The 144,179-nt window shown below is 41.5% G+C and overlaps 1 protein-coding gene across 4 annotated transcripts; it reads left to right on the forward strand.

The window, feature by feature from the left end:
• Nucleotides 1–37,905: 37,905 nt before the first annotated feature.
• VPS26C (VPS26 endosomal protein sorting factor C) lies at nt 37,906–109,830 on the forward strand. Of its 4 annotated transcripts, none has more exons than XM_037831596.1 (8): nt 37,906–38,037; nt 78,794–78,937; nt 80,136–80,285; nt 93,134–93,214; nt 97,196–97,270; nt 103,911–104,042; nt 104,368–104,520; nt 107,804–109,830. In XM_037831596.1, the coding sequence occupies exons 1-8, from the start codon at nt 37,981–37,983 to the stop codon at nt 107,867–107,869; spliced, it is 858 nt and encodes a 285-aa protein (XP_037687524.1). In that variant the 5' UTR covers nt 37,906–37,980; the 3' UTR covers nt 107,870–109,830. The 4 variants fall into 4 exon arrangements, with proteins under 4 accessions (XP_037687524.1, XP_037687522.1, XP_037687526.1 ...); XM_037831594.1 differs by having other exon boundaries at nt 37,907–38,037; nt 103,911–104,061; XM_037831598.1 differs by having other exon boundaries at nt 37,907–38,037; nt 103,977–104,061.
• The last annotated feature ends 34,349 nt before the right edge of the window (nt 109,831–144,179 follow it).

Genomic DNA, 144,179 nt, shown 5'->3' on the forward strand with positions numbered 1-144,179 from the left:
ATCGGCTGCTCTATATTCCTGGAGGCCGGTATCCTTCAAACTGTCAGCATAAGAATCACTTCAGGTACTTGTTGAAGATTCAGACTCTGCCCTTGGATTGCAGAGATTCTGATTCCTCAGGCTTAGGGCATGGCTGGGAATCTGTGCCTTTCACCGGCCAGGTGATTTCATGCACACCGAAGCTTGAGGAACACTGGCTGTGGACAGAAATGCCGGTCTCACCCCAGAATGTTCTCTTCATTCTTTTGCCTTTGCACAAGATGAGTTTTCCTGATACATTTTCCTCACATTTCTGTGGCAATAGAGATGTGTGCAGCCAACATACCACTGAGGTCAGTGGAGGCATTTATGTCTACACCCTGAATACCTTCCCTCCTGCCTGGAGCTGCTCCAAACAGCTGCCTGGTTCTAGAAAAATCTCACAAAGTTCTCTTGGGCTCATACCCCCACCCCCAAGTTAGGGAAGTGGTTTGTTAGTTTCCTTCAATGTAATGTACTAATAATCTTGGACCCCATATTGGTACTACTATGAGTTGACTAATATCTTGAACACATAATTATGTTTAGAAATTCTAAGTACTAATTTTTGAAACTTCATACCTGTGATACAACAGCTTTGCTATAACAGTGTCCAGATTTGCATCTCAACAGTGCCTGTGCTCACAGGAGAGTTTCCCACATTTGGGAAGTTCAATGACTACCAAAAACATTGCAGATGAGGCCTCCCATTTGTGCAATGCCATTTCAGGCTTGTCCTGAAAGAATCATTTCTTTTAATTTATTTTAAAAAAGCTTTATTGAATTATAACTTATATACCTTAAACTTCACCCATTGTAATGATACAGTTCGATGTGTTTTAGTAAATTTATTACCACAAACCCTGGCCACCATCCTGTCTGAGAACACTTCCACCTGCCCAAAAAGTTCCCTTTGCCCATTTGCTGTCATTCCCTGCTACCACCCACAACCTAAGGCAAACTCTGATCTGCCTTCTGTCTCTTTAGTTTTGCCTTTTCTAGAAATTTCATATTAATGGAACCATATGATATGCAGTCTTTCAGGCCTGAGTTTTGTTTTGTTTTTTTTTTTTTTTGCATTTTTTAAATCATTTTATTGAGATATATTCACATACCATGCAGTCATACAAAACAAAGCATACATTCAATTGTTCACAGTACCATTACATAGTTGTGCATTCATCACCAAATTCAATCCCTGACGCCTTCATTACCACACACATAAAAATAACAAGAATAATAATTAAAGTGAAAAAGAGCAATTAAAGTAAAAAAGAACACTGGGTGCCTTTGTTTGTTTGTTTCCTTCCCCTATTTTTCTACTCATCCATCCATAAACTAGACAAAGGGGAGTGTGGTCCTTATGGCTTTCCCAATCCCATTGTCACCCCTCATAAGCTACATTTTTTTTTCACTTTTTTATTTTTATTTTTATTTTTTTTAGTTTTTTTTTAATCATCATTTTATTGAGATATATTCACATACCACGCAGTCATACAAAACAAATTGTACTTTCGATTGTTTACAGTACCATTACATAGTTGTACATTCATCACCTAAATCAATCCCTGACACCTTCATTAGCAAACACACAAAAATAACAAGAATAATAATTAGAGTGAAAAAGAGCAATTGAAGTAAAAAAGAACACTGGGTACCTTTATCTGTTTGTTTCCTTCCCCTACTTTTCTACACCTCCATCCATAAACTAGACAAAGTGGAGTTTGGTCCTTATGGCTTTCCCAATCCCCTTGTCACCCCTCATAAGCTACATTTTTATACAACTGTCTTCGAGATTCATGGGTTCTGGGTTGTAGTTTGATAGTTTCAGGTATCCACCACCAGCTACCCCAATTCTTTAGAACCTAAAAAGGGTTGTCTAAAGTGTGCGTAAGAGTGCCCACCAGAGTGATCTCTCGGCTCGTTTAGGAATCTCTCTGCCACTGAAGCTTATTTCATTTCCTTTCACATCCCCCTTTTGGTCAAGAAGATGTTCTCCGTCCCACGATGCCGGGTCTACATTCCTCCCCGGGAGTCATATTCCACGTTGCCAGGGAGATTCACTCCCCTGGGTGTCTGATCCCACGTAGGGGGGAGGGCAGTGATTTCACCTTTCAAGTTGGCTTAGCCAGAGAGAGAGGGCCACATCTGAGCAACAAAGAGGCATTCAGGAGGAGACTATTACAGGCCTGAGTTTTTAACATAATGTTTTTGAAGTTTACCCATGCTGCTGTCTAGATCAGTAGTTCATTCCTTTTCATTGCTGAGAAGTATTCCGTCGTGTGAATCCTTTTTAATTTCTTGATTTGCTTTGCCAACTAACATGTGGTTGGAGCTTTTCTATGATTAGAAACTCCAACCCTGAACAAGTTCTTGCTGTTTCTATGATATTAGTCGGGAGGAAATGTGCACATCAGTTTGATTATGCAGGCTGGCAGAGAAGATGAGAGAGTAGTTTTCCTAATGTAACTCTTTGGTTCAAACACTCAGCTCGTGATTTTAGATTCCAATTAATGATACCTCTTTTCCCATGAAAATGCATTGCATATCTTTTTTTAATGCAATTTTGTTGAGATATAATCACATAATATACAATCATTCAAACTGTACAAGCTGCATATCTTTTTAAAAGATATAATTGATTATGCAGTATTTTTTATGAAACATGCTAGTGTCATTTATAAGGTAACAATTATAACATGCCTATGAACTTTTTCAGAATTTTATATGTATTTTGCCACAAGAAGATCAATGTAAAACTAAGAGACCTATTCCAAATATAACAGTCAGTGGCATGCATGCTTTACAGTCCCCTTCCTTATTGGATTCAGAGTACTGGGCTGCAGCTCCTAAAGCTGATGAAACTTGATATTCTGTGAATGCACTCCATGTATCTATTTTAGAGGGAATATTCTCTAGTTCAAATATCTTTGTGAGTATATTGCTTCGGGAATACTTTCTCGGCATCCGAAGCATTCTCCAGACACTTTCCAACATAGCCAGCATTCCAGGGTATTTGCAGAAGAGCTCCGGCAACTTTCACCACGATCCATTTCTGTCTGCACAGCTGACAGGGTAGGCTGCCCAAAAAGGCAAGAGTATCTAGCAGTTTGGAGAATTTAGTTCAGTGGATCCATGAGTTCTTTATTTTTAACATATGATCATATAAAGTCTCTGATACCATAGGAAGTCAGACATATGTTTACTAAATGCTTTTTTTGGAAAGGGGACAATGTCTGGGCATAAAACAATGATTTGTATGCTTCATTCATTACAAAAAATATTTCAGCCCCAATTATGTGCTAGGTATTTGTATTGGAGATACAAAGTTGAATAAACCCATAACTCTCATCTTCAAGTAATTTACAGCCTAGAAGAGGAGAGAGAACTTGGGTGGAATTCCTAAGGTGATTTTTTTGCTGCTGCTGAACTTTGGAAACCTGAATGTTCTTTACCTGTTAGGTCTGTTTGGTTTGACACAAAATGCTTTCTGCCTTATTCTGGAGATGGATACATTTTTCTTCTTTGGAATATAAGTTTGTTTCCTGTTAGAAGAGAGACAGTTAGCTAGAGACAATTGTTTTCCAAGGGGGCACCTAGAGCACTGGTGTGGCTGATAGAAAACTCTTTTATCTTAATCTTGATGCATGAAAATTGTGGAATCATCACGGAGAGGACTTGGCTTGTTCAGAAGACGCCCTGACCAGGGAGCCAGCACAACCTGGGTGCTGTCTTGCTTGGCTGCCGATTGGCAGGGGGTGCTTTAGCAACTCCTTTGACTTCACTGGGCCTCGCCTATTTCATCTGACAAAGGGGGACACCTGCATCCGTAAGTTCCTAGGTTCTTTCAGCTCTAAAGTTCCATGCCTTTAACTATATATATATGTGTGTGTGTATAGTTTTATTTTATATACAAAGAGTTAGCATTATTTCTTTAGTTGGGTAGATGTCTTGGACAATCTAACGCCACTTAATCCAACTCAATGGAGCCTCTATCCTTTGGGTACTGAAGGTAGAGGTGGAGGCATATATTGAAACCATGTTTCCAGATCAGACTGTGTCAGTTTGAGCAGATGCATCAAAAGTGGGAATCCTGGCTGAATTCCAGGATGGCTCCAGTAAAGCTCTGGTGACCCGTCTTGCTTTCAGGCTTGTGAGGCAAAACGAAAAAAAGAAAAAAAGCACTTGAAAAATCCTGTGGGATCACAATAGAAACCTGACAGGTAAACCAAGGATGATGAAGGCTTTACCAAAACATGTTTTCTGTTTGTTTTTTTTTTTAAATGCTTATTTTGTGTTATATATATATAACATTTCCCATTTTAACAACTTTCAAGTGTACAATTCAGTGGTACTAATTACATTCACAATGTTGTGCGAACATCACCACCATCAATTACCGAAACTTTTTCATCATCCTATACAGAAACTCTGTACCCATTAAGCAAAAACTCCCATCCCGCCCACCTCCCACTACCGCCTCTCCCAACCTCTAATCTACTTTCTGTCTCTTATCAATTTTTATATTCTAGTATTTCATATCAGTGAGATCATATACTATTTGTCCTTTTGTGTCTGGCTCATTTTGCTCAACATGATGTCTTCAAGGCTCACCCGCTGACCACGTCCATCCATGTTGTGGCAGACACCACGGCATCTTCTCCATGGAGGACCCAAATTCCTGGCAAGAATCACTACTAGGTAACCCTCCTAAGGCTTTATGACTTTCCATTCTTTAGATGTTATGTATCTTTTCTTCCCTTGTGTTTGTATTGGTGAAAAGTAGGAAACAAGTCATTGATTCATATTGAATTTTTAAACGTAGGTAAGGCTTTGTGTCATAATGAGAAAATTAGCTTTCATACTTCTTCAATTTGCATATGTATAAATGTATATCTCTTTCTGGCAAGAAAACAGAAAAATCAAGTCATTAAGGTAGACAAATTAGGAGTAGACCTTTTGGGTTCTGATGTCATTTCTTCCACCCTCTTCCCACCTCCAATTCCAGACTGTTAAACCACAAAGATGGTGACAGGCATCAAACATTGTCAATATCTTTCATGAAGGAAGGATAAAATCTTTGTTATTATAATGTACAAAATAGTATTTGTCCATTCTTTATGTTTTTTTGTTGTTGTTGTTGAATTTTATTTTGAAATAAATTCAAACTTACAGTAACAGTTGCAAAAACAATACAAACCCCATACACAGAACTCCAGCATACCCCAACCCCCCTCCACTGATACCCCAGATCCACCAACTTTAACATCCTGTCACTCTACCATTTCTTTCTTTCCCTCCCTCCCTCCCTCCCTCCCTGTCATCCATCATCTATTGCTCTGTCTTCTGAACATATGAGAGCTGGCTGTACACATCCTTGAACAATATAGTTCATATATACATTTCCCATGAACAAGAACTTTCATTTATGCAATCATGCTAAGCATAGCCAAGAGGTTCAAGAAATTCAACATTGATACAAAGCTTACATTCTATATTTCATTTTTTTTCTTATGTCCCAACTGTGTCCCTTTGAGCCTCCTCTCCATCCTCAGATCCCATCCAGGATCATCCTTGGCATTTAATTGTCATTATCTATTTAGACTTTTTTTTTTTTCAATTGTGGAAACATATATACAGCATAAATCTTCCCCTTCCAACCCCTCCCAAGCATTCCATTAGTGGAATTAATCACATTCACATTGTTGCAATGCCATCACCTTCCCACCATCCATTACTAGAAATTTCCCCTCACCCCAAACAGAAACCCTACGTTAATTTCTTATTAACTCCCCAATGCCCTTTCCCCCACTTCTCGTAACCCATACTCTTACTTTTCATCTCTGTGATCATATTCTCTGATACTTTCCTTGTCTTTACCATGGGGCTTAAATTTAACATCTTAAATCTATAACAGTCTTGTTTTCTTTGATACCAACTTAACTTCAATAGGACACATAAACTATGTTACCATACTCCTCCATTCCTCCACCATTATGTAGATCTTGTCAAAAATTACATATTTTATATTGAGTCCAAAACTACTGATTTTTCATTACACTTTATGTTTTTTAAATCCTGTAGGAAGTAAATAGTGGAGTTACAAATAAAAAATACAGTAGTGTTGGTATTTATATTTACCAGTGATCTTTACTGGAAATCCTTATTTCTTTGTGCGGTTTCAGTCAGTTGTTTAGTGTCCCTTCCTTTCAGCCTACATAATTCCCTTTAGCATTTCTTATAGGACTGATCTACTGGTGATGACGTCCCTCAGCTTTTGATTATCTGGGGATGTTTTCATCTCCCCCTCATTTTTAACTTCCAGGTGTTTGTGAATTTTCTAAGTCTCTGATGGTTATTGACTTCTGTTTGTATTCCATTGTGGTCAGAGAATGTGCTTTGAATAAATTCAAATTTTTTAAATTTATTGAGGCTTGTTTTATGTCCCAGCATATGGTCTATTCTGGAGAAAGTTCTGTGATCACTAGAGAAGAATGTGTATCCTGGTGATTTGGGATGTAATGTTCTATATATGTCTGTTAAATTTCTCTGTATCTCTCTCTCCTTTCTTTGTTTCTCTGTCGCTAGGGCTTCCTTTAGTATCTGAAGTAGGGCAGGTCTTTTATTAGCAAAATCTCTCAACATTTGTTTGTCTGTGAAAAATTTATGCTCTCCCTCAAATTTGAAGGAGAGTTTTGCTGGATAAAGTATTCTTGGTTGGAAATTTTTCTCACTCAGAATTTTAAATATGTCATGCCACTGCCCTCTTGCTTCCATGGTGGCCACTGAGTAGTCACTACCTAGTCTTATGTTGTTTCCTTTATATGTGATGAATTGCTTTTATCTTGCTGCTTTCAGAACTTGTTCCTTCTCTTCAGTATTTGACAGTCTGATCAGAATATGTCTTGGAGTGTGTTTATTTGGATTTATTATATTTGGAGTTCACTGAGCATTTATGCTTTGTGTATTTACATTGTGTAGAAGGTTTGGGAAGTTTTCCCCAACAATTTGTTTGAATACTCTTTCTAGACCTTTACCCTTCTCTTCCCCTTCTGGGACACCAATGAGTCTTAAATTTGGACGTTTCATTTTATCTATCGTATCCCTGAGATCCATTTTGATTTTTCCGAAGTTTTTCTCCATTCTTTCTTTTGTTCTTTCATTTTCCATTCTGTGTTTGTTGAGGTTGCTGAGTCATTGTTCAGCTTCCTCTAGTCTTGTACTATGAGTATCCAGACTCTTTTTAATTTGATCAACAGTTTCTTTTATTTCCAAAAGATCATCTATTTTTTAATTTACTCTTGCAGTTTCTTCTTTATGCGCTTCTAGGGTCTTCTTCATGTCCTTTATATCCTGTGCCATGCTGTTCTTCATGTCCTTTATATCCTGTGCCATGCTTTTGTTGTTTGTCTTTAGTTCTTTGATTAATTGCTCCAAGTACTGTGTCTCCTCTGATCTTTTGATTTGGGTGTTTGGGTTTGGGTTATCCATATCATCTGGTTTTATCATATGCTTTAAGATTTTCTGTTGTTTTTGGCCTCCTGGCATTTGCTTTACTTGATAGGGTTCTTTTAGGATATGAAAGTTTATTGAAACACCAGTCTCTAATTTGTCAGATCTACAGCTTGGTGGCATAGACTTTCTCTAACTAACCAGCAGGTGGCATCCGTGAGTCACCTATTCCCCTAAAGTCAGTTCTCCCTAACTTTGTCTTTGTGGTGTGTGGGGGTCTGATTCTTGTGGGGTTCAATTGGTGCACCAAGTTTGGGTGTGTTGTTGGTGCTGTCTGCCCTGAATGTGGGGCGTGTGTCTGAGTGGTTAGGGAGGCAGGGCAGCTTTGATAATCAAACCTCCCGAGTGTTCCTGGAAATTTAAGGCTGTTCCAAGAGTCTAAACCTTCAGTTCGGTCTCGCCACAGATTGTCTCTGCCATTGACCCACAAGTCCTTGGTATGGGCGTATAGTCCCTGGGATTTCCGAATGGGTCCCTCTTCCAAGCCATGCCCTCCTAGGGCCTCTGCTGAGGGATGGCTGTGCTATGTCACAAGTGCACGCCGACCCTCAAGGGAAGTTCTGGGCTGCCAGCCTGCTGCAAGGATGGCTGAATGGGGCAGGTTAATTTCCCCCTTTTCGCACAGCTCTGCCTTCCCAGCTCCAGGACAATTAGCTGTGGGTGCACTAAAGGCTATTGTCTATGCCCACTATTGTGGCATGTGCTTGTGTTGCTGGAAACACTTCCTGTCGCACTGGGTCCCTTGGTGCATCTCTGGGCTGTGGTGACTGTGCTGGGCAGGAGCGTTCCCAGCCAGCCAGGAAGATAGCTACAAGGGGCATGGTTTTTTTCCCCTTTTGGCTAACCTCTATCTTCCTCGCTCTGAGACAATTAGCAGTGGGTGTACAAAAGGCTATCTTCCACGCCAGATATTGAGGCGTTCACCCAGCCTGTTCCTGCTGCGCTTCACTGTGTGGTTCTTGCTGCCGTATCTGCATCCGCTTTTGGGTTTCTTTAAAAAAGAACTAGACCGCCTCCAAACACCAACCCACAGTTTCCCCACAATGCAGCACAGCCGCCGGATATCCAGCAGGCTCACTCACTCGTTTCTGAACGCAGACTCCCAGTTTCACCAAGTGCACGGTCCCTGTGGATTTAGGAGACCTTGTCCAGCTGGTGCATCACTGGAACTGATGTTCTGGGTCACTTTCTGGCTTTCATCTAGTATTTTTCACGGAGGTGTTTTTTTGTCCTGTCTCACCTAGCCACCATCTTAGGTTCTCCTTCTCTTTATGTTTTAATGATTAATTTCCTAGAGGTATTTGGAAAAACTGCAATAAGATCTTTATGGAGAACTAAGGATGACAAAGCATAAAAAACATAAAAACAAAGGGCACAGATGCAGAGGTTCTCTTCTTTTCCATGCAGATGACGCAAACAAGCACATGCAGGGAACCACTGGTACCTTTTGATAAGTGTAGATAAAATTCAAATACCAGTTCTTAGAAAGGTCTATAAATCTTCATTCTGATTAAACAAATGCCTGTTCTTCAATTTTTAAAATATGCAGCCAGAAAATTGACCTAGAAGTTTAGGTAAAAAGTTGATAATGTTTACATGTAAAGTTCAGTAAAGTCTACCGTCAGTTAGCCGGGGGAAGTGTGATGGTTATTTAATCAGAAAACAGATTCTTCCTGTCCTCATGCCTGAGCTTTAAGTGGAAAATGGAATTCTTGGATGTGATAAAGGGCTTGGGAATCCAGGACAGTATCCTAGAGAGGCGATAGTAACCACAGAGCGGCAACGACCAGGAGGGAACCAAGAGCATGAGGGAGAGGTGGATTAAAGATGCGGAGGTAGTGAACTATGTGCAGAGAGTTTGGCAATCTGGATGTCAACAATATAAATGTAAGTTTCAAATAAATGTTGAAATTAAGTCCGGCTGCAAATAACCAAAAAGCCCAAGTACCTGTGGCTTTAAAATGATGTGTTTTCTCTACACAGCCTAGTGCTGGTAGAGGGGTCCTCAATCATTAGGAACCCAGGCTCCTTCTACCCTGTTGCTCCATCAAACTCAACATGAAGCTTCACCTTTTGGGCCAGAAGTCTTCTTAAGTCTCATCTAGGCAGCAAGAAGACAGAAGGGGAGGGAAACAAGTCCCTTCATTTAAGGAAACTTCCCCAATGTGGTAAATAAAATGTCCATTTATATCCCATTGGCCAGACTCTAGTCATATGGTCACAACTAGATGTATGGAGTATTGGGAAGTATAGTCTTGATTCTGGGGTGCTATATGTTCAGTTTAAAAACATGGGGTTCTGTAATGGTAGAATACATCCCAACCATTTCCTTATAACACTGGAGTAAATGGACAAGGTTGCTTGTAGCCAGAGACTCATGCTGCTCCAGGGCTTATCTGGCTGCCCTGAAAATTAGGGTCTCAATATCTGAATTGTATTAGTTAGGGTTCTCTAGAGAAACAGAATCAATGAGAGATATCTATGAATATAAGATTTATAAAAGTGTCTCACGCAACTGTGGGTATGCACGAGTCCAAATTCCGTAGGGCAGTCAGCAAACCGGCAACTCCAATGAAGATGTTCAATGAACTCCTCAGGAAATGAACTGGCAACTTCCACAAACTCCTCAGGAACCACTTTGCTGGTCAGCAGAAGAAGAAGTGAAGATCCTCTATCTGTCTCACTTAAAAGTCTTCAACTGATTGGACTGAATCCAGCTAACTGCATTCTCTCATTGTGGAAGACATGCCCTTCGTTGGCGCCATCAGTCACACCTGCAGCCGATTGATGATTTAACAAACCAGCCTGCTGGTTTATTAACCAGCCACAGACGTCCTCACAGCAACGGTTAGGCCAGTGCTTGCTTGACCAAGACAGCTGAGTACCATCACCTGGCCAAGTTGACACATGAACCTAACCATCACATGAATATTCTCGTAAGGTCTTTGGGACATAACAACATGCTGCTGTCAAAGATAATCCGCTAGAGAAGAAGAGGAACAAACTGCCACAGCTTGTTCAGTTGGCCACCCAAATATCTACACACCCCTTCTCCCCACACATAGCAAATATTCATACCTTTTCCAAGGGTGACAACCTCAACGTGCCATCAGACACTTCCACCAGCTCCAAGTCCAGCATCTTGGGTGGTGTGCAAAGCTGTCCAGAGGTACAACCTACGAAGTTTGCTCTAACACAAGTGATACACAGTGGCGCAGTAAGATAAGGAGAGTTACAATCACAACTCCCTTTTGGAAAAGGGAGATGTCGGGAAACATCCAGCAATCCTTGCCCCAAAGCAATGATCAACTCCTATGGGATCAGGAATGGCAAGGACTTCCTTTCCTGGCAGTGAAACAAATTCCTCAGTTAGCCCATCCAAGTAAGTTCCGTGCTGGGACAAAGTCTCTTGCCCATTATCCTCCTGGCTCTGCCTTCTAGGAGGATCTTCCTTAACCTCATCTTCCAAAGCCACATCAGAAGTGAGCATTAGAGGGTATGTCCTTCTCAGGTGCTGAGCAGCTTTAGGGTCCTGGGAGTTTTTTCAGGAATTGTTTCCTCACTCAGCGTTTGCAGGCCGGTTTGCGGTTTCCTTAACAGTGTAATTAACACCCTCACAAACTTTATAGGATTCTGATATGTTTGTTTCTACTCTGTTCCATTTTAGGCTTGCCAGATCTGGCAAATACAGAATGCCCAGTTAAATTTGAAATTCAGATCAAACAACGAATTTTTTTTTAGTATAAGTATGTCCGAAATGTTTTTATACTAAAAAAGTATTCATTGTTGATCTGAAATTCAAATTTAACTGAGTACTGTATTTTATCTGGCAATCCTCTTCCATTTGCAAGAAACTAGAGCTCTTGCCTAGACATAGTTTTTAAGCCTGAAGACTGATCTTTTAGTTACTGGTCTCTATGCTCCTTTCATTCTCTGCCTACTCAATGATGGGCTTGGTTGAGAAGATAACATCCTCGAGCTGATGTTTGCCACTGGACTGACTCCCATTGTCTGGTAGAGAATTTATAATCACAAAACTTTGGGGCTTGGTAAAACCTTCTTCTTAAGCTGCTTTTTCAGAGCCACCACTTGTAATTGCTTGGGGTACGGAAGCAGTTGGGTTTTTCAATGGGCAAGTCCCCAAAATACCAGTTTAGCAGTCCAGTTAGTTTGTAGACTGCAGACAGAGAGGCTCTCTTGGCAGAGTAGTCTTCGCAGTTCTGTTTGCAGACCAGATTGGCTGATTTTCCCCGAGTTCTCCTTTCTCTTGGACTTTGCTGGAAATAGCAGGGAGCTGCTGAACATAACCCAAATTCGAAATTTTTCCAACTACTTTTTCCTAGTGCTCAGCTTTGGTCAGCAGGTAGTACACCTTCTGAAGTAATACTGGGAACACGCCACCACATATTTCATTGCCATGAGATAATGGGCATTAGTTTTCCTGCCTGCAGCATCTGAGTGTTTGCTGTCCAGTTGCTAAGTCAATGTGACAACATAGGTTTTGTCATTTACATTTCCCACTTCCAGATAATGAATGCTGTGCTGGTTAGGATCGGGTTCAGCTGCAAGTGCCAGACACTGCAAAGTAGGAGTGACTTGAGCAAGTGTATTAGTTTCCTGTGGCTGCTGTAATAAATTACCTTAAACCTAAGTGACTTAAAGTGACACAAATTTATCTTCTTATAGTTACGGAGGTCAGAAGCCTGAAATGAGTCTTATGGGACTAAAATCCAGGTCTCAGCAGGGCGAATTCCTTCCGGACGCTCCAGGGGAGAATCTGCTTTCTTGCCTTTTCTAGCTTCTGGAAACCAGCTGCATATCTTGACTGGTGGCCCCTTCCTCCATTTTCAAGATACATCGCATCAACCTCTGCTTTTGTTGTCACATCTCCTTTCTCTGTCTCCGACATTCCTGCCCCCCTCTTACAAGGACCCTTGAAATGACATTGGGCCCTCATGGATAATCCAGGAGAACCTCCCCATCTCAAGATCCTTAACTTAAGCACATCTGCAAAGTCCCTTTTGCCATGTAAGGTAAAATAGTCACAGTCTCCAGAGATCAGGACGTGGACATCTGGGTGGAGGGGGGGGGGGCATTATTCTTCCCGTCAAGCCACGTAGAAGTTGATTTCTCTATCAAATAAATGTAGATGGTCAGGGCCAGTCTGGAGAGTCCACGATCATGAAGAGCTCAGGTTCCTTCTATTTCCTTCCTCTACTCTCTTCAGCAAGTAGCCTCCAGCTCATGGTCCATGAGAACTGCCCAAACTCCAGCCAACACATCCAAATTCCAAGCCTCAGGGAGCAGGAAGGGTGTAAGAAAGGCATGCACACTCCCTTCAAAGATACTTCCCAGGAGTTGCACACAGGGCTGCCGTTAACACCCCTTTGGCCAGCACATGGCCCTGCTCGACTGCAAGGGTGGCTGAGAAATGTAGGATGTATTCTGGGTAGCCACGTGCCCAGTAAAAAAATGGGAATTTCTTCTACTACAGAGGAAGGGAAAAACATAAATTGAGGGACATTTAGCCATCCCTGCAGAGATTCTGACCCAAATCCCTAAAATTATATGTATGCTTTAGTTGGAGAGTGAATTTACTTCACATGCAAGAGTTACCTAACTGCTACTAGTCTTGTGCAGATCTCTGAAATAATGCAACAAGCATCCTTTATATAGCACCCAAACCAATGTTGTTTCCTTAAAGAAAAGAAAAGAAAGAAAAAAACATAGTCATTCACATACATACCCTCCAGAGAAGAAGAGTGTGAAACAGAAGCTTGATGGTTCCAGAAGTAAACGAGGGGTTTTTCCTCTGGAAGTCCAGATTGTACATCTACTGAGTGATCTACTGATTATCAGTGAATCTTTAATTTGTGCTTTTCCTAGATGGGGGCTGGTTGGTGGAGGAGATGCATCTCCTCCCAGGTTCCCCCATAGCTCACTGACCATAGAGGACTGAACTACCATCCCAAGGAGAAATTTGGGGGTAAGAGGAAAACCTTTGGAGGATGACAGCATCCACCCAAGGTGGTTCAGCTAGAGAGACAGTTTTAATTAATAAGTGAAGAAATCAAAGCCAAGAAGCAGGCAAATATCCTTCAGCAAAATAAGAGCACGTTGTGCTAAAAAGAGGAATAGCCATTCCTCATGTGGAAAGACCAGGTGGTCTGTAAATCTCTTGGTTGTGAGGTCCAGGTACGATAAAGTAATTCAGGAGAGACTTGAGCTTGGCCATTGTTGGAATTAAAGCATATCCCCAATTCCCCACCCTGCTCCAAAGGCTCCCACACCCAACTTTGGAAGCAGCAGAGGACTGGCTGGAGGGGTTTCTATCAGGCGGAAGGAGAGACACCCAAAAAGATGTCAACCCACTCCAGTACAGGTGTCAGCGTCGCCAGCAGAAGTACCAGGCACACAACTCTGGATGGAACAACATTTACTTCCATAGAGAAGAGACCCCGGAGATCCAGCTTCACTAGTGGGCATCAGCTCCCCATGGTCATCTCAACCTGACGAGGGAGATGTCCTACGGGCAGCACCCCCCTCGTGTGTGTGTGACATAGTGGGGAGCCCTAGTGGAGGAACCCCCACTACCTCTCTGCCGGGGACAGATACACCACTGGGTGGGAGCGGGATGCCATAAAACTTGCCCTTCAGAATCAGACCGTCTCCAGGGAATATTTACACCTGCTTGGAACAACTGGGAAAGGAATGTGCCAGGAGTCTCCTTATCTACCAGGGGATTGGGTTTTATCTCGCCAGGCCCACCCATCTGGTCCTGAGCACGGAATGTATTTGTGGATCCCAGGGAAAGGTGGCAGGCCATGCCAGGACTGTCCCCCCGCCCACCCCACCTGACGTGGGACCGGGGCTGGGACTCTGCTTACAACTGGGAGGGGAGGAGTGTCTTGTGGGAAAGGCGGGCAGCAGGAGATCCCCATTCTTCCCTCCAGGACACTTACAGCCTCACAATAACTCTTCTCACTCTACTGGAAATGATCTCTCTTCTCTGCTAGACTGTAAGCTACACGATGGGATGACCACTTGCGTTTTTGTTCCCCGGTAGATTTTAGCACAATATCTAGTCAACATCCAATAAACAGATGGGGACGACTGACCAAATGAATAAGTAACGAATGAGTCATGTTTACTTTTCCCTGGAAATTGTATAATAAGCACCTTTATTACATTTCTACCCCCAACATTTTATAATAAAAACTTTAAAACATGCAGAGAAATTGAAAGACAGTACAGTGAAACAGACACATACCTACCATCCAGATTCTAGACTTAACGGTTTGCTTTATTTGCTTTTTCACAGACCTATCCATCCACCCATCCATCTTATCTGATTATGGGTTTTGAGTCACAAGTGCCATCCTTATGCCTGGCAAATATGCCTGTTTGGTTTGTGGGTATCCTCAAGCCCACAGACTAGGGAAATCCTTAAAAATAACACCCTTGACCCTTTTGGGCTAATGCTACGATCATATGTAATTGTAACTTCAAAACTAGAATTTTAAAGTGGAGCTATGTAGAGTTATGTAATATTTCCTTTATTCCAGAGTCTTACCCAGTTTCAGTGTGTCTGTGTGTGTGCGCGCGCGTGTGTGTGTGTGTGTGTGTGTGTGTGTATAACCAGAGACCACGGGATAAAACATCTGACCCTCAGCTTACGATTAACGAAAAGCTCCTTAGAAGTAGAGAATCAACTGATGGGATCACATAATGGACCTGAAACCAAGGACGCGTCGTCTGGGGGACGATCCCCTGGGTGGCAGCACCCTGGTCCCCTCGATCAGGGTCAGACAGGGTGGGCCTGGGTGGATCTGGAAGTGGCACTTCCCCACTGGGGTAGCAGCTGATACCCCCTGCCACAGGGCCCCGCCTGGAACTCCAGAAAAACCCAGCCGTCTCCGGAGGGAAACAGGAGCGCAGCTAACGGGCAGTTGGGAGCGATCAAAGAGATTTGGTGCAGCCAACAGGGAGCCAGCTCCGGCGGCCCGGGAGCTGGTGGAGACGGGAGCCGGGCTGTCCGCACCCCGCGAGGGGCAGCGCCGCGCACCCCGAGCCGCAGCCGGGACCCCGCCGCCGTCACGTGTCAGGCGCGCGCAGCCCCGCCCCCCGGCGCCCCCGCCCCCCGGCGCGCGCTTAGTCGCGCGGGAGCAAAGGCGGGAAATCGAGTGATCTCAGTGATTTCCCACCTGTGAAGTTTTGAAAAAGCTTGGCCTACTTTTCAGAGTCAAGATCTTTACCCCAGGACACATATTTTTTTTAACTTGATTTTTGTTAATTTAGGCTAGATTTTATTATAAACACTTTTTTTTTTTTAGTGGATTTACATTTTACAGTTTTGAATAACCCCGGGACGCAAACTCTCAGGGCATGTTGATGCACCGGCGATAAGCTTCTAGGAAGTTTACGGTGGGCACCTGGCAGTGCCTCGGTGGCAAATGATACCCCCCATCGTGGCACGTGAATGAGAAAGCAAGCGCTGAAACCAGGAAAGGGCTGAGTGGGGACAAATGCGGGAAGGCTGTGGAGCTGAAATCAATGCAACAGATACAATACATGGTTTTAACAAGTCTGACTCTCCTTGTTGACACTTAAATACTGAAACTGCTTATGATGCAGTATTCATAGATTTGACTATTTGAGGCATATTTTAAATATCTCCTTTGTAAATAGTAAGGGTTTTCTATAAGGAAGAATATCCAGAAACTGGCATACTAATTTTGCATGCAACTTAAAACAACTCCACCCTGCACTTCAGTTAGGAAAGCCAATACCTTTGTGTTTTATTAAAGATCATTTAAATTGGTTTCTGGCTCTCCCAGTTGAAAGAATCTTGTCTCTGTCTTTATCAATTCCTTTTTACTCTTTTAAAATGTAACGGTAAATATATTTTTATATTTAATAGTAACTATTTCTAGCTGAAAGGTAAATATGTTGGAAATGATGCATATATATATAAGAAAAGCAAAAAGAAGAGTGAAGCATGCCCGTGGTCCTATGACCACAATACAGATGCTGTCAATACTTCCATGGCACTTATTTTTCTTCTAGGCTTTTTGTGCCTTTTTCTGTTATGCTTAGAAAATTTATTGTTTCCGTTTACTAAAGCTGCTGGAATGCAGTATACCAGAAATGGGTTGGCTTTTTCAATGGGGATTTATTAGGTTACAAATTTACAATTTAAGTCCATGAAAATGTCCAAATTAAGGCATCAAGAGGAAGATACCTTCTCTGAGGAAAGGCTGCTGACATCCGGGGCTCCTCTGTCACATGGGAAGTCACGTAGTGACGTCTGCTGGTCCCTCTCTCCTGGGCCCTGGTTTCAAAAATGGCTTTCTCTAAATGTCTCTGGGTGTTTCTTTCTCAGCTTCACTGAGTTCTCTGAGTTTCATGTCTTTTATCTTCCAATAGAGGACTGCAGCAAGGGGATTAAGACCCACCTTGAATGGGGAGGGTCACATCACCATGGAAACAACCTAATCAAAGGGTCCCACCCACAGCAGGTCGGCCCCCACAGGGATGGATTAAACGAACATGGCCTTCCGTGGGGTATGTAATGACTCCAAACCAGCACATTTATGTTGAATGTTTTTTGTTTGTTTTGTTTACCTGTTTTTCACACATGTAGTCATATTATAGAGATGATTCTGTATTCTTTTTAACTTTCATTTTAACATAATAATTTTCTATATTAGAATATGGTCTTTTTTTTTTTAATCATCATTTTATTGAGATATATTCACATACCACTCAGTCATACAAAACAAATTGTACTTTCGATTGTTTACAGTACCATTACATAGTTGTACATTCATCACCTAAATCAATCCCTGACACCTTCATTAGCACACACACAAAAATAACAAGAATAATAATTAGAGTGAAAAAGAGCAATTGAAGTAAAAAAGAACACTGGGTACCTTTGTCTGTTTGTTTCCTTCCCCTACTTTTCTACACATCCATCCATAAACTAGACAAAGTGGTGTTTGGTCCTTATGGCATTCCCAATCCCATTGTCACCCCTCATAAGCTACATTTTTATACAACTGTCTTCGAGATTCATGGGTTCTGGGTTGTAGTTTAATAGTTTCAGGTATCCACCACCAGCTACCCCAATTCTTTAGAACCTAAAAAAGGTTGTCTAAAGTGTGCGTAAGAGTGCCCACCAGAGTGATCTCTCGGCTCGTTTTGGAATCTCTCTGCCACTGAAGCTTATTTCATTTCCTTTCACATCCCCCTTTTGGTCAAGAAGATGTTCTCCATCCCACGATGCCGGGTCTACATTCCTCTCCGGGAGTCATATTCCACGTTGCCAGGGAGATTCACTCCCCTGGGTGTCTGGTCCCACGTAGGGGGGAGGGCAGTGATTTCACCTTTCAAGTTGGCTTAGCCAGAGAGAGAGGGCCACATCTGAGCAACAAAGAGGCATTCAGGAGGAGACTCTTAGGCACAAATATAGGGAGGCCTAGCCTCTCCTTTGCAGCAACCGTCTTCCCAAGGGTAAAACTTATGGTAGAGGGCTCAACCCATCAAACCACCAGTCCCCTATGTCTGTGGTCATGTTAGCAACCATGGAGGTGGGGTAGGCGAATACCCCTGCATTCTCCACAGGCTCCTCAAGGGGGCACTACATCTTTTTTTTTTTCCTTGTTTGTCTTTTTTCTTTTTAATTTTTTTTAACTTTCCCTTCTTTTTTAAATCAACTGTATGAAAAAAAAAGTTAAAAAGAAAACAAACATACAATAAAAGAACATTTCAAAGAGACCATAACAAGGGAGTAAGAAAAAGACAACTAACCTAAGATAACTGCTTAACTTCCAACATGTTCCTACTTTACCCCAAGAAAGTTACATAATATAGCAACATTTCAGTGAACTTGTTCCTACTACATCCATCAGAAATTAACAGACCATAGTCATTTCTGGGCATCCCCAGAACGTTAAATAGCTTATCTGTTCTTCTTGGATTATTGTTCCCCCTTCCTTAATTGCTCTCTACTGCTAGTTCCCCTACATTCTACATTATAAACCATTTGTTTTACATTTTTCAAAGTTCACATTAGTGGTAGCATATAATATTTCTCTTTTTGTGCCTGGCTTATTTCGCTCAGCATTATGTCTTCAAGGTTCATCCATGTTGTCATATGTTTCACCAGATCGTTCCTTCTTACTGCCGCGTAGTATTCCATCGTGTGTATATACCACATTTTATTTATCCACTCATCTGTTGAAGGACATTTGGGTTGTTTCCATCTCTTGGCAATTGTGAATAATGCTGCTATGAACATTGGCGTGCAGATATCTGTTCGTGTCACTGCTTTCCGATCTTCCGGGTATATACCGAGAAGTGCAATCGCTGGATCGAATGGTAGCTCTATATCTAGTTTTCTAAGGAACTGCCAGACTGACTTCCAGAGTGGCTGAACCATTATACAGTCCCACCAACAATGAATAAGAGTTCCAATTTCTCCACATCCCCTCCAGCATTTGTAGTTTCCTGTTTGTTTAATGGCAGCCATTCTAACCGGTGTTAGATGGTATCTCATTGTGGTCTTAATTTGCATCTCTCTAATAGCTAGTGAAGCTGAACATTTTTTCATGTGTTTCTTGGCCATTTGTATTTCCTCTTCAGAGAACTGTCTTTTCATATCTTTTGCCCATTTTATAATTGGGCTGTCTGTACTATTGTCATTGAGTTGTAGGATTTCTTTGTATATGCAAGATATCAGTCTTTTGTCAGATACATGGTTTCCAAAAATTTTTTCCCATTGAGTTGGCTGCCTCTTTACCTTTTTGAGAAATTCCTTTGAGGTGCAGAAACTTCTAAGCTTGAGGAGTTCCCATTTATCTATTTTCTCTTTTGTTGCTTGTGCTTTGGGTGTAAAGTCTAGGAAGTGGCCTCCTAATACAAGGTCTTGAAGATGTTTTCCTACATTATCTTCTAGGAGTTTTATGGTACTTTCTTTTATATTGAGATCTTTGGTCCATTTTGAGTTAATTTTTGTGTAGGGGGTGAGGTAGGGGTCCTCTTTCATTCTTTTGGATATGGATATCCAACTCTCCCAGCCCCATTTGTTGAAAAGACCATTATGGCTCAGTTCAGTGACTTTGGGGGCCTTATCAAAGATCAGTCGGCCATAGATCTGAGGGTCTATCTCCGAATTCTCAGTTCGATTCCATTGATCTATATGTCTATCTTTGTGCCAGTACCATGCTGTCTTGGCAACTGTGGCTTTATAATAAGCTTCAAAGTCAGGGAGTGTAAGTCCTCCCACTTCGTTTTTCTTTTTTAGAGTGTCTTTAGCAATTCGAGGCATCTTCCCTTTCCAAATAAATTTGGTTGCTAGCTTTTCCAAGTCTGCAAAGTAGGTTGTTGGAATTTTGATTGGGATTGCATTGAATCTGTAGATGAGTTGGGTAGAATTGACATCTTAATGACATTTAGCCTTCCTATCCATGAACATGGAATATTTTTCCATCTTTTAAGGTCCCCTTCTATTTCTTTTAGTAGAGTTATGTAGTTTTCTTTGTATAGGTCTTTTACATCTTTGGTTAAGTTTATTCCTAGGTACTTGATTTTTTTAGTTGCTATTGAAAATGGTACCTTTTCCTTGAGTGTCTCTTCAGTTTATTCATTTCTAGCATATAGAAACATTACTGACTTATGTGCATTAATCTTGTATCCCGCTACTTTGCTAAATTTGTTTATTAGCTCTAGTAGGTGTATCGTTGATTTCTCAGGGTTTTCTAGATATAAGATCATATCATCTGCAAACAATGACAGTTTTACTTCTTCTTTTCCAATTTGGATGCCTTTTATTTCTTTGTCTTGCCGGATTGCCCTGGCTAGCACTTCCAGCACAATGTTGAATAACAGTGGTGACAGCGGGCATCCTTGTCTTGTTCCTGATCTTAGAAGGAAGGCTTTCAGTCCCTCACCATTGAGTACTATGCTGGCTGTGGGTTTTTCATATATGCTCTTTATCATGTTGAGGAAGTTTCCTTCAATTCCTACCTTTTGAAGTGTTTTTATCAAAAAGGGATGTTGGATTTTGTCAAATGCTTTTTCAGCATCTATTGAGATGATCAATTGATTTTTCCCTTTCGAGTTTTTAATGTGTTGTAATACATTGATTGTTTTTCTTATGTTGAACCATCCTTGCATGCCTGGAATGAACCCCACTTGGTCATGGTGTATGATTTTTTTAATGTGTCTTTGGATTCGATTTGCAAGTATTTTGTTGAGGATTTTTGCATCTATATTCATTAGGGAGATTGGCCGGTAGTTTTCCTTTTTTGTAGCATCTTTGCCTGGTTTTGGTATTAGATTGATGTTAGCTTCATAAAATGAGTTAGGTATTGTTCCATTTTTTTCAATGTTTTGAAAGAGTTTGAGTAAAATTGGTGTCAGTTCTTTCTGGAAAGTTTGGTAGAATTCCCCTGTGAAGCCATCTGGCCCTGGGCATTTATTTGTGGGAAGATTTTTGATGACTGATTGGATCTCTGTGCTTGTGATGGGTTGGTTGAGGTCTTCTATTTCTTCTCTGGTCAGTCTACGTTGTTCATATGTTTCCAGGAAATTGTCCATTTCTTCTACATTATCCAGTTTGTTGCCATACAGTTGTTCATAATATCCTCTTACAATTTTTTTTAATTTCTTCAGGATCTGCAGTTATGTCACCTTTTTCATTCATTATTTTGTTTATATGGGTCTTCTCTCTTTTTGATTTTGTCAGTCTAGCTAGGGGCTTGTCAATCTTGTTGATCTTCTCAAAGAACCAACTTTTGGTGATATTTATCCTCTCTATTGTTTTTTGTTCTCTATGTCATTTATTTCTGCTTTAATCCTTGTTATTTCTTTTCTTCTACTTGGTTTAGGATTGGTTTGCTGTTCATTTTCTAGCTTCTTCAGTTGATCCATTAGTTCTTTGATTTTGGCTCTTTCTTCCTTTTTAATATATGCGTTTAGTGCTATAAATTTCCCCCTTAGCACTGCTTTTGCTGCATCCCATAGGTTTTGGTATGTTGTGTTCTCATTTTCATTCGTCTCTATATATTTAGCAATTTCTCTTGCTATTTCTTCTTTAACCCTCTGATTGTTTAGGAGTGTGTTGTTTAACCTCCAGGTATTTGTGAATTTTCTAAGTCTCTGATGGTTATTGACTTCTAATTGTATTCCATTGTGGTCAGAGAATGTGCTTTGAATAATTTCAATCTTTTTAAATTTATTGAGGCTTGTTTTATGTCCCAGCATATGATCTATTCTGGAGAAAGTTCCGTGAGCACTAGAAAAGTATGTGTATCCTGGTGATTTGGGATGTAATGTCCTGTAGATGTCTGTTAAATCTAATTCATTTATCAGATTGTTTAGGTTTTCAATTTCCTTATTGGTCTTCTGTCTGGTTGATCTATCTATAGGAGAGAGTGATGTGTTGAAGTCTCCCACAATTATTGTGGAAACATCAATTGCTTCCTTTAGTTTTGCCAGTGTTTGTCTCATGTATTTTGTGGCACCTTGATTGGGTGCATAGACATTTACGATTGTTATTTCTTCTTGCCAAATTGCCCCTTTTATTAGTATGTAGTGGCCTTCTTTGTCTCTCAAAACATCCCTGCATTTGAAGTCTATTTTATCTGAGATTAATATTGCTACACCTGCTTTCTTTTGGCTGTAGCTTGCATGAAATATTTTTTTCCATCCTTTCACTTTCAGTTTCTTTGTGTCCCTGTGTCTAAGATGAGTCTCTTGTATGCAACATATTGATGGTTCATTTTTTTTGATCCATTCTGCGAATCTATATCTTTTAATTGGGGAGTTTAATCCATTTACATTCAACGTTAAAACCGTGAAGGCATTTCTTGAATCGGCCATCTTATCCTTTGGTTTATGTTTGCCATATTTTTCCCTCTATTAATATCCTTTATTGTACCCATACCGAATCTCTTTAGTACTGAACCTTTCTCCAAGTCTCTCTGTCCTGTCTTTGTTTCTCTGTCTGTAGGGCTCCCTTTAGTATCTCCAGTAGGGCAGGTCTCTTGTTAGCAAATTCTCTCAGCATTTGTTTGTCTGTGAAAAATTTAAGCTCTCCCTCAAATTTGAAGGAGAGCTTTGCTGGATAAAGTATTCTTGGCTGGAAATTCCTCTCACTCAGAATTTTAAATATATCGTGCCACTGCCTTCTTGCCTCCGTGGTGGCTGCTGAGTAGTCACTACTTAGTCTTATGCTGTTTCCTTTGTATGTGGTGAATTGCTTTTCTCTTGCTGCTTTCAGAACTTGCTCCTTCTCTTCTATGTTTGACAGTGTGATCAGTATATGTCTCAGAGTGGGTTTTTTTGGATTTATTCTATTTGGAGTTCGCTGAGCATTTATGATTTGTGTATTTATGTTGTTTAGAAGATTTGGGAAGTTTTCCCCAACAATTTCTTTGAATACTCTTCCTAGACCTTTACCCTTTTCTTCCCCTTCTGGGACACCAATGAGTCTTATATTCGGACGTTTCATATTATCTATCATATCCCTGAGGTCCATTTCGATTTTTTCAATTTTTTTCCCCATTCTTTCTTTTATGCTTTCATTTTCCATTCTGTCATCTTCCAGGTCACTGATTCGTTGTTCAACTTCCTCTAGTCTTGTACTATGAGTGTCCAGAATCTTTTTAATTTGGTCAACAGTTTCTTTAATTTCCATAAGATCATCCATTTTTTTATTTAGTCTTGCAATGTCTTCTTTATGCTCTTCTAGGGTCTTCTTGATTTCCTTCATATCCCGTACTATGGTCTCATTGTTCATCTTTAGTTCTTTGAGTAGCTGCTCTAGATGCTGTGTCTCTTCTGGTCTTTTGATTTGGGTGCTTGGGCTTGGGTTATCCATATCGTCTGGTTTTTTCATATGCTTTATAATTTTCTGTTGTTTTTGGCCTCGTGGCATTTGCTGAACTTGATAGGGTTCTTTTAGGGTTTGTAGACCTATTGAAGTCCTTATCTCTAATTTATCAGATCTACAGCTTCGTGGAGTACACTTTCTCTAACTAACCAGCAGGTGGCGTCCACGAGCCACCTGTTCTCCACAAGCCAGTTCTCCCCTGCTTAGCCTTTTTGGTGAGTGGGGGAGTGAGTCTTGTGGGGCCCAATTGGTATACCAAGCTTGCGTGTGTAGTTGGTGTTGCCTGCCCTGTATGTGGGGCGTGTTTCTGGGCAGTCGGGGAGGGGGGGTGGCCCTAACAATCAAATCTCCCTGATGATCCTAGAGTTTTAAAGCTGCTGCAATAGTCTAGTCCTTCAGTTCAGTCCTGCCACAGTTTGTCTCTGCCACTGACCCACAAGTCTTTGGTATTGGTGTATGGCTCCTGAGACTTGCAAGTGGGCCCCTCTTCCAGGCCGTGCACCCCGGGTCCTCTGTTGAGGGATGACTGTGCTATGTCACAGGTGAGTGCCGTCCCCCCAGGGCAGTTCTGGGCTGCTGGGCTGTGTAGAGAGGCTCCCAGTCTGCTCAAATGATGGCTGAATGGGGCTTTGTTAATTCACACTGCTCCACCTTCCCAGCTCTGGGACATTCAGCTGAGGTTGCAGGGAAGGCTAATGTCCACGCCCAGTTTTGTGGTGTGTGCCTGTTATTTGAAGCACTTCCGTCACACTGGGTTTTCTGGGGCAGCTCTGGGCTATGGGGCTGGCGATGGGCAGGAGTGTTTCCTGTCCACCAGGATGGTGGCTGTGAGCGGACACCCCCCTTTTCTTGGGAAGTTGTGTTGTTTAGTGAATTTTCTCAGCCACTGGATTATTGCGTTTTGTCTCAGAGCTCTCCTAGTTCTGCTCTTGACTTGACCTGCCCAAATAGCAATTCTTTGAAGCTTTCTGTATTGGGCTTCTTAGAGTAATTGTTTTAGAAAAAGAAAAAAGGATTTAAAAAAACAAAAAAACAAAAAACAAAAAACAAAAACGGCCCTCCTCAGAGATCTAATGGGTTATTGAAATGCTAATAGACAAAGCAACCAGGGCCATTAAGGAAAGGTCCACAGGACAGAGAGATCAGCTTTTCTTTGGGATTTGCATATGCGCCTCAAGGCCTGAGCTCCGCCCTTCCCCTTTCTGTGTTCACCAGAACTCCAAAAATCCTCTGCTTTTATTTTGGAGTTTTTCGTGTTGTTTTTTTTCTATGCCTGTCTCCTCTCTGCTGGGCTGGCTGCTCTCAGAGTCTCTGGTGTCTGGTCTCAGTCTATCTATGGTTGGAGTTTGAATCAGTAGAATGAGTTTCCGATAAGAGCAGCCACTGCAGTTCTCCCTTCTCCTTCCCGGAGCTGACAGCCCCTCCTCCCCCGGGACTGAGCCTGGCAGGGAGGGGCGCGGGTCCCCTGGCCGCAAAAACTTACAGATTTCGCTGATCTCAGCAGTTCCACGTTTTCATGAGTGTTGTATGAAGTATGCCCAAAGACAGATTGCTCTGTGGTGTCCAGTCCACGCAGTTCCTGGCTTTTTACCTACTTTCCTGGAGGAGTAACTAAAACTTACAGCTCACCAGTCTGCCATCTTGCCCCGCCTCAGAATATGGTCTTCATAACTATGTTATTTGGCTTTTTAAGCCAACTTGTAGAGTATAATTTACATAAAATAAAACACACCCAGTTTATATATACAGTTTGATGTGCTTTAACAAACGTTTACACTTAACTGCCACCTCAATCAAGCTATAGAATTCTCCCCTCACCCCACAGAGTCCCCTCCTGACCCTTTGCAGTCAGTCCTCCTCCCACTCCTCTGGCACTCACCAACCCCTTTTATGTCACCATTGCTTGGTTTTACATACCCAGAACTTAATATGCATGGGATATTAAGTATGTACTCTTTTACGTCTAGTTTCTTTTGCTCAGCATAATGTTTTTGAGATTCATTCGTGTTCTTGTGTGTAGTAGCAGCTTGTTCCTTTTTATTGATGAATAGTTTTCCATTGGGTGGATATATAACAATTTATTTATCCTTTTGTCAGTTGATGAACATTTAGTTTGTTTCCAGTTTTTGCCTGCTGTGACAAATATTTTTGTGTGGACAGATATTTTCATTTTCTTTGGTAAATACCTAGGAGTGAAGTCGCTGAGCTGTATGGTAAGTGTATATTTAACTATAGAAGAAACTGCCTAAACAGACAAGTGGATGAACAAAATGTGGTATATATATACAATGGAATACTATGCAGCAGTAAGAAGCAACAAGGTCCTGAAACATATGCCAACATGGATGAACCTTGACAATATAATTCTGAGTGAAAAAAGTTAGACACAACAGGAGAAATATTGTTTGTTACCACTTCTATGAACTATATGAACAATGTAAAATCAATGTCTTATAATGTAAGAATATTGGGGACCTAGTGATGGACAGTAGCTAGTGAGGAGGAATGATAGCCTAATATGTTCAGATATGTTAATGATGGTTAATTCAAAGGTATGAGAATGGATAGAGGTGACGATTGTTTGTTAATGGGATTATAAGGATCAGAGCTGTATGGAAGGTGAATAGGAGTGAAAGGGGTTGTTTAAAGGCATGTTTCCTACAGATCAGCACCACAAATATAGATAGGTGCTTGCATAATATACTTCTAAGGTATGACACTAGCACAGAGAGTTGACAACAGAAGGATACATAGGAAAAATCTACATATTGCAAACTAGGGACTATAATTTATAGGATTACCATACTCTATAAAAGTTTTACTCACTAAGTTTATTCATTAGACACTTGAGTCCTTCAGAGTGCCTCTATGCCAGCTGAGTTCCAAAACCCAGAGGCAATGGCCTTTTCAGGAACATCAGCTAGATGTGTCCCCTTTGCTTATGAAGTTGACACCCCTTTTCAACATGAACAGGTTGGGGTGGTCACTGCCTAGACATCCCTGAAGATCGGGAAAGTGATTAAGCTAGAAGAAGGGGTAGCAACAGACAAGATGGAATTTAACAAATGATTATGAATACTGAATCTTTATATAATTTTCTTTTCCTTAGTTGCTAGGGTATTAGAATAGTTAGAAGGAAAAAATTGAAATGGTGGAACTGTAACCCATAGCACCCTTTGAAATTTGTTATATAGCTACTTGTTAAATTGTAATTTGAAAGCTAAACCTTTGTATATATGTTGGATCTCACAGTGAGGAAATGACTGAAGCTACAGTACTGTAACTCATAAGAACTTTGTAAATTTCCTATATATCTTCTGATTAAATCCTGCTTAGGAAGACAGTAACTTTTTGTATGTATGTTATGTTTCATAATAAGGAAATAACTGAAACTATGGAATTGTAACCTGTAATATTTTTTGAAATTTGCTCTTTAACTTCTTGTTAAATTGCACTTGGAAAGTTGTCACTTTTATGTATATATGTTATATTCTACAATAAAAAAATATGATAAAAAAAGGACACCATCAAAAGAGTGAAAAGCCAATCCACAGAATGGGAGAAAACTTGTACAAGTTGTGCAGCTGATAAAAGACTTTGTATCTGGAATATATAAAGACTATTACAACTCAACAATAAAAAGAAAAATAACCAATTAAGAAAAAAAAAAAAAGAAACTGCCTAAATGTCTTCCAAAATGGCAGTTTCATTTTCCTTCCTGCCAGGAATGTATGAGTGTCACAGTGACCCCCACTGTATCTTGCATTTGGTATTGTAAAACTTGCTAATTTTAGACATTCTTGTGTTGTGGGTGTGTAAAGGCATCTTGTTGTGATTTTAATTTTCATTTTCCTAATGGCTAATGATACTGATCATCTTTAAATGAGCTTTCTAGCTATTCATATTTCTTCTTTTGTGGTCTGCTCAAATTTTTTGCCCATTTATTAATTGGGTTGTCTGTAGTATTGAGTTATTATGGGATTTTAAAAAATATTTTCTGGATACAAATCCTTTTTCGGATATGTGTTCTGTGAATATTATCTCCCAGTTTGTTGCTTTTTTTGTCTTCTCAGTGGTGTATTTTGAACAGTAGAAGTCCATTTTACCAGTTTTTTTCCTTTATCATTCATGAGTTTTAGGTCCTAAGAACTCCTTGTCTACCCCCAATGCCATGAAGATTTTCTCCTATGTGTTCTTCTAGAAAACTTATAGATTTAGCTTTTAGGTCTATGATCCATTGCAAGTTAATTTTTGTGTATGATATGAAGAAAGGATTGAAGATATTTTTTTCCATAGGATATCCAATTCCAGCAGCATTTGTTGAAAAGGCTTTACTTTCTCCATCAAATTGCCTTGGTGCCTTTCTTAAAAATCATATATAATATTTGTTGACCATATATGGATGGACTTATATCTGGACTTTCTAATCTGTTCCATTGATCTCTTTGTCTTTAAGCCTTGATAGATTTAAAAAAAAAAAATACTAAGTCTTGGAGTCAAGTTGTATAAATCCTCCAACTTTGTTCTTTTTTTCAAAATTATGTTGACCATTCTAGATCCTTTGCACAAGGATCTACAAATTTTTGAATTAGCTTACCAATTTCTACAAAAAAAGGCCACTGGGATTTTTGAATGAGATTACATTGAATGAGAGAAGGGATATCTTAAAAATATTGAGTCTTCTACACCACAAACATGGAAAGTTTTTCCCTTTATTTATTTCTTTCAGCATAACTGTGTTTATAATGGTTGCACAATATCTCATTGATTTGAAGTGGAGTTTATTAAGCCATGCACATTTTTTTGTCAATTAGTTTTCTTCCACTTTTCCATTATTAATAATTTTCTATGAATACCATGGTGATTAGACATTTTTTTCAAATTTAGGATTATTTTCTCTGGGTAGATTGTCAGCAGTCAAATTACTGGACCAATGCATATAAACATTTTAAAGGATTTGTGTATTTTGCAAATTGCTTTCCACCTGTGTTGTGCAATTCACTGTTCACATTACTATCATCAAAAATGAAAATGCCTGGTTCACCATGTATTTGCTAATATTGTGTATTTTTCTAACAATCCATGAAAATGGAAGATTCTTACTGCCATTTCTTTACTTTTTATTGAAGTTAAACATTTTCCCATATGCCTGCTTACTACTTGATTTTCTTTCTTGCAAATTTTTATCCATGTCCTCTGTCAAGGTCATCCTTACAAATTGAATTTCCTCAACAGGCAGAATTCTAGGAATGATCCCCAGTAACCCTCACCCTTGTATAATCCCCTGCCCTTAAGGTATGAGTGCAAGCTGTGAATATGATGAGATATCATTGCCACAACTATGGTATGTTACATGGCAGTCGACCTTAAGACAGGGAGATTTTCCAGGAGGGCCTAATCTAAGGCCTTTCAGAGCAGAAAGTTTTCTCTAGATGGTAGCAGAAAAGGAAGACATAAGGGGAAGTCAAAGAGATTCGAAGCATGGGAAGCTGTCTTTGAAGATGGAGGGGCCCACGTGCAAGGACCCAAGAGCGGCCTCTGGAAGCTGTGAGTATGATTGCTGAGAGCCAGCAAGGGGACAGACCTCAGTCCTACAACCACAAGGAACTGAATTCTGCCAATAATCTAAATGAACTTGGAAGCAGATGCTTTCTTGGAGCCTCCAAATAGCCCAACATGACAGACACTTTGATTTCAAACTTATGCAACACTACGGAGGGAACCCATTTGGGCCCTGTGATGATTTGGAGCTGTATGTACCCCAGAAAACCATGTCCTTAAACTTAATCCATTCCCATTGGTGTGAACCCATAGTAAGTAGGGCCTTTTAATGAGGTTGCTTCAGTTTAGATGTGGCCCAATTCAATCAAGATGGGTCTTAATCCTATTACTGGAGTCCTTTATAAGCAGAATGAAATTCAGACTGAGAGAAAGCCACTGGAAACAAGAAGCTGAAGGTCAATGGAACCTGAAGAGAAGGGAGAGGCCAGGAGAGGCCGCCATGTGCATTGTCATGTGACCAAGGAGCCCAGGACCAAAGATCGCTGGCAGCCAGCCCCAGAATGCCAGTCTTCAGGAAGAAAGCATTGCCTTGATGACACCTTGATCTGGACTTTCCCTTAGCCTCAAAACTATGACCTAATAAATTCCCATTGTTCAAGCCAACCGATTGCATTTCTTGCTTGAGCAGCCAAAGAAATGAAAACAAGCCCGTCCAGACTTCTGGCAGACAGAATTGTGAGCTAGTAAATGAGTGTTGTTTTTAGCTGCTAAGTTTGTGGTAATTTGTTACACAACAATAGAAATCTAATTCATCACCTATAATCAAATTATGAAAATCTCTGCTTGTTATATTTGTTGTATATAATTCCCATTAAGTGTTTCCACCTTTACAGGTAGTAAAAATTTGTATATATTAAAATCTGTTATTCTTTGCCTTTGTGATATTTTCCTACCAGTCTCTAGTCAGAAAGTCTTTCTACCTCCAGCTCATCTCCATTGAAGTTTAAAAATTCAACTAAATTTTCTAATTTTTTGTGTGATTCCTTTTTTAAAATTAAGATTGTTTTTTAATGAACTAAAACACCTACATAGTTCCAGTGTCAAAATTCTATAACATGACACATTCAATGAGGTCCCTACCCCTCTACCCTGTTCTGTCCTTTTTCCTTGGGTAACCTTTTGATTTGGTCATCTACTGTTATATCACAAACCACCTTAAATTTTAGGCTTACCCAAAAGAAATGTAGATGAGTGTTCAGTCAAAAATTTATTCACAAATGTACATAGCAGCATTATTCACAAGAACCAAAAGGTGGAAGAAACCCAAGTAACCATCAACAGGTAAATGGATAATAAAATGTGGCATATACATATAATGAAGTATTATTTGGCCATAAAAATTGAAAGAAGCTTTGATACATGCTACAACATGGATGAACCTTGAAAACATTGTCCTAAGTAAATGAAGCCAGACACAAAGGACCACATATTGCATGATTCCATTTATATGAAACATGCAGAATAGGAAGATTCATAGAGATGGAAAACAAATTTATGGTTGCCAGGGGCTGGGGGAGGGGGAGATGGGGAGTCACTGACCAACTAATGGGTACAGGATTTCCATTTGGAGTGATGAAAGAGTTCTAGAACTAGATAGTGCTAAAGATTATACAACATTGTGGATGTACTAAAAGCCACTGAACTGTACACTTTAAAATGGTAAAATGGTCACTTTTATGTTATGTTGAGCTTACCACATGCACACAACGCTTAGTGGCTTTGTTAAACAAATAGTTATCTTATTCTTCTTCACAATTCCGTGGGTTGACTGAGGCTCAGCTGGGTGGTTCTTCGCTGGCCTCATTTCATTCACTGCTGTGGCTGCAGTCAGATGGCAGTGGGTCTGGAATATCCAAGATGGCTTCATTCTCAGGCCAGAGCCTTGGTTAGGATGGCGGCGGGGTGGGGGGCAGGGGCTGGTCTCCATGGGAACACTGGGATGGCCAGGCTTCCCCCCTGTCGTGGGCTCTCGCTGGGCTTCTTACATGATGCTCAAAGCTCCCAAAGTGTAAAAACAGAAGCTGCCAGGCCTTCTTAAGACATAGGCCCCAAACTCCTGCCATGTTTTTCTCATTACAGGAGTCTCGTGTACTAATCCTGTTTAAATGGTTCTCTTCCTCCCCACTTGCTCTGCTTTAATTGGGAGTTTTGTCTAACTATCTTACTTATTTATTATTTCACATAAACTCTATAATCAACCTGTCTAGCTCTAGGAATAAAGAAGAAGGTATTTTTATTGGTATTGCTTTAAATGTATAAATTAAGTAGGGGTGAATTGACATTTTAATGATGTTGAACTTTCCTATCCAAGAACATGGTATGTTTTTCCTTCTGTTCAAATCAACATTTACATCTTTTTTGAGACTTTAATAGCTTTTCTCATATAGGTTTTGCACATTTCTCATTAAGTCTATGCCTATGTTGCTTCAATATTTAAAAACTTAACACGTTAATCTAAGTAGGTTTATCTTTTTTTTCTTTTTCTTTTGTATTTATAGTGTTATGCAAAATCTAAATAAATTTGTCTTCTAAATATCAAGTCATTTGTTCTAATGTCATTTACTACATAATAATTCTTTTCTCCACAGATTTGTGATGCCTCTTGTATTCAATTTTATATATTAATATGTTGGGATCTGTTCTGATCTACCTATTCTACCCAATCACTCTTATGTCAGAATGACACTGCTTTAACTATTGTAGCTTTATTATATTTTATGTCTAGTAGATCTCTTTCTCCTACAATTAATTTTTTAAAAGATACATCATTTTTAAAACATTCATTACTTTTTTCATATGAATTTTATAATTTCATTAAATTTCCTTATTAAATATCATATTGGGATATTGAGAGGAATTCATTAAACCTAAAATTTAATTTTATAAGACTAGACATTAAAAAGTATTTAGAATTCCTATTCAGAAACACTATAACTGCCTCCATTTTTTCATAGTTTATATTTCTTAATTCAGTACTTATAGCTTCTTTATTCATATAACTCAAACATATATCATATTCAAATTACTCCAAGTATTTTATATTTTTATTTTTATTGCTATTGGGAATACGATCCCCATATTCATTTTATTTTCTAACTGGTTATTGCTGTTAAATAGAAATGCCTATTGATTTTTATATATGTTTTAAAATTTACAGTCACAGCACACAATGCCTAAAAAAGTAAGCTTTCATTTCTCTATAAATTAAGCCAGTTTAACGATCCAGCAACCACTTCTGGTGATGGCACAGAAAGAAAATCGATCATCTTCCTATTCAATTGGAACTGAGTTTACAGTCAGCGTTTCGGATTTCTCATTCAATTCCCCTTTTCTTTCTCCCTTCCTCTTTGAAGTTTTCTACCTGGGATGTGGAGAGATGCACCAGGCTCCAATACGCCCTGTCTCATGGGCGTGTGCCAATGACCGAGGTGGAGTAACCTGGAGTTTCACGTCTCTCAACACAGGCAGCAACCTGCTGGGGTTGCTAGAGCAAGACTAGGCTCCCCTTTCTGACTCAGCAGACGACTCACTCTTGCTGGTTCTTCACCTTCTCTGCTCCTTCACGCCCCTTCATTCTCGCTGAGTTTTCTATCAGGTTTTCTATTAGCCCTCCCCGTCCCCAGTCCCCATCCTCAACTGGCATGTTGACTCCAAGGCAGGCAGGTAGCCAAACCCACCCTCAGATCTAAACACATTTGCCCTATTCTCTTTTCTACACCTCCCCCTAGACCAGATGAGTTACAAAGCTTTGGGAAATGCTCTTGATCACATATTTTGTGATTCAGAGTATACATTTGTTGGCAAGAGCTGGCTCTAGTTAAGAATTACAAGAAATAAAAAAGTACGGTAGCTATGATTTTTTAAACATTATATATACATAATAGTCTATTTATCTTGTCTCTTTCGATTATGGAATTCAAACATACACAAACATAAAGAGACGAGTTTAATAAAGCCCCGTGTCCTCATCACCCAGCTTCACAATTGTCAACATCTTTTCATTGATCACCCTAACCCAGCCACAACCTTCACCTGCCTCTTTCTCTTTCTCCTGGAGTTATTTTGCAGCAAACCTCAGCCATCAAATTATTTCACTCTGGCCAAATTTCCAAACTCTTTTTATAATAGTTGTGCAGAGGATTCTTTCTTTGGCTGTATCTCATACGTTTTGGTATGAAGCATTCACATTTTTGTTCCTTTTAGTTTAACTGTATTTTTATTTGCCCCTTGACCTCATATACTTGGGAAAGGATATCTTGATTTCCTAGTAGTTAAAAGTTTGGGTGAACTTTAAAGTATCTGGACTTACTTAAGCAACTGTGAGATTTTCTTTTTGGCCTTGTATGCAATCAATGCTTATAAATTCACCGTGGACACTTGAAAAGGTGAATTCCCTGTGATTCCATCCTATTTATTAATTTAACCTCTTAATTATTTTATTAAAATCCCTAGTCTGTATGTTTTTACCCACTTGATCTCTGATTGTCATATGTTAAAGTCTTCCACTCACTGTATCTGTCCATTTATCTTTATCATCTGCATGTTTTTATTGTATATATTATTGTATATATACTATCTGCAATGACTTTAATATTGTTTCTTCACTAGCAATTGATGAAATGACCCCCTATTCTATTCCTTAAAACCTCCTTTGACTGAAACATTGTACCTCTGCTGATTTTCACAATTGATTGACCAACCGTCCTTTCTGTGGTCCTTTGATTAAAATCACATGCCTTCATCCTTGTAAACCTATGAACATAGCAGGTGCAGTCAGCTTTGGAGTCAAAATGGATAGGTTTGAACCCTGGCTTGCCATGTAGATGCCACGTGACCTTGGGCAAGTACATAATCTTCCAATACCTCAGTTTTTCCCCTTTGCAAGGTGTGAAAATAATCATTGTTCCTATATATTGTAAGACTGCCATGGGGATGGAATGTATTAAAACATGCCTGGTTCACGGAAAGTGCTTGATAAATCTGTGAGCTCATGACTCCTATCAATTTCCTTGTTAATGAAGGTATGACAAGATTAATTTACAGCTGAGGGAAACTAAGCTGCAGAGAAGTCATGAAGCTAGTGTGACAGGATTGTTGCTGATTTGGTTGCCAGGAAGCAGACTCTGAGAATATTAGTACACAGGAACTTTATTGGGGGTGGGGAGGGCAGGTGGTAATCTCCAGATCAACAATTTTGTGGGTGTGTGTGTGGAGGAAGCAGGACCGAGCAGAAGGAGAAGATAAACTGTGATGCTGTCTTAGTTTCCTTGCTGCTAAAATAAATACCATACAATGGGTTGGCTTAACAACTGAAATTTATTGGCTCACGATTTCAGAGGCTAGAAGGCTTGCTTCCTCTTGCAGTTTGTATCTTCTGGCAGGCAGGCAATCTTTGGAGTTCCTTGACTTTTCTATCACCTGACAATGCACATGGCAACATCTTCTTTTTCTTCCAATTTCATTGACTTCCAGCTTCTTGCTTCTCCCATGGCTGCTTCTTCAATGTCCAATTTCCTTTGCTTATGAGGACTTCGGCCATATGGGATTAAGGCCCACCTGCTCATTCAGTGTGGTCACCTTAACTAACAACATAGTCAAAGGTCCTATTTACAAATGGGTTCACACCTACAGGACCAGGGGTTGGGACCCGAACATGCCTTTTGTGGGGGATATGACTCAATTGCCAACAGAGGCACTCGCAACAAAGGCTTCAGCTAATCCGATGGGGAGTGCACTAGTTTAAAATATATCCATGTATTCTTTGATACTGCCTTCCAAAGGTGGAGCCAGATTCCCCTCCTTTTTGAGTGTGTGCTGGATTTAGACAAGTAGAAGAAAAGTGGAAGTAACAAGTGTGTAACTTCAGAGACTACGTCACAAAAGGCATTGCGGCTTTGTGCTTGCTGTCTCTCTTGGATCGCCTGGTCTAGGAGAATTAGCTGCTGACTCTCAAGCAGATTCTTAAGAGTCCCATGAGGTAAGGAACTGAGGGCTCCTGACAGTAGCCAGTGAGGAACTGAGACCTCTTGACATCAGCCATGTGAGGGCGCCATCTTGGAAGTGGATCCTGCAGCCCCAGTCGAGGCTTCCGAAGACTGTGGCCCTGTCCAACAACTTGGCTGCAACTACCTGAGGCTTCGAGCCAGACTACCAGCTACACTTCTCCTTGGTTCCTGACCACAGACATTATGAGGTTATAAATATTTGTTGTTTGAGGGTAATTTGCTGTGCAGCAGTAGATACTTAATATAGGGAGCTTTGGCGTTGGAATCACCCTTTAGGGTTGTCCTAAACTGGGGCGAGGAGGCTAGGCCTTTAGATCCTAAATCAACTGGTCATTAAATGTGGACTGTCCTCCAGAAGGAAGCATGACCTTAGGCAGTTTTCTCTAGCTAAGGGCAAGTTCTGAAGAGTGACTTACTGAGAGCTGATGACACCAGCGCTCCCAGAAGCTTGGGGAACACGTCCTTCTGTCCTGAAGGAGGGATCTGTGCAAAGTGTGACAGCATTCATTTAAGGATGTTTAGAGGGACCTCTCCTGTTGTCCCCAAAATAACAGAGGCTTACAGCTGAAAGTAACAGGCATAGTTCCCCCTCTTCTAATGAAAGATGTCTACATATGGGGCTAGGCACTTTCCCCAGGGCTTAATAAAAAGGTGCATATCTAGCCCTGCTTCCACCAAATACTTCCCCAATCCTCTCTCCACAGTCGTTTATAGGAAGGCAGGGGAAGGAATGAAAAAAGGCAGTTGGTCTTATGGGGAGTACAGTGTTTCTGGTAGGAAGTAATGTGTTGTGAGAAGCTGCAAGAGAAACTCTCCTAGGTACCAGTGGTGCCTACTGGTATTCCATTCCCTTCTTACAACTCTGTTTAGCCAGCATACTTGCTGATTTACCCTGTGCGTATTTTAAGAGAGAACAACAAAATTGAAGAGAGGTGGCAAAGTGAAGAGAACACGTGGCCATGGGGCAGCCTCCAGTCCAGTCCTTTCGTGTAACAAAGATGTGTATTTGTCATGGTGAAATGGAACCTGCAGTAGATAAACAAGCTTGAGCTGTCTTGCTGGAAATTCACCTAAAAAACTGCTGGGTGCTGGCAATGGGGTAACTGAATAGATCAAGCTGGAGACAGATCTCCCATGAAGGGGAGAAGGCCCTACTGGGTCTCCCCATGTGTCCCATGAAAGGAGTTTCAAACAAGGGCCAGTTCCCCAAAGGAGCAGGGATCAACTAAGAGTGAACTCCAAGTTCAGAGATATTTGTCTCATTCTCTTTCTTTTTCCTTGTCTTATTACAAAGGAGAAGCCAGGCCTCAGAGGACTCCAAGGAAGTGCCTGAGAGCCAGAATCACAGCTTGTGCCTTCCCACCCACCACCCAAGAGCTCAGGTCCCACTCAAGTCCTGACACCCACACTCGGACATGGTCTCATTTTTAATAACTGAAATTGACGAGAAAATTATGGCTAATCTACAGCCTGGTTGGGGGTAGAAAACGTTCAGAAGAGAAGTGATTGGAGAAAAATGGAACTGTTTTATGTTGGAAAGCCATCACATTGAGAGAGCTCAATAAACTGATCCTTCTGATAATTGCCGGAACCAAGGCTCTCTGCACCGTACGAGCGTCTATAGAGTACAACCTACAAATCTGAGTAAAATGTTGCACGCCAGTCCTCAAGAAACAAGAATGTTCTGCTGCAAAATAAGTATAATTCACACAAGTCTACAATGTGGACATGTGTAAGGTGTTTCTTTTTGTGTTTCCCTGCACTACCTACTGAAATTTATTTGTTTTACCAGGTAAAAATGATGGGAGAGTCTAGTGGGAAAGGCTCTACTTTTCAAATTGCAAATAGACTAGACCATGATTTTCAAGTCCCTAACAAATTGTTTTAGAACTGCTGAGTTTGACTTTGCCTGGAAGATACCAAAGACAAGAACAGCAGCACCTCAAAGAAACCAGTATCTATTTCCCGAATCTGCTTAAGTCTGTTGTTGCGGGGACTAAAAAGGAGGCTAAGGCCGGCCCTTTTCAGCCTTGAGTTCATCATTTCCAGCCACCTCCAGGCCCAGGGCCCTACCTTTTCAGGCTGGGGCGACCACGCATGAATATTTATCACCCCGGTCCCGGGACGCGCGTCTGGGGAATACCCACAAGCCCTTGCGGCTCCCAGGCGTCGGGCTGGGGGTGACCCAGCGCCGCCACCAGAGCCGAGCGAGGTCGCCCCCAGCTCCGCGAGACCTTGGACCCTGGCCTGGCGGGCAGGCGGGAGGGTGGGGGAGCCTCCGGGCCACCCGCCAATCAGAGCCTGGCAGAGTGGAAGCGCGGGGGCCGCGCCCCACAGGGGCACGGAAGCGCTCCGCGGTAAGGGCAGCGAGTGGCGCTGTGCTGGCGACCATGCTGGCGACCAAAAAAAGGGGGCGCGGGCTCCTCAAAACCCCGGGGAGAAACTAGGGGAGGACTAGAAACGAGGAAAGCAGGGACACCTGGGAAAGGCGCGCATCCAGGGGAGCGCTCCCCTCGCGCCCGCTCACGTCTTGGACACAACGCCCTCCGTTATAACCTCCGCAAGGCCAATCCAATAGCGCACACCCTTCTCGAACCGCAAAGCCTGACGGGAGCCTCGACACCGCCCCACTACCGCGGTGCTCGCTGGGAGAGCCGAGAAATTGCCGGTGCCTCATAAACCGGGGAGAATTGGGATATTTCCCGCGTAACATGCTCCCAACCAAGGAGAGTGGGGCTAGTCTGGCCCCGCCCCTCACGCCCGGCATGGGGCGGGGTAGAGTGACAGCCCGACTGTCCGCGCCAAGGCCCGCCCCTGCGCCGGAAGAGAGAAGGCGTGCGGCGCACGTCCCTCGGGGCGAGGGAGTCGATCTGGCTTAGTGCGCGAGGTCACGTGGCCAACTGTCGGCGGACAGGGAAAAGGGCGGGGCCGGAGGGGCGGGGCGGTTCGCGGACAGGAAGTGGCCCTTGCTGCGGAGAATCCGAAATGGGGACCTTCCTGGATATCAAAATTAAAAGAGCGAACAAAGTTTATCATGCCGGGGTAAGTGAGGGTCTGCGTGCTTGCAGGGCCCGTGGTCTTTAACTTTCTGCACACTTCTGGGTGTCCCTGCGCGAGCTGGGGCGCGCCTCCAGGTGCATCCCCGCCAGGTGCATCCCAGCTAGTTGCATTGCTGCCAGGTGCGGGACGGCCAGGTGCTTTTGCGCGCGCGGCCGGCTACCCTGCAGGGATTGCGGGGCTGGCGCCAGGGCCGCAACTATTATCGTCTGGCCCGTCGATCCTCCTGCTCGGCTTTGTGCCCCCAGCCGTGAGCTGTCTCAGTGAGCCCAGGTTGCCAGAGGAGCCCTCACTGCCAAGGTCTAATGAAGGAAAGGCAAGTGTAACCTTAAAAGCAGAAGTACGCCTCGGTGACCGCACGCTTCAGCTCGTGGGCAGCTCTGATACCATTATTCTTTGAATAACTTACAGAAAGGACGGCCTAAAACGCAAGTCTAAAAAAATAAATGAAACCTCAACTGTCACTAACAAGTTTCGTGCCATTGGCCAAGTCCCTCAGCCTCCTCAGGACTCAGTTTCCTTATTTGCTAAATAAGGATATGCTGTGTGTTACTTCACCCTACGCAGAGTCGATCACCTTGGGAATTTTAAATATGATTGCCAAGGCCCCCCCCCTCAGACATGCTAATGATTCTCATGTGCAGCCAGGGTTGAAATCACAGCTAGCTCTAACGCTCTCGAAGCAAACTGATAGCAGTCTTTGGTTCTCTATGAATAGGACAGAATACCAGGCAAGGTCTTGAATGGGTGCTAAAACCTTAGGGTGAAAGATGTTGAGGAAGCAGGATATTCCACAGACTCAGGTGGGCATCCATAGATTATTTATTACAAAGGATAAAGGTACATTTGTCATGGAAGAATTTGGCAGTCAACACCTCACCCAGGACCAACAGTGGACACCACCTTACCATTGCCACTATTGAGACAGACTGACTTTCCAGACAGACTGACGTTTGCCAGCTGCAGAGACGAGCACATTTCACCTTTGTAGGATTCCTGCCAAAATGTTTCACCTGAATCAGTTCATAAAGAAACAATCAGGAATATTCAAATTAAGGGACATTGTGAAACAGTTGGCCTGGACTCTTCCAAAACGTGTCATGAAGGAAAAAAAAGGCAGGGTAATTTTTCCAGATTAGGAGAAACTAAAGGGACATGACAATCAAATGCAATGCATAATCTTTCATAAAATAAATTTGAATATGGACTATGAGATAGTAGTTTTATCTAGATGTTGGATTTCTTGAATGTCATATTTGTGTTTTGGTTATGTAGGAGAACGATCTACATGGTGCAGGATTTAGGAGTAAAAGATAAAAATACCTGCAGCTAAACCTCAGATGATCCAGCAAAAAAAAGGTGTGTGTGTGTGTGTGTGTGTTTGTGTAGGAGAAAGCAAGCAAGCGAATGTGGCAAAATGTTAAGAATTGGTGAGTCGAGGTGAATGTTATATGGGTCCACTTTGTGTTTTTTTAAATACAGTAACAGCTTTATTGAAATATAATTTGCATACCATAAAATTCACACATTTTAAGTGTTATTTCAGTGTTTATAGTATATTCATGGCATTTTGCTACCATCACATAGACATTTTCAAAAAGATACCCATACCCGTTAGCAGTCACCCCCCATTCTCCACCTCCCTCCCTCTGACAACCGCTGATCTAGTCTGGATATTCCACAGAAATGGAATCATACAATATGTGGCCCTTTGTGTCTGGCTTCTTTGACTTAGCATGATGTTTTCAAGGTTCACCCCTGTTATATCATGTACGAGTTCCCCATTCCTTTTTATGGCTGAATCCTATTCCACTCTATGGGTGTACCACATTTTGTTTATTCTTTCATCAGTTGATGGGTGTTTGAGTCATTTCCATTCTTTGGCTATTATGAAAAATGCTGCTATGCACATTAGTATATGAACAAGTTTTTGTGTGAACATAGTCTTTCACTTTCTTTGGCATATACCTAGGAGGGGAATTGCTGGGTCATGTGGTAACTCTATGTTCAACTTTTTGGAAACGGCCAAACTTTTTCAAAGCAGTTGCACCATTTTACATTCCCACCAACAATTGTATGAAGGTTCCCATTTCTTCCACTACTTTGTATTCTTTTAACGTTTCTGCAGGTTGCACATTTTTCAAAATAAAAATTGAGGGTACGGGTAGGTCACAGAAGACTATATACATTTAGCCATAATATTTACTTTTCATTGAAAAAAATTAGCATATTCCATTCAGAGATATTAATCCAGCTGAGATGTTTTTCTCTTTTTTTTATATTCTATTTTTTTTATTATGAAGCTGAGTAGATTAGACATAGTTCATGTAATTATTGGGAAGAGTTCTTGGTTAAATTAGAGAACAAACAAGTAAGTACCTAACCCAGTACGTTGTATATAATGGTCAATAAATATTTATTCAATCATTCTCAAATGTATTCATTTACATCTAATATCTTGTAATCACAGATTTTAATTTGTGCTCCATATATTTTTAGAAACTTGATCCTTACCACATTAATGAAGATCTATTAGAAGGTCTCCATCTTTACAGAAATGATAAATTCCAGTAATAATAACTATAAATTCCTATTAAATGAATATTTATTTTATCAGTAATTTATATTTTGAAATCAGAGTATTGCTTGAAAATAACTTTGGCCTCAGGAGGTAATAAAATATAAAACAAATACAGCAGGTCATTTCACAATCAGATATTTTTAAAAGAGGTAATGGTTTTATATGAAATAATATTCAGCCCTTTAATTTCGTGACCACATGGACTTGGAGCAGCATAATGTCATGGAAGGAGAACTCAGAGAGAGAGGGTCTAGTCCTGAACTTGTTGATGACTGGGTATACTGAGTCTCTAACATTTTTGATTTAAAACTCTTCATTTTTAAATGAAGGCATTGGATCAACTGACCTCTTATATTCTTTCTAGCCATCACTTTTTTGAGTACTTTCCAGGCTGTACTCAAAATAGGTCACAAAATATGAAGAAATTTCAGAAATTGTATGCCCTATATTTTGTTCTCACAGTAGTAAAGCAATAACCACAGCCATGACAATTGAGCTACAGTCTTATTAGTCTTAACCTGCAGGGCAGTTTTTATAGTGTAAAAAAATGATCTGTTAGTTTAGGGGATAGATTGCTTAAATAGAACATTTGTCTTCATTTCATAGTTTTATATTTCTAATAAGCAGGGAACATCTAGGAATAATTATTGCTTATTAGTATTATAATATTATTATTGCTTATTATTATAATTATTTCCCTCTCTGGGAAACATAAAAGTCTATGTTGAGTTGCTGTTTACCAACAGAATCAGTCCTATCATCCTGTTTCAGAGCAGAAAACTCCTTACAGTCTGGCAAACCTCCCTCCCACCCCGAACGCCCCACACATTATGCTCCAATATTCCTCAACACACAACTTGGGCTCTAACACCCCCAACCAACCCACAAAACACAACTTTGCAACTTTGCACAAAGTGCTCAGTTTACTTGAAATACCCTACCCTGCATTTCTGCTCCTTTTCCTGGAGAACTCCTGGAGATTATCATTGATAATATCAACAATCTTAGAAATAATCATTCTTTCTGACTCGATTCACATTTCACCTCCTCAGTGAAACCTACATGGTCTCCCTCAGTCAAAGGTCACTGCTTTGTTTTCTGTGTCCCGATGCTCCCATCACACATCTTTCTTCTCTCTCTGATTCTCCATCGTAAGGGTCTGTCTCTCCTTATGGGTGTGCAGAGAACTCCTGATGGCTGAAACTGGGTCTTAGAAACTTTGTCCTTTCAACATTAATAAGGATCTACTTAGAAAGTCTCAATTTTTACAGAAAAGAAATATCAAAGAATATTAAAATCATAAGGCATATAGGCATATAATTATATTTGCTGAGCGACTGAATGAATAAATGAACTAACCTTTAAAAAAAAAAGAACAATGATATCAAAGAAAAAAAAAACTGAGGTAATGCAAAATAACTTTAGAGGATAGTATAATTAATTTATCAGTAAAATATCCCCATGGCAGGGAAGGCTGCATAAAGAAAATGATAACATGACCACAGGCTTTAAGGAGAGGTAAGATCTCCACAGGAAGTGAGATAGGAAAGAGGACTAAAAAGAGAGGCCAGACAACATGGATTTATTTTCTTTCTAATTTTCTCTGGTTTTAAATATGGCGCAAGAAATGAAAAGTACATTCAGAACAGATGCAAGATGTGGAATCAAAGGTTAACCCAGCTGCATGTCTTACCCAGCCAGGTCCACTCACCGTGGGTGGCCGAGTTGAAGGTGGCGACAGCCATGCCCACCCAGAGCCCAGATCGGGAACAGAATCTGCACTTGGTCTAAGGCATTGCTTCTTCCTTCCTTCCTTCCTCCCTCCCTCCCTCCCTCCCTCTCTTTCTTTCTTTCTTTCTTTTTTTTTTGAGAAAAGAGTTTTACTGTGAGGTCAGCCAGGAAGGAGTCAGGATACAGGACTCAATCTGTCCCCCCAGTCTGAGAACTAAGGGAAGTTTTATGGGAATGGGAGGGAGGATGTGGGGAGAGAAGAGGGAAGGTTCAACTTGGCATAGTGCAATCAATTAATTGTAGAGTTGTCCATATGTAGTAAAGTAGATTTTAGTCTGGATCTTCCCTAATGAAGGACTTCTTGCATTTGATCTGCTTCTGATAATTCCTTTTCCTCATAACCTTGGTACCAAGGGGGGCAACCTTTGTTCCTGGTGTCCCAGAGTTCACCCAGATATCACCGTCTTCCAAAATATGCAAAGCCTCAAGCAATAATGTTCCTCAAAACCCTTCTTCCTGAAGACAGTCTGAAGGTGATCCTGGACTCCTTTGTCAGATGGCAAGTCATAAGCATCTGCTGGTTTCTGTTTTCTTCTGGGTTTCATTACTTCCAGATTCTGGCTTCAGTTTCTTCCTCTCTGTCTCTTTGGCTGTTTCTCTCAGCTTCTATGTTCAGGCATTGTTTCTTAATCTTTAGTCACTTTTTTTATACTTAAATGTATTTCAAAGGACACTCCATATCGTGATTGTAAATAAAAAACTTGTATAGCTTTTAATAGATGGTTTCTATTTTTAAAAAAAGGCATAAAAGTAAAAGAGAAAAGTTATTAAACCAATAAATGTGATGAATTTACAAAAATGTGTAAACACTTGTGCCCGAGATGCGTGTGTTAGATTCTATGATCTGTGATTCATATGGGCCGAGTAGGCCCACAGTGTCACACTGCTTCCTAAGCTTGGAGTTCAGGACCCTTGCTGGCTGCTGGTTCAATGAGGTTTTGTTGTCTGCGGACACCTGTTTCAGGTGTAGTTTACCTCATGGTTATAGGAGGGGTGGCCTTTCTTTCCCACCCCACACCCCATCCCTAGCTGCAGATAGGAGCCAATGATATAATGAGTTACCCATTTTCCATTTTCTCTGTACATTTCCACAGCTTTGGTGAAGATTCAGCTACTAAAGATTTGACTCATCCATGGACATGGCAGAGCACGGTGTCTATAATTCTCATGGTGTACTTAATGGGGCTGCCCCCTACTTGAGCCTGATCCTAAGCAGTGATGTCGTGGGCTTGAGCTAATAAATGGTTTTCATTCAAGTAAACCATGCCTGTCCATGTAACCACACAAAGCAATGCAGAGGTACTTGGGAAAATACTGGTGTGGGGTTTTAACAGCCACGAAGCATCACTCCCATTTTACTCATGAGGAACCTGAGGCCAAGAGGGTGTTTCGGTTTGCTAAAGCTACTAAAATGCAATATACCAGAAATGGGTTGACTTATAGCAATGGGGATTTATTAAGTTGCAAGTTGCAATTCTAAGGGTCTGAAAATTTCCAAATTAAGGCATCAACAAGAGGATACCTTTTCTGAAGAAAGGCCACTGACATCCAAGTTCCTCTCAGCTAGCAAGGCACCTGGTGACATCTGCTGGTCCTTCACTCCCGGGTTTAGTCACTTCAGTTTCTGATTTCAGTGGCTTTCTCTCTGAGCTTCTGTGTATCCTCTCTTAGCATCTCCAGGGCATTTCTCTCTCTGAGCTCTCTCCAAATGTTTCTGCCTTTTGTTCTCTCATAAAGGACTCCAGTAAAGAATGTCCCTTGAATGGGGTGGGTCACATCTCAATTGAACAACCAGATCAAATGGTGCCACCCACAATAGGTCTGCCCCTACGGTAATGGATTAAAAGAGCACAGCCTTTTTTGGGGCACATAGCCCCAAACCAGCACAAGGGGCTGAGGAGTTTGCCTTGGATCATCCCAATAACAGAGCCTGGATCCCAACTCAGGCCGGCTGGATTTCAGAGCTTGTCTGTCCAACACTGTATTATACTGCCTCCCAAGAGTGACCATTTTTATGCCAAATGGAGGAATTTGCAATACAGAAATGGTTGCTGTTCGTTTCCTAGCAGTACTATGAATAGTATTGTAATATTTCAGTTTAAAAAATGATGTAACTTTAGGTCTGAACATTTGCTGATCCTGTTAACTTTGCATTTTGAGATCTCAGTTGTGGAAGCTTTGATTCTGTGGACACCAGAGAACCTGACTCATACTGAGGGAAAAATGCTCATTTGACAAAACGATGTTTCATTTTGTTTCAAATCTCAGTTGAATCATTTTTTTTTAAATATAAAAGTAATGTGTGCCATGTTAAAAGTCAAGTGAAAAGTTAAAATCCTTCTTCCCCTTTCCTACCCCTTCCTGTCCCTGGAGGTATTCGTGATGGTGTGTGTCCTATTCCAGACGTTTTCTGTGGATAATAGGTACATATGTGCGTGCACACACACACAGCTTGCTCTTTCTGCTTGCCAGTGCACCTGTGCTCTTTACATACCACTGCATCCTCATCAATTCATTATTTTTTAGATTGTTATTTAATAAAAATAAATTCGTTCAATCAATGTCTGTGGATCTCTAGAGGCTTCCAGATCAGTAGAAAGAGGGATAGATATGTAAGGAAGACAAAAGACAATAAAGGGCTCGGGGTCTCTGTGATGTAAGGGAGGAGCACAAAGTGGGGTAGAGGCATTTCGGGGACCAGGGGAGAAGTGGGGGCATTTCTGGAGCTTCTTTGAGTTGGGGATTATTGACCCTCCTTCTGAAGCTAAGTGTTGGGCCAGGGCTTCCTCTCCTCCCCGCATTTGTTTAGGTCAGAAGGAACAGACAAGGTGAGCAGGAGACATTTGAGAAACAATCCTAGTCCAATAAGGGATTTCCTTTGCTCTCCCCACCATGCTTTTACAGTCACTCACCCTCATCTGACAGTAATTTCTTTTTAGCAACTTGTCTTTATCATCTTTCCAAAATATTTATTTTATTTTCTTTGGGCTGCTTCTCTCTCTCCATCTCTCTGCCTTGAACTTCGTAAGTTGGCTGTTCAGCTCGTTAAATTTTAGCCTCCTTTTAAAACTGCAGACGTTTCCTACCACGCCCTACTTTAGTGGATCCCATAAATTATTTGTTTTCAATAGCTTAGTAAATTACTATAAAGCAAATACCCTTGTAACCCCACCCATATCCTGCTGAACAGGAGGAGGGGGCCAGAAGAGAGAGTGAGATGGAGAGAGTGGGAGTGGGGTAGGGGCAGAGTTTAGAAAAAGTGGAATCACCCTGCCGAGATGCTGGCAGAAGATACTGTCAAAAGGACCCTGTAGAGGCTTCATGGTTTAGTAATCTCATCCTCAGTGGGGATTTGGGGAGATCCAGAAATAATATTCCACTGCCATGCCCCCAGATTGTATCCTACAAGATTTGAGCTGTTGTATTTTCATTATTGTACGACTTAAATATCTTCTCATTTCCATGATGATTTTTTCTTTGACACGAGTTATTTAGAAGTATTTTAATTTGTTATAGCAACAACCCCATCACTCATTTATAGGCTTACAATAATTCCTAATTTTAATATTTAAATTTTGGAAAATTCCTTACAAGAAGAGTAACTTTAATAAGAAAATGATGTTATGATGGAACAGAGGAATGTTACCTGATCAAGTGGCAGGAAAAGACAATAACATGGGAAAGTTTTCTGTAACTGTAGTTTCCTGTAATAGATTATAGACACATTTTGTAGATACCTCTAGCATTGCATTGATTACCTGCTGTTGTAGTGACTTTGTTCTTCGAGTCTGCCTAACTGAAATGTTTTTAATTTGTTTATACTTGTATTTCTGGGCCCCTCAGTCCCTGCCACTTAGTGGATACTCAAAACTGTTTATCAAATGATAGTTGAAGCCTTAAAACATTTAAATAAAATTCACAAGACTAATAGTTTTATGAATGCATTGATCAGAAGGGGCAAACTGTGGCCTTGCAGGTATATGTGGGGTTTTGCTTTTAAATATAAATAATAGTCTAAGTAAAATGTCTAGACAGATGTTTGTGAGGTTTATTTTTATTTTGATGTAACCCCAAAGCTATGCATTGAATTTCCCATTACCAGTATTTGCTTTAGGACAGCCATTCTTAGGAGAATGGTTCAAATAAGTCTGAGAGTAGACAGTTCAGAACTACTATAAATATGATTATTTTTCTCTGTAATTCAGGAATAGAAAATAACCTGACTTGGAATTATCCAGACTTCAGTTCCCCAGAGTAGACACCCTCAGAACTTGTCACCATGGCACCTTCTCCCCAAAGTCCTTCCCATTGAGTCCAATAACTTGACTTCTGTTTCCAAAGACCCATGTGTGGTGTGAAGCAACTCAGGAATGTGGTCCAAATTCCCAACCCATCCCCCTCCCTGCCCAGAGAGTGTCTTAATCCCCACAAAGTACTAGAGGAGGTGGCATTGCCCCCATTTCCAATGGGGAGACTGAGGCTCCCAGGATTTGATGGCATGCCAAGAGCACTGGTGGAGCAACTATTTGAATTTGATCTTTTTTTAAAATTTTATATTACAAACATTCTAGACCCACCAAAGTGGACTTGAGTCTTCTTATTCCCAAGTACGGGACTCTGTACCTTCTTAAGTCTCATCGCCAGGCATACTCAAGGATTGTTTGTAAGGGTTAAGTGAGGGAATGAAGTTGAGGCGTTTATGACAGGTGCTGACCCATAGTGAGTGCTCTGTGGTCGGTGGTGGTATTGTGACACTTTCCACTGCCCCAGGATGCCTGTCCACACTCAGCACTGAACTTTGCCAACAGGTGGTACAAATCGCATGATCAGCTCTTGTCAGATGCTTTATGGATAGTGTGATGCCTCTTCCCTGTAGCCTGGAAGGAGGGAGGACCAGTGACCAAGGAGGGCAGATAGAGGTTGCACCGTTTTCCATACTGAAGATGGCTTTAATGGAGTGTGGTTTCATATTGTTATATACTTGGTATATAGCTTGGTGCAGAAGATGTGTTCTTTTTTTTTATTATTATTGAGATTGTTCACATACCATACAATTATCCAAAGATCCAAAGATCCAAAGTGTACAGTCAGTTGCCCATGGTACCATCATACAGCTGTGCATCCATAACCAAAATTAATTTTTTTTTCAATTTTTAGAACATTTTCATTAGTACAGAAAAGAAATAAAGACAAAAAAAGGAAACTCCAATCCTCTCATACCCCTAACCACCACCCCCTCCATTATTGATTCATAGTTTTGGTATAATACATTTGTTACTGTCGATGAAAGGATGTTAAAATACTATTAACTGTAGTATATAGTTTGCAGTTGGTGTATATTGTTTTTCCTATATGCCCCTCTATTATTAACTTCTAATTATAGTCTCATACATTTGTTCTAGTTCATGAGAGGGATATCTAATATTTGTACAGTTAATCAGGACATTGTCCACCACAAGATTCACTGTTTTATACGTTCCCATCTTTTAATCTCCAACTTTCCTTCTGTGACATACGTGACTTTCAGCTTACACTTTCCACCACCTTCACACACCATTGGGCACTGTTGGTTATTCTCACAATGTGCTACCATCACCTCTGTTGACCCTGGTTGAACATTCTGCTCATAATAAGTAACCGCTCCCCATTCTTTAGCCTCATTCTATATCCTGGTAACTTGTGTTTCATGTCTATTAGTTTATATATTATAATTAGTTCATATCAGTGAGACCCTGCGATATTTGTCCTTATGTGTCTTATTTCACTCAATATAGTGCCCTCAAGGTTTCTTCATCAACCCATTGTTTTTTAAGACGGTTTTGTTCACACACCATACATTCCATCCTAAGTAAAGAATCTTTGGTTCCCTGTATAGTCACGTATTTATGTATTCAGCACCATTGTCACTATCTATATAAGGACATCTCCATTTCTTCCACAAAGAAGGAGGAAGAGTCGAAGGTAGACAAGAGAAAAAGAAAAAAGAAAGAGAAAGAGAAAAAAACATGGCAGCTAGAAAGCAACAAAAGGAAAGATAGCATTAAACTAAAGTAGAATAAAGAGTCAGACATCACCAATGCCAGGAGTCCCATTCCCTTCCCCTGTGTCCACCCCCGCATATGCATTTAGCTTTGGTATATTGCCTTTGTTACATTAAAGGAAGCATAATACAATGTTTCTGTTAATTATAGTCTCTAGTTTGCACTGATTGTGTTTTACCCCCAATCCCACCCTCTTTAACACCTTGCAATGTTGACAATATGTAAGAATGTATTTGTACCTTTTATTACAATAGCTGAGCACCCTAGGTTTCACTGAGTTATACAGTCCCGGTCTTTATCTTTCATCTTTCCTTCTGGTGTTCCGCATGCTCCTAACCTTCCTCTTTGAACCATGCTCACAGTCATCTTTGTTCAATGTACTTACATTGCTGTGCTACTATCTCCCAAAATTGTGTTCCAAACCTCTTACTCCTGTCTTTTCCTTTCTGTCTGCAGTGCTTCCTTTAGTATTTCCTGTAGAGCAGGTATCTTGTTCACAAACTCTCTCATTGTCTGTTTGTCAGAATATTTTAAGCTCTCCTTCATATTTGAAGGACAGTTTTGCCGGATATAGGATTCTTGGTTGGTTTTTCCTCTTCAGAGAACTGTCTTTTCATATCTTTTGCCCATTTTATAATTGGGCTGTCTGTACTATTGTCACTGAGTTGTAGGATTTCTTTATATATGCAAGATATCAGTCTTTTGTCAGATACATGGTTTCCAAAAATTTTTTCCCATTGAGTTGGCTGCCTTGTAACCTTTTTGACAAATTCCTTTGAGGTACAGAAACTATTCTAAGCTTGAGGAGTTCCCATTTATCTATTTTTTCTTTTGTTGCTTGTGCTTTGGGTGTAAAGTCTAGGAAGTGGTCGCCTAATACAAGGTCTTGAAGATGTTTTCCTACATTATCTTCTAGGAGTTTTATGGTACTTTCTTTTATATTGAGATCTTTGGTCCATTTTGAGTTAATTTTTGTGTAGGGTGTGAGGTAGGGGTCCTCTTTCATCTTTTGGATATGGATTTCCAACTCTCCCAGCCCCATTTGTTGAAAGGACCATTATGACCCAGTTCAGTGACTTTGGGGGCCTTATCAAAGATCAGTCGGCCATAGATCTTGGGGGTCTATCTCCGAATTCTCAATCCAATTCCATTGATCTATATGTCTGTCTTTGTGCCAGTACCATGCTGTTTTGACACCTGTGGCTTTATAATAAGCTTCAGAGTCAGGGAGTGTAATCCTCCCACTTCGTTTTTCTTTTTTAGAGTGTGTTTAGCAATTTGAGGCATCTTCCCTTTCCAAATGAATTTGATAACTAGCTTTTCCAAGTCTGCAAAGTAGGTTGTTGGAATTTTGATTGGGATTGCATTGAATCTGTAGATGAGTTTGGGTAGAATTGACATCTTAATGACATTTAGCCTTCCTATCCATGAACATGGAGTATTTTTCCGTCTTTTAAGGCCCCCTTCTATTTCTTTTAGTAGAGTTATGTAGTTTTCTTTGTATAGGTCTTTTACATCTTTGGTTAAGTTTATTCCTAAGTACTTGATTTTTTTAGTTGCTATTGAAAATGGTATCTTTTTCTTGAGTGTCTCTTCACTTTGTTCCTTTGTAGCATATAGAAACGTTACTGACTTACGTGCATTAATCTTGTATCCTGCTACTTTGCTAAATTTGTTTATTACCTCTAGTAGCTGTATTGTCGATTTCTCTGGGTTTTCCAGATATAAGATCATATCATCTGCAAACAATGACAGTTTTACTTCTTCTTTTCCAATTTAGATGCCTTTTATTTCTTTGTCTTGTCGGATTGCCCTGGCTAGCACTTCCAGCACAATGTTGAATAACAGTGGTGACAGCGGGCATCCTTGTCTTGTTCCTGATCTTAGAGGGAAGGCTTTCAGTCTCTCACCATTGAGTACTATGCTGGCTGTGGGTTTTTCATATATGCTCTTTATCATATTGAGGAAGTTTCCTTCAATTCCTACCTTTTGAAGTGTTTTTATCAAAAAGGGATGTTGGATTTTGTCAAATGCTTTTTCAGCATCTATTGAGATGATCATTTGATTCTTCCCTTTTGAATTGTTAATATGTTGTAATACATTGATTGATTTTCTTATGTTGAACCATCCTTGCATGCCTGGAATGAACCCCACTTGGTCATGGTGTATGATTTTTTTAATGTGTCTTTGGATTCGATTTGCAAGTATTTTGTTGAGGATTTTTGCATCTATATTCATTAGGGAGATTGGCCGGTAGTTTTCCTTTTTTTGTAGCATCTTTGCCTGCTTTTGGTATTAGATTGATGTTAGCTTCATAAAATGAGTTAGGTAGTGTTCCATTTTCTTTGATGTTTTGAAAGAGTTTAAGTAAGATTGGTGTCAGTTCTTTCTGGAAAGTTTGGTAGAATTCCCCTGTGAAGCCATCTGGCCCTGGGCATTTATTTGTGGGAAGATTTTTGATGACTGATTGGATCTCTGTGCTTGTGATGGGTTGGTTGAGGTCTTCTATTTCTTCTCTGGTCAGTCTAGGTTGTTCATATGTTTCCAGGAAATTGTCCATTTCCTCTACATTATCCAGTTTGTTGCCATACAGTTGTTCATAGTATCCTCTTATAATTTTTTTAATTTCTTCGGGATCTGCAGTTATGTCACCCTTTTCATTCATTATTTTGTTTATATGGGTCTTCTCTCTTTTTGATTTTGTTAGTCTAGCTAGGGGCTTGTCAATCTTGTTGATCTTCTCAAAGAACCAACTTTTGGTGATATTTATCCTATTGTTTTTTTGTTCTCTATGTCATTTATTTCTGCTTTAATCCTTGTTATTTCTTTTCTTCTATTTGGTTTAGGATTGGTTTGCTGTTCATTTTCTAGCTTCTTTAGTTGGTCCATTAGTTCTTTGATTTTGGCTCTTTCTTCCTTTTTAATATATGCGTTTAGTGCTATAAATTTCCCCCTCAGTACTGCTTTCGCTGCATCCCATAGATTTTGGTATGTTGTGTTCTCATTTTCATTAGTCTCTATATATTTAGTGATTTCTCTTGGTATTTCTTCTTTAACCCACTGATTCTTTAGGAGTGTGTTGTTTAACCTCCAGGTATTTGTGAATTTTCTAGGTCTCTGATGGTTATTGACTTCTAATTGTATTCCATTGTGGTCAGAGAATGTGCTTTGAATAATTTCAATCTTTTTAAATTTATTGAGGCTTGTTTTATGTCCCAGCATATGATCTATTCTGGAGAAAGTTCCGTGAGCACTAGAAAAGTATGTGTATCCTGGTGATTTGGGATGTAATGTCCTGTATATGTCTGTTAAATCTAATTCATTTATCAGATTGTTTAGGTTTTCAATTTCCTTATTGGTCTTCTGTCTGGTTGATCTATCTATAGGAGAGAGTGATGTGTTGAAGTCTCCCACAATTATTGTGGAAACATCAATTGCTTCCTTTAGTTTTGCCAGTGTTTGTCTCATGTATTTTGTGGCACCTTGATTGGGTGCATAAACATTTATGATTGTTATTTCTTCTTGTTGAATTGCCCCTTTTATTAGTATGTAGTGGCCTTCTTTGTCTCTCAAAACATCCCTGCATTTAAAGTCTATTTTATCTCAGATTAATATTGCTACACCTGCTTTCTTTTGGCTGTAGCTTGTGTGAAATATTTTTTTCCATCCTTTCACTTTCAATTTCTTTGTGTCCCTGTGTTTAAGATGAGTCTCTTGTGTGGAACATATTGATGGTTCATTTTTTTTTATCCATTCTGCAAATCTGTATCTTTTAATTGGGGAGTTTAATCTATTTACATTCAACTTTATAACCGTGAAGGCATTTCTTGAATCAGCCATCTTATCCTTTGGTTTATGTTTGTCATATATATTTTTCCCCTCTCTTTATTAATATGCTTTAATGTACCCATACCGAATCTCTTTAGTACTGAACCTTTCTCCAAGTCTCTCTCTCCTTTCTTTGTTTCTCTGTCTGTAGGGCTCCCTTTAGTTTCTCCAGTAGGGCAGGTCTCTTGTTAGCAAATTCTCTCAGCATTTGTTTGTCTGTGAAAAATTTAAGCTCCCCCTCAAATTTGAAGGAGAGCTTTGCTGGACAAAGTATTCTTGGTTGGAAATTTTTCTCACTCAGAATTTTAAATATATCGTGCCACTGCCTTCTCGCCTCCATGGTGGCTGCTGAGTAGTCACTACTTAGTCTTATGCTGTTTCCTTTGTATGTGGTGAATTGCTTTTCTCTTGCTGCTTTCAGAACTTGCTCCTTCTCTTCCGTGTTTGACAGTGTGATCAGAATATGTCTCGGAGTGGGTTTATTTGGATTTATTCTATTTGGAGTTCACTGGGCATTTATGATTTGTGTATTTATGGTGTTTATAAGATTTGGGAAGTTTTCCCCAACAATTTCTTTGAATACTCTTCCTAGACCTTTACCCTTTTATTCCCCTTCTGCATCACCAATGAGTCTTATATTCGGACGTTTTATATTATCTATCATATCCCTGAGGTCCATTTCGATTTTTTTTTATTTTTTTTCCCCATTCTTTCTTTTGTGCTGTCATTTCCCATTCTGTCATCTTCCAGGTCACTGATTCGTTGTTCAGCTTCCTCTAGTCTTGTACTATGAGTATCCAGAATCTTTTAAATTTAGTCAACAGTTTCTTTAATTTCCATAAGATCATCTATTTTTTTACTTAGTCTTGCAATGTCTTCTTTATGCTCCTCTAGGATCTTCTTGATATCCTTTGTATCCCGTGCCATGGTCTCATTGTTCATCCTTAGTTCTTTGATTAGTTGCTCTAGGTACTGTGTGTTTTCTGATCTTTTGATTTGGGTGCTTGGGCTTGGGTTATCCATATCGTCTGGTATTTTCATATGCTTTATAATTTTCTGTTGTTTTTGGCCTCTTGGCATTTGCTTAACTTGATAGGGTTCTTTTAGGATTTGTAGACCAATTGAAGTCCTTATCTCTAATTTATCAGATCTACAGCTTCGTGGAGTATACTTTCTCTAACTAACCAGCAGGTGGCATCCACAAGCCACCTGTTCTCCACAAGCCAATTCTCCCCTGCTTTGCCTTTCTGGTGAGTAGGGGAGTGAGTCTTGTGGGGTTCAATTGGTGTACCAAGCTTGCGTGTGTAGTTGGTGTTGCCCACCCTGTATATGGGGCATGTGTCTGGGCGGTCAGGGAAGGGGGGTGACTCTTAACAATCAAATCTCCCTTGTGTTCCTGGAGTTTTAAAGCTGCTGCAATAGTCTAATCCTTCAGTTCAGTCCTGCCACAGTTTGTCTCTGCCACTGACCCACAAGTCCTTGGTATTGGCGTATGGCTCCTGAGACTTGCTAGCGGGTCCCTCTTCCAGGCCGTGCACCCCCTGGTCCTCTGTTTAGGGATGACCGTGCTATGTCACAGGTGAGTGCTGTCCCCCCAGGGTGGTTCTGGGCTGCTGGGCTGTGTAGGGAGGCTCCTGGTCTGCTGAAATGATGGCTGAATGGGGCTTTGTTAATTCACACTGCTCCATCTTCCCAACTCTGGTACAGCCAGCTGAAGGTGCAGGGAAGGCTAATGTCCACACCCATTTTTGTGGTGTGTGCATGTTATTTGAAGCATTTCCGTCACACTGGGTTGTCTGGGGCAGCTCTGGGCTATGGGGCTGGCAACGAGCAGGAGTGTTTCCTGTCCACCAGGATGATGGCTGTGAGTAGACACCCCCCTTTTCTTGGGAAGTTGTGGTGTTTAGTGAATTTTCTCAGCCACTGGATTATTGCCTTTTGTCTCAGAGCTCTCTTAGTTCTGCTCTTGTCTTGACCTGCCCAAATTTCAAGTCTTTGAGGCTTTCTGTATTGGGCTTCTTAGAGTAATTGTTTTAGAAACAGAAAAAAAAAAGGTGAAAAAAAAAAAACAAAGCCCTCCTCGCAGATCTAATGGGTTATTGAAATGCTAAGAGACAAAGCAATTAGGGCCATTAATGAAAGGTCCACAGGGCAGAGAGATAAGTTTTTCTTCGGGATTTGCATATGAGCCTCAGGGGCTGAGCTCTGCCCTTCCCTTTTCTATGTTCACCAGAACTCCAAAAATCCTCCGCTTTTATTTTGGAGTTTTTCTTGCTGTTTTTTGCTATGCCTATCTCCTCTCTGCTGGGCTGGCTGCTCTCAGATTCTCTGGTGTCTGGTTTCAGTCTATCTGTGGTTGGAGTTTGGATCAGTAGAATGAGTTTCCGATAAGAGCTGCCACTGCAGTTCTCCCTTCTCCTTCCCAGCGCTGATGGCCCCTCCTCCCATGGGACTGAGTCTGGCAGGGAGGGGTGCGGGTCCCCTGGCCGCAAAAACTTACAGATTTCGCTGATCTCAGCAGTTAGACGTGTTCATGAGTGTTGTATGAAGTATGCCCAAAGTCAAATTGCTCTGTGGTGTCCAGTCCATGCAGTTCCTGGCTTTCTACCTACTTCCCTGGAGGAGTAACAGAGCGGCTCCACGAGCTCCATCTGAAGAACCGTGACTTGTCTGACTCGCAGCGACAGCGACGGCGGCTGCTTGGCTTTCTCCCATGTAGCAGCACCACCGGCCCCCCTTCTTCCTAGCAGAGCAGGTCCCGACGAGCCATCTTCCCTCTCCGCTCACTGACTGACAACCCAGCCCGGCGAGCCGCCACAGCCGCCAGCCACTCTTGACAGGCGCCTCTTGGTTGGTTTTTTCTCTTTAAGTATCTTAAATATATCACCCCACTTCCTTCTTGCCTCCATGGTTTCTATTGAGAAATCCACACATAGTCTTATCAAGCTTCCTTTGTATGTGATGGATTGCTTTTCTCTTGCTGCTTTCAGGATTCTCTCTTTGTCTTTGACGTTTGATAATCTGATTATTAAGTGTCTTGGTGTAGGCCTATTCCGATCTATTCTGTTTGGAGTATGCTGTGCTTCTTGAATCTGTAATTTTATGTCTTTCATAAGAGATGGGAAATTTTCGTTGATTATTTCCTCTATTATTGCTTCTGCCCCTTTTCCCTTCTCTTCTCCTTCTGGGACACCAATGACATGTACATTCCTGTGTTTTGTTTTGTCCGTAAGTTCCCGGAGATGTTGCTCATATTTTTCCATTCTTTTCTCTATCTGTTCTTTTGTGTGTAGGCTTTCAGGTGCCTTGTTCTCCAGTTCCTGAGTGTTTTCTTCTGCCTCTTGAGATCTGCTGTTGCATGTCTTCATTGTGTCTTTCATCTCTTGTGTTGTGACTTTCATTTCCATAGATTCTGCCAGTTGTTTTTTTGAACTTTCAATTTCTACCTTATATACACCCAGTGTTTTCATTATATGCTTCATTTCTTTTGTCATATCTTCCCTAAACTTTTTTGAACTGATTTAACATTAGTTGTTTCAATTCCTGTATCTCAGTTGAAGTATAAGTTTGTTCCTTTGACTTGGCCATAGCTTTGTTTTTCTTAGCGTAGGTTGTAGTTTTCTGTTGTCTAGGCATCTGATTTCCTTGGTTACCCCAGTCAGGTTTTCCCAGAACAGAATGGGCTCAGGTCTTGGAGGGAGGCAATAGTATCCGGTTTCCCTGAGGGTGTCTTAGAAGATTGGTGCACCCCGTGAGGCCTCAAATCACTGTGCTTTTCTGCACAGCAGGTGGCACCTGTCAGCCTGTAACTCCAGACTGGTGTAAGGAGGTGTGGCCAGTGGCTGTTTTCCCCCAGGCTCTGGGGTCTGGTTCTGAATGGAAGGCGGGTAGTAGAACTTGACACCACCTTCTACCTCTTAGGGAAAATACACCCCCTAGGGAGAGGTCATTTACATTTGAATAGTCTCTTTGCCTGTGCTATCTCCACCCTTGTCTGGGTCAGAGTGCTGGGAACTGAAAATGGCTGAGGCTTTCTCCATTGAGCTGAAAAAGGGACAGAAAGCCCTCTTCAGGGCCAGTCCACAGCCACCCTACTGCTCTCCAAGGTTAGCCATCACCCAAAGCCTCTGTCTGCTTGTCGGGGATTTGTATCTTGTATTGAGAAGTCCACACTTGTTAATTAAAACCCCAGTTAGAGCTCAGCTGAGCTATATTCACTTGCTCAGAGATAGCTGCTCTCTAGCACTGTGAGGCTTTGCAGCTCAGGCCATGGGGGGGGGGGGGCTCCTGGCTTGGATCCGCAGTTTTTACTTACAGATTTTATGCTGCGATCTTGGGTATTCCTCCCAATTCAGGTTGGGCATGATGAGTGGACAGTCATGTTTGTCCCCCTGCAGTTATTCCAGATTATTTACTAGTTGTTCCTGGTTGTTTATTAGTTGTTCCAGGGGGATTAACTAGGTTCCACTCCTCTCTCTGCTACCATCTTCTTCCGTCAGAAGATGTGTTCTTGATCAAAAGTTTCATTCAGATGTATTGTAAATTATATCATGTCTTCAGTGCATGGAGGGAGCTTATTGGTTAAAAGAACCCTGCAGTAAATCTTTTTATAATGTAACTAGTTCATTTGTTTTATAAATTCAGAATGGTGTACATTCTTAAATCCTGGCACATGTACTCATTAAAATGGCACTGTTAACTATCATGGTTGTGAAAAACATAAATTAAGGGATTTACTACCAAGAGTACAGTTTTACAATGATAAGGAATTTATGCACTGTGGGCTCATTATTTTTACCACAAAGACTTCTATATTTGTATTTTGTCTTATTTGGCTTGCTTATAATTGCTTCTTAAAAAAAAATTCAAGAGAAACTCTATACATAACAGTTTATTATCATGAAGAAACAGTGTAAATCTAGAATGGTATGGGGGAAAAAAGCCTAAATTTCTAATATTCTTGATACATGAGTTGATGAATTATTGTGAATCCTCTTGCAAGTGTGTCAGGTATAAAATGGAGATCTCAGAGCCAGGAGGGGTCTCAGGGTAATTTTGTGGGAGGCATGAACTTTTAGGAAACATGGTCATCTGAAATTTAAGTGGCTCTCTTTTCTCACTAATAACCTAATGCTTCTGAAAAGGCTTGTCTCCTAAATCATCATCTAAACCTTCTAGAATGCACAAGAGAGATACTCTAAATTATCTGAGCCTGTTGAAAACTGGGATGCCATAAAATTGTCCACATAGTTCTCCATTTGGTGTTTTTTGCAGCAAATTTTGGGCTGACCTCAGTGTTAGTAAAGCTGGCTGACTACTGTAGGATGCATCCATTTCAAAACCCTGCAGCAGCTGGACAAGTCCCAGCATGACCCCGCAGGCTTCCGCCCAGTTCGAGTCCTCCCTCTGCTTTCTTCCTAACGCTGCATCCCCAATCTCGACCACACGGCCCTGCTTTGTCCTGGATTCTGCCTTCTTTGGCCAGCGATGCCTTCTCTCTGGCTGCAGACCCACAGCCGACGCCTGCTGCCTGATTCCTGTGGCAGTGGTCCTCCAGTGGCCAAGTGTGGGACAGGACAGCCCAGGTAGGTCTTGGGGAGACACAGCTCTCTCTCCCTCCTCTGTTATTCCCACTCTTTGAGTCCTGCCCCATGGCTGCCCCATCCTGAGTCAGCAGAACTGGGCTGGTGTACCCACTGCCAACCTTCAGCCCTCCCTCACTCATCTTACAGAACACCCCAGCTCTAATGCTGGGTTGAGCCAGATCTGTATTATGGTTGGTGTTGAAAGTGTTAAAAGTCGCTTGCAGTAATAAATATTAAAATAGTTTGTTTTCTAAACAGTTAAAAGCAGAGCTGCTCTATTTGAAATGAGAATGTCCATTTTCCCATTGCCCTTGCTGACTCTTCCTCAAATCCCAAAGTGGCTGCAGAGGCATGTGCACAGGCTGAGGGCTCAGTGGCTCACAATTTGAAAACTGTTCATAGGATGTAATTATAAGCCAAAGAGATTGAATTTTTTTTCATACCAACCTATTTTATTTTGTCTTCTGCCAAGAATAGAGACTCTGTTAACTTTTAGATATATTGCAGGGCTATAGTGCCTGCAGTGAGGCTTAAAATATTTTCATTTGTTTATCGGAAGATTGTTTCAACCCATCTCAGCCCCAAAACCGAAGAACATGCCAGGCATGGAGTTAGACATGAGTTTAATGGACTTATGGACAGAAGAAAGTTCTTCCCAGCAGCAGCCAGCTGGAAAGATGGAAGTTAGTGCTCCGCAAAGAATGAGGGGTGCCAAGGGGTGGTTTATAAGGGTCAGGACAAAGACATTCCATAGGGTATGAGAACAGAGTTTCGGCAGGGTCTTGTGACACGGGTGTGGAGATTGGCTATCAACAGTGATCCGGGGAGGGGAGTTTTAATGCTTTGTTTATGACACTGTCCGTACATTCCCCTTCCCTCCCCTGCCCGGGGAGGTCTGATGACCTTGAACGACTGTCCCAAGTCACGTAGGCGGCTACGTGTGAAAATTCCCTTTCACTATGGAGGGAGGGGGCCTTGGCCCTGGGTCCTTACAAGGATTTAAACCAAAAATGGTCCCCTACTCTGCACAGATTGTAGACCCAGCAGTTTACCAGCCACCCTTGGTTCATCTGAGCCGGTGGGCCCAGGCTGCCTTCGATGTTGTACTCCTCCCTTGTGCGTGAACATTGCCCTTGGGAAGGGCAATGTGAGGTTGTTTGTAGTCCTTTGTATCTGTTGATAAAAACCTGTACTTGATGAAGGTTACTGGTGCTCAGCTAGAACTTGCCTCTGAATACCTCTGTGAGGGTTACGCAGCTGTCCTCTGATCTACTGGGCAAGTCGCTGGGGCTGCACACCGTGGGATCACTTGCTTTTTCCTGATGGTGAGTTCCATTAATCCTCACTCCCTCCTCCTGTGACAATATTCTCATTTATGCTTATGATTTTACTGTCACAGCAGCAATGACATCAGCTGAAAATTGGCCCTTCCTTTGTATTATCATCAGGAAGGACTGCTTAACAGAATTGCTATAAAACCCAAGTTATCATCTCTGATAGATGTTCCCCAATAGTTGTTGACTTAAATCCAACTGTTTAGTCAGTTAAGTCACTCAGTTAAGAGTTCAATTTACAACTAAGTCTTCTTGGAGGCTTCATCAGGAAGAGATGTTGCCTAAAAGGAGTTGTATGGGCATCCGGCTTCCATTTGTCGTCGTGCTGGATTTGACTTGAAACCTTTTGCAGGCAGAGGTTTGCGCCTAACTGTAGGCCACACGGGGTACACCTCTGTGTAGAGGTGATGGGCAGTCATCTTAGTAGGGTTCTTAATTTTGTTGAAACTTGGGGTTTGTTCTTCAGCACAATATCTGGACCTCCGATTGTTGCCAGAAAGCATGACCCATCAACTCTGTTGTCCAATACTTATCAAAAGCCAAGCAATAATATTTATGGAAGGCTGCTGGAAGGACATACAGGCCACCAGTCTTCTTTTTTAGATAAAATGTTTAAATATTAGGAGATTATGTAAAAGAGTAGCACCAAGCACTTAAATACTAATAAATAAATAACTTAAGTTTTACAGTGTCTAAAAATCTTTAGGCCAAAGTAAGTGAAAATATTTCCCTTATGAGACTAAATAAATATTCAAGAAAATAGAAAATGTTAACTTTGGTATGTATTTTTACTAGATGTACAGGTACTGACAGATTACTATTCTAAAAGTTTGCACCTATTTGTAACCCAACCAGTACTTAAAGAGAATTCCTATTTCACTACATTCTTAATGGTTCATCTTAAATGAAAGGAATCTATATCAGAGATAAGTTTATGCTTTATGTTTTCTTAAACATTTATGAAATTATTTTAGGTTAAAAAAAATGTTTTAAATATGTAATCTACCTGAAATTCAGTAGGGGTATGCTGTGATACCCCCATGAAGCTGTGAAACTGGGACATCCTTTATTTCATTATGCCCTCCCTTGAGAATCTAATTTAATATTTTCCCAAAGGGATACTTCAGCAGTTCTCAAGTGTTTTTGTCCCAGGATTACACTTCAAATATTGATGAACCCAAAGAACTTTTGTTTATGTAGATTCTCTCTATTGAAATTTATTGAGGTAGAAGTTGAAATCAAGAAATTTTAAAAATATGTTTATTTTTAACAATAAATCCTTTACATCTTAACATGTTATTATGAAAAACATATTTTCTAAAATGAACAGAATTTGGCGATAGAGTGGCATTGTTTTACATTTTGCAAATTGCTCTAATGTTTGACCTAAACAAGAAAGCTGGATACTCTTACCTGTGTCTGCATTCATTCTGTTGTGATATCATATACCATTGTAGCTTCTGCAAAATTCCGTGGTATACTCATGAAAAAATAAGAATGAGAAGGGGCAGAAATAACTTAAGCTGAAAGCAATACTCTCTTACCTAGCCCCTTTCTCCATCCATTTCCTTTACCCAGAAGCAACCTCTTTCAGCTGCCTGTGTTTGTTTTTTTGTTTTTGTTTGTTTGTTTTCCAGTGTTCGGGTGGTAATTTTCATAATCCTAGGTAATATTATTCCTCTACTTCCTGATGTATCCACTTAATATAAAGTATGTTAACTAAGTTATGAAAGGTTATTTCATTCACAGTACCACCTTCCCCATACCTTCTTCCTAGAAATTATGTTTATTTTATTATTTTTAATTCTTCTATAGGTTACCTTTGCCACTTTAAAAAAAAAAAGCCTCTATTTTTGTTGCATCACCTTGTGCCACTGTCTTTTGACTTCTCACCCTGTAAGGTAAAGATATCCAAACCCCTGCCCTGTCCTTCATCCTTCTTTGTCCCATCATCAGTCAGGTACATTGTTAAGATTCTTAAAAATTTTATTTTTAAGATTCTTAAAAATTTTATTTTTGACAACCAATCTTTGTCCATTTATTGATTCTGGAAGCTAAAAACCAGTAAATGTCATTTACATTATTATGCTGAATTGCTACTGATCAATGCCTGGTCAAGTAGTCAAATAATGGACTAATAATATATCTTCTTCACTTCAGGTCCAAGAACTTAAGCCCCATCTCTTTAAAGTGAAAGTTCACAGTTATAAAATGTCTGCTTTGTCTTTAGGAATACCCATCTTGAATTCTACTTTGTCTTATATTAATCTAGCTATACAGAAAGTCTTCTTATGATTAGTGTTAAGATAGTACATTGTTCCAACCCAGCTCTTGAAGGGCTTGGGTCAGTATAGCCCTAAGGACAAAGAATAGACCAGGCAGGGAGTCAGACATAGGTTTATTAGGACTTACGAACAGAAGATTCTTTCCAGTGACAGCCGACTGGAAAATAGAAGTCAGCCCCCCACAAGGGCGGGGAATGCAGAGGGCAGTTTGTAAGGGTTTAGGACAAAGACATTCCATTGGATATGAGAATGGATTTTCAGTTCTTTGTTATCAACAGTGATCAGGGGAGGGGAGTTTCAGTGTTTTGTTTATGATACCATCTGTACATACTTTCTTCCCTGAGGAGGTCTGATGACCTTCAACTTCTGTCCTGGCCACGCAGGCTGCTACGTGCTATGGGGCTTCCTTCCCCATTAGAGTGGGGGAGCCTGGGCCATGGGTCCCTACATACATCTTTCCTCATCCTTTTATTCTTAGCCTGTCTGTATATTTCTTTGTCTTTATATTTACTATAAATAGCATTTAGTTGGTGCTGCCTTTTTATCCATTCTGATAGTTTCTACTATAATTGGAATGTTTAGTCCATTAACATTTAATGTACTTATTGATATGGGCTTATCATTTTAGTGTTTTGTTTTCTTTCTGTCTCCTCTGATTTTTTTTAGTTCCAAGTGGGGATCTCCTACTGCCTTTCCAAATCCAACCCAATGGATTATTAGCTACTTGCCTTTCCTGAGGGAGAAATTGACTAGCAGGTGGAGAGGAAAATGGTAACTTTTTTACTCCATTATGCCCTTCCTCATTGGGAAGGGAATTAAAGTCCTATCAATGGGAGGGTGGGCTAAAATTTTCTTCTTCAATAATAATTAGGAAAAAAATTTTCTAAATTTAACAAAGATACAGTATTTATTTTACTGTACATTTCAGATCTTTAAAAAATTTAAACAAAGTTTATAAATAAAAGAATAATAATTTTATTTGCTAAGAAAGTTTTAGTTACTTAAAAGAGTATAAAATAAAAAGCAAAATTCTTCTGCCCCTCCAATCCACTGCCCCATAAACACTCCCCAGGGTTAACCGCCTTGCATTCCTAAATTCTCATTGTAGGTTCTCACAGTTGCCTTAGGGAATTTGGCCTGGAAAGCCCAGTCATCTAGATTAACCAGAAGCAGGGAGCTACTGCCTTTGGGCTGCTTCTTAATGTGTGGTCTGCCCTACAGTTCTCTTCTTCTGAGCTCTTACTTTATAACAATAGCCTGATAGGCCTTTGGTCTTATTTGCTGCTGGCCTCATCTCTTGGCCTCTTTTCCTGAAGTTTGCCTGTATCCTGGACTCCAGCCTGGGTTTGGACGATCCACAATTGTTTATCATTTATGGTTTCACTCTGACCAGGATTTCAATGTGATAGCATTTTGGTTGTTCATTATGTAAGTGTGGGCTTGCTATACAAAGTGTTCTCTTTGGCCAACTCCCTATACTGCATGGTCATTAAGCTGGCATATAATTATACCAACTTCCAGACATCTTTGTAATTGGACCCCTCCTGAACATTTGGTTTATAGTCTGGAGTCTTTACATTCACTTATGCCGGTGGTTCTCAACCAAAGTCAAAGTTCCAAACCTTTTTATGAGTTTTAATGTTATAAAAGTCAAATAATCACTATTAACTCTTAATTTTGCTAATATGTAGTATCTATCCCCTGAGACCAGACAACACACCAGGATTGGAATTTAAAACTCCACTGCTAAAGACTCCCATATTACTTACTTTTACTTTTTATGAATAGTATTTACAATCTTTTTTTTCTTTTTTTGCCCCTTTCTTCTAAACTTTTACTCATATTTCTTTTCCAGACTCTTAAGGAAGTTTCAGAACTAGAAATTTCAGATGTCACCATTGAATAATAGCCCATTCTTTTCATGGACCAATTTACTAAGAATTTAAATCTGTGCCTCAATTAAAATTAAATCTCTGGTTGTTGAATTTAATTTAGGCTCTCAGGTCTCAGTTTCCTCGTCCGTACATTGAGGGGGTGGGAGCAGAAGTGATTTTCAAGGTCCTTCCCAGTTTAGGGTGCTAACGTTAGAAAGCTCCGTCCCAGACATCTGGAACATGGGCTCTCCTGGTGCCTCGAGCCAGGAAGCAGCCTATAGATTCCTTCCCTTGGCTGCCTGCAGGATTGGCAAAGACTCTGAAACCAATCACTAGTGTTGCTAAAGAGCCAACCAGCAACATGGGCCAAGTTTGCTTTGGGCCCAAGCCCTCCTCCTTCTCTTGCTGTCCTTTGTCTCTATCCAGTGTCTCCCTCAACATCTGGGCCTTTTGGGAACCCCTGAAGAGCTACTGATCTCAATTAGTTACTGATGGAATTCATTTTTGGATTATGTCTTTTCAGTTACTGACATGAAAAAGGTGAGTGATTGGCAGTTAGCTGCACCTTTCCTTTGAGATATTTAGTCTTTTGAGAGAGGATCTGATTAGAAAAATTGACCTTTAATTGATAGGGTTTCAGAGGAGGCTCTTTCAAAGGCAGGCTCTGGTAATCCTTGCCTATTATAGGCTTCTTTATCTCCTTCCTTCTCTCTCCCTTCAGAGCCCATTACTTATTTTAATTAACAATAGAGAACATTTATGGAGCTTTTGCTAAATGCCAAACACTACAGTAAGTGGTGCACAGATTATCTAATTTACTCCTCACAACAATTTTATGAGGTTTAGAACCATTATTCTTATTTTTACAGATGAGGAAATGAGGCTTAAGGTAGTTAAAAGTTCAGTTATGTGGATGAGCCAGGGCTTGAACCCAGTCTGACTACCAAGCTCTTGCTGCCAGCCACTGCTCTGTAAAGTGAGGGTGCCGTGGAGCTTGGGTGCTGCACCTGCAGGCTGGCTTCCCCTTCCCTTTCCTCTCTGTGCTTTTTGAAGCAGGGTAAGAAGCTCATCTCTAGGAGGCAGCATAAACTGGCTCTGTGTAGATCACCCCAAACCCCATGGGGAGGGTCTTTCATAGTTTTGGTTGGCATCTGTTTTGGTCATGAGGTAAAGATGGCTTCACATTGTCATTTGAGGTGGCCACTGTGTCAGAAACTAGAGTGTGAGGTGTTGCTCTCAGACTGATGATCTGTTATGGATATTTTAAATACCAGAAGACTCTTTAAGGAAAAATTTATTTTGAGCTACAAAGTTTAATGTCAGAATGAGTTTTATTTAGAAGGAGATTCAAGGCACCACCAGTCAGGTTATGAGAAAACTCATTGAGCAGGAAGTCATGGAAAGAGTGATGCTTGTAATTTGTTTTCTGAAGACCCTATCAAGTTGTCTAGACAACTGCCTCAATCCTAATGATTAGAAGTCCGCGGTAGCACTTAGGCTTAGACAGTAATACAAGTAATTATCTAAATCACTGGGCCACTTCAGAGTCTGTCATTTAACTTGTACTAATCTGATGTTTAAAAAAAAAAAAAAAATCACTGATGCCCCATGTTCTCGATGGGGAGTGTGCTGTACAACCAAGTCATTATTTGTCTGTTTATTTTGTTTGTTGTAGTCATAGATTCACAGCATTTGCTAGACAATAGTCAGTGTATAAAAGGTAATACAATCATCAAACTTTTGAGTTGAAGAAGTTACATTACCCCATACCCCCAAATCAGTTCCAGGTAGACTAAAGCTGTAAATGTGAAGGCAAAAATTATAAAATTTTGCACAGCAATATAGATGAACATCTTTGTGATCTAGATAAGAAAGAGTTCTTATACAGTAAACAAAAAAGTGGACTATTAAGAAAAGATTGATGAATTTTACTACATTAAAATAAATTGCATTTTTTTATCAGATACCAAGAACACTGTGAGAATACTACTATAAATTAGGGAAGACGTTAGGTAACACATAAAATTGTCAAGAGATTAGTAGTCAGAATGTATTAAGAACACCTACAAAGAAATAAGAAAATGACAACCCAATAGCAAAATACCAGAAATTTCACAGAAAGAGAAATACAAATAGCCAATAAACATTAAAAGAAGATCAACAGAGAGGCAGGGCAGGATGGTGGCATAGAGAGGTGTGGAACTTAGTCCTCTAGCACAACTGGTAAACAGCCGGGAACAACTAGTAAATAGTCTGGAACAACTATTGGGGGATATCCGTGACTGTCCCTACATCGTACATGAGCCTGGAATGAGTGAAATGGCTGAGATTGCAGCATAAAATCTGTAAGTAATAACAGTAGACGATTGCCCCTTCCCCACTGGCAGGCTGAACTGCAAAACTTGGCTGTAGGAGAAAGCAGCAGTCCCTACCAGGAGCAAGCGGATATAGTGCAACCAAGCTCCAACTGGGGTTTTAATTAATAAATGTGGACTGCTGAATACAAGCTACAAACACAGACAAATGCCTAACAAGCAGCAAAGTACCCTGAGGTCGCTCCCAGTGGAGAGGAGGTAGGGCTGACAGATAAAAAATACAGAGGCTTTTGGAGACGGCTGAGCTTAGAATACTGGAAAATGGCTGTGTCCCAAGAAGAGGGGCACAGAGGACTGGGTATGATCTCTGACTGACAGGTGAAACTGGGGGGCCAGGGACTGGCTCTTGAAAGGGGCTTTCTCTCCTTTTTATCTCTCTCAATCTGAGTGACTCAGTGGGGAAAGCCTCAGCATTTTCAGTTCTCCATGTGCTGGCCCAGGCAGGACCAGCACATGGAGTCAGAGAGACAAAGGAGTAATTCAAGTGCAGAATATAATTCCCTAGAGGGTGTATCTTCCCTAAGAGGAGGGAGCGCAGCCGAGCTCAAGTAGCACCCTCACTTCAAAACTCAGACCCCAGGACCTAGGGGAAAACAGTCAAACCAGAAACAACTTAAGCTTGGCTTCTGACACCCTCTGTCTCTGGCCAGGACTGGGTCCACTGTGAATTAAAGGGACTGCACCTCTTTACACCAGTGGGGAGTGATGGGCTGACAGGTGCAACCTGCTGGGCAGGTAGGAAAAGCACAGTGTCCAGAGGCCTCACGGGAAATTCTGTCAATCTTCTAGGACACACCCTCAGGGAAACCTGATACTGAATATATCCCCTTCCTGAGACCTGAGCCCATTCTGGTCTGGGAAAATCTGATTGGGGTAATCAAGGAAACCAGATGCCTAGATAACAGAAAACTACAACTCACATTAGGAAAAACGAAGATATGGCCCAGTCAAAGGAAGAAACTTACACTTTAACTGAGATACAGGAAATGAAACAACTAATTAAAGATCTTCAAATAAATATGCTAAATCAATTAAAAAACCAATTCAATGAGTTGAGGGAAGATATGGCAAAGGAGATGAAGGATATAAAGAAAACATTGGGCAAACATAAGGAAGAACTTGAAAGTTTGAAAAAACAACTGGCAGAACCTATAGAAATGAAAGGCACAACACGAGATGAAAAATGAAAAATGCAGTGGAGACATACAACAGCAGATTTCAAAAGGCAGAAGAAAACATTCAGGAACAAGATACCTGAAATTCTACACACAAAAGACAGATAGAGAAAAGAATGGAAAAATATGAGCAATATCTCAGGGAATTGAATGTCAATATGAAGCACAGAAGGAGAAGAGAAGGGAAAAGGGGCAGAAGCAATAATGGAGGAAATAATTACTGAAAATTTCCCCTCTCTTATGAAAGACATGAAATTACAGATCCAAGATGCGCAGCGTACCCCAAACAGAATAGATCTGAATAGACCTACGCCAAGACTCTTAATCAGATTATCAAATGTCAAAGACAAAGAGAGAATCCTGAAAGCCGCAAGAGAAAAGCAATCCATCACTTAGAAGGAAGCTCGATAAGACTATGTGCAGATTTCTCAGTAGAAGCCCTGGAGGCAAGAAGGAAGTGGTATGATATATTTAAGATACTGAAAGAGAAAAACTGCCAACCAAGAATTTTATCTCTGGGAAAAGTGTCCTTCAAATATGAAGGAGAGTTTAAAATATTCTCTGACAAACAGAAAATGAGAGAGTTTGTGAACAAGATACTGGCTGTACAGGAAATATAAAGGGAGCACTGCAGACAGACAGGGAAAGACAGGAGTGAGAGGTTTGGAGCACAATTTTGAGTGAGCACAATTTGGAGCACGATGATGTAAGTACACTGAACAAAGATGACTGTGAGTATGGTTGAAAGAGGAAGGTTAGGGGCATGTGGGACATCAGAAGGAAAGAGGGAAGATAAAGACTGGGACTGTATAACTCAGGGAAACCTATAATGGTCAACGATAGTGATAAAATGTACAGATATGTTTTTACATGAGATAGAACAAATGAATGTCAGCCTTGCAAGGTCTTAAAAACTGGGGTGTTATTGGGGAAAAATGCAAATGAGTCTATAGTTAACAAAAACATTGTATTATGCTTCCTTTAATATAACAAAGGCAGTAGACCAAAGCTAAATGCTTATAAGACGGCGATATAAGTGAGGGGTATGGGGCTCTTGGCATTGGTGATGTTGTCTGACTTTTTTATTGTACTTTATTTTATCTTTTGTTGCTTTTTAGCTGTCATTTTTTTTTCTTTTGTCTTTCTACTTTTTTTTTTTTTTTTTTTTTTGACTCTTCCTCTTTCTTTGTGGAAGAAATGGAAATGACCTTATATAGATAGTGGTGGTGGTGGTGAATGCATAACTATGTAATTATGGTGCATGAACAATACCATTTTTAAAAAAAAATGGATTGATGGATGAACCTTGAGGACATTATGTTGAGTGAAATAAGTCAGACACAAAAGGACAAATACTGTATGATCTCACTGATATGAACTAATATAATATGTAAACTCATGAACATGAAATATGAAATATAGGTTACCAGGATATAGAATGAGGCTAAAGAATGGGAGTGGTTATGTAATATATGCAGAATGTTTAGGTTGAACTTAAGCATTTGGAAATGGACAGAGCTGACGGTAGCACGTTACTGTGAGAATAACTAACAGTGCTGAATGATGTGTGAATGTGGTGGAAAGGGGAAGTTTTATGTATGTCACCAGAAGGAAAGTTGGAGATTAAAACATGGGAGTGTATAACACAGTGAATCTTGTGGTGGACAATGTCCATGATTAACTGTGCAAATATTAGAAATTTCTTTCGTGAACTAGAACAAATGTATGACATTATAACTAGAAGTTAATAATAGGGGGGTGTAGGGGGGAAATGTACCAATTGCAAACTATGTATTACAGTTAGTAATATTTTAATATTCTTTCATCAACAGCAGTAACAAATATACCATACCAATTGTGTGCGTCAATAATGGTGGGGGGCGGTTAGGGGTATAGGAGGATTTGAGTTTTCTTTTTTATTTTTATTTCTTTTCTGGAGTAATGAAAATGTTCTAAAATTGAAAAAAATTAATTGTGATGAATGCGCAACTATATAATGGTACCATGAACAACTGATTGTACACTTTGGATGATTGTATAGTATGAATAAGCTCAATAAAATTGAATTTAAAAAAAAAATGAAAAAATAAAAATAAAATAAAAAAGAAGAGCAACAGCATTAGTAATTCAGAAATGCATATTACAACCAGAAAGAGGCACTATTTTACCTCTAACAGATTGGCAATAATTAAAAAGTTGGACAACACCAGTGCTGATAGATGTGGAGCAACTCTTATCCATTGTTGGTGGAAATGTAAATTGATACAATCACGTTGGAAAATAACTTGGAATACCTAATAAAAGAGAACATGTACAATTTCACTTCCCAGTAATTCTACCACAAGGTATATACCCTAGAAAAACTTTTGAACGTATACACTAGGTGGCATTTGCACGAGTATTTATAGGCACCTCATCCGTACTTGGACCTAGAGAATGATTTAGAGAATGATTTCAAGCTGATGTGACAGTAGAATGAGATTTGGGGGTTTGGGGGGAGTGTGAATAATTTCATATGTGGGAGAGAGGTGAGTTGGTTTGGACAGAGGGAGAATATGGCAGATTAGTTTTTTCCAGATGCCCTTTGGCGGTGTGATCTCGCTACTCCCCCATATGGATAGAGTCTATTTCTCTGACCCTTTGAATCTGTGAGGGCCCCTTTACTGCTTTGGCCAAGAGAATAAAGCAGAAATGACTGTTCCACTACTGGATGTGACCCTTAGCTGACCTTGTAGCGTCTACTTCCTGCCTCTTGGAAGCCAGCTGCCATGTATGAAATCCATTTTATTTAAAAATGGATTTGTTATATTAAAAGGAGTCAATTTCTCATGGTTCAACATTCAAGAGCTTCAAGGTGGATATCCTGCTACCCCCACATCTGTAGCCAAACCAGCAGGGTCCTTTCCTCTGGGGCAACCTAAGCTATCAATTTCCTGTGATTCCTTCTAAATATATTTTATACATGTACAAGCAAAAATGGATGAATGCTCTTTTTCTCCCCCTTTCCCACCAATGGTGCAAAAACATAGCCTTTCAAAACAAAAGAAGAAAGAAAAGACTATGTAGTCTCTTTATGTCCTAAAATGAATGGACTCCAAGATATATTGTTCAAGTTAAAAACCACCAGTTTCCTATAGTTGGAATTTAGGTTGCTTATAACCTTTTGTTATTACAAACCTTGTTGAAATGAATGACTATGCTCATAAGTCATTTCACATATGCAGAAATATCTGTGGGAAATTCCTGTAGGTGGAATTGCCGAGTACAGCGGCCCTTATGCTGTTACAGTATTTTCTAGACTGACCCCAGCTATGTATGTGCCTAATGCTCTCCCACCCCCCACCCCCAACACAGTGCAGTCAAACTTTTTGATCCTTGATAATCTCATCAGTGCATAATGGCACTTAGGGAATTTTTTAAAATACTTTTTTTTTAATTAGAGAAGTTGTAGGTTTACAGGAAAACAATGCAGAAAAAGAGTTCCCATATACATTCCCCCTTATTGTTAACACTGTACATTAGTGTGGAATCTTTGTTACAATTGATGAAAGAGTATTACTATAATTGTATTTTTAAATATAGTCCATAGTTTAAATTAGGGTTCCCTGTTGGTGTTGTACAGTCCTATGGTTTTTTAAATTTTTATTCTAGCAACATATATACATCCTAAAATTTCCCCTTTTAGCCACATTCAAAAATATAATTCAGTGATGTTAATTACCTGCACAGTATTGTGCTACCATCCTCACAATCCATGACTAAAACTTTTCCATCATCCCAAAGAGAAATTCTGTACCACTTAGATATTAATTTAATTAATTTAATCAGCATTTCTTGTATTATTATATTTGTGTTGATTTGAGCATCTTTTCATGGGCTAGGAGCAGTTTGCATTTCCTTTTCTTTCAATTCTTTGTTCTGTCATTTGCCCATTTTTTCACTTTTCAATTGGTTTTTTTATCCTTTTCATTAATTTTTTTAGAGCTGGAAATAAGAAAATTAGCCCTTTGCCTGTTTGTTATATTAAGTCGCAGATATTCTCCCAAGTTTATCATTTATATAGTGACATTGCTCACGATTGTTTTCATCAAATTAATTCTTTATTTTTAGTCAGATTTGTAGTCATATTTATTCAGAGTTTTGAGTCATTCTTAGAAAGGCCTTCCTTACTCTGATATGAATCATTATGGCTTCTTCTAAAACTTATATTATCTCAGTTTTTACACTTAAGTCTTTGATGCATTTAGAATTTTTCATGTATAGAAGTTTGCAGTATGAATCCAACTTAATGTTTTTTTCCAGTTGTCAGTTGCCCCAGTTTCATTTATTGAATATTTCATCTCTATGTATTTAAAAGGTCACCTTTATCATATATTAACTTCCCGTACTCTTTGGGTTTATTTCTGGACTTTCTGTTCTATTGATCTTTCGGCTTTACGTGTGCGCAACACCACGCTTTGTAAATTATTGTAGCATTGTCATATCTCATCGGGCTAGTTTCCCCCCATTTCTCGTGTTTTCACAATTGCTAATTTATTCCCCCCAAAAAGAAAACGCAATGCTGATGTTATTTGCATTAGGATCTTGTTGCCTTTAAAGTTTATGTGCCGATTTGAAACTGTTATGTACCCCAGGAAAGCCATGCCCTTTTAATCAAATTTTTGGGTACAGACTTATTGTGGGTGGGATCTTTTGATTAGGTTGTTTCTATGGGGATGTGGACTCACCCAACTGTGGGTGAGACCTTTTGATTCGATTATTTCCTTGGAGATATGGCCCCGCCCATTCAAGGTGGGTCTTAATTAGTTTACTGGAGTCCTTAAGAGAGCTCAGGGAGAGAGGGACAGCCCAGAGCCAACCAGTCCCAGATGCTTGGAGAAGCTGAGAGAGACATTGTAATATGTAATACAGCATTTTCCCCCAGAAGCAAGGAGGACCCACAGGATTCAAGAGAAGCTAAGAGAGACACTTAGAAATGCCCCCGGAGAAACAAGCTCCACCCCCGCATCCCCCACTAAGGGAAGCTAAGATAGAAGCTCAGAGACATTTTGAAGAAAAAGCCATTTTGGAACCAAGAGCCAGGAGAGAAGGACCAGCAGACGTCACTATGTATCTTCCCATGTGACAGAGGAACCCCAGATGCCACCAACGTTTCTTCAAAGAAGGTATCATCCTGTTGATGCCTTAATCGGGACATTTTCACGGCCTTAGAACTGTAAATTTGTGAACTAATAAACCCCCATTGTGAAAACCAGTCCATTTCTGATATAGCACATTTCAGCAGCTTTAGCAAACCAGAACAACTTATTTCAGAGAAAGGAGATGTAGTGGGAGTGTTAAATCCTCCTATCCAAAACCTTGGAATGGTTTTCCATTTATTCAGTTTTTCTTTTGTGCCCTTCAGGGCATGTTTTAAGTTTTCATCATATAGTTTTAGATATTTTTTGTTAAATTGATTTATAAGTATTTTAATTTATTTCTGTTTTTGTAAATAGGGTCTTTTCTTCTAATATATCTCTTACTTTTGTTTTATTCACGATGCCTATTGATTTCAGTATATTAATTTTGTACCCAACTACCTCCCTTCCTGTAATTCCTTAATGTTGATCGTAGTTTTTCAGTTGATTCTTTCGGATTTTTTTTTCAAGTACACAATTGTGTCAACTGCAAATAATGATCATTTCATCACCTTCCTTCCAGTTTTCATACTTATTTCTTTTATACTTACTCTTTCTCTACTTTAATTATGTTAACTAGTACTTATAGTATATTAATAGTGGTGAGAGTAGACGTGTTGTATTCTTGATTTAAATGGATTGTCTCCCCTTTTCACATTCAACTTGAAGCTGACTCTTAGGTAAGGTAGATATATTTTTTCACATTAGAAAAGCAACCCTCTATCCTTATTTTACTGTGAATTTTATCAAGAATGGACATTAAATTTTATCAAGTACCTTTACAAAATCTGTGGAGAGGACCATATGATTTTTTTCTTGAGAGCTTTGAATGTAGTGAGTTGTGTTAGTTTTCCTCAATATTGAATTATCCTTACATTCCTAGACTAAAACCAACTTGGTCATGGTGTAGTATTTTTTAAGTTGCTACTATATTGTGTTTGCTAATATTTTATTTAGGACCATTGCCTTGGTATTTATAAGTGAGAATGGTATATAGTTTCATTTGTGTGTGTTTATGTGTAGTTTTTGTATGACTGATGTCATTATGTTTACTTCATTTAAAAAAAAGTACCTTCTTTTTCTAGGCTGTTTTTCCAACCTTGGAATTTTCTGTTCTTTACACATTGGGGAATGATACCCTGTGAAACTTGGCCTGGTGGTTTTGAGGGGCTTATTTATAACTCTTCTCTGGTCTTTGATTTGCTTAGATTTCATATCTTCCTGAGAGAGGGTAAATTATTTTTTCCCAGAAAAATAATCCACTTTATCAATTTTTAAAATTTATTTATATACAATTGAACAGTATATGCTCATTCCTCTTTTAATTATCACTATAACTCTGGTTGTTTCCCTTTTATTCCTATTTTGGGTATTTGTGCTTGCTTTCTTCCTTTTTCTTGATTAGACTAGTTAATTGTTAACTGATTTTGCTATTTTTTTCCTTAAAGAAAAAGCTATTGGCCTTATTGCTTAGTTTTCTTTGTGGGTTTATGTGGTCAACTTTTGTGAACAAGCCATGGACATTGAAAAGAGTTTATTCTCTGTTTTCAGGATAGATTCAAAATGTGCTAACTAGTTATACCTTATTGATATGTACTGTGGGTCTTCCATATTTTTGCCTTTTTTGTTCTTTATCCATCATGATCTGAGAGAACTGAATTAATGTCCCCCACAACTTGTGTGTTTCATTCAGTTTCTCCTTGTATTTCTGGTCGTTTTTGCTTTATGAACGTTGATGCTACTTGATCCACAGGTAATAACAGCTTGTGTCTTTACTGGGTGAGTTGCTGCCCTTGTGCTAATGCCATAGCCTTCTTCTGTTGGTAGGAATCGAATAGACCTGTACATTGTAAGAATGCCTAATTTATCTACAAATATTTTATTAATTTTATATTTTCTCTACTGTATTATTTCTTTTTTTTTTAAATTTTTATTGGGATTGTTCAGATACCATACAATTATCCAAAGATCCAAAGTGTACAATCAGTTGCCCCAGTACCCTCATACAGCTGTGCATCCATCACTGCACTTAATTTTTGTTCAATTTTTAGAACCTTTTCATTACTCCAGACAAGAAATAAAGTGAGAGATGAAAAAAGAAAAAGAAAAAAAAATAAAAAGGAAAGGAAACGCGAATCCTTCCATATCCTAACCAACCCCCCTCAATTGTTGACTCGTAGTGTTGGTATAGTACATTTGTTACTGTTTATGAAAGAATGTTGAAATACTGCTAACTGTAGTATATAGTTTGCAATAGGTATATATTTCTTCCCTATATGCCGCTTTATTATTAACTTCTAATTGTATTGTCATACATTTGTTCTGGTTCATGGAAGAGTTTTCTAATATTTTTACAGTTAATCATGGACATTGCCCACCATAGGATTCAGTTTTATACATTCCCATCTTTTGACCTCCAGCTTTCCTTCTGGTGACATATATGACTCTGAGCTTCCCATTTCCACCTCATTTATGCACCATTCGGCGCTGTTAGTTATTCTCACATCTTGCTACTGACACCCCTGTTCATTTCCAAACACTTAAGTTCATCCAGGTTGAACATTCTGCTCATACTAAGCAACCGCTCCCCATTCTTAAGCCTCATGCTATATTTTGGTACCTTACATTTCATGACTATGAGTTTACATATTATAATTAGTTCTTATCGGTGAGACCCTGCAATATCTGTCCTTATGTGTCTGGCTTATTTCACTCAGTATATTGCCCTTGAGGTTTTGTCATCAACCCATTTTTTTTTTTTTAATATGGTTTTGTTCACATACCATACATTCCATCCTAAGTAAACAATCAGTGGTTCTTTGTATGGTCACATATTTATGTGTTCACCACCTTCACCACTGTCTATATAAGGGCATCTGCATTTCTTCCACAAGGCAGGAGGGAGAGTCAAAGAAGGTAGAGAGGCAAAAGAAAGAGGAAAAAAAATGACAGCTAGGAAGTAGCAAAAGGAAAAGTAACCTTAGATCAAAGTAGAGTAAAGAGTCAGACAACACCACCAATGTCAAGTGTCTAACATGCCTCCCCTATCCCCCCCATCTGCATTTACCTTGGTTTATCGCCTTTGTTACATTAAAGGAAGCATAATACAATGATTCTGTTAGTTAGTCTCTAGTTTACGTTGATTGCATCCCTCCCCCAATGCCTCACCATTTTTAACACCTTGCATGGTTGACGTTTGCTTGTTCTCCCTCGTAAAAGAACATATTTGTACATTTTATCACAATTGTTGAACACTCTAGATTTCACCAAGTTACACAGTCCCATTCTTTATCTTTCCTCCTTTCTTCTGGTGTCTCACATGCTCCCAACCTTCCTCTCAACTGTATTCATAGTTACCTTTGTTCAGTGTACTTACATTGCTGTGCTACCATCTCCCAAAATTGTGTTCCAAACCACACACTCCTGTCTTCTCCTATCACTCTGTAGTGCTTCCTTTAGTATTTCCTGTAGGACGGGTGTCTTGTTCACAAAATCTCTCATTGTTTGTCAGAAAATATTTTGAGCTCTCCCTCATATTTGAAGGACAGCTTTGCTGGATATAGGATTCTTGGTTGGCGGTTTTTCTCTTTCAGTATCTTAAATATATCACCCCACTTCCTTCTTGCCTCCATGGTTTCTGCTGAGAAATCCGCACATAGTCTTATTAAGCTTCCTTTGTATGTGATGGATTGCTTTTCTCTTGCTGCTTTCAGGATTCTCCCTTTGTCTTTGACATTTGATAATCTGATTATTAAGCGTCTTGGCATAGGCCTGTTCAGATCTATTCCGTTTGGAGTACGCTGTGCTTCTTGGATCTGTAATTTTATGTCTTTCATAAGAGATGGGGAATTTTCATTGATTATTTCCTCTATTATTGCCTCTGCCCCTTTTCCCTTCTCTTCTCCTTCTGGGACACCAATGATATGTACGTTCTTGTACTTTGTTTCATCCTTAAGTTCCCGGAGACATTGCTCATATTTTTTCATTCTTTTCTCCATCTGCTCCTTTGTGTGTAGGCTTTCAGGTGTTTTGTTCTCCAGTTCTTGAGTGTTTTCTTCTGCCTCTTGAGATCTGCTGTTGTATGTTTCCATTGTGTCTTTCGTCTCTTGTGTTGTGCCTTTCATTTCCATAGATTCTACTAGTTGTTTTTTTGAACTTTGGATTTCTGCCTTATGTATGCCCAGTGTTTTTTTTTTACAGCCTCTATCTCTTTTGTGAAATATTCTCTAAACTTTTTTAATTGATTTAGCATTAGGTGTTTAAATTCCTGTATCTCAGTTGAAGTGTATGTTTGTTCCTTTGACTGGGCCATAGGTTCGTTTTTCTTAGTGTAGGTTGTAGTTTTCTGTTGTCTAGGCATCTGACCTCCTAGGCCACCCCAATCAGGTTTTCCCAGACAAGAACAGGCTCAGGTCACAGAAGGAGGAAATATTCAGTATCTGGTTTCCCTGATGGTTTTTCTTAGAGGATTGATACACCTGTGCTTTTCTGCCTGGCAGGTGCACCTGTCAGCCTGTCACCGGCTGGTGTAAGAGGGTGTGGCCTTTGGCTCTCCTCTCCCAGGCTTTAGGGTCTGGTTCCAGAAAGGCAGGCAGTAGAGCTGGGCCCCTCCCTTCTCTCTTGGGAAGCTGTGCCCCCTCCAGAGATGTCATCTGCATATCAGTAAGTTCTTTGTTTCTCTGACTCTGCTGATCAAAGTGTTTTGATTTTAAAATGGCTGAGGCTGTCTTTACTGCAAAGCGCTGCAGGCTGAAAACGGCTGAGGTTTTCTCCACAGAGAGAGAAAGGGACAGAAAAGCTCCCAGGTTCATCCGTCAGCCAGAGATAGCATCCGATCCTCTGGGCTCACCGTCCTGAGACAGATATGTCCCCTGACTCTCCCAAGGTCAGTTGTCACCAAAAGCCTCTGTCTGCTTGTTGAGGATTCGCTGTCTGTATTGAGCAGTTAACATTAAAGCCCCAGTTGGAGCTGGGCTGAGAGAGTGCTGCTCTCTAGCACTGCAAGGCTTCTGTGATGGAGGGGCTCTCGGCTCTCAGCGTGGGTCCGCAGTTTTACTTACAGATTTTATGCTGCGATCTTGGGCATTCCTCCCAATTCAGGGTTGGTGGATGATGAGTGGACAGTCATGTTTGTCTCCCCACAGTTATTCCAGGTTATTTACTAGTTTTTTGGTCATTTATGAATTGTTCCGGGGGGGACTAACTGTTTTCCACGCCTCTCTATGCCACCATCTTAGCTCTACTATATTGTTTCTTGATTAAAGCAAAGAATGACAGAAGAGTCCTGTGGGTCATGAAATACTTATTTTGCTTGTTTCCAAGGTGCTTCACTGCTTTTTCCTTCTTGGGCCACAGGGATTAAGGAAGGAAAAGTTTCTATTAATGTCATGATTATAATATGCCAGTCAGTGGTCAACCCAGATCCTGTTCCTGTGAGCATAAGTGAAATTATTACAATTAAACCTCAAGTGCTAATATATTGTTTAATCAATAAAGTTCATGAAATTATGTTTCATAAAATTATTTTTTCTTGTTTTCTTTCTGGGACATACCAAATGCATTTTTAATTGAATTTAAATGTTAAAAAATTAGATTTCAATTTAACTTAAATAGTACAGAAAGTTAATAGATTATTTTAGTGGTGTTTTCATTTAAATTTGCTTATGAGCTTTGTATGTTCTTAGAGGTGCTCAATGAGTCCTGTTCCTTGAATTCTGCTTAAAGTGGAGATGATATTGTTTGTTTTAATTTAGACTTCTGGGCTTTGGGATGGGGAGTGGGGAACAAACACAAAATGCTTAGCATATTTAGGGATATAGGACATTCCCTGCTCCCAAAATTCCACATAATGTAAGAACTTGGTGAACATTTTTTCACTGCATGACAAGAGGAAGTAAGAAGTAAGTAGTTTAAATATTAATAGGTAAGATCTTTTTAAATGCTTTTATTTGCAGGCCAGCCTTTACTTTTGGTTTTGTTTTGTTGTCAACAATTTTCCACAACATCATATTACCATTTGACAGCACCCATCTACATTTGTGAAGGTCATTTCAGCAATGTATTGCTTTGTGTTTATTGTGAGTTCTCTTGGCAATTGGTCAATGCTATTTAATCCACTTAGCTTCCTTTTCCACTCAAATCCCCATAACAAATTCAAACTATTAAGTTCTGTGGCGACAGGAAGAAACTGCCATCCAATAAAGAATGTAGTTAATGTCCGTATTCTGTTAGTCAGTAATTACCTTCCAATAACCTGATAGACGATCTCTTGTGAAATCTTTACTCTGCGATTTAAGAACCAGGAATTCTAGGCTTGAATGGCTACCAAAATGAACATTGGGAGACAAAGTGAACATCAGGGGACTGAGGAAGGTCTTTAGTGAAAGTGCCCATTGCCTTGTGTGTTTCAGTGATAACCTCAAGATCTCTCCTTCTCAGCTGAGGTTTTCTGGGCAGAAAGGACACCAGACGAACCGCCAGCTGCTTTAAATTACTCATGTAATTGTCAGTGGGCTCTGGCTCCGACCAGGGGCAGTGTCTGTCCCTCCTGGTGTGCAGGCTCTTGGGCTATAATAAGGACTCAACAGATTGAATATCTGAATGAATCAATTGTTAAGGGCGCTTGCTTTTGTTAAATAACAAGGTGAATGAAAAAGACATGCTAGTCGAATTGGCGGTTATCTTTTTTCTTCTAGGAAATGCTCTCCGGTGTGGTTGTCATATCCAGTAAGGACTCAGTCCAACACCAGGGAGTTTCTTTGACAATGGAAGGAACGGTAAACCTCCAGCTCAGTGCCAAAAGTGTGGGAGTGTTTGAGGCTTTTTATAATTCTGTTAAGGTAAGAATTCTTACATTTCAATTTCTTACTTCCACATTCACATGTTTATAGCAGTTTTCATTTGCCGTCTGTCTTTATAATTGTCCACTGTGATTTTGCAAAGGACAGGGATAGTCATACTTTCAATAATTACTAATCAAGTAGGGAAAATATTCAGACATTTTGTTTCTAAATATATCCTGTTGCTGAAAGAGTGCTTGTATTAATCTTACTTGGTAAGTAGGTTTAGGAGAATTATAAATAGTTCATAATTCAGCCATAAAAAGATCAAAGCTTTTCTGAGAAGCTGTGCCTGGGGCTTATGATGATGGTACTTTCCTTCCTAAACCAAAAATGTCGTTTGATTCACTGTACACTGCTGCTGTTGGATTTGACATGAGGAAGGAGACAAATGGAGCAAGTAGCCACTCCTTTCTTTTTGTTGTTGGGGTAGAGTTCTATGTTCCAGAATGTAAACTTGTTTTCTGTACTTCTGGTTTCCTTACCCTGAAGGACATATTAACTCTTTTACGCTCTGAAGGGGAAAGAGTCAAGAAGGAAGAGAGGAGGATGTTGATATTAACAGCATTCCCATGGGTTTCCTCCACCTTCTCATTTTAACCCATTAGCGCTGGAGACTCAATCATAAGTCATGGACTTTTGTGGACTGTTGCTAAACCCCAGCTTCAGAACCACAAAGCTCGGCCTTCTGGGCCTGGCTCCAGATGTTAGTAACATCCTCCTCCTGGGCGGCCGGCCAAGGAGGCCTGTGCAGGTGGGCACGGCTGGAGCGAAGCCCCTGCTTTCCCCCCCGAGGAGGCCTGGGTGCACGTGGGGTCTCCCCACGGTGCTGAGTGCAGGGCCTAGCCAAGTACAAGTCAGGATCAGCGTCTGCTCCCCTAACCAGGCCACTTCCTGTGCTGGGACTGCTTTATCCCTCTGCAAGATGGGGTAGGGATGCCTGCATCAGAGGGTCATCGTGACCCTTGAATGAGGTGTCTGGGAGGGGAGAGGGAAATACCAGTTCAGTTTCCTCCGTGTACCGAGCACCGAGTGTCCGTGCTGTTCAGAGGGCAGGGCCCGCTGTGCACCTGCGGACCTGCAGGGTAGCGTCTAGGGGATCGGGGGTCATGCCTTCAGGAGGTTGTTAACAGAGACCGTGATCTGAAAGGACCTCTAAGAGCATGTGTTGATGGACCAAGTTGATCTTTGTTTGCAGCCGATCCAGATTATCACCAGCACCATAGAAATGGTGAAGCCGGGAAAGTTTCCCAGTGGCAAAACAGAAATTCCTTTTGAGTTTCCTCTGCACGTGAAGGGCAACAAAGTTTTGTACGAGACTTACCACGGCGTGTTTGTCAACATTCAGGTGAGCGCGTCCCACTCCCAGGCCTTGGTCCATTACGAAAACTTTTCTTCTGAACATCTTGGTCTTTCATTGAACATTCATAGATGGACCCAAGATTTCAGATCGAACTCATTGCCAAGATCTCTTGTGTTCATTCTATATCAGTTTCTCATTTGTACCCTGCTGAACGCATTATTTTTTATAGAGATCCTGGAGGAGCACGCTATAACTTCTTTTTAAAAATTCCTTTTTTTCTTTTGGGTTCTTTTCAGGCCATGTCCACAGTGTAAGGGGTGTTTTCATTGTTTCCTAAAAGATATGCCCTAACTTCTTTCTGGCACCAGCACTAACCAACTTGTCCATTTCACACTTATAAATATCTCTTTGTCTAATACCCAAAGGCTACTACTTCAACACAGGCTTGAATTCTCTATTAAGCAAGCCTTGTAAATGGGGGGGAAGTGAATTTATAACTTCCTGCCTACCTCTGCTGGCTAAGGATGTCTTTCACAGTGGCTATTGTTGTCTTAGGAACAGCTTGGAGTCATGACTCAGAGCAAGAGAAAGAGCCTTTCCTTTATTCTGCAGAAAGAAAGGTACTTTTGTGATCTCCATCTGCAGCAGTTCCCTTCCTAGACGAGACAAAGCTGTTTTGTCTTACGTATGTGCAAAGGGGTTGAAAGTTAGGAATTTTTTTTAATTTATTAATTAAATTTCAGTTGATAATTTGGTATGGGTGGAACCCATTCCCCTTCTTGAAATATAGCACCTTTAAAATAAAAATCCTCAGGACACTTGTGAGGGTTTAACCAAAGGTCTGTCTGCATGTGAGTTTTATGAATTGCCTACGAGAGCTGTTGAAAAGAATCGCATGCACTATGATATATTCTGTTGCAACAAATACCCTTCTGGGAAGGAAAAAAAAAGTTTCTCAGCCCTTCTTAGTATACCTGTTGCAGGCAATATACCAAGGCTTTGGACACCCCCTGGGAAGTAACAGCAGTAAATGGGGAAGCACCTAGAGTCCAAGGTCAGGGAGACATGCAAAAGCCAGTTGCTGGTATAGAGACGTGACTTTTCTGACCAACTTTCTAGGTTGGGGATACTCTCGCCATGAAAGAAAGTAAATGAAAATTTTTTAGCAGAACTGAAAATATCTCAAATGATTCACTTAAAAGATTATTTCTATTCTCTTTCCAGAATCAGGATCAATTTGCTTTACCCACATGATAGTTCTTTAATACTGTTTATTTTAGTAGTATAAACATATGTAAATTAGAAACTGAATGGAATAACATCAGTTTTCAGTGATTATACTTCTCAGTCTCTCCTATTTTTATAATTACCTGTTAAAAGAAGGTGCATTTGTTTAAAAATAATTGAAACCTCATCCTTTTCCAAATGTTGCCAAGAAACACCTGTAGATGTACATGTAAAACTTGTGTACTTGTGTTCCTGCATAACTGTGTGTAAATTGGAAACTATTTTAAATGCAATAGTAGGCTTAACATGTGGTAAATTCTTAGTTAATTGAATAATCACCCTTTCCCTTTTTTATCATCAGATTTTACCACTTGAGGGTTAAACCCAGAATGCTATAATTTGCCTGTATGTCCCCAGAAATCTCACAAATTTCTGAAACTGAAGAGAGTTCTTCTTAGCTGAATCTCAAATTTATACGAGCTTATCACCCTTACACCTATCATATCACTTACAGTTTCTTGCAGTATTCATTTTTTCCAGATAGTTTCAAAAGTTACAGAACCTTGATACTTCATCTCTAAACACTTCATATCCATCTTCAAAAATAAGGACATTCTCCTACATAACCACAGTTATCATTTTCACACCTATCAAAATGAACAAAACTTCTCAAATTCATCTAATTCTCAATTCTTAGTCACATCTGTCAGTGCTTCTGTTTACATTTTGAGAAAACATGCTTTGAGAGACACTAGGATTAGCTGTGTTTTTTAAAAATCGATTTTTCATTCATTCATTCAAATACTAGTCTTTTTTCTGGCTGCTTGGTTTACAGTAGAGCAGGTTCTGCCCAGAGAGGACAAGTGACTTGTGTTCACACAACAGAGCTCAGCTCATAGGTCCACAGGGAACTGCCTCCACCCAGCACCCATGGCTTACTACTCCTGAAAGGGGGTACCTTCCTTTGGATAGAAAGTTTTATTGTTAAGCCATAAAAAATCTTCTTTCTCAAGTTAAAGACACAGAGAAATGTTTTATTTATAATTTGTCATAGTACTTTTATACTTATTTAACTTCTGGGATTGAATTGTTACAGTAACATAATGTAAAAAGAGTAAAAATCAAAGGACAGAATAAGGGATTTAAAAATTTAACCAGGATTAAACCCCTAATGTGCAGTGGTTCAGTTGGCCTGCTATTTTGTAGATGGAATGAGTGCTTGACTGTATTTACTCTTTTTTTTTTTTTTTTTTTTTTTAAATCATCATTTTATTGAGATATATTCACATACCACGCAGTCATACAAAACAAATTGTACTTTCGATTGTTTACAGTACCATTACATAGTTGTACATTCATCACCTAAATCAATCCCTGACACCTTCATTAGCACACACACAAAAATAACAAGAATAATAATTAGAGTGAAAAAGAGCAATTGAAGTAAAAAAGAACACTGGGTACCTTTGTCTGTTTGTTTCCTTCCCCTACTTTTCTACACATCCATCCATAAACTAGACAAAGTGGTGTTTGGTCCTTATGGCTTTCCCAATCCCATTGTCACCCCTCATAAGCTACATTTTTATACAACTGTCTTCGAGATTCATGGGTTCTGGGTTGTAGTTTGATAGTTTCAGGTATCCACCACCAGCTACCCCAATTCTTTAGAACCTAAAAAGGGTTGTCTAAAGTGTGCATAAGAGAGCCCACCAGAGTGACCTCTCGGCTCCTTTTGGAATCTCTCTGCCACTGAAGCTTATTTCATTTCCTTTCACATCCCCCTTTTGGTCAAGAAGATGTTCTCCGTCCCACGGTGCCAGGTCTACATTCCTCCCTGGGAGTCATATTCCACGTTGCCAGGGAGATTCACTTCCCTGGGTGTCTGATCCCACGTAGGGGGGAGAGCAGTGATTTCACCTTTCAAGTTGGCTTAGCCAGAGAGAGAGGGCCACATCTGAGCAACAAAGAGGCATTCAGGAGGAGACTCTTAGGCACAAATACAGGGAGGCCTAGCCTCTCCTTTGCAGCAACCGTCTTCCCAAGGGTAAAACTTATGGTAGAGGGCTCAACCCATCAAACCACCAGTCCCCTATGTCTGTGGTCATGTTAGCAACCATGGAGGTGGGGTAGGCGAATACCCCTGCATTCTCCACAGGCTCCTCAAGGGGGCACTACATCTTTTTTTTTTTTTTTTCCCCTTTTTTGTCTTTTTTCTTTTTTTTTTTTTTTTTTTTTTAACTTTCCCTTCTTTTTTCAAATCACCTGTATGAAAAAAAAAGTTAAAAAGAAAACAAACATACAATAACAGAGCATTTCAAAGAGACCATAGCAAGGGAGTAAGAAAAAGACAACTAACCTAAGATAACTGCTTAACTTCCAACATGTTCCTACTTTACCCCAAGAAAGTTACATAATATAGCAACATTTCAGTGAACTTGTTCCTACTACAACCATCAGAAATTAACAGACCATAGTCATTTCTGGGCATCCCCAGAACGTTAAATAGCTTATCTGTTCTTCCTGGATTATTGTTCCCCCTTCCTTAATTGCTCTCTACTGCTAGTTCCCCTACATTCTACATTATAAACCATTTGTTTTACATTTTTCAAAGTTCACATTAGTGGTAGCATATAATATTTCTCTTTTTGTGCCTGGCTTATTTCGCTCAGCATTATGTCTTCAAGGTTCATCCATGTTGTCATATGTTTCACGAGATCGTTCCTTCTTACTGACGCGTAGTATTCCATCGTGTGTATATACCACATTTTATTTATCCACTCATCTGTTGAAGGACATTTGGGTTGTTTCCATCTCTTGGCAATTGTGAATAATGCTGCTATGAACATTGGCGTGCAGATATCTGTTCGTGTCACTGCTTTCCGATCTTCCGGGTATATACCGAGGAGTGCAATCGCTGGATCGAATGGTAGCTCTATATCTAGTTTTCTAAGGAACTGCCAGACTGACTTCCAGAGTGGCTGAACCATTATACAGTCCCACCAACAATGAATAAGAGTTCCAATTTCTCCACATCCCCTCCAGCATTTGTAGTTTCCTGTTTGTTTAATGGCAGCCATTCTAACCGGTGTTAGATGGTATCTCATTGTGGTCTTAATTTGCATCTCTCTAATAGCTAGTGAAGCTGAACATTTTTTCATGTGTTTCTTGGTCATTTGTATTTCCTCTTCAGAGAACTGTCTTTTCATATCTTTTGCCCATTTTATAATTGGGCTGTCTGTACTATTGTCATTGAGTTGTAGGATTTCTTTGTATATGCAAGATATCAGTCTTTTGTCAGATACATGGTTTCCAAAAATTTTTTCCCATTGAGTTGGCTGCCTCTTTACCTTTTTGAGAAATTCCTTTGAGGTGCAGAAACTTCTAAGCTTGAGGAGTTCCCATTTATCTATTTTCTCTTTTGTTGCTTGTGCTTTGGGTGTAAAGTCTAGGAAGTGGCCTCCTAATACAAGGTCTTGAAGATGTTTTCCTACATTATCTTCTAGGAGTTTTATGGTACTTTCTTTTATATTGAGATCTTTGGTCCATTTTGAGTTAATTTTTGTGTAGGGGGTGAGGTAGGGGTCCTCTTTCATTCTTTTGGATATGGATATCCAACTCTCCCAGCCCCATTTGTTGAAAAGACCATTATGGCTCAGTTCGGTGACTTTGGGGGGCCTTATCAAAGATCAGTCGGCCATAGATCTGAGGGTCTATCTCTGAATTCTCAATTCGATTCCATTGATCTATATGTCTATCTTTGTGCCAGTACCATGCTGTCTTGGCAACTGTGGCTTTATAATAAGCTTCAAAGTCAGGGAGTGTAAGTCCTCCCACTTCGTTTTTCTTTTTTTAGAGTGTCTTTAGCAATTCGAGGCATCTTCCCTTTCCAAATAAATTTGATAACTAGCTTTTCCAAGTCTGCAAAGTAGGTTGTTGGAATTTTGATTGGGATTGCATTGAATCTGTAGATGAGTTTGGGTAGAATTGACATCTTAATGACATTTAGCCTTCCTATCCATGAACATGGAATATTTTTCCATCTTTTAAGGTCCCCTTCTATTTCTTTTAGTAGAGTTATGTAGTTTTCTTTGTATAGGTCTTTTACATCTTTGGTTAAGTTGATTCCTAGGTACTTGATTTTTTTAGTTGCTATTGAAAATGGTATCTTTTTCTTGAGTGTCTCTTCAGTTTGTTCATTTCTAGCATATAGAAACATTACTGACTTATGTGCATTAATCTTGTATCCCGCTACTTTGCTAAATTTGTTTATTAGCTCTAGTAGGTGTATCGTTGATTTCTCAGGGTTTTCTAGATATAAGATCATATCATCTGCAAACAATGACAGTTTTACTTCTTCTTTTCCAATTTGGATGCCTTTTATTTCTTTGTCTTGCCGGATTGCCCTGGCTAGCACTTCCAGCACAATGTTGAATAACAGTGGTGACAGCGGGCATCCTTGTCTTGTTCCTGATCTTAGAGGGAAGGCTTTCAGTCTCTCACCATTGAGTACTATGCTGGCTGTGGGTTTTTCATATATGCTCTTTATCATGTTGAGGAAGTTTCCTTCAATTCCTACCTTTTGAAGTGTTTTTATCAAAAAGGGATGTTGGATTTTGTCAAATGCTTTTTCAGCATCTATTGAGATGATCAATTGATTTTTCCCTTTCGAGTTTTTAATGTGTTGTAATACATTGATTGTTTTTCTGATGTTGAACCATCCTTGCATGCCTGGAATGAACCCCACTTGGTCATGGTGTATGATTTTTTTAATGTGTCTTTGGATTCGATTTGCAAGTATTTTGTTGAGGATTTTTGCATCTATATTCATTAGGGAGATTGGCCGGTAGTTTTCCTTTTTTGTAGCATCATTGCCTGGTTTTGGTATTAGATTGATGTTAGCTTCATAAAATGAGTTAGGTAGTGTTCCATTTTTTTCAATGTTTTGAAAGAGTTTGAGTAAGATTGGTGTCAGTTCTTTCTGGAAAGTTTGGTAGAATTCCCCTGTGAAGCCATCTGGCCCTGGGCATTTATTTGTGGGAAGATTTTTGATGACTGATTGGATCTCTTTGCTTGTGATGGGTTGGTTGAGGTCTTCTATTTCTTCTCTGGTCAGTCTAGGTTGTTCATATGTTTCCCGGAAATTGTCCATTTCTTCTACATTATCCAGTTTGTTGCCATACAGTTGTTCATAATATCCTCTTATAATTTTTTTAATTTCTTCAGGATCTGCAGTTATGTCACCTTTTTCATTCATTATTTTGTTTATATGGGTCTTCTCTCTTTTTGATTTTGTCAGTCTAGCTAGGGGCTTGTCAATCTTGTTGATCTTCTCAAAGAACCAACTTTTGGTGATATTTATCCTTTCTATTGTTTTTTTGTTCTCTATGTCATTTATTTCTGCTTTAATCCTTGTTATTTCTTTTCTTCTACTTGGTTTAGGATTGGTTTGCTGTTCATTTTCTAGCTTCTTCAGTTGATCCATTAGTTCTTTGATTTTGGCTCTTTCTTCCTTTTTAATATATGCGTTTAGTGCTATAAATTTCCCCCTTAGCACTGCTTTTGCTGCATCCCATAGGTTTTGGTATGTTGTGTTCTCATTTTCATTCGTCTCTATATATTTAGCAATTTCTCTTGCTATTTCTTCTTTAACCCACTGATTGTTTAGGAGTGTGTTGTTTAACCTCCAGGTATTTGTGAATTTTCTAAGTCTCTGATGGTTATTGACTTCTAATTGTATTCCATTGTGGTCAGAGAATGTGCTTTGAATAATTTCAATCTTTTTAAATTTATTGAGGCTTGTTTTATGTCCCAGCATATGATCTATTCTGGAGAAAGTTCCGTGAGCACTAGAAAAGTATGTGTATCCTGGTGATTTGGGATGTAATGTCCTGTAGATGTCTGTTAAATCTAATTCATTTATCAGATTGTTTAGGTTTTCAATTTCCTTATTGGTCTTCTGTCTGGTTGATCTATCTATAGGAGAGAGTGATGTGTTGAAGTCTCCCACAATTATTGTGGAAACATCAATTGCTTCCTTTAGTTTTGCCAATGTTTCTCTCATGTATTTTGTGGCACCTTGATTGGGTGCATAGACATTTACGATTGTTATTTCTTCTTGCCGAATTGCCCCTTTTATTAGTATGTAGTGGCCTTCTTTGTCTCTCAAAACATCCCTGCATTTGAAGTCTATTTTATCTGAGATTAATATTGCTACACCTGCTTTCTTTTGGCTGTAGCTTGCATGAAATATTTTTTTCCATCCTTTCACTTTCAGTTTCTTTGTGTCCCTGTGTCTAAGATGAGTCTCTTGTATGCAACATATTGATGGTTCATTTTTTTTGATCCATTCTGCGAATCTATATCTTTTAATTGGGGAGTTTAATCCATTTACATTCAACGTTAAAACCATGAAGGCATTTCTTGAATCGGCCATCTTATCCTTTGGATTATGTTTGCCATATTTTTCCCTCTCTCTATTAATATCCTTTATTGTACCCATACCGAATCTCTTTAGTACTGAACCTTTCTCCAAGTCTCTCTGTCCTGTCTTTGTTTCTCTGTCTGTAGGGCTCCCTTTAGTATCTCCAGTAGGGCAGGTCTCTTGTTAGCAAATTCTCTCAGCATTTCTTTGTCTGTGAAAAATTTAAGCTCTCCCTCAAATTTGAAGGAGAGCTTTGCTGGATAAAGTATTCTTGGCTGGAAATTCCTCTCTCTCAGAATTTTAAATATATCGTGCCATTGCCTTCTCGCCTCCATGGTGGCTGCTGAGTAGTCACTACTTAGTCTTATGCTGTTTCCTTTGTATGTGGTAAATTGCTTTTCTCTTGCTGCTTTCAGAACTTGCTCCTTCTCTTCTATGTTTGACAGTGTGATCAGTATATGTCTCGGAGTGGGTTTTTTTGGATTTATTCTATTTGGAGTTCGCTGAGCATTTATGATTTGTGTATTTATGTTGTTTAGAAGATTTGGGAAGTTTTCCCCAACAATTTCTTTGAATACTCTTCCTAGACCTTTACCCTTTTCTTCCCCTTCTGGGACACCAATGAGTCTTATATTCGGACGCTTCATATTATCTATCGTATCCCTGAGGTCCATTTCGAGTTTTTCAATTTTTTTCCCCATTCTTTCTTTTATGCTTTCATTTTCCATTCTGTCATCTTCCAGGTCACTGATTCGTTGTTCAACTTCCTCTAGTCTTGTACTATGAGTGTCCAGAATCTTTTTAATTTGGTCAACAGTTTCTTTAATTTCCATAAGATCATCCATTTTTTTATTTAGTCTTGCAATGTCTCCTTTATGCTCTTCTAGGGTCTTCTTGATTTCCTTCATATCCCGTACTAGGGTCTCATTGTTCATCTTTAGCTCTTTGAGTAGCTGCTCTAGGTGTGTCTCTTCTGGTCTTTTGATTTGGGTGCTTGGGCTTGGGTTATCCATATCGTCTGGTTTTTTCATATGCTTTATAATTTTCTGTTGTTTTTGGCCTCGTGGCATTTGCTGTCCTTGATAGGGTTCTTTTAGGGTTTGTAGACCAGTTGAAGTCCTTATCTCTAATTTATCAGATCTACAGCTTCGTGGAGTACACTTTCTCTAACTAACCAGCAGGTGGCGTCCACGAGCCACCTGTTCTCCACAAGCCAGATCTCCCCTGCTTAGCCTTTTTGGTGAGTGGGGGAGTGAGTCTTGTGGGGCCCAATTGGTGTCCCAAGCTTGCGTGTGTAGTTGGTGTTGCCTGCCCTGTATGTGGGGCGTGTTTCTGGGCAGTCGGGGAGGGGGGGTGGCCCTAACAATCAAATCTCCCTGATGATCCTAGAGTTTTAAAGCTACTGCAATAGTCTAATCCTTCAGTTCAGTCCTGCCACAGTTTGTCTCTGCCACTGACCCACAAGTCTTTGGTATTGGCGTATGGCTCCTGAGACTTGCAAGTGGGCCCCTCTTCCAGGCTGTGCACCCCGGGTCCTCTGTTGAGGGATGACTGTGCTATGTCACAGGTGAGTGCCGTCCCCCCAGGGCAGTTCTGGGCTGTTGAGCTGTGTTGGGAGGCTCCCAGTCTGCTCAAATGATGGCTGAATGGGGCTCTGTTAATTCACACTGCTCCCCCTTCCCAGCTCTGGGACATTCAGCTGAGGTTGCAGGGAAGGCTAATGTCCACGCCCAGTTTTGTGGTGTGTGCCTGTTATTTGAAGCACTTCCGTCACACTGGGTTGTCTGGGGCAGCTCTGGGCTATGGGGCTGGCGATGGGCAGGAGTGTTTCCTGTCCACCAGGATGGTGGCTGTGAGCGGACACCCCCCTTTTCTTGGGAAGTTGTGTTGTTTAGTGAATTTTCTCAGCCACTGGATTATTGCCTTTTGTCTCAGAGCTCTCTTATTTCTGCTCTTGACTTGACGTGCCCAAATTTCAATTCTTTGAAGCTTTCTGTATTGAGCTTCTTAGAGTAATTGTTTTAGAAAAAGCAAAAAGGATTTAAAAAAAAAAAAAAAAAAAAAAAAAAAGGCCCTCCTCAGAGATCTAATGGGTTATTGAAATGCTAATAGACAAAGCAACCAGGGCCATTAAGGAAAGGTGCCCTGGGCAGAGAGATCAGCCTTGCTTCGGGATTTGCATATGCGCCTCAAGGCCTGATCTCCGCCCTTCCCCTTTCTGTGTTCACCAGAACTCCAAAAATCCTCTGCTTTTACTTTGGAGCTTCTCGTGTTGTTTTCCTTCTATGCCCGTCTCCTCTCTGCTGGGCTGGCTGCTCTCAGAGTCTCTGGTGTCTGGCCTCAGTCTATCTATGGTTGGAGTTTGAATCAGTAGAATGAGTTTCCGATGAGAGCAGCCACTGCAATTCTCCCTTCTCCTTCCTGGAGCTGACAGCCCCTCCTCCCCCGGGACTGAGCCTGGCAGGGAGGGGCGCGGGTCCCCTGGCCGCAAAAACTTACAGATTTCGCTGATCTCAGCAGTTCCACGTTTTCATGAGTGTTGTATGAAGTATGCCCAAAGACAGATTGCTCTGTGGTGTCCAGTCCACGCAGTTCCTGGCTTTTTACCTACTTTCCTGGAGGAGTAACTAAAACATACAGCTCACCAGTCTGCCATCTTGCCCCGCCTCCTCGACTGTATTTACTCTTACTAGTCTTCTCAGACACGTTGAGTTCATTTTTTATCTTTGTTATTAAATACTCCATGCTAGAGTCTGTCAGTCTTTTCTAGTTGTCCTTTCCGCAGCTACTTTTTCTTTTAAGAATTATTTAAATTGTAGGCAAGCTTTATTATGTTCTACTCTGTGGCCCTGCTTGCAAAATTTTATACCACAACACAAAATAAAGCAGTACTGACATGACTATTGAAATTGTATATTCAGAAGTAATTTATAGAGACTGTAGTTATCCTATATTGGTTTTAAATTTTCTTTATAGGAGTCTGCTGTAATTCCATCGACAGGTGTCTTCCTCCTTCCTTCCTATTGATTTTGTGGTGTTGGCAGTTGAGGAAGAGGAACCTTGCCCCTCCCTTTCGATGTCCTGCTCCCCTGACCTCCTGCTGCCCACACTGCCTGGGCCACTCCCTGGCCCTGGGCAGGACCAGGAGAGGAGATCTAGGACTTTGCAGCAGACAGAGCTGGGCTTGGCCCGTGGCTTTGCCGTGGTGTAGTGTCAGGGTTCACAGCCCTGGCTTTGGCACCTCTGAGCCCCGAGCTTCCCCTACCCCCCCTCCTGGGATTAAATGAGATAGCCCCATGAAGTGCTAAGGAAATATTTGCTGAATGACTGAATCAATGACCTGATGACTCACCTCACACTATCCTAACAGTCTATGCATTGGTATGGTTAGGATGAAATGAGATAGTTGCACATAAAAGAACTTAACACAATTCCTAGACCATAACATCAGTATTTTCCATTTGTTCTCCACCTTTCTCCCTCCTCCTTATCACACGCTGCCTCATATTACTAATTATTGCTTTCACACTTAACAAATATTTGTTGAGCAAAAGTTGATGCCTGTTATTCACACCCTTTGATTTGCAAGTTATAGACTTAGACCAAAAAAAGGGATATTGGCTCCTAGAACTGGCAGTTCCGAGGGAATGTTGAAGCCACGTTGGATCCCGGGCTCGGCTTGCTTCTGCGTGGGCCTCACTCTCACGCACCTGCTTCCCTCGCCGTGGCCAGCTGGCTGTAGCAAGCGGCTGCAGGCTTAGAGTCCAGCGGGTCAGCAACTCAGCAGAAAGAGAATTCCTCTTCATCTCCCCAGCTTCTGGGCCCAGGTGGGAGGAGAGGGGTCAGCCCCAACCAAACCCCCGAGACTGAAATGAAGAGGGGGAAGTTCCCATGGGAAAAGGATCAGCACAAGCTGCTGTCTGCCCCAGACCCGTGCCAGCCGGCACCCTGATGGCGAGCACCTGTGTATTAGGATGCTTGGACAAGGGATGACTCATAAACAATCTTCCCCTCTCCCCTGTAGCACCTTAAAAATGTAATCATTTCTCGTTAAATGGGGATAATTTGTTCCTAAGAATGTAGCTTCTGAGTCAACCATGCATATAATCCCAGTTATGACAGTTATTTTTTGACATAATTCTAAAGTTTGTCCTGGATGACAACAGCTAACTTTATTAAACATGGGTTATGTAATTTTTTTTTAAGACTAGCTAATATTAAGACAGCCATCATACTACAGAATTTTGTTACAGAATAATTATCCAGTCTCCTAAAATTCATCAGCAGGGATGTGAACAGACACTCCGTGTTCCATGTCGTGCCTTAAGCTCAGCAGTCAGCGCTGCGAGGGGCCGTCCCTCGAGGAGCTGCATCTGTGAAGGGCGCGTCTCAGCTCGCGTGCGGCAGTGGCCACTGCAGGAAGATAATATAGGGACGGCAGAGAAATTGAATATGGTTAAAAGCAAGGATGCTCTGCTCCTTTCCTGTCCACTTTTTGTTTTGCACACAGGATGCATCTGTGTGTGAGCAGAGGGGGGAGGGCTGAGAGGAAGTGTGGATAAAATCACACTGGCCGCAGCTGGACAACTGTAGAACTTGATTCATGGACATGTGGGGCTTCATTGTACTCTTCTCTTTACTTTTATATATGTCTGAAATTTTCCAAAATAAATTTAAAAAGACTTTCCCTCCTTTGCTCCTTGAGGAGCTGTTTTTAAGACTCCCTAGACCTGGGTCTTTTAACACCATTATCACCCATGACTATCAAGGTAAACACTCTTCAGTGAGCCCCAAGATCCCTGAGGGCAGGGCTGCGACTGTCACCCCAGCTCTGTGCCTCCTGCAGGGCTTTGCACGCGGAGTGGGTCCTCGGTGAGTGAGTGAGTGCAGGAATGAAAAGTAACTTGCTCCATCCAGTTGCTGACAGGGGGAAGGCGGATAACCGGGACTTGACGGGCTTCTGCCCCTAAATGCACTGTTCCTGCCCACCCCCACCCCCCACTGTTCTTCCCCCATGTTATAAGGTAGACCAGCACCTATCTTCCCATGGGTCCAAAACAGGAGGGCTGCAGGGATGAGTTAAAGAATCACCTTAAAGTGGATTTGTTTTTGTTTTTTTTCTGGTGGAATGGCTTTATGCTGAATAGTAATTCTTCCTACTAGAGACTTGTCTCTTTGAATATAATTCTAAGACAAATGTAAATCCCAGCAAAATGACATTTTCTTCTCCACCTCTGCCCTCTAGTATACACTGCGCTGTGACATGAGGCGGTCTCTGTTAGCCAAGGACCTGACGAAGACCTGCGAATTCATCGTTCACTCCACGGTGAGCTTCACGTGGGGCTCTCATGCTTGATAATAAGCATGTTCTGTGGGGCCTGGGATTTTACCTTATTTACTAGCTAGGAAATTAGCCCATTACGTTTCATGGAGGCTGCAGAAGACACGAGATCCCTGGGTCTGAGACACGGGACCTCGTTTCTCCCAGCACAGCAGGCAGCACAAGCACCCAACGCAGGTCATTCCCCTGGCCCCTCACCCCATGGGTGATGCCCTGGGGCCAGCTGGACGCTGCCCTGCAGAGGGTGAGTGTCGTGGCTGAGCGAGGGGCCATAGGCTCGGGGAACCCACCACTGTCCTAGTCAGCAGTCAGCCAGCCTGCTCTGTCTCAGAGGGAGATGCCACCTCATCCCACAGGATTCCTCGTGGAAAACGGTTCTGAGAAACGTCCCCGTAAAGAATGGCCAGAGCCTTGCCTTCCTGGCACACCCAGCGAGGCCCGTGGGGGATTGCCTCTCCCAGCACCTTCCTGCTCTGCTGATAATTTACAGTACAAAAATGTTCTTAGAAGAGCCCTTTCACCTGCCAGCTTAGGAAATGCTCCCACTCCACTGTTGCCGTGGTTCACTCTGGGGTGAGCTCCTGGCAGCACCCTCCACAGCCTGTGTGCGTCCATTCCCCAGTCCTGCAGAATCCAGCAGGGACTATCAGCCTCTGCTCAGGGCGAGACACGTGGTAACTGATACGCTCACAGCACTAGACCATCTCTCAGTCTTCTGTTGGTCCCATTTCACAAAGAGGCTGCCATGCCCTGGTCCTTGCCACTCAGTCCCTCCCTTCCCTGTGCGGCACCACTCACACTTCTGGCTAAGGGCCAGTCTTCCCTCTCTTTCCCAGTCCTTCTCTAGGGACAGCCACCTGGGCTCAGTGGTGCAATACATTCTGGCTCTGGTTTGATTCCAAGCAGTTGAGGGACAGAAGTTAGCAAAATACTCATTTCTTGGAGGAGCCCGGGCCTCAGTTGCACCTGAATGTGGTGAGTCTGAGAGCAGCATCTCAGCAAGCAGCTTTGGGGGTGCCGCTCCTGAGGCCCTCGCTGAGCTGGAAAGAGGCCCCTGTCCATCAGTGTGTGGGTTCCGGGGGTCAGAACTGGACACACCACAGCTTCCCTCTGCCTGATTTTCAGTGTGGCGTGTGGCTTCCTTGCTTTGCACAGGACTCAGCATCCTGGGGTCCCCCACCCCCACTCCACAGTCTCTGCCACTTGCCTGAATAACTCAGGACCTCAGCACAAGTAGATTGTAACAGAGAGAAACTGTCAGGAAACCGTTTGGAATTTCTGCAAATTTTTGTGGGAAATTCGCAGTTATAGCATTTCTTTTACACGCTTATGAAACATCTATTGGTAGTGATTAAGTAAAAATCTAAGATTTAAGTCTCTTGTGCCTGGACTGGCAAAATCATTTCTGTAGACTTTTGAGGACTTGTGACATCTGTAGTTTCCCTCATTAAATTTTTAATAATCTTGGTGTTTGTCTATTTTAATGATAAAAATCTGCTATATCAATTCATATTCAAAATGTTAAAATATTTATTTTTTTTGTAAGTTGCATGATTTAGATGGGTACTTTACCTTTTTCCAACAGAGGTCTTCAAATTGAAGCCAAAAATTTCGTTTAAAAAATGTAGGGTAATCCCCAAAAGAAGCACATACCCCATGGGTCCTTGATGAAAGCATCCTCAGTCTTGTGACGTTCAGCACCTTGCCCAGCGCTGGGCCCTGAGGCTCAGGCACTAATGGTGGCAGCACCCCTTTCAGCTGGGCAGCCCAGGGTGGGCAGCAGCCGCAGGGCTGTCCGGGATCCCCCTGGCGCACCTGGGCCCGTTATCCACGTGCAGCCTTCAGGAGTGGCATTCTTTGTGAATGAGTTCACGCCACGATCTATGGTGACAAGTTAAATATGCCTTTAACATTCCCACAAGGAAGAGCATCTTTGCTAAAGAGCACCTCACGAACCTCCCACCGTTCCCTCAACTTGGCGTTCCTGGGCCTTCTGGATCCTGGTCCCTGGGAAGACGCCAGGGACTTGGCCGTGTTGATGGATTTGCAGTTATGTGATTTGGGGATGGTCATTGTTAATTAGTGTGGTAATATTTACACTTAGTTATTTTATGGGGATGCTTCCTCCAGGTAGACGGTGTGTGGCTCGGTGGCTAACACCACCGGCCTTGGAGCCAGATTGGCTGGGTTTGAATCTCAGATTCTCTTGGGCAGGTCATTTCACCTCTCGGGACCTCCTCTTCCCCAGCTGTGAAGTGGCCCAGCAACAGCAGGAGCATCTCGTGGGGTCACTGCATTTAGATGGCACGTCGCGGGCACGTGTGTGTTAGCTCTGTCCTAAGGGAGATGACTGGAATAGGTATCTCCCAGTTAGGTTTCTCTGTTTCTTAGGGCTATTTTTTTTTAAGAGAGGTTGTGGGTTTACAAAACAATCATGCATAAAATACAGGATTCCTGTTCACCACCCCACCACCACCACTTGTATTGGTGTAGAAAATTTGTTACAATTCATGATAGCACTTTTTTGTAATTCTATTTTTTTATCAGTGGTTACATTTGTTCCAATTGGTGAAAGATTATTAAAGTAGTACTATTAACTATTGTCCATAGTTTACATAGGGGTATTTTTCCCAATATTCCCAACCTATTATTTTTTTTTCTTGCGTGTCTTTACTTTATTACTCATCTACTCCGACACTGGATGTCAGTCCCAAGGTTTTTTCAATCACGTGGTCGCAAGATAAAAGCTATATAGTTATACAATCATTACAGTCATTATCAAAGATCAAGACTATTGGATTACAATTCAACATTTTCAGATATTTTCTTTTGGCTACTCTAATACACTAGAAACTAAAAAGAAATATCTATATAATAATTCAGTAGTCATAATCATTTGTTAAATCCTAACTTCTCTGTTCCAACTCCTCCCTCTCATTTTGATTGTTCTTTCAATCTTCAGGGATATCTGGGCAATGACCATTCTAACTTCTTCATGCTGAAAAGGGATATTGGCATTATGGAATGAAACTGGCTGATATTCTTGGAGAGACTGTTACCCCTGGGTTTCAGGGCTTATTTGGCATAGGAACAATCTGAGGCTTTCAGTTTCTGAAAGAAAAAAAAAACAAAACTTAATAAGTAAAACGTTTATAGAGTCTTAGGTAGAGCTCAGGGTTTTCTTTAGGGTTTTCAGGAATACTGTTGCTTGGGGCTTGGCATACTGTAGCAAATTGCTATATGTGGCTGAAGTTTGCATAAGAGTAACCTCCAGAATGTCCTCTCAACTCTATTTGAAATTTCTTAACCACTGAAACTTTATTTTGTTTCATTTATTTTCCCCCTTTGGGTCAAGAAGGCTTTGTGAATCCCATGAGGCCAGGGCCAGGCTCATCCCTGGGAGTCATGTCCCATGTAGGGGAGAATATAGTAAGTTTATTTGCATAGTTGGCTGAGAGAGAGAGGCCACATCTGAGCAACAAAAGAGGTTCTCTGAGGGTAACTCTTAGGCATAATTATAAGTAGGCTTAGCTTTGCCATTACAGAAATAAGTCTTATAAGGGCAAGTGTCAAGATCGAGGGCTTGACTTATTAAATTGTGAGTCCCTAATGCTTGAGAGAATATCAGGAGTTTCCCAGGTCGGGAAATTTAATAGATCCATATTTTTTCTCCAGTCCCTCAAGGGACTTTGCAAATACTTTTTTATTTTCTGTCTTAGGGCTAATTTTAAGGGGCCCTCGGAGATTAGGAGAACTGTCCCCTTGTTTTACAGATGAGGGAACTGAGTTACAGGGGAACAAAGAAACTTGACAAAGAACATGTTGTTTTTTTGGCAGAACTGTGCTTAGAACCCAACATCCTGCCTCCTAGCACCAAGCTCTTCCTGCACTGTTCATTTTTAAAAGGAGTGTGACCGCAGAACTCCTGCCCTTAACCACCTGATGTTGTTTTATCTCCCATTTTAGCCTCAGAAGGGGAAGCTGACTCCAAGTCCTGTGGACTTCACCATTACACCTGACACCTTACAGAACGTCAAAGAGGTAGCGCATTTCCTACACTCAGAGTAATGAGATCCCACTGACAAACTGTCGCGCGGTCGTTCTTTAGCTGTGTACCAGTTCTTCAGCAGGAGGAAATTCCTGGCTGTTATCCACATCCAAATTAGTCTGTATTTTCAATTTGATGTATTTTTTAACTCAAAAATGTAGAAGAATGCTTGTTCAAGGTGCTTGGGGGGGGCGGTCTGTATTTATCGTTGTTTGCTGCCTGCTCTCAGCCTATCGCACTGTGCTTGGGGGCCTTTATTTCTCATGGCTGCTCACCCTGGGGCTTGGACCCTTGTCTCTTGTCTTCCTCTACTGAAATGTAGTTTGCAGTCTCTCCCACACACATTCCCATCTGACAGAATAGTCAGTAGCAAGCGTTTCGAGGGCTCCAGCCATTTCTTTCCCTCAGCAGGTGATATGGCAAGGGCAGTATAGCGAGGGTGCGGAGGCCCCCGACAGGGCCAGTCCAGCCTTCCTGTGTCCTGCATGAGGCCAGGGGCTCTGCAGCCTCTCGATGGCACTGCAGGTAGAGCCACACTTGGCTGCCCAAGCTGTGCAGACAGAAGCAAAGCAGGCCCTGTCCAAATTACGTTCTGTCCTCCTTGCGCTAGCCCTGTCGTCCATTGCCACAGATTTTCCCCAAATAGAGAGAGAGAGAGATTTTAATGATATCTGCCTTAAAGAAAGCAGTGAGTTCCACAGTTCTTTCCGGGCGTACCGTGTCTTCCTCACTCGAGTTCTGTGTTTTGCTCTCTGGACCTTATTGATTAGAGTCAGGTTAAGGGTGAGAGCCGTGAGGACTGTGGCCTGCTCCCCCGGAGCTCTCCCGGAGGCAGGGCCACAGGGCTGGTCTGGGGTGTCCTGGCCATTCCTGTCCATGTGGCCTCGCCCTTCACTGTCCTCTGTGGTGCGTGACCCCAGGGGTCCAGTCGGGGTTTCCTCCCCAGGAACCTGAACCTTGACTGGAGCCATGCGGGGATGGCAGGTGGGGAGGGGAGGCAGGTCCCACACAGCCCAGTTCCAGCCAGGCCTTCCCCAGGCTCAGCTGCTGAACCTTTTCTTTGATTCTGAGAACAACCAGGGTCTTCCAAGTAGCCCCTTTTATGCTTAAGTTAGCTAAAATATATTTCCCTTTCTTACATCTGAAGATCTTAAACAATGCAGAAATTGGTAAAAGAAATGGTGTGAGGAAGAGGTCCTGAGTGGGTATAAACAGTACGACAGCAGGTGTCGCTGTCGGTAGCATACAGTTGGATTTTTTAAATGTGATCTCTTAGAGGAATTTAATCCATTTTTTAATTTTGAAAACCGTCACATTTGTTTTATTCCTTGAATGTCTTTTCCTGTACTCTCAGTTATATTTCCTTATCTCCTTTTCTTTCTTTCTTGTCTTTAACCTGATTAAGTCTGCAGTTCCTAATAGTTAGGAAGTTAACCATCTGATTTCTGCTTTCCCAGTAGTTACCATTAAATGTTCAAACAGACAGTTGTAAGATGAACTAACAGCATGGAGAATAAGTACCTATAACTTTCTGCCTGAAAAGGGAAAATGTTTGTCACATTTTATTTTTTCCTCCCTATCACACCTCCTTTGTTTTGTTGAAACCATCTGAACATTCTAGATTGTTAACAGTTTTATTTTTCTCAACATTAAATCTATAGTAGTTTAGGAATCATTTCTTAATAGTTGCCTCAATTCTTACAGTCATATTACTAAGCCTTAACTATCAGTTTTATCATCTCTGTTGCTCACCATTGTTTCCAATGACCTGTGCTTTCTTCTTCAATTTATTTTTTGTTTTGCTGGAATACATCCTAGACACATTCTTTCAGAAAGGGTAAGGAGTGAACTTAAGTCCTTGAGTGTCTGGAAAATATCTTACTTTGCCCTCACACTTGAATCCCAGTTTGTCTAAGTAGAAAATTCTAGCTTTAATATCATTTGCCCTCAGAACTTTGAAAGATAACCCCCTGGCCTCCCAGTGTCTATTGATGCTGACGGTAATCTGACTCTCAGATTTGTGTGCACTCATCTGTTTCTTCTCCTCTTTCCTTCTCCCTTACCCCTCCCTGAAAATTTCCAATGTCTCCCATTCTTAGTGTTCTAAAATTTCACTAAGACTTGCCCAGGTGCGGATCTGTTTTTTAGTCAGAGTGGCTGGCATTTAGTTGATTCATTCTGAAGGCTTGAGCCTTCCTTGAGCTCTGTGAACTTTTATCATTTCTGAGATGCATCGTAGGAGAATCCCTTGTCTCAGTCTCTGAGCTACTGATTGCTCTTCAGCTAGTGTGTGGCCCATCTACTGAGAACAGTTCAGTTCCAAGCACTATTCTTCTCCAAGATAGCCTCTCCTTTATTACAGATGTGGGGCTCTTTCGTCTCTCTAAGGGTTTTAAGTACTTGTTCTTTGATGTATTCTTTTATTCCCTATGTTGAGTCTGTTTCTTAGGGGTTGGTTCCTCTGTTTGTGGAGCGTATGCCTCTTTTTCTTGCTTTAATTTTCCCGGAATGTTTTCTGATTCTTGGTTATCAGTTCATATTTAGAGGTGCGGAGCTGGTTTGTATGGCCTCGTTAGCTAGACTCTCTGTCCTTAGCCCAACTGAGCCTCTGTTGTGGTTATAAACTTGCGCTCCGACTAGAGTGTTGGGCGGGGAAGTTAGGCCTTCACTATGGACTGTCTTTGGGGTGCGCTGACAGCTTGTCTTCTTCCAGAGGCCGCCCACAGCAGCAGTTCCCCACCCTTTTGTGAGCAACCCTGAGCCTGCCCACTGGCCACCCCTTCCCTGATCTCCCTGCCCTGCTCTCGGCAGTCACAGGCTCTGCCGGAAAACTCCTCTCAGAGCTTCATCTCCAGGACAGTCAGCTGCTGGACTCCTGTGCTTCCTTTCTGGTCTGCTTTTCATCTCACAGAAGTTCCTCTCTGGGTGGTCTGCAGGGGGCTTCCTCAGGGCTTCTCTCATGGTGGAGCTGTTTTATTCGTGCATGTTAAGATCGCGTCTGGGTGGAAAGGTAGAGTGAGTGTCAGGATCTTCAGCTGGAAGTTGAAAGCTTTTCATTTCTCATCAGTTGCCTAGAAGGGTTTTTTTGTTTTGTGTGTGTGTGTGTGTGTGTGTGTGTGTTTTTAACTTATATTTTTAATTAGAAAAGTTGTAGGTTTACAGAAAAATCATATAACAATTATAGCTGTCCCATATAGCCCCTATTGTGAACACTTAATTTATGTACCTTTGTTACAGTTGAGGAAAGAATAGTAAAATTGCACTATTAACTATAGTCCATAGTTTAATTAGGTGTATTTTTCCCCATATACCACCCTATTGTTAACACCTTGAATAGTGTGGTACGTTTGTAATCATTCATGAAAGAACATTTTTATACTTATAATATTAACTGTAGCCCATTTTTTATAATGGGGTTCACTATGTTATGAAGTCTGATGTTTTATCTTTTAATTTTTATTCTAAGAAAATATATATGACCTAAAATTTCCTCTTTTAACCATATTCATAAGCCAGGCACAAAAAGACAAATATTATATGCTACCACTAATGTGAACTTTGAAAAATGTAAAACAAATGTAAAACAAATGGTTTATAATGTAGAATGTAGGGGAACTAGCAATAGAGAGCAATTAAGGAAAGGGGAACAATAATCCAAGAAGAACAGATAAGCTATTTAACATTCTGGGAATGCCCAGGAATGACTATGGTCTGTTAACTTCTGATGGGTATAGTAGGAACAAGTTCACAGAAATGTTGCTATATTAGGTAACTTTCTTGGGGTAGAGTAGGAACATGTTGGAAGTAAAGCAGTTAGCTTAGGTTAGTTGTCTTTTTCTTACTACCTTGTTATGGTCTCTTTGAAATGTTCTTTTATTGTATGTTTTTTTTTTTTTTTAATTTTTTTTTTTTTCCATACAGTTGATTTAAAAAAAAAAAAAAAACAAGGAAAAAAATATGTAGAGCCCCCCTGAGGAGCCTGTGGAGAATGCAGGGGTATTAGCCTACCCCACCTTGATGGTTGCTAACATGACCACAGACATAGGGGACTGGTGGTTTGATGGGTTGAGCCCTCTACCATAGGTTTTACCCTTGGGAAGACGGTTGCTGCAAAGGAGAGGCTAGGCCTCCCTATAATTGTGCCTAAGAGCCTCCTCCCGAATGCCTCTCTGTTGCTCAGATGTGGCCCTCTCTCTCTAGCTAAGCCAACTTGAAAGGTGAAATCACTGCCCTCCCCCCTACATGGGATCAGACACCCAGGGGAGTGAATCTCCCTGGCAACGTGGAATATGACTCCCAGGGAGGAATGTAGACCTGGCATCGTGGGACGGAGAACATCTTCTTGACCAAAAGGGGGATGTGAAAGGAAATGAAATAAGCTTCAGTGGCAGAGAGATTCCAAAAGGAGCCGAGAGGTCACTCTGGTGGGCACTCTTACACACAATTTAGACAACCCTTTTTAGGTTCTAAAGAATTGGAGTAGCTGGTGGTGGATACCTGAAACTATCAAACTACAACCCAGAACCCACGAATCTCGAAGACAATTGTATAAAAATGTAGCTTATGAGGGGTGACAATGGGATTGGGAAAGCCATAAGGACCACACTCCCCTGTCTAGTTTATGGATGGATGAGTAGAAAAATAGAGGAAGGAAACAAACAAACAAACAGACAAAGGTACCCAGTGTTCTTTTTTACTTCAATTGCTCTTTTTCACTTTAATTATTATTCTTGTTATTTTTGTGTGTGTGCTAATGAAGGTGTCAGGGATTGGTTTAGGTGATGAATGTACAACTATGTAATGGTACTGTGAACAATCGAAAGTACGATTTGTTTTGTATGACGGCGTGGTATGTGAATATATCTCAATAAAATGAAGATTAAAAAAAAATTGCACTATTAACTATAGTCCATAGTTTAATTAGGTGTATTTTTCCCCATATACCACCCTATTGTTAACACCTTGATTAGTTTGGTACGTTTGTAACCATTCATGAAAGAACATTTTTATACTTATAATATTAACTGTAGCCCATTTTTTGTAATAGGGTTCACTATGTTATGAAGTCTGATGTTTTATCTTTTAATTTTTATTCTAAGAAAATATATATGACCTAAAATTTCCTCTTTTAACCATATTCACGTCTGTAAATCAGTGCTGTTAATTATCTGCACGATAATGTGCTACCATCACCCCCATCCACTTCCAAAACTTTGCAATCAGCGTAAATAGAACTTCCATACAAACAAGCATTAATTCCCCATTCTCTACCCCCAGCTCATCCCCTGGTAACCAATTATAGTAGATTTTACCTCTGGGGGTTTACGTATTCAGAATTATTTCTTATCAGTGAGATCATACAATATATGTCCTTCTGTGTCTGACTTATTTCATTCAGCATAATGTCTTCAGGATACATCCACATTGTCACATGGATCAGGACTTCATTCTTTTTTATGGCTGAATAATATTCCATTGTATGGATTTACCACATTTTGTTTATTCATTCATCAGTTGATGGACACTTGGGTTGCTTCCATCTTTTGGCAACTGTGACTAAGACCGCTGTGAACATCAGTGTGCAATTATCTGTTTGAGTCCCTACTTTGAATTCTTTGGGATATAACTAGGTGGAGGGATTGCTAGGTCATATGGTAAATCCATACTTAGGTTTCTAAGGAACTGCCAGACTGTCTTCTCCACAGTGGCTGTACCATCTTCCATTCCCACCAGCAGTGAATGAGTGTTCCTATTTCCCCCATCCACTCCAACACATGTAATTTTCTGTTTTGTTTCCTAATAGTTGCCATACTAGTGGGTGTGAAATGGTATCTCATTGTGGTTTTGATTTGCATTTCCCTAATAGCTAGTGATGTTGAGCATCTTTTAACATGCTTTTTAGCCATTTGTATATCCTCTTTGAAGAAATGTCTATTCATGTCTTTTGCCCATTTTTAAATTGGATTGTTTGCCTATTTATTGTTAAGCTGCAAGATTTTTTCTTTTTATATTCTGGATATTAAACCCTTAGTGCATATGTGGTTTCTAAATGTTTTCTCCCATTGAATAGGTTATCTTCATACTTCATCGCAAAGTCCTTTGAAGCACAAAAATTCTTAGTTTTGAGGAGTTCCCATTTATCTGTTTTTTCTTTCATTGCTTGTGCTCTGGGTGTAAAGTCCAAGAAACTGTTGCCTAACACAAGACCCTGAAGATGCTTCCCTACAGTCTAAAAGAGTTTTAAAGTAAACTGTTCTACTGCTTTTTATTTTTCTAACTAAAACATCCTTAGCAATGGCCTCAGATTTTTTTTTTTCTTATCTTATTACTTGGTGAGAAGGAGCCTCCAGACCTGAGTGTGGGCAGGTAGGATGAGTCTGGTCAGTCTGTACAGGTGGTGTCCACCAGGGGCCATACAGATATGGCTGTTGAGTAGTTCAGACTGCTAATGTCCATGTGAGAGAAGATGTAAGTATGATTGTTCCTTTTTTCTCATTCTGTGAAACAGGATCCCAGTTGATTTTATAACAGTTATCCAACTGTGTCTTAAGTTTTCATTTGTACCAAATAATTATCAAATAATCTCTCCTTGCTTCTTCCATTCCTGATGTACTTGTTTTTATTTTGTTTTAGAGAGCCTTACTCCCCAGATTTCTTATTAGAGGACATCTCAACTCAACTAACTGTGTTATCACACAGCCACTCACAGGGGAGCTGGTGGTTGAGAACTCAGACGCAGCCATCAAAAGCATAGAGCTGCAGCTGGTGCGTGTGGAGACCTGTGGTAAGGGGCCCTCTCTCCGCCACGGGCTGGCCGCAGCTTCCACCTGGTACCCTCGTGTGCTCAGCAATGACGGTGATATGGGAGGGAGTGGAAGTCAGAGCCTCCCTGTTATTCCAGTGTTGTTTGAGGAGAGTGAAGTATGGAAGGGAAAAGCACTCTCCAGTCTCCAGTGTCCTGCAGAGCAAATTGGAGAAATGGGGGTGATGGGTGGGTCACTGCAGATCCTTGCACTGTCCGAAAGGTTCTGTGTCAGTTTGTTTTCACGTCTGATATGTTCTGACCATCGATGGTCTCTCCTTTCTCCAGGGTGTGCAGAAGGCTATGCTCGGGATGCCACGGAGATTCAGAACATCCAGATTGCCGATGGGGACGTCTGCAGGAGCCTTTCTGTGCCCATATATATGGTGTTCCCCAGACTGTTCACCTGCCCCACACTGGAGACCACCAACTTCAAAGTGGGTAAGCCGCGCTCGCCGGCAGCCCTGCGAGGCCTGGTGGGGCCTTCTGGCCAGCGTATGGCCACAGGAAGGGCCTCGTGGGGCCCGGGGCCAAGCATCGTGCTCCGCTGGGGGCCGCTTACAGCTCAGGGCATACATCCATGCACCACTCAACAAGACCTCCCCGGGACGCCGACACGCTGGCACTGAGGATGCCGCCGTGACCAGTCCCTGTTCTCACGGGACGTACGTTGTACATAGGACACGTGTAAACGTAGGGCAGGCCAGGGATGGGTGATAAACACTATGAAGAGAACTCGGGCGAGCGAGGACCAGAGAGCAGAGAGGAGCTGTGGATGGGGCTCAGGGCAGGCTTCTCTCACAGAGAGACACTTGAAAGTCCCACTGTGAACTTCCATCGCACCGAGGTGTGTGCTCCACCAGGCCAGCCAGTGTCTGGTCATTTTTCATGGATAGGTACATAAATATTTTGACTGTAAAATCTGCACCATGGTACAGATGCAGTTTCATGTCCTGCTTTTTCCCCCTTAACATCAGAGCATGAGCATCTCTGTGATGTTAAGTATTCTTAGTAATTGCTTCAGTGGTGCCTCCGTCCTGACAAGCATCATCATGTGTTTGAAGTTTGATGGAGCGAGCCCCACACTGTAAAGAAGTGGAACAAAACACAGAAGGGCCACGCGTGACCTGGGCCCTAACTACGTGACTTTCTGCACGCCAATTGAAAAGTTGGCAAGGGAGCCTGCCCAGGCTGGCCCGGGACTTCCTTCTGAGCCACGCCTGAGGCGTGTTGCTGAATGCATGGGAGAAGGGAGCCGTGGAAATTGCTTCTGCTGCTCTGCCTGTTAATTCTCTAAGGCCAACATGTTTTTATTAACGCCACATTCCCCCTGAATCCTTTAATGTGCCATATTAACCATCCAGCAAGAGTCTTTGCTTTTTAAAAATTATACCATGATTTCACTTGAAGTAGTTCCAAATAATGTAATTCAAAATGTAAATTAGTATAATTGCACCGTCATAGCTGAGTGCATGCTGTTTAAGAGACAGACAGCACGTCCCATCTGCCGGGAGTCACCAGGCGCTTCCGTGGCTTTCTGTGCCTCTGCTGTGGGCCTCAGTCCTCAGCCCAGCTGGCCTGGTGGCACGGAGCACAAGTCCCTGTTGGTGGCACTGTGTCAGTAGCCTGGGGAGCAGCAGACTCAGCTGTGGACAAATACACATAAAAGGACAGCGAGGCTTACGGAAAGTTGCCTTGGAGAGTCAAACTTGGCCCAAGCTAAGGTACCATGATTTTTCTAAAAAAAAAAAAAAAAAAAAAAAAAGTTTACATTTATTATCAATGGATAGAACATACCCATAGTATAAAATCCAGAGGTACCAGAGGGCAGAGTGAAAAGTAAAGTCCTCTCCGAAACTGCCCAGTTCCTGCATCCAAAGCAAACCACCTGCAGCCTGGGCTCCAGCGGATCCTACTGGAGGATCCTGGAACGCCACCAGTTCACATGAGTTTTTTTTCTTTTTATACTCAGTGGCAGCTACACGTGTAGCCTTTATTTAAATTGAGGAGGATCTTGTCTGTTGATTTCTCAACTTGGTTTTCCTACAGATATTTCAAAAAGGGGCAAAAGATTGTTCTTTCCTGCTGTGGTATAAATTAAGTGGCTAAATTTTTTGCATGTTATTTTTATTAGATTTATCAGAGTTTTGCAGAGGGAAACAGGTCGCTGTACATCTCCATATAACAGTTAATGCGATGCTTCTGACTCCTCCATGTACATAACGTCCTCAGTCTGTCATCTGAGATACCAGTAGTCCTGCGTCCTCATGCCTCATGTGCAGCTGAGTCTGGTTTGGGGTCTTGAGAAATGACAGATGTCAGGTAGAGAGATCTTTACAGGAAACAGGAGTCACCAGGAGGCCATGGCTGTGGTGGGGAGTGTGGAGAAAGGACATCCATGCCCACCCACCTGTGACGCACAGCCCTGCGTGGCCAGTGCACCCAGGCTCCAGCAGCAGTTGGCAGAGAATCTGGCACCTCCGGATTGGAAGGCTGCAAGCTGGCACTATGCCCTGCATCAAGAGCAGTGTCAGTGTGCTGTCCCCTGTGGCTCTGTCGGTGCTGACCGCAGGTGACGTCAGTTGCTCAGCGGGCTGAAAAGCATATTCCAGCCCCCACCCCGGCTTGAACGACAGGGAGCTCATCTGGCCACACGGGGGCCTGAGTACAACACCACGCAGACCACCACTTGGTCCAGTGCTTTCTGCTCATCGGAAGCCAGCAGCGCCCAAATGCAGCCTCCATGCCTGCAGGCACCCTCCGACGCGATGCAGGGGTGAGGGGTGGGAGCTGGGGCTAGGGCCAGGGCTCTGGAGACCGTCACAGTGAGGAGAGACATTGCGGCTGGTGCCCGGGTGTTGTCGCCCGGAGCACTGGCGGAGATGGCCCGAAGCCCCTTTCAAATCCGAGCTTTGACAGCTCACTTCTCAGCCCACACAACGCCCCTTTCCCACCTCTCTCTGCGTTGGGACAGGAAGTGGGTGTGTTTTCTTCAGGTACTCCGCCTTCACACATACCCCTTTTTCTTGGGATCAACAAGGCTCACTCACAGTGGCAAAAGAGCCAGTGGGGAAAGAATCCTGTTTGCTGAAAGCTAAGTGCTCCACCAGGCCAGCCTATGTCTGGTCATTTTTCATGACTAGGTACATAAATATTTTGACTGCAGAATCTGCACCGTGGTACAGACACAGTTTCATAGTACAGACACAGGTGTTTCAGATAAGTTGACCCATAGCCAAATGAATGACAGTTAAACTTATGCTGTTTCTGAACGTTGTTTCTCTCTGGGGGATTTGGGTAATGTACCCAGACAGCTGCGTGCCAGTTTAGTGTCTGTAACATTCCATTAAGAACTGTAGGGAACTTAGAAAGAAGGTAAAACAGTATAAATGCATTGGAAGGATTTGAGAAGAGAGTCACTATGTAAAGACAAAGAACGAGGAAATTGTGGTTTGGGAAGTCTGATGACTTACTGTTCCAAGATGGGAAGACAGAAATTTATTTAGAGAAAGTTTTAAAAAAGTGGTCAGATGTTCATCAGTCCTCTTCCCCGTTTTCCTGATAGCTCAGGAGAACATTGCTTGAGACACATAAATGCAGAAACCAAGGAGGCACCTGGGGCTCCCCTCGCTTTTTAAAGCTAGCCGTGCCTGGACTGGTTGGTATTGGGTTTCCACTGCTTGGTGCCAGTGAACACAGTGCCCCCCTCTCTTTCTCCTTGCAGAATTTGAGGTTAACATCGTTGTACTCCTTCATCCTGATCATCTCATCACGGAGAATTTCCCTCTGAAGCTCTGCAGGATCTAGGCCACAAGTTGGGAAGCACAGAGTCGAGTGGCCAAGTGGAAACCCTGCTGGTTGCCAGACTTCTACAGGAGCCACAGCCTGTGGCACAGACTTGTTTTCTTGATTATTCTGTATCAGAAAAGAACCTGACTGCTCATGTCGTCATCTCCACCCTTGTTTCTTGTTTCCTTGCGGCTTCTGCTTCCCGTGTGCACCTCTGTAATCAGACCTTTGAAATTCAACAGGATTTCTTAATCTTATTTACAAGATCATTTCGCAGAAAACAAAACTTCCTATTATTCCTGGCTTACCTTTTTATAGATAGTAAGACAGTGTCTAATGGTAGTTTGGATTTTGCTGGAAAGTGAGATCACGGGAAATGAAACCTCCCCAGCTCGCTGATGGCTGCAGCTGGGAATTGGGCAGTGAAGGGTCTGTGGCTGGAGCAGAGGCTGTACCCCGGCTGTGAGCTGACGTGGCTATACGAGGGTCGCGGCTTCTGAAGTGTGTAGATGTCCTCCAAGGACAAGTGCACCATGGCCTCTGCTGGGGCTGCGTAGCTTTTTATCACTCTAGTCTGGAATTCTTTTTAGAATGTGTTTCTCTGTAACTCATAAATTTAGGGAACTGAAACAGAAAGTCTCCTTGCTGTCACAGGTGAGGGGTTTGGTAATGATGAGTGGTGCTGGAGTGTTTTTGATGTCTCAGGAACTGGTGTAAAATCTATCATATTCCCAGGAGATACTGAAACCCAGAATTACGTACAAAGGAAAAGTGGTGGCAGCTGCTGTAGTTGTTGGGCAGTTTCTGAATGCCAGGAGACCTGTCCCCAGATGGCTGGGGTACGAGAAAAGTGTCCTGGGCCTGAGGCCCTTGCTGGTCGCACACCCACCTGGGGGACCTGGGTTTGGGGCTATTTTTGGCTTCACTCCCATGTGGTGCACAGTGTGCGGTGACTCAGCCATGCCACATTTCTTCCTTTGAATCCTGCCACTGCGTCTGTTGGTGTGCGGTTAGTGAGACTTCACGAATAAGTCATGCCCCCGGGCCTGCCAACCAGCCTTCCCTTACAGCTCCTCACCCTGGACAGGCCTGGGTAAGGCAGCCTCGGCTGGGGCCCCCCAGGCCCTGCCCGCCCCCCGAGCTTGCTGTGTTGGGTGGCACAGGGCACACAGGCCTGACTGAGGGGCTGCTCTATTCTGGGCCCTTACCAGAGAAACAGAGTAACTCTGGGTCACTTAAAAAGTTCATTCCCAGAGAATGTGTTTCTGGTTTATAAATCTTTCATGCTCACATGACATTAGTAATTGTCTGCCTTCAATTGTGTGTTTAAACTAGAGCAGAGAAAAAGAGGCCACACTTTCTGGGAAATTCTTCAGGTAGAAATCATTTTTAATCTAAATAATAGGCTAAAAAAGAATTTTGAGGACTGTGTGGGCCATCTGTTGCTATGTACCTTCCTTAGTAAACTGATTTTGTGAATGTCAGTGTGATGTATGCACTTCTCGAGGAGAGTAGTTACGCTTGAGGAGCCAACCCAGCTCCCATTGCCACTTCTTTCAACCCTGAGTGGCCTCTGCTCGGCCGTTTCCACCCACTTCTTTGTCTGACTTTTCCGTGATCTGCCAGTAAGGAAAATGCAGAAGTGTGGGTGTCGTGGGCAGCAGCCACCCGACACGGCCCTGGCTGCCTGAGCTTGGGGTGCTCATTGTTGGAGGTTCAGCGTTGTCGAATTCTCCAGTCAGAGCAAAAAGAGAGGAAACGAAGGGGAAGATCAAGGAGAAGCCGTGAACTGAATCTAAAGCAACATGTTTCCTGGCAGTGCTGTTTAGGCAGAGACACATTTTGGCTATCAGCTCTGTAATTACTCCAGCAGAAATGGGCCCTGGCTCCAGTTCCTGCCGTGTTGTCAGCTCCAGGGTAAAGGTCAAGGTACATCAGAAATAAAGTGATATAAAAAGCTCAGGGCATTGTGGCTAAATTCATCCAGAGCAGACGTCATGACCCACCTGCTCAGGTAGCTTTGTGGGGAGGTGGGAGCTTGAAGGCCATTTCTGCCCTGACTGCTAGAGTCTCCTAATAGGAACTGTGCTGTCTAGTGCCAAGTGCCACGATATCCTTGGAACTTGCTAGAAGTGCTACTCTTAGTGAGGCTGAACTCCCCATTTGGGATGTATGTGATGGATGTAGCTCTGCTCAGGGGAGCTTGGCCCTGGTGATCTTCACTCGTCGAGGCATCAAGAGACCAGCTGTGAATCAGGGTCTAATGCTGGTAAGAGCTCTGTGAGCCTTAGTTGTTACTCTGGAGCAGGCTGGGTTGCAAGGGCTGTGCATGTATTATCTTATTTGTCATGGCAACCCTCTGAAGAGGGTACTGCCGTCACCCCCACTTCGCAGATGAGGGAATTGGGGTGGGTGGAAGGATGGCCACATGCCGGTCCATGGTCAGGACTGCCCCCCGCCAGGGGAGCTTTCTACTTAAAATGGTCCCATCTTATCTACACCAAAACCCATTCCCACCTCACCCTGCTTCTCTGGGACTTCACTTTGCTACATCAAGCATGCTTTTTGACTTGTTTCTGAACACACATGAGCTAGCTGGTCGTCACTCTTTTCCTTGAGAGGCCAAGTGCCCTGCAGCCTGTGTTCATAGGTCTAACGGCCTTAGTTTTGATCTGAATCAAACAAAAATGATGTCACGAGACCAGGGAAGTCACTTGCCTTTGGGCCCAGCTTAGGAAAGAGACGAGTGATTAAATGACCAACAAATCCAAACTAAATCCCCTTCTGGTCCTTATTTCCTTTACGTAGAGTAAAAATACCAGTCTATTTTCTAGACCCACTCAGAGAACTCTGATGTCCTTTATTAGACGTAAAGCTGCCAACGGCCCTCTGAGGGGAATTCTGTCATTCCCACTGCACGGCTGAGGAAGCTGAGAGAGCAGCTGCAACATGCCCAGGCTGCACCGTTCTGCTGATTCTTCCCCAAAGCGCAGTGTCTCACCCCAACCGAGAAAGAACTGTGAGAAGATGGCCTCTCGCACGGTGTGGAGGGGTCCCACTCGGGGCAAGTGATCGGTTCTTCCTGAATCACTGCATCAAAGCCACTGTTCATCATTTCCAGCTGGTTTTCAGAAAGGTAGAAGAAACCTTTATGAAGAAATCTGTTTTTGTGGTGAGGCTTGAAGCTCAATTTGGGACTCTGAGTAAGAGTAGAGATGAAAAAATTACGAAGCATAACAGTTGCCTTGGAAAATGTCAGATTTCTCTGTGAAGGGAAGGCCTTCTTTTGAATATGAATAATTCTGTAATACTAAAGCTGTCAAAACTAGCCACTTTGGAAGGAAAAACACATGCAGTGAGGTTAGGAGCTGGAGGTTATAGGAAGTCCCCTGAGCCAATATCATCTCCACTCTGACCACTAAAACCTATTTCTATTTAAGACTATCGCAATGACTAGAGAATGTTGCTTTGCTAAGAAACATGAGGGCACCTAATTTATAGAATCAAACCTTGTCTACCTACCCTCACAAAATGCAAATTATTGGTGTTTATCATTCAAAAGAAAGGGCAAACTGAGGAATTCAGCCTTGAGGATTTTTCTGGCTTTTAACTGTGCATGTCAGTGGTAAAATGGTGATGCTGTGGGCCCCCGTTCAGCTTGGCATGGTTGCAACTTTGTGGGATTTCTATACCCAAACCAGCCAGACCCCCTAACATGTCTCTAAAATCTTGCATGTGACATAGAACAAACATGTTGTACTGTGGAGATTTTAGATACTTAGAAGACTACAGAGATGTGTAATTTGCAGACAACTATTATCTAATTCTGGGGAGCACCCCCTTGAGAACCAGATCAAGGGTGCAGATAACACAAAACGTGATTTGCCTGTGCTCTGCATCCATGCCGTCTTCCCGGAAGATGCTTCAGTTTGGTTCCCTTTCAACATGATTGGTGCCCCCCGTCTAATTGTGGTAGGAGATGGAGAAAGCAGCTCTAGAAAAGAGGATTACTAAAGGAGCAAGGTGTGTTCAGCAAAGGCCCTACAAGGTGGGATATGGTCACCCCCCTTTCTCAGGGGTCACTGTCCCCACCTGGGTCAAGGATAGAGCTACTTCTTCAACCTCAGAGTCCTCAAATGAAAGGCACGGGGCCATCAGATGGCAGCCACTAATACCCCAAGAAAAGGTTGCATCCACACTTAGTGGAAAGGTGGTGAAAAAGGGTAAAATTTACATCTTAAATTAAAAAAAAAAATAGTTCTCAACATGGGTATGTATTAACACCCCATATATTTTAAAAAAAGTTTGAGAGATGAATATTTCCATCCTAAAAATTTCACCACCATTTTACTTTATGGCTGTGATGGTTAGGTTCATGTGTCAACTTGGCCAGTTGATGGTATCCAGGTGTCTGGTCAAGCAGCCCTGGCCTAACCATTACTGCAAGGACATTTGTGGCTGGTTAACAGACCAGAAGACTGGTTTATTAAATCATCAGTCAGTTGGCTGCAGCTGTGACTGATTATGTCAAGGCATGTCTTCCACAATGAGAGAATTCAATCAGCTGGATTTAATCCAATCAGTTGAAGACTTTTAAGCAAGACAGATAGAGGACCTTCACTTCTTCTTTGGCTAGCCAGCAAAACATTTCCTGAGGAGTTCATTGAAGTTGCCAGTTCGTTTCCTGAGGAGTTCATTGAACATCTTCATTGGAGTTGCCAGTTTGCTGTCTGCCCTGTGGAATTTGGACTCATGCATCCCCACAGTTGCATGAGACACTTTTATAAAATCTTATATTTATAGATATCTCTTGTTGATTCTGTTTCCCTAGAGAACCCTAACTAATACAATAGCTTTTAACAAATATATATTTTTTTCAACCCATGGAAAATTTCCAAAATCAATTATATACACTTGCCACAAAAGAAGAAAATCTCAATAAAATTTCAACTAGAACTTGCCCAAGCACATTCTCCAAAACAGATTGATAGAAATACCAAAAGGAGAATCAAATTCAGTGTAACCGCTTGTAAATTTTATAAAATTCTTCAAAGAGGAGGTCAAAACTGCAGTTACAGACTCTTAAATTTAATGAAAATAAATACATTATTCAGCAAAAATTTTGTAACATGGCCAGTGTTGCAGTCAGAGGAAAAATTGTAGCCTCAAATATTTTTGTCATGACACCATAGAGAATGAAAACTAATGTATTAGACATTTGTGCTGGCTTGGATATATTATGTCCCCCAAAAAGGCATATTCATTAATGCAGTCTTGTGAGGGCAGATTCATTAGTCTGTTGATTAGGGGGGAAACATTTGATTAAATTATTTCCATGGAGATGTGGACCCCACCCATTCAGGGTGGGTCTTAATTACATCACTGGAGTCCTATAAGAGAGCTCACAGAGAGAAGGAGCTCAGAGCAGCTGAGAGACTTTTGGAGAGATGCTTGGGAGCTGGCAGAGATGCTCAGAGATGCTTGGTGTTGTGGACAGAAGGACGTTTGGAGATGCTAAGCTAGCTATGAGATGAAGCCCAGAGTTTGCTCTGGAGAATCTAAGAGAGACCCAGAGACATTTTGGAGAAAGCCATTTTGAAACAACCTGGGAGCAAAGGACCAGCAGATGCCAGCCACATGCCTTCCCAGCTGACAGAGGTGTTCTGGATGCCATTGACCATTCTTTAGTGAAAATATCCTCTTGTTGATGCCTTAGTTTGGACACTTTTATGTCCTTAGAACTGTCAATTTGTAACCTAATAAATCCCCTTTATAAAAGCCAGTCCATGTCTGGTATTTTGCATAATGGCAGCATTAGCAAACCAGAACAACATTCAAGTTAAAAACTTGAGAAAAACAAGAACAAAATGAAGAAATAATTGATAATGATAAAAGCAAGAATCAACTGATAGGAAAGCAAAAACACTGAAGAATTTATAAATAAGTATATGAGTTGATATTTTTTACTAATTCAACTGACTAATTCAATTGACTGGTCTTTGATAAGACTATAAACACAAACAAAAAATATATAACACCAGGAATAACTGATGAAAAAGGAGCCTGATAAAAATTATAAATTATAGTACCTGTGGTAGATTGAATTGTGTACCCCCCCAAAAAAAAATGTTCTTAATTTATTCCTGTGGGTGTGAACCCGTTGTAATAGGGTCTTGTGAAGATGTTTCTGGTTAAGGTATGGCCAACTGAATCAGGATCAGTCTTAATCCTATTACAGGAAGCCTTATAGAGAAGGCCCCAGAGAGAAAGCCATGGAAAAGCAAAAGGCTTGAAGTCAGTGACACCTGGAAGAGAAAGGAGAGAACATTGCCATGTGTTGGGAAAGCCAAGGACCAAGGATCGCTGGCAGCCAGCCCCAAAATATCACATTCTTCAAAGAGAAAGCATTGCCTTGCAGATGCCTCGATTTTGAACTTCTCCTGGCCTCAAAACTGTGAGCCAATAAATTCCTGTTGTTTACGCCAACCCACTGTATAGGGTTTGTTTTAGCAGATGGAAAACTAAGACAGTTTTTGGTACCAGAAGATACCAAAAGTACCAAAGTGCTGCTATAGCAATAATGTGGAAGTGTGGAATTGGCTTTGGAATTGGGGAATAGATAGAGGCTGGAAGAATTGTGAAGCACTCGATAGAAAAAGCCTAGATTTTTTTGAGGAGTCTGTTGGTAAAAATAAGGATGTTAAAGATATTTCCAGTGAAACCTTAGCAGGAAATGATGAATATGTTTTTGAAAACTGGAGAAAGGTGATTATTGTTATAAAGTGGTAGAGACATTGCAAAATCGAGTTCTGGTGTCAGATAGAAGGCAGAACTTGAAAGTGATGAACTTGGATATTAGCTGAGATTTCCAAGCTATGTGCAGAAGGTGCAGCCTCGTTTCTCCTTCCAGCTTATAATGAAATGAGAGAGGAAAGGGAAAGGTGCAAATTAAACTCTTAAGCACAAAGGAACCAGAAATTGGTGATTTTGGAAATTCTCAGTCTATTCAGATAGTGTGCTTTGAGATTACAGCCAGAAGCAGCTCTATCAGAGACCCTACTGAACTTCTGAGAAGTAAATACCCAGAGAACAGGGTTCCCTGTGAGAGTTTTACTGAACAACCCTTGGCTAAAGAGTCCATGGCTGAACATGGATCCAGTAAGATATATCGGAGGAAGTCAGGACTGGAAATGCAGTTATCCCGGAAGGACCTGTGGAAAGTTCTTTTGTCTGATGGTTTGGATGCCCTTGAACACAGAAAACAGGCAAGGTTTTTGCAAAATTTGTATGAGCAGAACCACTGTCAACCCTGACCGAAAGGGACAAATTAAAGGGAGAATGACTTAAAGGGCAGAACTATGGAAGCAAAGGTCTGATCTGATAAGACCTTGGGCCAAGAGAGCAGGTTACCACCATGTGTAGAAAGGACAGGTTCACCCCTGCAGTGAAGGGATCAGGACATCTGTCCAGGTGCATAGAAAGAGTGGGCCTTGTGCCCCTTTTTCAGGGACAGGGCTGGTCCCCTAATGCTCAGAGAGGGGTTGCCTTGCTCCAGTGTTTGGGCAGAGCATGGCCACTGTGCAAGTGCTTTGAAAGGGTGGAGCTGCCACTCCGGCAGGCCCAGAGGACAAGGCATCACTCCAGAGCTGATTCTCAGACCTTGAAATCTAATGGAGTTTGCCCTGCTGGGTTTTGGACTGTTTGGGACCTGTGTCCCCTGTTTGCCTTCCACTTTCTCCCTTCTGGAATGGGAATGCCTAGCCTATGCCTGGCCCCCCATTGTATACTGGAAGCAGATATTTTGTTTTCTGGTTTCACAGGTCACCAGACAGAGGAATTCTGCCCTAGGATGGACCACATCCCTAACTGATTTTGGTAAGACTTTGTACGTAGCTTTGTCACTGAAATGACTGAAGGCTTTTGGGACATTGTGATGGAATTAATGTATTTTGCATGTGGGAAGAACATGTCTTTTTGGGGTCCAGAGGACAGACTGCCATAGATTATGTATCCCAGAAAAAAAAAACAAAATAAACAAAAAAAAAACATGTTAATTCATCTCTGTGGGTGTGAACCCATTGTAAATAGGACCTTTAAAGATGTTATTTTTAGCTAACTTGTGGCCCAACTGAATGAGGTTGGATATTTGTCCTATTACTAGAGAATTTATGAAGAAAAAAGGCATGTAGAAGAGAAAATGCAAAATACTGGAAGTCAGCAGAACCTGGAATAGACAGGTGAGGACATTGCCATGTGACAGAAAAACCAAGTAGCCACAAGGATTGCCAGCCGCCAGCCCCAGAATGCCACAGTCTTCAAGGACAAAGCATCATCTTGTTGATGCCTTGATTTTTTACTTCTCCTAGCTTCAAAATTGTGAGCCAGTAAATTCTCATTGTTTAAGCCAACCCATTGTATGGTTATTTGTTGTAGCAGCCAGGAACCTAAGACAGTACCTACCCTGCTAACAAATTTGAAAACCTCAATCAAATTCAAATGATAAGATAGTCTACCTGAATAAAATAATAACCTACTGCGGAAATTGAGAAAATTGTCAGATAGCACTAGAAAGGTTCCAAGCCCAAATGGTTTTACAGCAGGTTTCCATCAGACATTCAAGAATTATATAGTTGCTCTGTCATTTAACCTGCTACAGGCTGTAGAGAAAGATGACAACCATGCCAATTTATTTTATGAAGCCAGTGTAGCTGTGATACCAAAACCAGACAGATCAGTTGGGACTAAGTTTAGCTGTGAATGATACAAAGTAAGTGGCTTAAACAAAATTCTCACATGAAAGTCCAAGGCTAGGAGGGCAGCACTGAGCCACAGAGCCCTGAGTGTGGCCCTTGTCCTCATGGTCTCAGATAGTAGCAACTAGCTCCGGCCATCATATCTGCATTCCACTTGTTATAATCCATCTTTTTTATTATAGCCATCCTGGTGGGTGTGACGTGGTTTCACATTGTGGTTTGGCTTTGCATTTTCCTAACAACTAATGATATTGAACATATTTCATGAGCTTATAAGTCCATTTGTATATCATCCTTGGAGAAATGTCTATTCAGGTCCTTTGCCCAGTTTTCATTGGGTTATTGTTTTGTTTTGTTTTTTAATTTAATTGTAAGAGTTTTTTTTTTTTTATTTTCCATATACAACTGATACATGATTTGCAAGTATCTTCTCCCATTCTGCAGGTTGTATTTTGACTTTCTTAATGATATAATTTTTAGCATAAAAGTGTAAAATTTTGATGTAGTCCAGTTTCTTTTTTCTTTAGTGCTTGTGCTTTGGATGTATTATCTAATAAATCATTTCCTAATTGAAAAGTTCATGAAGGTTTGCTCCTTTTTCTTCTAATAGTCTTATAGTTTAGCTGTTACATTTATGTCTCTGGTCCATTTTGAGTTAATTTTTGTGTCTGGTGTGAAGTAGAGTTCTAACTTCATTCTCATGCATGTGGATATCCAGTGGACCCAGCACCATTTGTTGGAAAAATTGTTCTGTCCCTGTTGACTTGTCTTAGCAAACTTGATGAAAATCAATTGACCATAAAGGTATGGATTTATTTCTAAACTCTCAGTTCTTGTCCACAGATCTCCATGTCTGTCCTTATACCAGTCCCACAATGCCTTTATTACTGTAGCTTTGAAATCTTTTTTCTTCTTTTTTCAGATTGTTTGACTATTCTTGGTCACTTGGATTGCATATAAATTTTAGGGTCATCTCATCAATTTCTGCCAAAAAGACAAAAAAAGAAAAAAAAAAAACCCACTAGCTTGGATTTTGATGGCAGTTATGTTGAATCTGTAGATCAATTTTGGGAGTATTGTCATCTTAAGAATATCAAGTCTTCCAGTCTATGAACACAGGATGTCTTTCTATTTATTTAGATCTTCTTTAACTTCTTTCAACAAAGTTGTGTAGTTTTTAGTGTACACATCTTGCACTTATTTTGTTATATTTATTTCTAAGTATTTTTTATGCTATTGTAAGTGGAATTTATTTTGTTTTTAGATTCTTCACTGCTAGTGCATAGAAATACAATTGATTTTCGTATGTTGATTTCATATCCAGAAATCTTGCTGAACTCATTTATTACCTCTAATAGTTCCTTTGTTGTTTTGTTTGTTTTGTTTTTTGTTTTTTAGATTCCTTATAATTTTCTGTATATAAGTCATGTTATCAGCAAACAGAAATACTTGTACTTCTTCCTTTCCAATCTGGATGCCTTTAATTTCTTTTCCTTGCCCAATTGTCCTGACTAGAACCTCCAGTACAGTATTGCATAAAAGTTGTGAGAGCAGACATCCTTGTCTTGTTCCTGATCTTGGGGGAAAGCTTTTGTCTTTCTCCACTAAGTAAGATGTTAGCTGTGATTTTTTTATAGATACTTTTATCAGGCTGCAAAAGTTCTTTTGTATCCCTAGTTTGTTTAGTGTGTGTTTATCATGAACAGGCATTGGATTTTGTTAAATGCTTTTTTTCTGGCATTGATTCTGAAATGATCACATGGGTTTTGCCCTTTGTTGTATTAATATGGTATATTACATTAATTGATTTTCAGATATTAAAACAACTTTGCATTCCTGGGATAAATCCCACTTGGTAATGGTGTATAATCCTTTCTGTATGTTGCTGGATTCAGTTTCCTGGTATTTTGTTAAGGATTTTTGCAGCTGTATTCATTCATGAGGAATACTGGTCAAAGTATCTATTCTTTATTTTTAAAAACTCTTATTAAACTGGGGAAATATATACTTTTAAAAATTTAATAAAATATGAAGTGGATTAACAAAAACAATAGGAAATATATTTCTGCATAATAAAGTGTTAGAAGTATCTTATTAATTTTGAGAGCAAGAGGATACCTGCTCTCCAAATAATTATGCAGTGGTGTTATTGAAGCTTTGGCCAATGCACTAGGATAAGAATGAGAAGGCTGTACTAGATGGACTAGAAGTTTTATAATGCTGGTTATATGGTTCATAACAAAACAAGCCCTCCTAATCTGGGTTTAGCTGATCAGACAAGGTACTTGAATCAGGAGGGCTGAGTAGGGTAGTTCCGTCTCACATAGTGATAAGGCCTTCCCTGCTTGGGAAAAGGGATGTAGACATGATGGCACTCCATGAATGAGGTCACGGGGAACATGAGAGCAGGGGAAGTAAGTAGAAGTCCTCCGACTTGCCTTGCATTACACACAGTGTTTGCCTTCTTGTCTAAGGGTGTCCTTACAAACTACTTTGTTTTCTACTTAAGCTGATCTGAATGAGTTACTGTTCCTTATATTAGGTATAACCATTGCAAAGGAAGACACAAAATTATCATTATTGGCAGAAAATATGATTGAAAAACAAAATCAACTGAAAAAAGAAACTATTAGAATTGTAGAGACTTTGATAAGGTAGCCCATTATGTAAATGAATCCACAGAACCTAACAGCTTTCCAAGATATGGAAATAAACATTTATAAAATTTCATTTGATCAGTGTTTCCATTCTCAGTAGAGACATACATATAAACATATAAATATAAATGTTAATGAGACGTGCAGGGCCTATTTGAAGAAATCTATGAAACATTACTTAGGAATATGTTTTAAAATGAAGATAAATGCCATATTATATGAAAACAAATAAATAAATGAAGCCTTACTGACCTGTGGGATATCAAGTGGCCTAACATACATATAATTGAAATCCTAGAAAAAAGGAGTGGCAAAGAGGACTGCAAAATACTTGAAGTAATATAAACTGAATTTTTTTTCAAATCTGATGAAAATTAAAAGTTAAGGGAGTTTTTATGTAGGGGGCTCTTGCCCGTGGGGACATCACGAGCTTGGGCACCAGTTGTTTGGCCGCTCAGAGCTCCGCTCAGAGCTCTCGGGGCAGCGCGGGGCGAGGGCAGGACCAGCATGTGGCCGGCGCCCTGCTGTCTGGGGTGTACCACCATGCCAGTGACCGGAGCAGTGAAGATGGGCGCGCCCTGGGCATGACTTGCTCCCACAGCTGTCGCGGCCCTGTTTGGCCTCACCACCCTGCCCGGCATCCGGTACCTGATTTGACCGAGTGCCCTGGCCGGGTCATGCATGAGGCCAACATTTTCCCTCTTGTGATCCTGACGTGCGCAGTGGCTACTTACAGCGTATGCCAGCCACATGCCGCCTGCACCCTCCCCTTCTCCTGTTACCGGATCTTTGATTTTTCCTGAACACCTTGGTCGCAAGTCACTGTTTTATCCAAACTCCATTTGGGAATACGTTCGACAGCTGCCTTCCTAATCTTCCCTGCAGGATGTCCTGGCAGTGCATCCTACCTGTGTGGTCCTTATTATTCTTCTGTTAAATCAACAACATCTTGACTTTTAGGGTTACCTGGTTAGCTGCGTTTGCAACTGCTGTTACCTCGACTGATGGCAGAAACGTCCCCCAATTTTCCATCTGTGTTTCTAGCAGTGATAGCCTGTGCTATGGGGCTGGACTGAGATGGGCACTGCCAAGGAGCCATCCTCGCCTCTGCCTGGGCCTGGAAGGGAGTGGGGCCAAGGGCAGCCTGCCTTCACACCCCTGAGCTGTAGTTCTTCCATTTCAGTTCTGAGATTATTGTCACTGAAATGCTACAGTTTTACAATTTTGATGTTGCACTAAAGCCCTCTAGTTTTTAAATAGCTTAAGCTAGAACACTCTGACAGAACCGCTGTCCATTCTTTCTGGGGGGCTGGAATGTAATGGGCTTCGCTCACCCTCCCTGGGCATCGGAACTTCCAGAAACTATGGCTGGACCTCGAGTCAGAGAAGTCTGGTTTTGTACCAGCTGGACCCCCAAGTTGTGGAATTAGTCACACATTCTCTCTTTCCCTTCTGTCCCTTTCAAAAGTGTAAAATAAAGTCAAAATTAGGCAATGCTTTCCTTAAACCATTCCATTGTGTAGCACAAACCCTATGAGAATAGGAATGTTGATTGCATGACCATTGTTTTAATTAGGTAAATAGGAATCTTTACATGTGTTGCAAGAATTTCCTTAAGAGTCTTTACAACTTAAATTCAATGACAGTTTGAATTTGCTGGCCAAGGATTTTCTCCGTGAGCTGAATTAAAACCATTAAGCAGCTCCAGGCAATGAGAGTGGTGAATATCTGATGGCCGTCCTGGAACATCCCACATCCCGTGCTGGGGGCCATGGAGTGGTGTGCCCCATCTGAGTTATGGGTGTGAATTAATTTGGTTGGTGCTCCCTGGTGCTTCCTTTCTCCTGCTTCCCATCCTGTCTAGGGTCCCCCTTTTACTAAGTGTTCTGCCCCGGCCTGATCCAAGGAGGACATGGGACTCACTTTATCAAGGGGAACAGCTGTATTGGCCTCATAAAATGAAAAAAGGTTTTCCCCTTTCTCTGCAAGGTACACCCTACTATGTTGAATTTCTGAGTATGTGTAGTCTCTTAAAAAGTAAAACAGCCTTCAGAAACCTGAGGAGGGTTGCTTTCCTTGTTGAATGCTCTTATCTTGAGTACCTGAATTTCAAGGGACTTAGTATATTCATACGTTCAAATATCAGCAGCTTTACTGTTTGTTTATTCATCATTCAATATGCATAAATGAAGGTTTTTGCAATTAAGGCAATTAATTGAGGTTAGTTAAATAAGTTATGTTACATCAGTACCAATGGTACTGATCAAAGGTGGTGGGTTCTCTGCCTGATGCACTCAAAATGACCAATTCCTGAGACACTGGGGTTTCAAAGAGAGAAAGAGTTAATTGCTAGGCACGAAGCAGAAGATCAGGCAGCCTATTGGCCTAAAAATATCTCGAACTGCAGTAACTCTGATGGTTTTATAGTATCAGAAGATGGGCAGGTTTTAGGACAATGAGCAAATGGCTCCAGGTGATGTAATTAGAAGTTATTCAGTTACTGAGCATGTTAGATTGATTACATGCATAATCACAGAACATGTGTAAGAAAATGGTGTCCTTAGTATGATGATGGGTGTGATTTTTAGTATAATAAGGTATAGGTGACTTATAGGTTAAAGTTTAAGCTACTGTGCATGTCAGGCAGGCTAATTTTGGTTAGATCCACCTTTGTTTATCAAGCTAGCTTTGGAATTGGGGTGGGTTAGTTCTGGGCTGACTCAAGGCCCTTCAATAATAAACGTTAGGGGCTGTCTAGTGATCATACAACTGTAAATTGAAAAACCAGATAAAATGGGTCCACGTGAGGGTTAGTCACAAGGTTTTGCAATCACAGGGCACAAGATAAAGGCTATACAATCATCAAGGCCGCTAGATTACAGTTCAGAGATTTCAGGTATTTCTCTCTGTCTACTCTAATATAGCAGAAAGTAAAAAGGCATATCCGTGTAAGGATTCCGTAATCATAATCATCCCTTGAATTTTAACTTCTCTGTTACACCAAAACAGTGTAATGCTCCATAGTGGTTAAATAGGATGAGGTAGGTTTGTATGTGCCTATGGGGGAAGAACATGCTAAAGAATATGCTAAAGTGAGAAAAGCAAATATAGAACAATAGGTAAAGAGTGGTTCCCTTCGTGTAATTGTGGAAAGGCTATACATTTTCACATATATAATGACTGCATCAAAAAAGGGATCTGGAGATTCACTACTTACTTAATATCCGTTCCCTTTGGAGCACCGGGTCAGTAGAGGAAGACAGAGGAACAGATTTTTCTTTATTATTATTATTATTTTACACTCTGTACTATTTGAATTTCTACCTGATCCATGCGTTCTTTTTATTTTTGAAGCAAACAGAACTTTAAAGTTTAGAATATGTAATATGTTCTCATACATGGCTGACAGGACTGTCACCTGGCATTTATATATGTGTATTTGTATATACACATGTATGATACACATTTAGGAAAAAATGAGAACCCACAAAAATGTACATTTTAAATGTAGAGAAAATATGCTCTGATAATTTCCATTTGACACATGGCGTCAGGTCTTTACCAGCATACGCTGGTCTTCCTGGGATTTGCCTGAGACCACAGAGAACTGAGTGAGGGCTCAGGGAGTACTTAAGACGCAGAGCGCTGGGGAAATGAGGGAAAGAGCCAGTGATCTAACAAACTGGGAGCACTCAAGAGTGGCCCTCAACTGTCGGCCTCTGCCACCCGACCTAAGTCCACAACCACTGGCCCCTGTCCCAGGCTAGCACACAGGGTGACCAAGACTGCTGTCAAGGCCCTCCAGTTTGGCTTGAAAGTCCCTAAAAGTGGGAGACACAGATGTCTGTCTCCAGCTTTTCGTAATAACAACAGCCAAGCGCTCCCCAACAGCAAGAAACATCCCAACAGCAATGTTCGATTAACGACCCCGAGGAGGGCACTACTCTGAGCCCCACCTTATAGGTGAGGAAGCTCAGGCACAGGGTGGTCAGTGAGACTGGCCCCGGGCTCCCCAGCAGTGAGCACGGGAGCTCGCGCCCTTCCCGCTGCTACTCCCTGGGTAGACCCCGGCTGCAGGGAGCGAGGTGACCAGGGCATGGGGCAACCAAGCTTCAGCCAGGCCTGACTTGCAAGGAATGCACTCACTTGTCCACATGGCAAACATCTGCACACCCTCATCCCCAGGCACCCTGGTTCTCAACTGTGGCTGCATGTTAGAAGCACCTGGGGGCTTTCTGAGCAGTTATCCCACAGTGGCTGAGGATGGGGCCCCGGTAGGGGAGCAGCTCGTGCTTCTTGCTGGTGGCAGCGTGAGCTGCAGTAACCGCAGATGGCACTTTCTGACCAGCTCTGCAACTTTACCTCCCTTTGGAGCGGTCATCCGGGGAAACACAGCTGCCCTACCCCGGGCCTACCTTGCACTGCTGAGCCTTAAGGGCTTCTACTTGCCTCCTGGTGTCTCCTGGGGCTGCTGTAGCAAAGCACCACAAACCACGGAAATTTAGTGTCTCACAGCTCCGGAGAGCAGAACTCTGCAGAGCAGAATCGAGGTGTGGGCAGGCCCTGCTCCCTCTGCAGTCCGTCGGGTTCCAGCGGTGGCTTGTCCACAGACCACGGTGATCTTTGGCTTGTAGCACAACTCGGGCTCTCTGTCACATAGAGCCGTCTTCTCACTCTGGGTCCAGATTTCCTTGGACATTGAACACCAGTCATGCTGACTTGGGACCCACTCCAATCCAGCTTGGCCTTATCTTAACTGTTAACATCGTCAAAGGTCCTATTTACAAATAGGATTGCAGTCACGAGACCAGGGGTTAGGACTTCTGAACGTGTCTTTTGGTAGGGATACTTCAATCTGTAACGCCAGTTCGAGGCACTGGCTCAGCATAGGGGCTCCAGGAATGTTCGCTGACCCAGGAGTCTAAGAAGCAGGGCTGAAGGAGACACAAACAGACCACCGAGCTGAGCTCTGTCCAGCTGAATTCGCCATGGTTTTGAAACACTGATGAGGTTCACAGCCTAAATTAGTTCAACCCAAATTTAGTCAGTGATTCCACGTAAACCCCCAGACTTTCCTTGTGGTGAATAGGAAGACAAAGCACCTCTTTCCTCATCTGTAAAGTGTAGAGAGTAACTCCCACCTCGAAGGGTTGCTCTCAGGGTTAAAATACCTGGCTCATGGAAAGTGCTGGGTAAATGGTGGCTGGGATTATTCCTCCAAAACATGAAAGGAAAACAGCAGATATTTGCACACCAGGTTCACCACAGCATTGTTCACAATACCCAAAAGGTGGAAACAACCCAAGTGTCCACCACAGATGAAAAAATAAATAAAATGTGGTGTATCCATACAACAGAACAGCATTCCAAAGTCAAGTTCTGATACCTGGTATGACATGGATGAACTGTGAGGACATTATGCTGAGTGGAAGAAGCCAGACTCAAAAAGACATATTGTATGGGTCCGCTTATATGAGGTATCTAGAACAGCCAAATCCATAGAGACAGAAAGGAAAATAGAAGCCACCAGGAGCGGGAGGTGTTACTGCTTTAACGGGGACAGAGTTCCTGTTTGGGGTGGGGGAAAAGTTTTACAAATAGATTGTGAAAATGGTGAATGGCACTGAATTGTACACTTAAAAAATGGTTAAAATGGCCAACTATGTGTTCTCTATATTTTACCAGAATATTTTTTTAATGAAAGGAAGAGTCGGGTACAAATAGAGCAATTTAATCTGCAAATGGTTATTGATCAGTCGCCATGGGGCAACCCCTGGGCTGGGATTGGGGGTCCCGGGGGCGAGCAGTGGGTTCCTGACCTGATGGCTTCTCACTTTAGGAGAAAACAGCTTGTAAACAAAACAGCAAACAACAGGAACCAGGAGAAAATACAAAGGACCTTAGAATTTCTGAATTTATGTTTGTAACATCCTGAGAATAAAGTTTATTTTGTCCTACTAGTTGCTACATCCAGAACAATGAATGGTGTTATTTTGTTTTTATCGCCGTCTAGAAAAATGTACAAGCATAAAATATATTTTCCTATGAAGCGCATTGCTGCATAGAAGAGACTAAGTGAATTTACTGTAAGCTCCTCTTTGCATCTTCAGATGAACCGTTAACTGTTCCCCTAACCTCAAAGGAGCTAGAGGGAAATTCTCTACTGCGGACACTCCTATGACTGGTAAATGTAATCAGATTAAGACCAGGAAATGAATTCCAAGATGGGAGGATAAAAGGAGGGCCTCATATTTTAAAGTAAATATTTAGTTTAGTAAGGGGGGGAAATGGCATTTAAAGAGTCATCTTACATGTTAGGAAATATTTTCTTGAAAGGGCTTTACCTTGTAAAACAATCTGAAGGCATCTTCAAGTTTTCTACAATCAGAGAACTTTTTGGTGTGGCTTTTCTGTAAAAAAAAACAAACAAACAAAAAACCTAATAAAGCAAATTGCCTGTCCCTTTCTGGCTCCATCCCTACAATTATCTGGGTCATCTGTTCACCACGGGCGTGGTCTCTATTCTAGAGAAGAAGAGATTTAAAACCTAAGTCCGAGCCCTCTTTCCCTGCTTAATATCCTCCAGGGGCTTGCCCTGTCCCTATCGCTGGGACCCAATATCCCTTTTTATAACTAGAATGATGTTTTATATTTTATTTATCACTAATATTTTTATGGTTAACTACAGTTAAATATTTTTAAATATTTCCTATAACATGATATGAAATTTATAGATAATATAAAGCTACCTACAATCATCATTTTAAAAACATCAATGTAATGCTCACCTATGATATAAAGAAGAAATAAAAGAAAAATAATGTATTATAAAATAATATATTTTTCAATAAATAGCTGCTCAGGCACAGATAAGCTAGAAGATATCAGGACATAATTTTGACGTTCTCAGTGTTCGTCTCACAGGTAGGTTTTTCATGAATATAACAGCTACAGATGTGTTGGAGACCCAAAAGCGGGGCGCTGCTGAAAGACGTGTCTCTCCAGAACAGTGAACAACTCCTGGTAAAGTTCAGGACAAAGCAAAGTGCGATCAAATCTGAAACCTCTGTTTGCACAGTAATGGCACTCCTGGAAAACTTAAGAACACTAAGACTGCAAAAGATGCTTGGTACACAATATTCACAGCAGCGTTTTTCACAATAGCTGAAGGGTGGAGGCAACCCAAGTGCCTTCAGAAGATGAATGGATAAGCAAAATGTGGTATATACACACAATGGGATATTATTCAACCGGGTAAGGGAATGAGGTTATGATACATGCAACACATGGATGAACCTCGGAGGCATCATGTTGAGTGAGGTGAGTCAGACACAAAAGGACAAATAGCATATGATCTCATGTGAAATAATCAGAATATGCAAATTCACAGTCAGAAATTAGAATACAGGTTCCCAGGGTCAGGGGTGGGGGTGGGGATTGGGGAGTTCCTGCTTAATTGGTACAGAGTTTCTCTTTGGAGTGACAGAAAAGTCTTGGCAATGGATGGTGGTGATGGTGGCACAACATTGTGTGTGCAATTAACACCACTCGTCCTTGAAAGTCATTAAAGTGGGAATTTTTATCTTAGATATATTATGACAATAAAAATTTTTAAAAGCCATAGAACTGTATGACACAAAGTGTGAAGCCTAATGTAAACTATGGACTTTAGTTAATGTTATAGTTTTAATAATATTGGTTCAACAATTATAACAAAAATACCATACTAATGCAAAATGATAATAATAGGGAAAACTGTGTGAGGCGGGGGAAGTATGTGGGAGTTCTGTACTTTTTGCAAGATTTTTCTGTAAACTTACTATTCCTCTAAAAATTTATTTTTAAAAAGATACAGGAGAAAATAAGATGGCGGCTAGATGAGACAGAGCAAAAAAAACACCTCCATGAAAAACACTAAATAAAAACCAGAAAGTGACCCAGAATACCAGTTACAGCAATGCGCCAGCTGGACGAGGTCTCCTAGTTCCACAGGGGCCATATACTTGGTGAAACCAGGAGTCTGCATTCTGAAATGAGTGAGTAAGCTGGCTGGAAGACCCGCAGCCACACAGCGGTCTGGGGAAGCCAGGGTTTGACGTTTGGAGACCGATAGGCTCTTTAAAAAAAAAAAAAAAAAAATGGGAAAAACCCAGGAGTGGCTGCAGCTGCTATAGTGGGAACCACGCAGCAAAACACAGCAAGAGGGGGCTGGGCCAGCCTCTCAGTGTCTGGCCTGGAAGATAGCCTGCTGCAGATACCCTTGGGGCCAGGGGAACGGAGGGGAGAGCCAGAAGCAGAGAGAAACCCCGCGGCTAGCAGCCGGCTCCCCGGAGGGCTGGATAAACTCCTGCCCGGGGCCTTGCCCACAGCCCAGAGCCCCGCCAGTTGCCCCGGAGCTGGGAAGGAGGAACTGTGCGAGGAGGGAGGTGTGGAGACACCCCGTTCGGCCAGCTTTGCATCAGGCTGAGAGCGCCCCAGCACGGCCCAGCGGTCCAGGGCTTCCCTTGAGGGACAACGCACACTGGTGATGTAGCACAGCATTCCCTCGGCAGAGGTCCTGGAAGATCACAGCTGAGAAGGGGGGCCTGCTTGGAAAACCCAGGGATGCTACGTCAATGCCAGTGGTTTGTGGGTCAGCGACGGAGAGGGTCTGGGGCAGAACTGAAATGAAGGCTTAGACTCCTGCAGCAGCCTTGAATCTCTGGGAACCTGGGAGGTTTGAATATTAAAGCGGCCCTGCCTCCCTAGCCACCTGGACACACGCCCCACATTCAGGGCAGACAGCTCCAACAACACATCCAAACTGAGTTCACCAACTGAAACCCCACAAGAATCATCTCCCCACACACCACAGAGACAGAGTTGGGGAGAACTGACTTGAGGGGTATAGGTGACTCGCAGACGCCATCTGCTAGTTAGTTGGAGAAAGTGTACACCACCAACTTGTATTTCTGAAAAATTAGATTTTTTTTTTTTTTTTTTTACAACTTGAAAGAACCCTATCAAGCAAAGCAAATGCCAAGAGGCCAAAAACAACAGAAAATCTTAATGCATATGATAAAACCAGATGATATGGAGAACCTGATCCCAAACACCCAAATCAAAATATCACAAGAGACACAGTACTTGGCACAATTAATCAAACAATCACAACTGAGGAACAAAAACATGGCACAGGATATAAAAGACATGAAGAAGACCATGGAAAAGGATAAAAGGGACATAAAGAAGACCCTAGAAGAGCATAAAGAAGAAATTTGCAAGATTAAATTAAAAAAATAGAAGATCTTATGGAAATAAAAGAAATTGTTGGCCAAATTAAAAAGACTCGGGATACTCATAATACAAGATTAGAGGAAGTTGAACAATGACTCAGTGTCCTAGAAGTCCACAGAAGAGAAACTGAAAGAACAAAAGAAAGAATGGAGAAAAACTTCGGAAAAATCAAAAAGGATCTCAGGGATACGACAGATAAAATAAAACGTCCAAATTTAAGACTCACTGGTGTCCCAGAAGGGGAAGAGAAGGGTAAAGGTCTAGAAAGAGTATTCAAAGAACTTGTTGGGGAAAACTTCCCAAACCTTCTACACAATATAAATACACAAAGCATAAATGCCCAGAAAACTCCAAATAGAATAAATCCAAATAAACCCACTCCAAGACATATTCTGATCAGACTCTCAAATACTGAAAAGAAGGAGCAAGTTCTGAAAGCAGCAAGAGAAAAGCAATTCACCACATACAAAGGAAACAACATAAGACTAAGTTGTGACTACTCAGCGGTCACCATGGAGGTGAGAAGGCAGTGGCATGACATATTTAAAACTCTGAGAGAGAAAAATTTCCAACCAAGAATACTTTATCCAGCAAAACTCTCCTTCAAATTTGAGGGAGAGCTTAAATTTTTCACAGACATACAAATGCTGAGAGAGTTTGCCAATAAAAGACCTGCCCTACTTCAGATGCTAAAGGGAGCCCTACCGACAGAGAAACAAAGGAAGGAGAAAGAGATATAGAGAATTTTAACAGACATATATAGAACCTTATATCCCAAATCACCAGGACACTCATTTTTCTCTAGTGATCATGGACCTTTTTCCAGAATGGACCAAATGCCGGGACATAAAACAAGACTCAATAAATTAAAAAATAAATAAATAAATAAACAATTGAACATATTCAAAGCACAATCTCTGACCACAATGGAATACAAATAGAAGTCAATAATTTTTGAATTATAACTCCACTATTTACTTCCTACATGATATAAAATACACAAACTCTAATGACAAATCAGTGGTTTTGAACTCAATGTAAAATATGCAATTTTTGACAAGAACTACATAAAGGTGGGGGAATGGAGTAGTATAGGTACATAGTTTATGTGTCCTATTGAAATGAAGTTGGTATCAAAGAAAAACAAGATTGTTACAGATTTAAGAGTTTAATTTTAAGCCCCGCAGTAAACACAAAGAAATTAACAAAGAATATGACCATAGAGATGAAAAGTAGAGTATGGGTTAAGAGAAATGGGGGAAGGGGCAATGGGGAGTTAAGAAATGAGTGTAGGGTTGCTGTTTAAGGTGAAGGGAAATTTCTAGTAATGGATGGTGGGAAGGCGATAGCATTACAACATTCTAAATGTGATTAATCCCACTAATGGAATGCTTAGGGAGGGGGTGGAATGGGAAGATTTAGGCTGTATATATGTTTCCACAATTGAGAAAAAAAAAGACAATTGAATGCCAAGGATGACCCTGGATGGGGTCTGAGGATGGAGGACAGGAGGCTCAAAGGGACACAGTTGAGACATAAGGAAAAGGAAATATAGAATGTAAGATTTGTATCATTGTTGAATCTCTTGTACTTCTTAGCTGCACTTAATGGGATTGCATAGAAGAATGTTCTTGTTCATGGGAATTGTATATGTGAATTATAGTGTTTGTTCAAGGATGTGTGCTGCTAGCTCTCATATGTTCAGAAGACAGAGCAATAGATGATGGATGATGGATAGGGAGAGAGGGAGGGAGGGAAAGAAATAGCGGTGTGACAGGATGTTAAAGCTGGTGGATTGGGGTATCAGGGGAGGGGGCTCAGGGAATGCTGGAGTTCTGTGTATGGGATTTGTATTGTTTTTGCAACTGTTCCTATAACTTTGAATTTATTTCAAAATAAAATGTAAAAAAAAAAGATACATGATTGGGGTGATGAAGGCACAACTATATGATGATACTGTGAACAATTGATTGTACACCATGGATGATTGCATGGTATGTGAATATATCTCAATAAAACTGAATTTTTAAAAAAGATACATGGTGCAGATACATAAAATGAAATTAGGGTCCTCCCCTGTACTGTCCAATGCAGTAGCCACAAACCAGTAGGTGCATGTGGCTCCTGAAAGCGCACTTGAAAAGTGGTGGTTTAGATGCTATGGACTTCATATTAAAAAAAGAAAGTAAACTATGTCAGTAGTTTTTATATTGATTATGTTGAAATAATATTTTAGATGTACTGGGTTAAAAACAATAAATTGCTAAAGTTAATTTTGTTTCCGTTTTGTTTTTTTAATGATCTACTAGCAGTTTTTAACATATCGGTAGCCTGCACTGCATTTCTGCTGGACAGCACTGATCTAGACTGAGTTTGGTGGGACTTTTGGAAAATCTTTCTGGGTAAGCTAACAGTCTTGACCCTGGAATTATCCAGTTCTTCTTACAATCTCCCACATCCCCTGCCTTCCCCACCTGGCTCCCAGTCATTGTGACAACCAAAAACATCTTCATGAACTTTCAAAAAAACAAAACCAATCCAGGGGCAGGAGGTGGCTCCATGGGCATTGAAAGGCTGCCCTATGGGCTGAAGCCCCCAGCCCTTTCCCCAGGGCCTCTCCCCACCTCCCTAGATGCCTCTTGGAATGCTCAGCCCCACACTCAGCCCTGAACTTCTTGGAGGTCCCTCAGACCTCAAGCTCACCCCTAGATTCTTCTGATTCCCTCTTTGACCATGTGTCAAATCCCCTCTCTGGTCACCCAGACTCAGGCCCCTGGGAAACCTCCTACCTGGTCCAGCCTTGTCCCCAGGAGCCTCTACTATTTGGAAAGTCCCTCTGGATTTGCACAGCCCTACGTGGGATCTCCCCAGGCCCCAGGTTGGGGGGATTGGGTGGTGGCCTAAGTCCTCTTTCATCACATTGTCCTTTTACCTTCCCACAGTGGCTGAATAATGTCCCTGAAGATATCAGACCCTAATCCCTGTAAATACTGCCTTATTTGGAAAAAGGGTCTTTGAGGATGTGATTAAGTTAGGGGTGGGAGATCATCCTGACTTATCCAGGACCCCCAGTGCAATCCCATGATTCCTTAAAAGAGGGAGGCGAGGGATCTTTGACCCCACATGGAGGAGAACATGATGTGAAGATGAAGCAGAGGGAGAGTGAGGTTCTGGCCCTGGGGACTGGAGTGGTGCCACCACAGCACCAGCCGAGGAAAGCTGGCACCTCCAGGAGCTGGGGGAGGCAGAGAGGAGTGACTCCCTCAAGGCTCTGGAGGCAGAGCAGCCAACACCTCGAGTTTGGCCCAGTGGTGCTGACTGCAGCCCAGTGAACAGATATGCAAAGAGCCTCAATAGAATAGCAAATCTAATGCAGAAATATGTAAATACATACCTCGTGACCAAATAGGATTTACTTGAGGAATGCAAGGTTGGTTTGACATTTGAAAATCACTGTGATTTACCACATTAACAGAATAAAAGAAAAAAATCATCTGCTCATTAAACAGTTTTGACAAAATTGACACCCATTAATGGTAAAAAAAAACAATAATAATAAAAATAAAAATAAAAAACTAAGAATATGAAAGAACTTTCTCAACTGGATAAAGGGCACCTATGGAAAACCTACAGCTAAAGTGATATTTAATGGTGAAAGATTAAATGTCTTCCCCCTGATATTAGGAAGGAGGAAAGAATGCCATATACTAGAGGCCCCAGCCCATCCAATAAGTAAAAAAAAATAATAATAAGTAAATAAATAAATAAAGGCATAAAAATTGGAAGGGAAAAGAAAAATTATCTCTATTTGCAGACATGATTGTCTACACAGAAGATTCTCAGGAATAAAAAATATTTATTGCAGTTAATAAATTTATCAAGGTTGCAGGACTCAAAGTCAATACACAAAAGTTATTTTTCTGTGTACTAGTAACAAACACTTGGAAAATGAAATTCAAAATAGCATTCACAATACTATCAAAAGACATAAAATACTAAGGCATATATTTAATGAAAGAAGTGAGAGATCAGACTGAAAACCATAAAACATTGATGAGAGAAACTTCAAAAGATCTAAATAAATGGAGACAAATACCATGTTTGGGAGTCCAAAGAATCGGTATTGTTACTGTGTTTATTCTTCCAAACCTGAGCTCTAGAGTTGATGCAAACCCCCAAACCATGGCAGGCTTTATTACGTAGGAAATGAAAACCTGGTTCTAAAGTGTATTTGGAAATGCAAACGCCCTGGAATAGCCAAAGCAATTTTGAAAAAGAATAAAACGCTGATGCCTGCGTCTTACCTAAGTCTGGCTTGGCTGGTCCGGAGACGCTTAAATGCTCTGCGGGGGTTCTAAGGAGCAGCCGGGTTGAGAACCACCGGGCCAGGACTCGGCCCTTTCACCTGTCGGTGACCTGAAATCATGCAGGACCCCCTGGGACCTGCAGACTCTGACGGATTGATGACCCCCGTTGCCTGCATGCCTGATAGGAAGAGACATCTGCTTCCGGAACTTTCCGCCCTCTTGCCTGGTCCTGGGATCAACCGTGTGCTACACCCAGCACTGCCAGGCCCGGGTTGGTGCCCCCTTAGTGGGCGCCACTAGCCAGGCGGGCGTGCCCCCTGCCCCCCTGCTGGCCTCGTGCCCTCTCCGTATACCATACTGACTTCCAGGCGACGCCAGAGAGGACAGGGAAACTCTAGCCTTATTTAGCCGGGAGCCCCAACATTTGGATGTTCGTGGGATTCCTGTGTGTGCATCTGTCGCCTTCAGGAAGCATCAGCCCGGAGCCACTCAGCCAACGTCCATCCGCCTCTTGCTCCTTCCCCACCCACGCGCCACCCTGGCTGTAGGATTGGACGGTGGAACCGCAGGGTGGCCACGGCCCAGCTTATTTATAAGTGTTAAAAACACAAATGCAGTCGGTTTCCCCTCTAATGGCCCCCTCAGAACTCGCCTATGTTTCAGGATCCGTGTGGCAGTGACCAGCTAGAGGCGCGTAAGAAGCTTCCAGCATTCTTGTCCACTGTCTCTGAGCCCCGGCCCACCCGGGGCCTTTAAATCAGCTGAGGCAGGGACTGCAGGCGCTTCCCCCCCTGTCCCCTCCTCCAGACCTGTCCCAGCAGGGATGGGGTCCCAGAGCCTGGCTCTTCCTCCTCAAATTAAGGAACCCTGGGGCTGCTGCACTGGTCCCACCTCCAACCACAGGGCGCCTCCCCTCCTGACATCCTAGCTGGAGGAAGCAAGGAGCTTAGAGAAGGCAGCAAGGATGGCCTAGGAGTACCAAGGCCTGCACCCCACCCCATGGCTCCCCCAGCCTACCCCCCTCTGCTCCCCATCCAGCACTGGTGCCTGGGGCGCTCACCCCAGAGATGGAGGCGAGTGCTGGGCACTCCCAGGGCTCTGAGTGCCCAGGGCTTGGCTCCCAGGCTGGCAGGGACAAAAAGGCTTTAAAGGGTTCAGAGCAGCCCACGTGGAGACGAGCTGCAGATTCCGTTATGCACGGTCACTTTCCTTTCTCTCCTCCCTGCCCCCTCGGGTCTCGCCTGCCACCCTCTCCAGGGAGAGAGGGAGAGCAGCTCTAGATGGCTGGATGCCCGACACCGCAAGGGCCAGGCTGCCTGACATGCAGGAAAAAGCCTGGGGGAGAAAAACTGTTAGGATATGAAAGCATTTATATCAGAATCTAAAACAAATTTAAAGTCCTTTGACCACTTGAAAAAAAATTGCAGAAGTATTTAGGAAACTATTCACTTTTGCCTTTGAAGTGAGACCATAAGCTTAATTATGTCATTCATTTATTCATTATATTTCTGTGGCGACTTACTTTTTTAGGTGGAAGCCCCTGTGAGATGCTCTGGGGAATATAAATGTAACTCAAAGTGGGAGCAGGACGTCTTGGACCTCTGAGAGTCAGGCAAGGTGAAGTTGAATCCACCCCTTCCATGCCATATGAAATGCCAAATTCTCCCTAAATTTTCTGGCAGATTCCAGGGAGCTTCTGTTCTCAGGTTGGCTTTGCCCAGGCTTCTCTTGGTCTGTTCCATGTCTCAATGAGTCATGACACTCAGCCTCTTCCTCAAGCTGTCCCTTCTACAAAACCTCCACCAAGAGAATCTGTGACTGTAGTAGGCTTCCTGAAGGAGTGGGAAGACTGAGAAGGAGGAATCCATATCACAGAAATGCAAACAATTTCAAATTGTGTATCAGACATATTTTTAAAATATTCTCTAGGAATTTCAGGTCTGGTCAAAATCAAAAGATGAAAAAATATTTGATTTATCTTTTCACCACAAACAATGAAACTGGACAAAATGTATGAAGACAGTGCTATCAGCCACAGAATTAAAAAAACACAACAGGGCTATGATCCTTGAGAAAAGGAAAACAGATGAGGTAAGCTCCAGATCCACTATGGATTTCTGCTCAGAGATTCCTGCCATAACATGGCACGGGGAAGTAGAGCCCAAACAGAAAGCAGCTTGGCTCTCACTGGGGAGACGAAACAGAGATTGGATTTCAAAGCTGCTGAGCTCGCTGGAATTTGCAGGGTGGAGTGCCTTCACAGGTTGGCTGGGATTCGCAGGAGACAGCCTGCACGGGCAAGGAGCCCCATGAACTCTGTGCAGAGGTTCTCCTGAGCCTTGTGCATGTGTAGGACAAGACTCCATAAGGCTTGGAAGAGAACAGCTGCTGAGTGGAGATCTGTGCAATGTATGAAGACCCTGGAGTCATGCAGTGCTGGGAAACATTGGCTTTCTGACCAATGCGAGAACAGAGCCCTGGCTTAGCAGACTGGGCACTCAGTTGAGTGTCTAGAAAGACCACTCCTCAGGCAGACGCCAGATGTGGGGCAAGGGCTGCTCTAAACCTTCCCCCTATGGGTCTCTCAACACAACATGGAGTATTAAGGTCTATCGGCAAATTCACGGCCTTTCAGCATAAAAGTAAACATTCTTCAAGGAAAGACAAGAAAATACAGATTCTCAAGAATGGAACATTTGTAATTTCCAGCATATGATCCAAAATAACCAGGTGGTGAAGAAGCAGGAAACTGTGACACATAACTAGGAGAAAAAAGACAATAGAAACAAACCAACCCAGAGAGGACCTAGATGGACAAGGACTTGAGACAGTTCCGAGTACATTGAAATATGTACCCCAATTTAGACATGTTTTTTTTTTTAATTCAATTTTATTGAGATAAATTCACATACCATACAATCACCCACAGTGTACAATCAGTTATTCACAGTACCATTATATAGTAGTGCATTCATCACCACAACCAATTTTTGAACATTTTCATTACAACACACAAAAAAGAATAAGAATAAAAGTTCAAATAAAAAAGAAGACCTGAAATATCCCATATGCCCCATTCCTCCCTTTAATTTTGTCCCCATTTTTCTACTCATCTGTTCATATACTGGATAAAGGGAGTGGGAGCCACAAGGTTTTCATAATCACATGGTCACACCATATAAGCTATAGTTATACAATCATCTTCAAGAATCAAGGCTACTGGGTTGCAGTTCAACATTTTCAGGTATTTCCTTCTAGCTATTTCAATACACTAAAAACTAAAAAGGGATACCTATATAATGCATTAAAATAACCTCCAGAATGACCTCTTGACTCTATTTGAGATCTCTCAGCCACTGAAACATTATTTTGTTTCATTTCTCTTCCCCCTTTTGGTCCAAGAAGGCTTTCTCAATGCCATGATTCCAGAGCCAAGCTTATCCCTGTGAGTCATGTCCCACATTGCCAGGGAAATTTCCATCCCTGGAAGTCATGTCCCATGTAGGGAAAGGGCAGTGAGTTTACCTGCAGAGTTAGTGTAGAAAGAGAGGTCACATCTGAGCAACAAAAGAGGTTCTCTGGGGGTGACTCTTAGACAGAATTTTAAGTAGGCTTAGCCTCTCTTTTGCAGTAACAAACTTCATAAGGGCAAGGGCTGGCCTTCTAAATTGGTAGCCCCCAATGCTTGTGATAATATCATTAATTCCCCAAGTGGGGAAGTTTAATATTTCCACATTTTCCCCCAGTCTCTCAGGGGGTTTGCAAATACATTTTTATTCTCTGCCCAAATTACCCTGGGATGTATTGGGATTTCACACTAACATATACATACCAACCAGATTTCACTCCCTATTCAATGTTCCATGTAATTATGTTGTTTGAATAAACAGACCATACAAGTTGAATTCTATAGTGTGTTACAAAAAATATAGATTTTGTACCTAATAAACATTTCTTCCTCTGGTCTCACATGGAAATTGAAGTTTTAAAAACACCATCTGATTTACCTTAGTCTGATTTACCTTAGCCCTAACCAAGTCCATTTCATTCATTTCTCTAATTGAAGTCTGATCTCTTTTTTCAGACTCCTTAACATTTGCTGTATGGGGTAATGCTGTCATGCATGGCTGCCAGACTCTGGCTCTGAGTCTCAGGTAGTCATGCAGATACCCAAAGTTCCAGGAACTGACCAGGTTATACACAAAGAGTTCAGCATTTCAGAATTTAGAAATAACCATTACAACTCAGGAATAGATGTAACTGCTATAAGAGCTTACAATCTAGGAACCCTTATAATAAGCCTCCCCTGATAACCTATGCTCTCAGACTCAATTCTCAGAGTTTTCACTTTATAGTTAGTTATAGTTAGTTAGTTAATGCTTTTCTTTTCATTTCTGGTTTATTTCACTCAACATACTGTCCTCAATGTCCATTCACCTCACAACTTCACTACTTCTTGTAGCAGCTCAATATTCCATTGTATTTATATACCACAGTTCACCATTCCATTCTTAAGTCGATGTCCCCTTAGGCTACCTCTATCCACCGCAAATTGTGAATACTGACACCATAAACCTCACTGTGCATATGTCCATTCATGCCCTTCTTTTCAGTTCTTCCAAGTATATAACCAATAACCAAGTTGCAGGACCATATGGCAACCCCGTGCTTAGCTTTCTGTGGAACCACCACACTGCCCTCCAGATGGGCTGCACCATTCTACTTCCCCACCACTGGTGATTAAGTACATCCCTATCTCCACATTTTCTCCGGCACTTGTCTCCCCATTTATTTTTTTAGATGGTTTTAGTCACACACATACATTCCATCCTAAGTAAACAATCAGTGTTTCCCTGTATAATCACATCATTATGCATTCACCACCACTATCTATATAAGGACATTTCTATTTCTTCCACAAAGAGAGAAGAGGTAAAAGAGTAAAAAGAAAAAAGAAAAAAAATGACAACTAAAAAGCAACAAAAGAAAAAAATAAAATTAAAATTAAATACAATGAAAAAGACACCACCACCAATGCCAAGAATCCCATACCCCTCCCTTATATCCCCCTCTTATAGACATTTAGCTTTGGTATATTGCCTTTGTTACAATTAATGGAATCATATTACAATGTTACTGTTAACTACAGACTCCAGTTTTGATTGTATTTTTCCCCAATACCACCCCAGTTTTTAAGACCTTGCAAAGCTGGCATGCATTTGTTCTCCCTCATGTAAAAACATATTTGTACATTTAGTCACAACCATTGACCACTCTAGGTTTCACTAAGTTATACAGTCCCAATCTTTATCTTCTATCTTTTGTTCTGGTGTCCCACATGGTTCCAACATTCCTCTTTCAAGCATATTCACAGTCATCTTTGTTCAGTGTACCTACAATATTGTGCTATCATCACCCAATATTGTGCTCCAAACCTCTCTCTCCTGTCTTTTCCCATTTGTAGTGCTCCCTTTCGTATTTCTTGCAGAGCAGGAATCTTATTCACAAACTCTCTTAGTGTTTGTTAGTCAGAGAATATTTTAAATTCCCACTCATTTTTGAAGGACAGTTTTTCCAGATATAGAATTCTTGGTTGGCAGTTTTTCTCTTTCAGTATCTTAAATATATCATACCACTGCCTTCTCACCTCCATGGTTTCTACCAAGAAATTCACACATAGCCTTATTGAGCTTCCCTTGTATGTGATGGATTGCTTTTCTCTTGCTCCTTTCAGAATTCTCTCTTTGTCCTTGACATTTGATAATCTTATTATTAAGTGTCTTGGCATCTGTCTACTCAGATCTATTCTGTTTGGGGTATGCTGTGCTTCTTGGATCTGTAATTTTATGTCTTTCATAAGAGATGGGAAATTTTCAGTGAGTATTTCCTCCATTATTGTTTCTTCCCCTTTACCCTTCTCTTCTCCTTCTGGGACACCCATGACATGTATATTCATGAGCTTCATGTTGTCATTCAATTCCCAGAGCTACTGCTCATATTTTCCTATTCTTTCCCCATCTGTTCTTTTGTGTGTAGGATTTCAGATGTCCTGTTCTCCAGTTCATGAATCCTTTCTTCTGCCCCTTCAAATCTGCTGTTGTATGTCTTCACTGTTTTTTCATCTTTTCTATTGTGCCTTTCATTCCCATAAGTTCTGCTAATTGTTTTTATCAAACTTTCAGTTCTTCCTTATGTTTGCCCAATGTCTTCTTTATATTTTTCATCTCTTTTGCCATATCTTCCCCCAACTCATTGATTTGATTTTTGAATTGATTTAGGAGATTTAGTTAATAATTAGTTGTTTCAATTCCTGCATCTCAGTTGAAGGGTAAGTTTGCTCCTTTGACTGGGCCATATCTTTGTGTTTCCTAGTGTGATTTGTAATTTTTTGTTGTCTAGGCAGCTGATTTCCTTGATTACCCCAATCAGATTTTCCCAGACCAAATAGGCCCAGGACTCAGGAGGAGGCTGTATTCAGTATTAAGTTTCCCTGAGGGTGAGACCCAGCAGATTGTGAGACTTTCCTGTGAGGCCTCTAGACTCTGTGTTTTTCCTGTCCTGCCCAGCAGGTGGTGCTTGTCAGCCCACAGGTCCCCACTGGTGTAAAGATGTGTGGTCCCTTTAATTCTCAGCAGACCCTGTCCTGGCCTGGAGCTGATGGTGTCAGAAGTTGTTTCTGGTCACCACCCCCACCCCCAGGCCCTGGTGTCTGAATTCTCTGAGGGATGGCAGCCACTGAGCTGGGCCCTGCTCCCCATTTATTAGGGAAGGTGCACCCTTTAGGGAGTTACCTTCTATACTTGAATTCCTCCTTTGTCTCTCTGACTCTGTTAACTCCACCTTTGCCTGGGTCAGTGCTGACAATTGAAAATTACCAAGGCTTTCTCTAATAAGCCTCTTAGAATGAGAAGGGAAAAAAATGAAAAAGAGAGAAAGCCCCTTTTCAGAATCAGTCCCCCAGATCCCCAGTTTTGTGGACCCACTGGTGTTGGTACCTGGTTCTCTGTGCCCCTTTTCTTGGGACACAGCTGTTTTCCAGTATTCTGAGCTCAGCTGTCTCCAAAAGCCTCTGTTTTTATTTTTTTATGTTATTTTTTTTCCATCAGCCCTGTCTCCTCTCTGCCTGGAGGAACCTCAGTTTCCTTTCTTGCTTGTTCTGGGTTCATCTGGGCTCATAGCTTGTGTCCAGTAGTCCAAATTTGTTAATTAAAACTGCAATTGGAGCTTGGTTGAGTTACTTTCTCCCCGCTCCAGATAACCTGCTTCTTTTTCCCACAGGGAAGTGTTTCAGCTCAGCTTGTGGGGGAGGAGTGCCAGCTCCACAGTTTGGGGAGCTTTACTTACAGTTCTATGCTGAGATTTCAGCCATCCCACCCTTTCCAGGCTAGTGTACAATGTGTGTCAAGTCACGGATGCCCCCAACAGTTGTTTCAGACTATTTACCAGTGGTTCCTGGCTATTTACTAGCTGCTCTAGAGCACTATCTAAATTCCATGCCTCTCTATACCTCCATATTGCCCTGCCTTTAGACTTGTTCTTAATCTTAATCCACTTTCTTGTGGATGTGAACCCATTGCAACCAGGACCTCTTAAAGACATTCTTTTTAGTTAGGGTATAACCCAATTGAATGAGGGTGGGTGTTCTGGTTTGCTAATGCTGCTGGAATGCAAAACACCAGAAATGGATCAGATTTTATAAAGGGGGTTTATTTGGTTACAAAGTTACAGTCTTAAGGCCATAAAGTGTCCAAGGTAAGTCATCAACAATCGGGTACCTTCACTGGAGGATGGCCAATGGTTCTGGAAAACCTCTGTTAGCTGGGAAGGCACGTGACTGGCATCTGCTCCAAAGTTCTGGTTTCAAAATGGCTTTCTCCCAGGATGTTCCTCTCTAGGCTTCAGCTTCTCTCCAAAACGTCACTCTCAGTTGCTCTTGGGGTGTTTGTCCTCTTAGCTTCTCCGGAGCAAAAGTCTGCTTTCGAAGGCCATCTCCAAAATGTCTCTGTAAGCTTCAGGTCCTCTCTCAGCTTCTGTGCATTCTTCAGAGTGTCCCTCTTTGCTGTAGCAAACTTGCTCTTTCTGTCTGAGCTTATGTAGTGCTCCAATAAACTAATCAAGGCCCACACTGAATGGGCGGGACCACACCTCCATGGAAATGATCCATTCAGAGTCATCACCCACAGCTGGGTGGGGCACATCTCCATGGAAACACTCAAAGGATTCCAATCTAATAAACACTAATACATCTGTCCCCACAAGATTGCATCAAAGAATATGGCTTTTTCTGGGGGACATAATACATCAAAACCAGCACAGTGGGTTTAATCCAGATTACTGGAGGCCTTATAAAGAGAACTACAAAGTCACAGAAGTGAGAAAAAGGAGAGGACATGGCCAAGTGATGTGAGGCAGAGATGGGAGCCAAGGAACCCTATTTATGGCAGCAAAGCAGCACTAGAACACACCTGACCCCAGGAGGAAGCAAGCCTGCTGGCCTCAGAAAATGCAAGACAATAAGTTCCCATTGTTTAGACCAATCCATTGTGTGGTACTTGTCATAGCAGCTGGGAAACTAAAACAATGAAAAATCTTAAAAAGAAGCTAGAGGGAAAAAAAAAGCACATTACATTCAGAGAAATAAAGATAAGAATGGCATAAGAGTGCCTCTAGACACATGCATGTGAATCCATGCAGAGCTTTTCCTGATGTTCCACTACACTCTTTGTAAAAACATCTACCCAGACGGAATGTGTTCTATCACTCAGCTTTGCTTCTGACATCTCCATTTTCTCTTCCACTTTCTCCTCATATATGTGTTGACTTTAATGATATGCCATAAACCTCAAAAAAAAAAAAAAAAAAAGAATGGTGTAAGACTTCATATTGGAAGTAATGTAAGGCCAAAGATAGTAAAGCAAATATATTTAAAGCACTGAAAGAAAATAACTTATAAATTAAATGCTCCTCGCAGCATTATTCATAACAGCTAAAAAGTGGAAGCAACCTAAAGTCCATCAACTTATGAAGGGATAAATAAAATGTGGTATAGCAATACAGTGAAATGAAGTTCTGATACATGTTTGTTTTAGTTTCTTGCTGCTAAAACAAATACCATACATTGGGTTGACTTCATTGTCTCACAGTTTTAGAGGCTAGACTATTTCCTTCCTCCCAGGGTCATTATCTTCTGGCTGGCCAGCGATCTTGGGGTCCCTTGGCTTTTCTATCACATGGCAATGCACATGGTGGCATCTTCTTTCTCTTCTGGGTTCTGTTGACTTCCAGTTTCTGGCTGCTCCCTTTGGCTCCTTTCTTGGTCTGAATTCAGTCTGCTTAAAAGGACTTCAGTCGTCCAGATTAAAGCCCAACCTGATTCATGTGGGCCACACCTCAACAGAAGTAACATCTCCAAGAGATCCTATTTACAGTGGGTTCACACCCACTGGACCAGAGGTTGGGACCTGAACTAGGGGACATAATTCCATCCCCAACAATACTACAATATGGATGGACCTTGAAAGCATTATGCTAAGTGAAAGAAGCCTACCTTCATGGGCTCTCGTCCAGCCTCCATCCTAGAATTGCCATACTGGACTCACACCTTCCTCAACCTTGTGCTTTTCTCCTTCTTGGTTTACAACCCTGTATTGCTTGAGCACACACTCAGGGGCTCCAGGAAATACCAACACTGGAGAGGGAGCCAGTGGTGAATGGTGCTAAGCCATGAGTGCTGCATCAGAAAGTAGAGGGTATGATCAGTCTTTTTAGATCTTAGCCATTCAAGTAGATACATTGCATTTCTTGGGTATATACCTAGAGGAAGAATTGCTGAGTCATATGGTAATTCTGCATTTAACTTTCTGAGGTACTGTCAGACTGTGTTTCAAAGTGGCTGCACCATTTTACATTCCCACATTCCCCTACTCCCTCCACAGACTACTCACTAGTTGGACCCTCTGCCCAACGTGGGACAGCAGATACATCCACAGGCACATTTTTATTCTTTGTGGCTGCAGTACCCTCTGTGCTTTTGACCAAAAATTGACCAAGATAAGAAAGCCTAAGTTTTTAAGCTACACTAAGAACAGCTTTGCAGAACACCAAACTGTCCCAAGCAACTGGTAGGGAAGCAGTGCCTATCTTCTGCGGTGGAAAGGGGCTGCTCCCTGGTTGTCTGCAGCTGCTAAAGACACACGAATTCAGCCCTGTGTGTTAGATCCCAGAAGAAGAAACTAACATGTAGAAGGAGTTTCTAACCCAGGGGCCCCGCAGCTTATCTCACAGAAAACAGGTGCCCCATAAACTAAAGAATGAGGCTGTTCAAGGCTGTTCCAGGCTGTCCCAGCCACAGTGGTGCCTCAAAGGCGGGTAAGTCAAGGTCAGATATGTCCATAAGATGAACAACCACAAAGGCCTGCTCTCCCCAGTTAGATAACGCAGCTGCTTTCCTAAAAAGAACACTGTCTCAGAATTCTAGCAACCAATCAGCCCCAAACTAGACAGGCACTTACCCAATCGAGGGACAGAACACCACAGCAGATATTCTTCCCAATGTGGGTTCCTTTTTTCGTTAAAAAATGCTGCTCTCAGATGGAGAGCTGGAGCCATTATCTTTTTTCTTCATTTCTGCTGGCTCCCACCTGCTTTCTTCCTCTAATACATCTTAAACTTTATACTTAAACTTTGACTTGCTGCATTGTATGGATTCCTGAACGACTCCCACCTAACACTGTGCAACCCCCTTCCCACCAGAGGCAAAGAGATCTAGTGTTTCCCGGCCATCAGAAGGAAATTCATCCCTTTGGTTTTGCAGACTTGAGGGTTATCACCTACTGATTCCTTAGAATGGTTTGTCCCTCTGGTCTGTCGTGGGCATTAGCATCTCTGCAGAGCTCTGACTCCGCTGCCTCTTCTTTAACTGGGAGCAGAGGTTTCTCTCAAGAAGATCAGGGTCCCCGCCCACCCCCACAATCTTACCTAGCAAACTTCCAATATTTTTTTTTTTTTTTTTTTTTTTTTTGCTGAAGAAAGAGAGCAAGGCATCCCTGAGCTCCATGTGTCCACTGGAAATGAACCAGTGTTGGGCCCTGACCGCTGCATCCCAACGCCCATAGGGTCACATGGGGAGAGACAGCAGAGCTCCCACCCAGAGTGTTTTGTTCACTGTTTTGGTCAAATCTTTGTTTTGACCTCACCCCCACCCCTTTATTTAATGACTTTTGTAGTTGATCTGTCTGAACTGGGCTAGTGTGCATTCTTTGAATAATCATTTGTAGAAATGTTTGCTGCTGACAGCTGTTTCCTTTACTCACATTTAA

This window comes from Choloepus didactylus, chromosome 1, assembly GCF_015220235.1.
Source record: "Choloepus didactylus isolate mChoDid1 chromosome 1, mChoDid1.pri, whole genome shotgun sequence".
In the NCBI taxonomy this organism is placed as follows: domain Eukaryota; kingdom Metazoa; phylum Chordata; class Mammalia; order Pilosa; family Megalonychidae; genus Choloepus; species Choloepus didactylus.

Excerpts from the sequence above, each read along its gene's own strand:
- VPS26C (XM_037831594.1), top strand. The coding sequence starts at position 37,981 with ATGGGGACCTTCCTGGATATCAAAATTAAAAGAGCGAACAAAGTTTAT. Across the intron at positions 38,038-78,793 it reads ACAAAGTTTATCATGCCGGG|GAAATGCTCTCCGGTGTGGT; the intron begins GTAAGTGAGGGT and ends TTTTTCTTCTAG. Across the intron at positions 93,215-97,195 it reads AATTCATCGTTCACTCCACG|CCTCAGAAGGGGAAGCTGAC; the intron begins GTGAGCTTCACG and ends CTCCCATTTTAG.